Genomic DNA, 144,179 nt, shown 5'->3' on the forward strand with positions numbered 1-144,179 from the left:
TCTAGAGGGGGTCCTGGGCCCCTTTTACACTTCTTTGTATCCACTAACATGAATTAGGGAAGAGGAGGTTTTTGGTAAAAGCTGATAGAGCTGTAGGACATTGGACAATAACCTGTCCTGTTCTGTTTTCTCTAACGTAAAAATGCAAGAGAACATTGTGCAGGACTGGCCCTTTTAGGGGTCTCTGTCACACAGTGCAGGCATGGTGACCCACAGAGCAGGACAGACAGAGGCTATGCTGGGGAGAGAGGCCGAGCCACAGAAGAGAGCAACCATGATACAGCCTATGCATGGCTGCAAGACATTGTCAGTGCTTGAAGACATTTTTCATGGTGTCCCTTTCACATTTCCCCCCCTGGGGTGGGGGGCCGGGGAGAAGCATACTTACCAGGGGCTCAGCACAGGAAAATTTGTGTCAAATTTAGTGTTTTGTGTTGAGAAATCATGCAAATGTGCACAGGATGACATTATACTGCCACATTTCTTGTCATTCAAAATATTGATCCGATCACTTACTCTTTTCCAATGATCTTTGGTTTAAATCGAACTCCTAAGATGTGTTAGGTGCCTCTCATTATGCCACCATATCGCCCCAGGTTACATGTGTCCTGACCTAAAATGTACAATTCTACGGGGGTGCCTAACACTTTGGAGAGACTTTATGGGGATTTGAATGTCCTACAATTGCAAGTCATTGTAAAAGGCAGCAAAACAAAGATCACAGGAGGATGTGCATTGCTTGCAGGTGCTACTGGAGTGGTTGGAGATTTTTGGTGAAGATACTTCCACTGAACAAAGGGAGACGATGAGAGCCTATCAGAGCATGGGCCATTTGGTTGCTAGGTAGAGAAACTCATAGAAACTGATAGTAAAGATGATGATGGTGATGATGATGGTGGTGGTGGTGGTGGTGGTTACTAGTAGAAGTGGTGGTGGTAGTGATAGCAGAAGTAACATTTTGGTCAAGAAGCAGGAATTTCAAGAGTTACATGAAATTCAGTTGTACCCTGGCCTTCCCAGGAATAGGAAAAGTACGGACAGGCAGGCTTTCTGCTTTTCCTCCTTTGGGTTTGAAAGCTCTCTTATTTCTGCTACTTTCCACATGTCTATTTCATTCTCTTTTGGGGAAACAAGCATTTTCACTAAAATTCTTTAATTCCTGCCTCTCAATACTGTGACGCGATCCCACCGACTTAGCGTCCAATGCAACACAATTCAGACTCTTTGTCCCAAATTCTAATTTCTGGGAGGGAGAATCCAGTTGGACTAGGCTGGAGAAACTGTCCAGTGCTGGTCCAGTCCTCTGTGACCAGTGGGTCAGGGTTACAGGAGTGGGCAGGTGTTCTCTGGGCATTGCAGAGGGGACCATGGTGGGGGTATGATGGGAAGCTCTAGTGTAAGAGTTGGGCTTAAGCCCGGCCGGTGTGGCTAACTGGTTGAGTGTCAACCCATGCAACAAGGGGTCACAGGCTCCATGCCCAGGTTGTGGGCCTGGTCCCAGTGGGGAGCATATAGGAGGTGGCCAATGTTTCTATCTCTTTCTCCCTCTCCCTTCCTATCTAAAATAAATAAAGAAAAAGTAAAAACATACACACACAAAACATTTTTTAAAACAAGAGTTGGGCTTAAAGAGTAGTAACCATCTGTGAGCTGAGGATGGTAGAATTTGATAACTGATAGGATCAGAAGGTTTCCACTTTGGGAGACATAGTGGAGGTATGTCTTTGAATTTCTTTTTTTTTTTTTTTTTTTTTTTTATCCTCACCCGAGGACATTTTTCGATATTTTGTTCAGAAAGAGTGAGAGGGAGAGAGAGAGAGAGAGAAACATCGATGTGAAAGCGACACATCGAGTGGTTGCCACCCACACGACCCAACCAGGGCTGGGGACAAACTGCAACCAAGGTACGTGCCCTTAGCGGGAACCGAACCCGGGTCTCTCCAGACCACAGGCCGATGCTCTAACCGCTGAGCCAAACCGGCCAGGGCAGTCTTTGAATTTCTTAATGAATAAGTAAATATTTCATCCGAAAAAGAAATTTTCTGGACTTACTGACTTCAGACTGCATGTGCATTGGGTTACTAGATTGAAATTAAATCAGTATAGGTTTGACTCTGTCGTTACCTTTAGCAAATCATTTTTCTCAGTCTCTGTTTCCTTGTTTATACACGGGGATTAAAAAAAACCTGCTCTGTCACATAGGGTTGTGATTAAAGAGCTGACGTAGATTAAGAAGCTCTGAAAACTGCAAGGTGTTCTATACATGCTGAGTTTTATTACTACCATGTGAATGCCAGGCAGTGCATTATCTCTAACAACTCTTTGGATTCCACCTGTGTGTCCACGTGTCTCTGTCCGTGGTGGGAAGAGGCAGGGAAAGATGGAAGGCAGTGTACAACTGCTGAGCCATAAATATTTCACAAGAGAAGGAAATGTTGTCATGATCAGTATAAGTAGTTTGGACTCCATCCTTCCTCTGGACAGTTCTGGGCAGAGAAATTGCTTCTGCCCCAAAAAACTCCCTTTCTCCCTTTCCAGGTAGCCTCTGATGTGAAGGGCGTACATTTGGAACCAAAGAAGGAGAACCAACTTGGCTGCAATAAAAAGAAAGAGGTACAATGTGAAGTTTGTAGACTCTGGAGACTATTAGAGGTGATTTTGACAGGAAGGAGTATAGCTGGTGTGTGTGTGTGTGTGTGTGTGTGTGTGTGTGCATGTGTGTGTGGTGTGTTTGTGTGTGTGTGTGTGTGAGAGAGAGAGAGAGAGAGAGAGAGAGAGAGAGAGAGAGAGAAGAGAGAGATGAGAGAGATGGAGAGAGGGAGAAAGCTAAAGAGCCATGTAGAACTAAGTGATGGGCTAGGCCTGGCTTTCCTCCAATGGCCGGTGGAATAGGTTCAAGGGTAAGGAGAACTGATACTCTCTGCTTATCTATCAGTTGTCCATGGATGAAAGAGACTACCTTCTCCAGCCCAAGCTAGTGAGGCTGTTTTTGGGAGTTGATGAACTGGAGAAAGACTTGTTAACAGAAGTTAAGCTAATGACGTTGCATACTGGATTTCGTTTGACGTTGGCAAAAGGCAGGTTGGGAAAGGACTGGGAAACTGACTGTGATGAGCAGATGATCATTTCTAATACGCAGAGGAAGCAGCTAGCTCCAGGAAATGTTTGTGACTGCCCAGGGCCTGTAGCACGTGCCCAGAGGCCTTGATGGCGATGTTCAGGCGAGTGTGATTTCAAACCCCAGGCGCTGTTTCACAACACCACATGGGGCACTACTAACTCACCTTCTGGAAATCTGGCAGCAAAACACTCTGCAAGAAATGCTTTATCTTGATTTCAATGTTCAAGTCAGCTGTTTCAGGTTAATAGACTTCTAGGGATACTTTCAGAGTCGTCACACCCACTCACAGACAGATGGGTGTCTTATTTTTTTCTAAGGATTTTATTCAGTGCCAGGAGAAATAACACAGACTGTCCCTTCTTGGCCCACTTAGGCAGAATAGGCTCCTCAACTGGTCCGACTTTGGGAGAGTTGGGGAACCTCCCTCCAGCCAGCAGGCACTTAAATATCTGGCACTCTTCTGAGCACTGGGGTAATCCACCTATGAAACAGAACAGTATCTTCTGGAATGCACTATCCTTCCAGTAGTTCAGAAAAGGAGAAACATCAACACGAACTGAGTGGAGACATGTCATGACAGAGCGAGTCTTCAACTTGGCTTTGTACTAGGAAAGGGGTTTGCCTAGGAAGACGGGGGACAAGGGGTCAAGGGTGCCCTTCAGCCAATCTGTAGGAGCAGCCATGAACCGGGTTGACTGATGACTAGTGAAAAAAATATTGGAATAGTAGAGTCAAGAATGATACAGAGGGCCTTAAAGAGAGAAAGAAGAGCGTGAGCTTGACCCTGAAGAATAGACCAGGGCTATTTTGGGTCTTCGAGCAGGAGGCCAAATAAAGTGTTGCTTAGAGAAGGTTGGCACAGGGAGGGATGGGTGTCCTCACTCGGTGTTGGCAATGGATTTGCTGGTCTTTGGGCTTCAGGGAAGACCTGTGGCGGATCTCAGGGAATGGAGTTCCATTCGTTTGTGTCACTCCTGATACACACATGTTCTGTTTGGACGGTAGGGAGGGAGAAGTCAGATTCTGATGGAAGACTCAAAGAGAGAGTTACTCTAGCATGTGAAGTCCTCCCCAGAGCACTCAGAAGTCTCTTCCATGCTCACAGCAGGGTGGGCAGTTTCTATCTCCCGTGGATCCCGTTGTTAGGAAGTCTTCCTGTAACAGGTCAGAATCGCCACAATGTAACTCTGCTTTTCCAGTGGAGTCACTGACTTGCCCACACCCGTTTTACCGGGCGGCATCTTTCTGCTGCAGTTTCTAAAACAGGTTCTGATCTTCCTCGCCTCCGTGCTTTGCTTATGCTGATCCCTTGGCCCACAATGTCTTTCCTGCCCTCCTTCCTTTCTCATTCCCATTGATCTTTGCCTTGCTTTCCTGTCCCTCCCCATCGTGAATGGTCTTTTTCCAGTGGCATTTGTCAGCTCTGTCTTTCTGTGGGATCACGGCCATCTGAGGTCTTACGTTCTGTTGGCTGTGGGGAGCGAGGTATTACTCACACTGGTCTTTGTGTTCAAGTTCAAGCTTGACCAGACCGCCCGGGGTTCGCATGCTGGTTTCACCTCTTATTAATCATGTCACCTTGGGAGACGTTCTCTTTGTGCTTCGAGTTTCTCACCTGCAAAAGTGGGATGGAAACAGTCACTACCCGCTAGTGTGGCAATGCGGAAATGAAATCGTGTGTGTGAATCCCTTAACAGAATGCGCAGGCCACGGTAAGCATTTCAGAAATGTAGCTCTTATTGCTATTCCTCTTTATGCAGGACACATGTTGTAACTAGATGTTGACCTGGCTTATGTTTGGAAGTGGTTATTGTTGTTTTTCAGGGGCTAGAAGCAGAGGGGCAGCCCAGGAGTTGATGCATGATCCAGACCTGGGGTCAGGAAGGTCTGAGTGAGGAAGGGGGAGGGCAGATTCCGTCATCACACGGCTGATTCTCACATTTGCCCAGCCTGCAAGGCTCCCAGACACATGTGTTTTCCTGGCATCCTCCTGCCCAGGTCTGGCCGTGTCTCCAGGACAGCAAACTGCTCTGGGCACTGCACACCTTGCTCTTTGGTCGGGCTGGAATCACCTCTCCCTTTAAACCCAGGGGCCAAATGTTTAACTGCTGGAGCCAGGCCAGGTCACAGGTGTCAGCAGGCAGCCCAGGGCCTTGCACAGGGGAGGTGCTTGAGGGCTTTTCTTTTTGAGGCATTAATAGGTACCCACTGGCAGAAGAGTTCTGATTTAGGAGAGAACAAGAGACTGGCATAGCTGAAGTTTCCTCGGGCTGGGGGTCCAGGGACTGGGCTCCAGTCACAGCCGTGGCAGATGTATAATGATAATTATTATTATAACTGACACGGAGTAGTTGCTATGGGATGCTAAGTCTTTCACTGGCATTATTCTGTTTAATCTTTGCAGTGTAACTGGATAGGTGACTACTTTTATCTTCATGTACGTAAGGAAACTGCGGCTTACTTGGCTATGCTTCCCCAGCAGGTTAGCAGAGCTGGCCTTTGAATTCAGGTCCACTTGACTTGAGGCTGAGACCTCTCAGTTGTGACACCCATGAGAACCTCACAGAACACCCGGGGACAGGCTTCCCCCTCTGTAAAAGGAGGGGCTATACTTGATGAGTTTGGGGTAATACGAAATGGTACCCCCCGCATGTGCTTAGCTGCTGAGTGGGCCTCTCTGTCACCCTGCACCAGGCTGCCAAAGGGTTTCCAGGTGCAGCGAATCTGATAGGCACCTCAGCCGAGGCAAGGAAAAAAGACAGCTATTTTGAAACGTTTTCAAAACGATTTCCTTCAAACACAAATCAGGTGATTGTATGACTAAGTGTCAGTGGGTTCCTGGGAGGTTAGGGGGTCCCTGAGAGAGAGGGGGGCTCTTCTGGGATGCCAGGATCATTTATGTTTTCTCTTCCTCATCTGTTTGCACACTGAGTCAGCCTGTGTTCCTTTACCAGGCCCGTGGAGTGTCCTCCTGCTGAATTACATTCAGTGCCCAGAGCACTTGAGGTAGTCAGGTGGCAACAACTCACTCCAAGCCCTCAAGGATGGTTTCCCAGGGGCGGGCCATAATTACTAATTAACAAGTAAATCTGATCCCAAGAAGGAAAGCTGGGCAGTCATTTGCCGCTGAAATCCACTAACTGAACACAGTACCCAGTTACCAGGGCGGAGGCTACCGTTTGCGGACTGTGCGCCTCTGCTGTTATTGCCTGGTCGTCCTTCAGAGAGAGCGGGAGTGGTGGGCAGTGATGAGGTATGTTTGCAAACCGTGCTCACTGTGTGTGCAAATGTGTGTGCAAGTGTGTGCAAGTGTGTGCGCACTCGCGCTGATCTTTAGTCCACATGTCCTTGTTAATTTGCTAAACACAGACAAAAATAAACACCAAGTCATAAAATTACACACACACACACACACACACACACACACACGTAAAACAAAATTCAACTCACTCATCTCTTTTCTTGCAGGGTGTATGTGTGCACGTGTGTGTGCTCACTTGTATGTGTGTGTTGCTCTGGACCAAGGCTGGAGCTACAGGCCCTGTTTTAGCTAACTGTGTGGTGTGTGTGTGTATTTGTGTGTGGTGTGGGAAAAGGTTTAATATTCGGGGCTGGCAGCTGGTAGAAACTCCTCCTGATCGGGAAGATGAGGTGGGGGAAGTGAGGGAAAACAGTAAAACTGTGAGCGTTCTATAGATTAGAGCATTTGGGGACGTTCCTTAGAAAAGGATGCCGAGTTGTGATTGAGGAGTGGGAATGAGAGAAGTCATCATAGCCAGGAAGGTGAGAAATCGATACGATTCCTGTGACTTTTGTGCCTTTATTGATCAAATAAAGGGTTCCTCTAGGAAGAGCCGGAGGGCGTGCGTGTGAAGCTGGGATGTGCGCCCTCGCGGTGTGCGGTGCGCCGTGGGGAACGTGACGATTTCACGTGGAAGGAGGTGTGACGGGGAAGGGCAGTGTCTGGACTGGTAGGTGCATAAAGTAGAACAGCAGCTGAGGGGAAGGGGGGAGGCAACCGGTTATTGCTGGTCCCTCTCTGATAAAACTGAACGTTAGTTGTCAGAGTCTAGCTAGACATGTGGGCACTTTGAAATGGCCACTGAGGTGGGAAGGAAGAGTTACGCTTGGGGAAAGGGAGAGAGGCCAAGGTCAAAGGCATGGGATTCACTAGAATAGGCTCCCAGGGGGGTTGCTGATATAGGATCTGAACCAAAGGGACCTCCTGGTCTCCAAACTTTCTGGTGTCTGGGTCAGTAAGTGTGTGTGTGTGTGTGTGTGTGTGTGTGTGTGGTGGTCAGGGAGGGAGGGAGAGGGCGGGGCCTTCGGTTGGTTGTGCTGGGTCAGGCCAAGGTGCTATCAGATACCCAGTGAGACGGAAGGGCATTCTGTCCTGTACTTTGAAGACAGCTCATCATTACTTCACTCACACTCAAACACAAGATGCCAGTGGTTTTTCTTGTTTTCTTGTTTTTTTTTTTACTGGCATTCTCTCACAAATGACATTTGATGATCTCATAAAGGAACTTGACAAATTGCTCCATGAGCATGGACTACTAATGTGTAGGTAGACTTAGAAAAATAAACTTTTCATTTAAAATGGGCTCAGCGGGTCACCACTGAATGGGATGATGAAGCTAAACCTTTGCTCACCCTGGTGCTGGGGTCACACTAGGTCACAGCTGTCTTCAAGAGAGGATTCCCTTTGTGGCACAGGTGGAGAAACTGAGGCCCAGAGGGCAAACGCTGTTTTTCCAAGGTCACACAGCTGCGTATGATCAGATCTGGCTTTCAGATCTCTGCACTTTGGATGTGACCAGACTTGGAAAAAGAAGGTTTTTAGGTACTTGTTCCTTTCCTGTCCTCTAAGTAGCTGGAGACAACAGACCAACCTGGTGAATTCTGTCCCGGATTTTTGAGGACTAGCTACGACTTGCTGGGGGTCCTCTTTCCAAGTTATTCTCAGTCTCTGTAAAACGAACCTTCTCTTTTCAGATCTCTTGCCTTGTGTTATCAAAGGCTTTTTAAAAGAAAGGGTTAACTCATTGTTTGTGAATCAGATCATGTATAATTCAGAATAGACGAAAGTAGATTATCCAGTTTCTCCAAATGAATTTTGATGGTCATTTCAAGAATCTGGGCCCCCACCCGGGTTATCTATCTACTTTGCCTAAATAGTTCTAAGAAATAGTACCAGGAAAATGAGCCTTGACAATTATCCATGTAACCGTTCTAATACAAGAGGAAAAAATTACTGTGAGAGTCTGCGCAGTTCATGTACAATAATAATTTGCACTTTTCCAGTTAGATTTTCCCTCACAGCCTCGTTAAAGTTGCAACCCTCGTCCACATCTCTCCTCACCCCCACTTCATATTTCTTCATTGCATTTATCATGATCTAACCTATTATATAGTTATTAGGTTTTTTGTCTCTTTTGTGTACCCACAAGAGCACAATAATTTTTCTCTGTTTTTTTTTTGTTGTTGTTGTATAACCAGTTTCTGGAAGAATGCTTGACACATTGTAGAAGCTTAATAAATAATAGATGAGTGAATAAATAAACTGCAGTGAGCTCTCCCACTCCTCCGAAGACATAGCATTGATTACCTGTTGGGTATGTGGTGATAAGCAGCTCATTCTCCTTGGTCTTGCAGAGAATTTAAAACAGGGCTGTGGCCAGACCCTGCAAATCCACTTCTAAACCTCCCAGGTACAACAGAAACTAAAATGTTGCAGAATTTTTATTTCCTTCTCTTTCCATAAGCCTTCTCTCTCCATCGTTCTCTTTGGGAGGATATAAGCATCTCCCTATTCTGCCTCCTCTTAATGGAAACCTTCATTACTTATGAATATATAGATTTCCTGCGTGCATCACATGGTGGGAGTTGGCTTTGGATTCAGATTGCTTGGTTTGAAGCCTGGTTCTGGGGCCTGGACACAGTCAGTCTTAGCCTCGATCAGGCTCAGTTAACTTATTTGTAACGCAGGGAGAACAGCATTCCTGACTTGTAAGGTGGTTGTGAGGATGAAATGAAATAATGTGTGCAAGTGCTTAGCCTAGTACCACACACATTTATGTACTTGGCAAACGACCCAGACATTATTTGATAAAAGTCCCACCTCCTGAAAACCTTGGCTGGTATACAATGTGGGTCGTTATAGCATAGAGTAACGGTTAGAAGTCCTGGCTGTGGAGTCACAGGGCCCATGTTCAGGTTGTGACTTTGTTTCTTATCAGCTATGTGACATCAGACAGGTGATTTGACCTTGCTGAAGCTTAATTCCCTCCTTTGAAGTCACCGCTAGTGGCAGTAACTAGCTTGGGTTATTTTGAGGATTGTATGCGACAAATTCCAAAACCCCTTAGCGTAGTCACTCAATCATCATGAGCTATTATTGTCATTGTCATTAAATTTGCACAATTTGTGTTTGTCATAGGAAATAGATATTCACAGATTGATGACAATTAAAGCCAGCTATTTAAATTACTTCCTATCTATTTAAATTACTTCCTATCTACTTCCTATCAAATTACTTTTTAACATTTTGCCATTTTTCTTGATCTTGATTTTTCCTAAATTGCATTCCTGTAATTTGGGGAGGAAGGTCAATCAGAAGAGGTGATGAGGGCTTTCCCTGCCCCCAAGGCTAAGGAAATGTTTCTCTTCTATAGCTAGAAAGTAATTACTATTGCACCACAGAGCAGGTGACTACATTTGAAAATATGATACAAAAGGACTTCAGATACTTTTTAAATGATATATTATTCAAAAGTCATGGTTACCTTTGTGTGCTTATTATCTATTGCTGAGTAACAAATTACCCCACAATGTAACAGCTTAAAACAATAAACATTTATTATCTCCCAGTTTCTATGGCTTAAGAATACAGCTTAGGCAGGTGGTTCTGACCCAGGTCTCTTATGAGGTTGCAGCCTCTTGAAGGGAGAAGTAGCAAAGAATTTGTGGACTTTTACATTTTTAAACCACCATATCATGATTTTGAATAATATCAACATTTAGGTTATTGCACGTTTTATTCAGTCCTCTCCCTGTGGATATTAACACTCTTTAATTTTTTGCTGTTACATGTCATGCTACAATATACACCTTTATCTGTACATACATTGCTCCCCACATGTGCAGACATGTTAATGGGCTGAATTTCTGTAAATGGAATTTCAGATTGTGGGTGGAAGAAATTTTAATAGTTTTTGCCAAATCTTCATTGAGCAGATGGTGTTTATAGTTTGACTAGCAATGTGTGTATGTCTTTTCTTCATAGTGTCTAACAGTGTGTTAAACACAAGGATATGTTTTAAGTAATCTGTCTCACAGCTGTTAGCAACCACCAAAGACAAAAAGACATGGTCACTTTTATGGGTATTATGATAACTCTTTTCTTTTGCAGTGAATATCAAATCACTCTTTACCTCATGACTTAATTTACTTATACTAGGCATGGACAATTATTATTCTTTATGGAATTTTCCATGCAAGATTAATATTATGGGACATCTTATATGAAGGTGAGGTATCGCCCAACCAGTGTGGCTCACTGGTTGAGTGTTGACCCATGCACCAAGAGGTCATCAGTTGAATTCCCAGTGAGGGCACATGTCCAGGTTGTGTGTCCAATCCCGGGGTGAGGGGGGGCATGCAGGAGGCGGCCAATCAATGTTCTCTCTCATCGATGTCTCTCTCTCTCTCTCTCCCTCTCCTTTCCTCTTTAAAATCAATAAAGAAAAAAAAAAGGTGAGGTATTGAGGACAGGGCAGGTAAGAAAGACTACAGTTGGGTAATATATTTTAGAAAAAACAAGGCAATTCTTACTGTTGAGAAAGGCACAGTCTCATTTCCTCTACAGTAAGAGGGCATTACATTGACAAACAGCAACTTCTCATCCAGAGTATGAGAAACAAATGCCCTTGTCATTACTCCTTGGACAAAGGACTGAGGCAGGTTGAGGAAACGGTGGGAGCTGTGTGAGGACACACGGCTTGGGTGGAGAACGAGGCTGCAAGGAAACATCCAACAGTAAGGTTGAGCTGAGGACTTGGGATCCCCGAGCTGGGGAGCTTCGAATTAAGGCCTGAGGGAGGAAGGCAGAAGATGTGTGTTTTGAGTGAAGACCGTGTAGTTCACAGGGAGCCTGGGAGAGGGCTCAGAGGATAGGTTGGTGGAGAAAGTGGACTTTGAATGGGCAAGACTTCCAAGCTTTCCGAGTCTCAGATAACATGTCAGTTACCTGGCACGTGGAGTCGTGAAGCACTTAGCAGATAGGAGTGCTCGTATCGGGACAGGTTCATAAGGACAGCAGCCAGGAGCACACACCTGCCCTTCGGAAAGCGCTCAATGGGGTGCAACACCACAGTCCCCGAACCTGGGGCTGCCTGCTTCTTAGGGACATGCTGCTGCTTCCCCAGCACCCCCTGTCTTCTCCCTGGCAAATAACAACACAATGGCATGCGATGCTTTCTCATGTAAAGTGATTTTATTTGATTCTCACAATCAAGTGCCAATAGGTAATAACAGGAGATATCATCAGCTCCATTTTCATGGGTAAGAAAACGGAAACTCTAGTGTATTCAGGAAATTCTCTTGGCTACACCGCAGCAGGAAATGGGAGGGCTCGAGTCTTCTCAGGCTGTACTTAGCATGTTCGCTGTTTTGGGAAGGAGAACATGGGACCATGATGAAGAAGGACAACAGTAATGAAAGGGTTAGCACAGGAATCCTGTGGCATGGGGGAGTAAAGAAACAAGTGATGTGTGTGATCCACTCAGAAATGACGGGAAAAGCTGGTATGGATTCTATGGATCTTCTAGTTCAATGTCTTTATTAAAAAATTTTTTTCTTTCATTGATTTTAGAGAGAGAGGAAGGGAGAGGGAGAGAGAGATAGAAACATCGATGAGAGAGAACACTGATTGGCCGCCTCCTGCATGCCCCCCACTGGGGATCGGGCCCACAACCTGGGCATGTGCCCTGACCGAGAATCGAACCGGTGACCTCTTGGTGCATGGGTCAATGCTCACCACTGAGCAACACCCATCTCTTTCTTTTGTAAAGGAGGAAACAAAGAACCAGAAGCCTTAAGTACCTTTCTCAACGTCATCTGGCTAGTTACTATCAGAATGAGGAATTAGATTCAGGTCTTCTGAATCTCAAGGAAGAGTCCTCTCTACCATACATTGTTTTCACTGTGGGGAACCACAGGACCAGACTCGAAGCTCGCTTGAGGCAGGTACATCGGTTTATCCTCTCAAATACCGTCATGGTGTGCTATAATTAGGAAGTATGCAGGTATTTTGTAAACGTTTAATCGGGGAATAAAATAGTATTGGTCAGTAAATATTGAGATACTGCTTGTGAGTACTTAGGAAGAAAATAAAGAGGAGTAAGCAGGCATAATTCTTATATCCCAGCAACTCCCAACTTTGAGAGAGAAGAAGGGTGTTGTAAACCTAAGGAAGTAGACACACCAATGGGGGAAAAGCCTTAGGAAACGTATTCTGGGTCACAAAGGAGTTGGGAGTAGAGAAGGCGCATTGAAATACTGGAGGTGCTGGGAGGGGTGCTTTGATGGGGTGGGAAACTGTCACAAATTTTCCCACTACTCCCTCCAAATATGTCATTTTATTTTTCCTTATCACTGTCTCCTACTTCATATTCGTCTCTTATTTCATTGCCCTCAACTTACACCGGCCACTCGCCACCCCACCAGTAGGCTAATGTCCTATAACATTATTAACTGAACCAATGAACTCAAGATTTCCAAAGTGATTCTCAGACAGGAGTGGAGGGGAATTGAGGATGAAAGTCACCTGCAGAACTTTTCAAACCTCTACAGAAGGGTTCAAGATGGTAGAGTGATCCCAGGATTTTACTTTCCTCCTTTCCAGATGTCCACATTGACATTCTTATAAAGATGTAGCAACAGAAATGCGTCTGCAACCAAAGGGGAAAAGGAGGGCAGACAGGGCCACTGTGCTGGCTGTGTGACAGCAGAGATGTGTGAGCTCACAGTCAGTCTGGGGAAGAGGGTGTCTGGTGGAACGGGGGGGAGGGGCAGTTCTGCCCAGAGAGACCCCCCCTGAGCTCGAGCAGGAGAGTGTGGAGAGCAGAGGGATGGGGCAGTGTTCAGCGCTGGCTGGGTTTATGAAGAGGCTGTGAAGAGTTGTTTTCCAGAAAGTACCTTTATCAGTGTATAGTCGAGTTATAAAGACTATGGTTTCCAACTGCTTCTTGTATGTTACCACTCACATGAAACTCTTACCCGTATGAGCAATAGTTGCAAAGACCTTATGGCAGCGGTTCTCAACCTGTGGGTCGCGACACCTTTTGGGGTCAAATGACCCTTTCACAGGGGTCACCTAAGACATAACAGTAGCAAAATTACAGTTATGAAGTGGCAACAACAATAATTTTATGGTTGGGGGTCACCACAACACGAGGAACTGTATTACAGGGTCGCGGCGTCAGGGAGGTTGAGAACCGCTGCCGGATGGAGAGGCGGTGGCTGTGTGTTCTGAAGAAAACCTCCCTGCGGAGACCACGGACCTCTCCTTGGTACTTCAAAATGATTGAGCGAAAGAAACCTTGACTTGGACCCTTTTGTAAAATAAACAGTGACCCTCTAATGCACATTATTTTACAAATCCAAATGTTCCTTTTCCTTCTCTTTTGCTTGCACTCCCACGGCTACTGGTGGGGGTCCAGGGATGAAACCCCGCCACCCCTCTGGGGAAAGAAGGATGAAAGCCCCCCAGTGTCTACAGGACACGCAAGACTCCGTGGAGGTGTTTCCACTCAGCTTTGCTCCAAAATGCTCACCTAGAGCGCGAGCCGGGAGGCATTCAGTGACGTTGTCCCCAGCACTCGTCACATCGTGGCACGGAGGAGATGACAGTGGCATCGTTAGGTTATTGGAAGGGTCTGGCCTTCCAGACGAGATGACTCTCAGCAGAAGGAGGCGCTGGACGTTGTGCCTCTCTCCAGCCCCCAGCTGCCCACGGAGCCAGGAAAGCAGTGTCCAGGCCCTCGGGCTGAGAGGGGTCATTGTGGGAAGTGGGACCCTCTGTCTCACTGCCCTTTAGTAGCTTAAAAGTCAGTTACAAATGCAGACAGAGATGGAGAGCGTGGGGGACGGAGAGGGAGGGAGGCCTGAACTGAAGGAACATGATCCTGAGAAGTGGAGATGTGGGTGGGAAGGGTGTGCTTGGTGCCGTGGCGGGAAGAAGGGTGTGCCCGGCGCCATGGCGGGGTGGGAGGGGGGTTGGGGGGAGGGTGTGCCCGGTGCTGTGGCGGGCGGGAGGGTGTGCTTGGTGCCGTGGTGGGGAGGGTGCCTTTGGAGCAGAGACCGGGCGTGGATTTCAGCGCCACTCTCTCTGGGACGGCTGACAGGTTTGATCCTCCTCTCTGTTCCCTGTTGTGAAGTGAAGAGGAATAATACCTGATTTTCAGCTTTATAAAGATGACTAGGAATGCCGGGAAAATACCTGAGCTATAGAAACCAGAATCATTTAGCTGCAACGATTATGAAGAGCTAGACTGTAGAGGACGCCATTCGGCATCACAAGGAATGAAGCCATGCCGAGCATGCGAGGCCTCCAGACCGACAGCCCCGTCCGTCTAGACAACCCTTCCACGCCACTCTTCTCTCCCTTTCCTTTCCTTCGTGCATTTCTTCATGCCTGATTCTACAGACAGCTTAAGGGGATACAGCTGGTGAGGCCCATGAACCTCATTTTAGAGACCATTCCATCACACCACCCAACTTGACAATGGATTTTTTTATTCTGGACAAGATCTTCTCTGGCCCTAGGAGAACTTTCTCCCTCCATTCGATCCATGTATTGATTGTGGCCTGTCCCTGTCGAGGGACACCTTTCTGCACCGTGATGTGCTCTGCATAGTCTCATGCTTTTGGATGCGCGGTGGAAAGATGAGCCTGGCTGTTCTTCCGTCTCAGTGGGGTATTGCCGTCCTGGATAAGTGGGTTGCCCTGAGGTTCTCGAGTCCTAGCCGAGCCCATGGCACGAGATGCCACGCTTTCCCTTTCAGAGATAGCAAACGTTATCTCTAAACAGATGCTGTTGGAATTTGGCACAAGGGACCAAAGGATATGTTTTAGTTAATGTTTGAGAGAGAGAATACAGGATGTTGACCTGCAAAGGACAAGGTCTTTCAGGACTGATAGCAGTTGGCGCCGGCTGGTTCGCTCAGTGGTTAGAGCATTGGCTTGAAGACCAAGAGTCATGGATTTGATTCCAGTCAAGGGCACAAACCTCAGGTGCAGTTTGGTCTCTGGCCCTGGTTGGGTTCATGTGGGAGGCAACCAATTGATGTGTCCCTCTCACATTGATGTTTCTCTCTCTCTCTCCCTCACACTCTATCTGAAAATAAATGGATAAATATCCTCGGATGAGAGTTACAACAAAAAAGAATGACAGCAGTAGGGTCAGAGGAAGAAGGGCTAAAGGCAGTGACGTCAGTGCCACAGGTCAGTCTAGAATCAGAACTGTCCCTAATGAAGGACAACGGCCTGAAATGCAGGCACTGAGGGAGATTTCTGGAAAGGACTGCATGCGAGACATAATTCTCATTTGAACGTGGTCTGTGCCTTCCTGGTCAGAGACTAAGGGAGCCAGCACAGTGGCGCGGGTGACACCGCCAATCCCGGTGGCCCTGCTGCGATGGTCGTCATTTCTTCCTCTCCCCAGGTCCTGTGGCTGCATAGGTCATAACACTCAGGAACACTTAGGAATGTGGGACTTGATTCCATGATTTGAACATTTGCTGTGTTTCTGTGCCCTGTATCTAGACCGGTGATGTCAATACCCATCCCTCGGAGCAGTCCGGTGGACCTTGGGGCACAGGCTTCTCTGTAGCTTCCCATATCCCAGAGACACTGAATGAGTGTGTGTGACTGCCTAACCTTCCCATTAGTGAGAAGATACTTTGAAGTCCAATTCTTGGTGGATCTTGGAAGCATTGTAGAGGTGCTGTGGTTTGTTTGGCAGGAAGCTCTGAACCGGGCACCACGCATGCTGTTTCCAGGTCCATGGAGGGAGAATACCATCCATGGAGCCATGCCTCTGGGTCTATTTTGTTCGTCAGTGTATTTTGTTCATTAGATTTGTGGACACCATGCCTTAATATTTTTGCCTAATAAAGCATGTTTACTATAGCTTGCAAGCCTATAACAGGCTCACTGTTTCTGAAACATGGTTGCATATCAGAACCCTCTGTGGAGCTTAACAAATAGTCAGAGGTGCAGGCTTTGGAGATGCTGATTAAGTAGGTTGGGACAGTGGGAAGGTGACCCCGTTGTGATGGCTGCTGTCAGTACTTTCTCTGACAGATGTTCCACAGCTGAACATCTGATTTAAACTTCTTGACGACGTTTCTGACCCCTTGCTAAGATTCACAGTGAGTCTATAGGTAAATGTGTAATTTTTGTATGTTTTTTTACATTGAAAATCATCAAGGTCTCCTTGGGGACTCTACAGGTAGTCACAGGTCAAGGGGATGCATAAGGTCCCTTCTGGTCTAGGAGTCTAGGTTAAATTTCACTAGTGTTCATCTAAATTATGGTTTCTAAATCCTCTTCCCACTAAAAAGAACAAGGGCCCCTTGCCGTTGTTGGTTTGGGACTAGGAGCAGGAAACCACACTATGAGCCGAGGTTATGCCAGAAAGCAAGGGACCTATCCAAGGCTCCGGGAATCACCCTGAAGACACTCCCACTGGGTAAGGACAGGACAGTGTGAGCATAAGTAATGATAATAACATCAAAGGATTAGTATGGATAAAATATGTTTAATCTATGAATTCATAAAGACCCTGGACAAGTAATCTCACTGTTCCCCTTTAGAGAATGCGTGGAAATCAGCTCCTAATTTTGAAAACCAGTCAATAAAGGGTCAAACATTTATCTTACCTTTCCTATATGAATTGTACCTTTAGGAACCAAATAAGAGATGAGGGGGAATTTCTCCCTAGAGCAGCGGTTCTCAACCTGTGGGTCATAACCCTTTAGGGGTCGAATGACCCTTTCACAGGGGTCGCCTAAGACCATCGGAAAACACATATTGCCAATGGTCTTAGGAACCGAGACACCGCTCCTCTATCCGTCTCCAGGCGGGTCCGCCCACATGCAGATGCGCCCACAAACAACATGAGGAACTGTGTTAAAGGGTCACGGCCTTAGGAAGGTTGACAACCATTGCTCTAGAGGAATAGTCTCTCCAGTAAAGAATGGCAGAATGACAGCATCATCATTTCACAGCTCCTACTGAGATAACCTAACTGCTACCAGGAAAACACAAGTATTGGCAATGTAACATTGTTTCCTCCTTGTATAGATGGCCAGAAGGAAGCTGAAAGATTTTACTACGCTGGAGCTGATGCTCAGTGCTCTGTTGCTCATTATGTTCATCGTCATGATCCCCCTGTTCGTGCTTTCTGCCAGGGAGTCTTCGGGTCAAGGAGTCAAAGGTAACAAGGGCCCCTGGTGTTCTCCCTCTACATGTGGCTCCTGCCAGAGCAAAATCCTCATCAAAGGCAGGGAAGAGGGCTTCCTGTTGCTGCTGTGAGTGTTTGTGTGAGTGAGTGAGTGTGTTGGGGAACACCGAACCAAACTGTGGCAGCTCAGTGGGGGTTCATCACAGGCCTATGTTCTGACACATTCCTTTCTCAATCAGCACCATGCAAGATTCTACAACTGATGGAATATATTTGCCCAATTTCACTGGCGAATTCTAGTTTTGTTAACAATAATAATGAACAATACCCTTCTAGGGAAAGGCAGTCAAATAGCACAGAAGCATTGAAAGTAATTTAGGCCAAAGTTTGGTTTCTTAAAAAAAAAAATAACATGCCTGGCTGGTGTGGTTCAGTGGTTGAACATCAATCCATGCACCAAGAGGTTGCTGGTTCGATTCCCAGTCAGGGCACATGCCCAGGTTGTGGGCCTGATCCCCAATGGGGGGCATGCAGGAGGCGGCCAGTCGATGTTCTCTCATCATTGTTTCTCTTTCCCTTCCTCTCTCTCTAAAATCAATAAAGAAAAAAAAAAATAGTAACAACTACCAGTGTTATTTTATTAAAAGTTTATGGTAAAATACATGACTTTCTAACCACTTTGCTTTACACCTGAAACTAATACAGAATAATATTGAATATAGACTATAATTGGAAAAAACTTTTAAAATATTTTTTAAATATCTATTTTTTAAAGATTTTTTTTGTTAATCCTTACCCAAAGATATTTTGCCATTTATTTTTAGATAGAGTGGAAGGGAGGAAGCTGGGGGCGTGGAGGGGGAGAGAGAGAGAAAGAAACACATCGATGGAGAAAGACACATCGACTTGCTGCCTCCCACATGACCCCGATGGGGGCTAGGGATTGAACCTGCAACCCAGGTACATGCCCCCAACTGGGAATCAAACCTGTGAACCTTCAGTCGGTGGGCTGACATTCTGACTACTGAACGAAACCAGCCAGGGCTAAGGATTTTTTAAATTTATTTTTAGAGAGAGAGGAAATGAGAAGGGGGGGGGGGGGAAACATCAATGTGAGAGCAAAACATGGATCAGCTGCCTCCTGCACACCCCCTACTGGGGATCGAGCCCTAAACCTGGGCATGTGCCCTGACTGGGAATCGAACCAGCAACCTTTTAGTGCATGGGACAATGCCCAGTCAACTGAGCCACACTGATGAACTGTTTTATTCTAAAACAGAGGCTAGATTGTGCTGAGTCATCCATGATTTCTTACCCTTCAGTCAGTGAAGAATCAACCTGTGGCCAGAGGAAACCTTCTTGGCCCTTTGTCTCGTTCCCAGTCCTGGCAATGTCTACTTTCATGGGAAGTTAGGTTAACTAACTCAAAGTTTGTTCATTCCTTAAAATTCAGTGATTTGGAAGCTGGAACTCAAGGCCTTATGCAGAAACTGGCACAAACACAGAGTTCTTTCAATCCAGCACTTTGAATTGGAAACGCTAATGAAAAAATGAACTAAAAGCCTCATTGTTTTAACTCAATGTCGTTATTAATTTACTTGGGTGTCTTAAAGAAATTTCACTTCCTCATATTTGAATGCATTAAATATTCCTTTTTATTTTATTTTTTTCATTGTGGTTTTATTTTTTATTTTTATCTTTATTGTTGAAAGTATTACAGATGTCCCCCCTTTCCTCCCCATTTACCCCCTCCTCTCTGCTCCCACCCCCCTCCTGCTTTCCCCCAAATTGTCTGTGTCCATTGGTTATGTATATATGCATAGAAGTTCTTTGGTTTATCTCTTCCCAAACCCCCCAACCCCCTTCCCTCTTAAATTCTACTAATTTTATTTTATTAAAAAAATTTTTTTTATTAATTTATTTTTGTTACAGATGTTTCTCCTTTTCCCCCCATTGACACCCTCCTCCTGATCCTGTCCCCCCTCCCCCATCCCATTCCCAGATTGTTGTCTATGTCTATTGGTTATGCATACATGCGTCTAAGTTCTGTGGTTTATCTCTTCCCTCCCCCCTAATCCCCTCTTCTGAGGTTTGTCAGTCTATACCCTACTTTTTCCTAATTTTAAAGTCTGAATCAAAGCCCTTGGGTTGATTCTAGCCCCCAGTTTCTAGATCTGTGGGCTCCCTTTACATTTTATGCCAAATGAGACTTGCTGTTGATGTCAGATGGCCGCCACTCAGAAGTGTGCCTGGTTCTGCGGTCTGGCACTCAGAGGGGTTGCCTGTGGACTGATCAAGCAAAACCGAGGTTGCTGTGATCAGAGGGGTGCCATTCAAGACTGCAGTGCATACTGCATGTGCTCTGTGTGCAAGCCTATGCTGATCCCGCCGCTGGGGCAGAAGGAAGGACCGGAGCAGAGTCGGCAGACTTTTCTGTGAAGGGCCAGGGGCTGAGCCCTCTCCACTCTGTGAGCCCTGTGGTCTTTGTCCTAATGACTGCCTTCTGCCATTGTGGTACAAGCGCAGAGATAGGCAATACATAAAAAACTGGCGCAGCTGAGTTCCAGTCAGCTTTATGTAATAATCAGGCTGTCCTGATTTGGCCGACAGGCCATAGTTGACCGACCCCTGGATTAGAAAAGGAAGACTTGTTCCTGCCTTGGTGAGCTTCCGACCGAACGGCGAGTCAGACTCCTTGTTCTTACAGCTCTGCCTGGTAGGGGAGGGCTCGGTGGCAGGAGGAGGTGACCGGTGCAGGTGTGCACGGTGGTCAGTGCATTTCAAGGACATCAGGGTGAAGCCCAAGCAGCAGTGGGGTTCATATACTCGGAGGCACTGGGAACTACGGGGATATCGAATGCCTGTGATATTAAGTATGCTTCATGTTGATTTTATATTTTGCTTTTGGGGTAATCCCAGGTCCTGGGACTCCGGATCCTGCTGAGTGCCCAGTGGTCAATGAATCGGAGCGGATAAACTGCATCCCGGACCAGTCGCCCACAAAGGTTTGACTTCTGGGTTCCATTTTCCTTGAGGAGTTTATGCTGTTGAAGAGTTTGTTGTTTGCTTTCGTGTTTCCTGTTTATCACTCCCAGAGGGTGGTTTGCCTGAGCTCTTGGTGGCTTTGAATGAATCCGGTATCTGTGCTTGCACGTTAGCCCAGCTCTGGGAGAGGCAAGTGCTGGCAGATGCTTTTGGGTTGACAGATTCAGCAAATAAAAATGCAGGCTGGCCCAGCTGGTGTGGCTCAGTGGTTTAGCACCAACCCATGCACCAAGAGGTTGCCGGTTCGAATCCTGGTCAGGCTACATGCCTGGGTGTGGGCTTGATCCCCAGTAGGGGGCATGCAGGAGGCAGCCAATTGGTATTCTCTCTCATCAATGTTTCTGTCTCTCTCTACCTCTCCCTTCCTCTCTTTCTAAACATCAATAAAGAAAAAAGAAAGAGTGCATGCTGCCCAGTCAAATTCAAATTTTGGAGAAACAGTAAATAATATCTTAGTGTAAGTATGCCCTACATCAGACCCGCGACTTACTGATGCCATCATTTTGGACTTTTATCCCACAAAACTCCCTGGTTACTAGTCCTCTCTGACTCTGTCACTGCCTCCGTTTCTTGTCCTCTCTCTGCCGGTCTCTCTCCTCCCACAATTCCAAAAGGTTATCTGGGATCTATAACAAGTCATACACACGCAGAAAACATTTAAAATGAGGACAACGTTTCAAGAACTGTGCTTTGAGAGAAGCAGGTAACAGCAGGTTAAGACAGTGCGGGCATCTGGGTGCTTGAGTCAGCGTTTCTCCATCAGTTCAAGTCCAGCTGAATATTATGGTTGTGAAACCATCGCACCTGCCCTATCAGCTGCCTCTCACGTAGTCGTAGAGAATGAATGAAAACAAAACACGGCCTCTGGAGTCCACTGATGTGAAACCACAGAGCCGTGCCAGACACAGGAAGGACCCTTGCCACAGGTGATGCTTGGGCACGGGGCACTCCCATACGTATCTCTGTGGCCGTCATGTTGTCAGTGGGTTGGGACAGTCTGTGCTGTGCTTGCGAGGAGATGTTTGGTTTCTCTAGAGATCCTAACACCAAAAGCCATTTTCTTATTTTCTATTTTTTTCCTCCTCCCACCCGTCTGGAGCCTAGATGTTCCAAATCAAGGTGTGGGCAGGGCTGGTTTCTTTTGAGGGCTTCGAGAAAGAATCTGTTCCGTGACTCTCCTGGCTTCTGCTGGTGGCCATCAGTTCTGGACATTCATTGGCTCATAGCCGCATCACTCCAACCTCTGTCTCCCTCTTCACACGGCTCTCTCTCTCTCACCATTCAAATTCCCAGTTATAAGTCACTGGTCCTATTGGATTAAGAGCCCACCCTACTCCAGCGTGAGCTCATATTAACTAATTACATCTGCAACAATCCTATTTCCAAATCAGGTTGCATTCAAGGTACTGAGGATTAAGACTTCAACATATCTTTCCTGGGGACACAATTCAGCCCATACCATGGACAAAGTCACAGAGGCGGGATCTGGGGAAAGTGGAAATTGTTGTAAGTTGAGCCTTCGGTATTGACTGACTTGGCGTATATGCTGAGTCATATTTGGTATTGACTGAACTGGCATATATGCTGAGTCAGAGAGAATTAAGGCAGCAAAGAGAGAACAGATGAGAGAGAAGCCATAGGGTTAGATGGGCTGGGCCTGTGGGGAAGCTGGAAATTAAGGCTGAGAAGGCAACCAGAGCCAGAGAAACAGCCAGCAGTAGAGAAAATGCCTACAAACAGCCGGCAGGAGCAGCGATGGGACAAATGGTTAGGAAGCCCGGAGGCTGTGTTGAAGGCAAGAGAGAGATCCGATCGGATTGATAGTTAATGCTCAGGAAATCCCCAGGACAGGAAGGATTCAGCAGTGCCCAGACCAGTTGTCAGGGCACAGAAAGGCAGCAGCTGGACAGCAAGCCGGCGAAGGTAGGTGTCATCCCAGTCAGACCAATGTCCCTCACCAAGACGGTTGTAGTGTTCACTCCACTTCCTTCATCTGGCATCTTACCCCGGCCTCTCGGATCAGTGTTGACACTTGCCTGCTTGGAGTAGAGAGAAACGAGGCTGAATAGCAAAGGTGGATTTAGCCCTGGCCAGTTTTGCTCAGTGGTTAGAGCGTCGGCCTGAGGTCCAGAGAGACCCGGGTTCGGTTCCCGCTACAGGCACGCACCTCAGTTGCAGTTTGTCCCCGGCCCTGGTTGGTCATGTGGGTGGCAGCCACTCAATGTGTCCCTTTCACGACGATGTTTCTCTCTCTCTTCGTCTGTCTCCCTCCCACTCTATCTGAACAAAAAATGGAAAAATGTCCTCGGGTGAGGATTAAAAAAAAAAGAAAAGGTGAATTTAGAACGTGGAAGACCTCGGGCGTCAGGTATCAGAGGCTGGTTTGTGATACATAGCAGCTCAGAGGAGCCCTTTGAGGCTGAATGGAATCCTGTAATGGAAAACAAAGCGAAAATAAAAGGCCTAGACATCAAGGAAAAAGAAGATACAAGGGAGAAAGAAAAACAAAAGCACTTCAGCACAGGGCCAAATGCCACAAAGTTGAACATTTTGAATTAATAGGTTCAGTTCCACTATATCTATCTTTCTTGACATAGGTTCTAGTAGAGGAGATAAACTGAGTAAGTGAATGACTGGACTATAAAACAAAAATTTGTAAGATCTGAAAGAAATAATGGGATCAGAATATGGAGGAGATTATTTTCAAGGAGAAGGGGAGAACCTGGAATTAAAGATAAGGAGGATTTTGACAGAGATGGGAGGGATGGGAAGTGATTTCAAGATACAAGGGATGATGTAGATGAAGAGACAGGGAATGGTCCCACATGGCCACGACCTAGGGTGGGTGCCTGAGAGAAGATGATGTTTAAGACGGTGAGGTGGATGGGAGCTTGATGATAGAGGATCTTTCGGGGGCTGCTTCATTGTCAGAATGGGAAGCTGTGGTCTGGGCTTGCTGCACCCAAAAAGGATGTTTGCACATCGGTTTGCAGCGACTTGAGCCATCCCCACTGACTTGCCACTGTCACCATGTGTTAGAAAACTGGGTGCTCAGGAGCCCATCTAGAGGACCCATGCATCCCAAGTCTACTCCCCCCACAACACCCCTCTTGTTCCCGGTAAACGTCGATACCATCTCTCCCTCAGTCATGCTGCTGCGGTGTTTTGTGATGAGAGCTGTTAGTCAAGGCTGGGAGGCCCTGAACTCAGCACCCCCTTGCCCGCTCTGCCTTCCCATCTCAACCGTGAAGTTTCGGTTAGCAGACCGATTGTACTTCAAATGTCCGGGGCAGAAGCAGCAGAACTTTCGCCTGGCTCTCTCCTTGATCCCTTTGACCAGTAGTTTGTGTATTTGAAAACATTTCCTTAACAATCTTTTCCAGAGCAAAGCCCTTCATCCCCATCCTCACGGCGATCACACGAGGCCCTCGTGACTGCTTGGATTATTCTGGAAGCCCCCCCAGCACCCCTTCTGAACCCATTTATCCCCCATTTATTCCACTGTATGCCTGATTGAAACTGCTGTCTCGAATATCCTACTTTTAGTATGTTTCTATCTAACTTGAGTACCTACGGCATCCATTACTGTATGTTAGATCAAGTTCAAACCCTTCATTGTGTTGTCTAAGAGAGGTGCCGGGAGAGTGGGCCTGAAGGAGGGACCAGCATTAGCCATCACTCCACGGAAACGTAATTTATGGACACCATAGCTTGAGGCAAGATGAATGATCCAAAAAGGGCTCAGGTGTGGGTCTCTTAAACCTGCACAGGAAAGAAATTCTCAGCTCAATTGTAGCCGCTGATAGCGCCCAAGTCTTTGCATGAGGGCCATTTCTAGGGAAACACCCTTTCTTTATAGGACACCAGCCACTTTTTCCCCTTAGTCTCCTTTTCTGATTCCTCTCCTCTCTCTCCCCTTAAAAATACTGAGGTATAATTGACATAGAACATTATATTAGGTTCAGGTGTACAAAGTAATGATTTAATATTTGTATAGATTGCAAAAATGACCACCACAATCAGTCTAGTGAACACCTGTCATGACACATAGTCACAACATTTGATTTTTTCCGTGATGAGTACTTCTAAGATCTACTTTCAAATATGCCATGCATGCGTGTTAACTGTAGTCACCATGCTGTCTATTTCATTCCTATGACTCGTTTATTTTATAACTGGAAATTTGTACCCTCATGATTCCTCCTCTTCTATATGACCCTAAATGTTGCAAAATCTCTACTCTACCTACACTCAATCCTTTGAGGATTTTACCCAGTATTATGTCTATAGATGGTAATACCCCATGTGCCTACGAATCAGAGGTAACGCCTTCAGGCTAAATCGTGCCCCTGGATTGCACATGTATCTATGCAACTGCTAATTCATCATCTCCACTTGGATGTCTAATTGCTACCGCAAATCCAGCACGTCAAGATTGAACTTTCAATCTCCTACACTTAGGCGCAAACCGAAACCTGCTCTTCCTGTAGCCCCACCCACCTTGGCAATGGCAACTGTTAACCTTTTTACCCCTTGCTGTCAATAAAAATTACAACTTTAAGAAAAAAATCAAGGATCTAATATAATAGCAATGAACTGATTGTCTACTATTTCTGGAACTTTTCTTGGATGTCTACCTAGGTATGATGTCTGAAAATAATGATGATTTGGTTTCATCTTTTCAGATTTACACATTTCCTTTCTTTTCTTGGCCTAGTGTATTCTTAAGACTCCAGTATCGTTTTAATTACAGGAAGTCATAAACATGAGTCACCCATGTTTCCTTTCTGATTTTAAAGGGAGTGTTTCTGACATTTCACCATTTGGTAGATACCCATTATCCAACGAAGGAAGTTGGTGGTTTATTCCTAGTTTGCTAAGAATTTTATCATGAACAGCTCATGCATTTAAATGATTCTGTGGCGTACTTCCTTTAATAAGTTACTGTGAGGAATCACACATGTGGATTTTTTAATAATAAAGGATCCTTGTCTCTCTGGGAAGAATACTACTCAATCACTATTGAGTGCGTTGCTGATTTCTGAAAAAGCTGCCTGTCCTTTGTATTTAGGCTTTTGCATTTTTGTTCATGGGCAAGCCTGGGCTCTAGTGTCCCTTCTCCTTTCGTGTCTGATTTTGGGATAACATACTTGCTTGTGTATCCTGTTCTCGTTGAAATGTTAAGTAGCACTGGGGTTGGAGGAGGACAGGATTTGGCGGGAGCAGAGCTCGGTTGGGTCTTAAACAATGTCTTCAGCACCTGGCTTCAGCTCTGAGTGCAATTCAGTTCCTCTCTGTGTGTCGAGGCAGAAACCTATCTGTCCATGTGTCAAAAGTAAAATAGCTTGATGTTTTGTCTACTGTATCACTTGCTAAGAGAGCTCTTTAAAAGCATTTCATGTATGCCATCTCTTTCCATTTTACCTTGTCATTCTTTAAAAAATTTTCTGTAAATATTTGAACCTTTTTTGAAATATATGCTTTTATTGATTTTTGAGAGGAAGGCAGAGGGAGAGACAGAAACATCAATGAGAGAGAAACATCGATTGGCTGCCTCCACACGCCCCCTACTGGGGATGGAGCTTGCAAACTGAGCATGTGCCCTGACTGGGAACTGAACCAGTGCGACCTCTTGGTACATAGGACAATGCTCAATCCACTGAGCCACACCAGCTGGGCGCTATTTTGAGTATTATCAGTTGCATATCAAGTTTCCCGGTGAGCTGAAACTTTCATCATCATGTAATAACTCAATGTCTCCTTAATAATGCATTTTTACTTCAAGTCTATGTGTCTGATGTTACTCTAATTACACCAGCCTTTGGTTACATTCTTCTCCCATGTCTTACCTGCTTTTTACTCTCCATGCTCTGGTGAGCTCAAATTTTGGGTGTGCCTCCTCTCAGCGACTTCAGCTGAATTTATTTCTCTAAAAGCAATCAGTCTATCTTTCTCTTTTAAGTTACGTATTTCAAACATGGTCACTGACATGACAAATTTTTTTCCTGAGGTCTCAAGTTGTGTTTCCCACGTTTTCCTGTTGTTTTTTTTTAATCTACTGCTCTCTACGCCCCGCCCCACTTCCATCTACACGTTTTCTTGCCTTACATTTCAAATTTTCTCTTCAATTTTAATCCTCATGTCCAACTCACTGGGGCATTTTGTGCCTTGGGCCACCTTCCTGTGTGCCTCCAGTCCCCTGGGGGTCATATTTTAGAGCTGCTCCTTCCAGCACTGCCCTGGGTTTCACGTCGGGTTGACTCCCTGCTGTACGTGTGCTGCGCTCTGCCTCCATGCCGCTTCTCACAGCTGCTCAGCTCCGCTATGAACTGTGTCTTCAAGCTGGCCACTCTGTGACCTCTGCCCTTTCCAGTTCAATGAAGAAATTGCAAGCTCTGGGGAGCATGCAGAAACCACTGGGTCTAACACCCTTTTCAGCACCTTCTCTTTGCCCATTATACTGAAGTTCATCTGCCTGGGTGTTTAATGGAAAAGGCAAACACTGCTGGTTGAAGTTGAGTTCACCATGACCTGGCCCCACAGCAATGTAAACCACAGGGGGGACGTAGTTTTCCCATCTTTAATACTGGCCATTGGCATTGAAAATTAGCATTTGAGTAAGCCTAATTTTTCATATATCTCAGCCAAGTCCTCCTGAAAATGTGTTCAGCAGACACTCACTCCACACTATAGGAAAAAGTAACTGGACAGAAGAGAACGAAGGTCCGTTCTAGCCTTTTCAACGGCTAATGGAGTAACTTCTAGCAGGCGACATCACCTCTGGGAACCTTTACCTTGGTGGTCTCAGGTTCTTCATCTGTACAACGAAGTAGCAGGATTATCTAGAGATGTGAGACAGATTATCCCAAAACAATGGCTTACCACAACTAACGTTATTTCTTCACAGTGTCTGTGGTCAGTCATGTGGCCTTTGTCTAGCAGGGTGCTTTTGAGGGGAGGTCTTTCAAGAGATTGCCATTGTGGTGTCTGCTGCGACTGTGGGGTTCTCCCTTTCCAGCTCCTTCGTGTGACTGTGGGATTCAGCTTGTCTTGGATTGCTGGTTGGGGACCTCAGTTCCTTGCTTACTATTGGCCAGAGACCTCCCTCAGTTCCTTCCAATGGGGGTCTGTCCACAACACATCACACTCCTCCCAGAGTGAGACCCCAACCGAGCAAGGGAAAAGAGCCAGCCAGGCAGGAGACACTGTCTTTCTCTGCTCAGATCTCATCCATTATTTTTGCCACATTCTATTTACAAGTCACTCTGTCTAGCCACATGCAAGAGGAGAGGTTTCTTTGTACTGGTTTGCATATAACCTGGTTGCTTCTTGCAAATTAGTGGAGGTGAGACAGCGATGGTGTTCGTCATGGTCATTAACTGCGGTTTAAGGCAGGAACCTTTCTTAAATAAGAATTGGCATCTATTTGGGTTTCAAGGAACAAGTACGTTCTGCCTTGGGAGGAGTTGAGGGAGTAAATATATAAATGTTATAGATAACACATATGTAATATACACGTTTAAAAGTCAAAGCAAAATTGACCTTAAAGCTTCTGAGTAAAGTTGATTGGAGGACCTCTCCCCGCACCTTTTCTTAAGCCAAAGCTATGTATATGAAGGTCCGATTGCAATTTTGGGTTAGTGGGCTATACCTACATTATAGTTTAGAATATTTAAATAAATTTATCAGTTTTATTGTGATGACAGATATGGGCTGCACTGTGGTTCCTATATTGATATATAATAACAATAACTCGGAAGGACATTTGCAGAAAGATTGTTCTTTTTATTTATTATTATTTAAAAAACATATTTTTATCCATTTTTAGAGAGAGAGGTAGGGAGAGGGGGAGGGAGATAGAAACATCGATGAGCGAGATCATCAATTGACCGCCTCCTACATGCCCCCCACTGGGGATTGAGCCTGCAACCCGGGCATGTGTCCTGACCGGGAATCGAACCAGGACCACTTGGTCCATGGGTCAATGCTCAACCACTGAGCCACATTGGCTAGGCGAAAGATTGGTTTTGAGTACAAGCTCTGCATTGACTGGGACAGAGCACGATTTCTCTGAATATCAGTTCCCTTACTTGTACAATGAAGTTAATGGTATCACAAGCTCACATTATATTTGTAAAGAACAGAGTTCTAGTGACAAAGGAGTTACTTCAACTAAATCTCCTATTGCAGGCCACATGTGAGCAGCGCGGCTGCTGCTGGAAACCCCAGGGACCCATCAGCGTGCCCTGGTGCTACTATTCGAAGAGCCATGGCTACCAACAGGAGGGCGACCGTAGAAACACAAACGCAGGTAAGCCAGACCAGGCAGGAGCTCAGGACCCTGTGGGGAGCGGCTCTGTCTGCTCCAGAGTTTGCCCTGTACGCCACACCAATGCATGTGGCCACAGGTGGCCCGGAATGCATCCTGGCAATAGGAAAAGCCACTCTGTCTTGGGACTTGAGAGACTTACTCTGTTCCTGCTCTCCTTTCATGTACCTTTGTAACCGTGTGCAGACATCATCACTTCTTTGGTCCCCAGGTTTCTAACTTTTAAAGAGAGGGATTTGAACCCAGTAATCTGAGACTACTTACAGCTCTAATATAATATGATGTTAATGATGTGAAAAGAATTCCAGTTTTTTCAACGTTTTAGGAAAGTTAGCCGATGTCAGTGTGCATGGATTAAACAGCCCCTCTTTCCCCTCCCACCCCAAGATGCAGTGCACACTGATGACTATCCAGGACATAGCAGAAGGTGACTGCTTTGGTGGTGGTGGTGGGGGGGCGGGCTCTTTGCATAAAGGGACACACACGCGCCTCATCTGGAGGCCCTTGGCCTGTCGAGCTTTTCTAAGGTCTCCGCTCTCACCTGATTTACGTAACTAGGGAGATGGCATTGATGTAACATGAAAATAACCGAGAAGGAATATTGTATATATGCAAATTGAGGGCTCAGCATGTAAAGGGTATGCGATTAACACAGAGTGACTGATGGGCTGGTGGAATGAGAGTTAGGCCTTTGGAGGTTCCTGATCACATGATGTAGAAGAGAGACATGGTTTTTGGATAAGGCAACAACAGTACCTAGCTTCACATTCTGGCCCCAGGTTGCATGAGCACATGATGGGGTTTATGTCTGTAACTTCTATTCTTTGGGGAGTTAAAGGCTTTTACCAGCCCCTTTGATGTAAAGGTTAATTTTTATGTGTCTGTGTTTTGTGGAAGCACACAGCTGTTTAAACCGCTTTTCCTCTCTGTCTTAGGGTTCACAGCCCAGCTGAAAAGGCTGCCTTCTCCATCCCCGTTTGGAAATGATGTCAACCATGTCCTTCTCACAGCGGAATATCAGACACCTAATCGTTTCCACTTTAAGGTTGCAGTTTGTCGATTTAAAAAAATATCTGTTTTGAGAAGTTCTTATTTCCCAGCTGATGACTGAAGTTACCACAAAATAGAGAATTTCGTTAAGGGAGGTGGTTTTCTCTACCGTCATTATTCTTACTTAGCACCTGTATGTCAGAGGCATCAATAGCCTTTCTTCCTAAATATACATGACAGAGGTCACTGGTGAGCTTTGGTTCTCATTGATTTGCCCTTAATACCATGTGAAATGTAGCACAGAGGGAAGCATTCTATCACTTCTTTGAAAATTCTAAAGATAGTCCATCTCTGCAAACTTGAAGTGTGTGTGTGTATTTAATTTATTTTTATTGTTGAAAGTATTACAGATGTCTCTCCTTTTTCCCCTCATTGGCCCCCTCCTCCCTCCTCCCTCCCCCCTCCTGCCTTCACTGCACTGTTGTCTGTGTCCATTGGTTATGCATACATGCATATAATTTCTTTGGTTTATCTCTTCCCTCTCCCCAACCCCTCTTCCCTCCCCCCATCCCTCTTCCCTCTGAGGTATATTTCTACCTAAGGACTAACCTATGCCCAAGTGTTCAACATCAGAATTTGATATATAATGTAGACATAATGCCTTTTGGATCAGTGCCCGAGCTCCAATACCCTGAGTGTAGATATTGGGAAGTACTGTTGGTGAGGATGCTTCTATTTGAGGAATACAGAGAAATTTTCATTCTGGCTTTCTTTTCCTTCATCTCTCTGGACAGCTAACTGACCCAAACAATGACAGGTACCAAGTGCCCCATGAACACATCCAAGCCTTCAAAGGAGATGCTGCTTCTTCCCGGACCTATGACGTTGAGGTCTCCAAACAGCCATTTAGCATCAAAGTGATCAGAAGAAGCAACAACCGTGTCCTGTAAGTTTGGAAAACCTATCTGGGGAACAGAGTAGGAGGGGACGGGAGCTTTGCAAGCCCGAGAAAGGGTGCATTTCAACAATATTTTTGGAGGCTGTGAGTACCCCGTGGAGATCAGACTCTCCACTTCCAAATGAATACACTTTTTCTCTGCCTGCCTTCCTCTTCCCCTGACCTCTTTTTTGTTATGACAAAGCATTTTTTATAGATCAGTCACTGTGCTATGTCCTTTTCCCCTCCCCCATCCTATTTTTTCTTCCATTTATCCAATCACATTCATTCACCAGTAACTGTTTATGGAACATCTACTACAATGTAAGACTAGCATTCAGGTCATGTGACAGGGTGTCTATGAGAGAAATCTAAGAAATGTGCCACACGGTGCCTGCCCCCAAGAAGTCCTGATCTCTTGGCATCCATGGAAAAATGTCACAGCAGGACAAATGGGGCCAATTAAGTCGGGGGTACTGAATCATTGGCATAGGCCGCTTTTCTATGAAGCTGTGTTCTCTCCACCCATCCTTGTGTTTTCTCTCTATGTCTAGGTTTGACTCAAGCATCGGGCCCCTCCTGTTTGCTGACCAGTTCCTGCAGTTCTCCATCCGCCTGCCCAGTGCTAACGTGTACGGCCTGGGAGAGCAGGTGCATCGGCAGTACCGCCATGATATGAATTGGAAGACCTGGCCCATCTTCACCAGGGATACAACACCCAATGGGGTAAGCTTACAGGATGGCCCCTCTTCACTGAGTATGGCAGCCTCATTCTTGAAGGTCACTCCCAGCAGCACAGTGTGATGGTGAAGAATACGATGTTAGAGTGAGGCTGTCTGGGTCTAGTTCTGGCACTGCCAGTCACCACCCGGTTCTGGGCAAGTTGCCTCTTTGTGTCTTCAGTTTTTCATCTATAAAATGGGGGCAATATACTTACCTCATAGGATTGTGATGCAAATTAAATCCATTGCTACATAGGGTCTCTAGAAGAGTGTCTGCCACACAGAAAGTCCTCAGTGAATGTCAACTGCTTTTCATTCTATCTTCCTTTTGAACTAACTAGTTCTGGAAGAAAACGTTACTAAGTTTGACTCTGCACAATCTGTTTGTTATGCTCGCCATGTTTTACGTTGACCTTTATAAATCACCAACGTACCGTGTTTGTCAGCAAAACAGGATTAAATGTCAACTAAAATGCTGTGTTAATCATTCTTTGTGTGAAGAATGCTTTGCCAATGAAAGAATAGAGTTTTACTTATTTACTTATTTTTTAAAATATTTTTCTTTACTGATTTGAGAGAGAGAGAAAGAGGGAGAGAGAGATAGAAACACTGATGAGAGAGAACATAGGTTGGCTGCCTCCTGCATGCCCCCCACTGGGGATCAGACCCACAACCTGGGCATGTGCCCTGACCAGGAATTGAAACCGGCGACCTCTTGGCGCATGGGTGGATGCTCAACCACTGAGCCACGCCAGCCGGGCAGGAGTAGAATTTTGTTGTTATAGTTGTTGATTTCTTTTTCCTTTTGCTCTTTTGTTTCGACAAAACAGAGGTATTTTCTAGGCTCAGCAATACAGGTCTTGTTCAGCAACTTTCCTGACTAAGTGGAACTACTGGCTGGATGAGAAGAGACAGTCAAATAATTTATTGACTATTTTATCCATTATTACTTTTTACCAAAAGAACTTTAAAAAAACAAGTGTAATTGCCCAGCCGGTATGGCTCAGTGTTTGAGCATCCACCCATGCACCAAGAGGTCATCGGTTCGATTTCTGGTCAGGGCACAGGCCCAGGTTGTAGGCCAGATCCCCAGTGTGGGGCATGCGGGAGGTGGCCAATCAATATTCTCTCTCATCGATGTTTCTATCTCTTTCTGTCTCTCTTCTTCTCTCTCAAAAATCAATAAAGAAAAAACAAATAAAAATGAAATATAATTTACTCCATTTAACAGATGAGAAAACGGAGGCTCAGAAAAGCCAAATAAACCCCTAGTGTAAAAATAAAAGGTTTGTAAGTAAAAGAGATAAGATCTAATCCCTGGCCGTTGGACCGTGAAGCCATACTCCTTACTATACATATGCCTATCAGAAAAACGGAAAAGACACTGAGTCAGAGAAGCTTACCTAGGAATAGCTGGTGATGGTTGTGTAATAAGGAACCCCAGATACCTGCTACTTGAAGTGTCCAGCATGGGCGCCATTGTGTGACACATGTGGGTGCTCAGCTCCCTCTGCCATCCATTGAATTAGAATCCACATTTAACTAAGATCCTTGTATGATTTCTATGCACACCAAATTTTGGAGAATGCTGTTCTAGAGCAGTGATTTTCAAACATGACTACACGTTGGAATCACCTGGGGAAATTGAACAAACCATCAACGCTTGCTTCCATCCTCAGGGATTCTGTGTTACTTGGGCTGGGATGCATCCCAGGTGGAAAACTACTGTACTATTCTGAAGTCTAGAAGACCAGCTCGGTTTCTAAACTCTACTGTTGTAAAGTCTAGAAGAGCAGATATCCCAAGGAGAGCTCCATCTAGTTGCACATTAGAAAGGTGCCTAATTCATGTTAAAGCTTTGTGGAGCTTCTGTAGATGGGGTGAAGTCAGGAAAGACAAGCCTCCTTGAGAGGAGAGCTCTTTAGAACTTTGGTTTTGAAATGCTTGTTCTCCCACATCCTAACAGATATCACAGGCTCTCACGGTCTTTCTAGAGAAATAGTCACAGCTAGCTCATTCATAAGGGAACACCTTTTCACTTGGTTAACATTAACCAAATATCAACCTTATATTTGCAAAGTTTAGTTGTGTCTTCTTTGACCACGAGTTCCCTGTTAATTACTGACATGGTTAGCACTGGTTTTCTAAGCCATTTCTGGCCAAGTGGAGTTTAGACTACTGGATTGTAAATGTGTGGTTTCTAATTATCTTTTTGCAGGAGGGAAATAACTTGTATGGTGCACAGACATTCTTCCTGTGCCTTGAAGATGCTAGTGGATTGTCCTTTGGAGTGTTTCTGATGAACAGCAATGCCATGGGTAAAGGACTAACGGCATATTCATTTTTAAAAAATGCATAAGAGTGATCTTCAGTCCCTTTCTTACAGCACAATGATCCTTTAGGGATGGCGAAGCCATAGCTTAAGGCCTTGTGTGTTGACCTATGGTAGCCATGAATAAGGGTTTTTTCTCCTGGCTTATGATTTTCCTGAATGTGTTTGCCTCTGCTGGAATATTTTCTGCCATAGTTAAGACAGCAGACCCTTTCCATAACCTACTTAGAGGCAGTTTCTACCAATCTGCCCTTCTCCTTCCTTAGACTTCCATCCAGAATAGTGGTTGCTATAAGCTCTGGTAGGAAACATCCAGTTGCTCTGAGTCTGATGATGACAGTAGCTGGTTTGAACCAGGGAACTACACTGAGCAATGAATGCCACATTGAGATACACCAAGGGTAGCAAGGTAAAGGAGTGTCAAGGGTCATGCAAAGCAAGATCAGATTGTTTAAGACCAGACAGTGTAGCCTCATAGAAGTCTAGGAAGTAGCTAGCTGCCCCATCTTTGAAGGTTTTAGACTAGATCAATGATTCTCAACTCCTTTTCTGCTTGCACCAGTAACAGTGGATTTTAGTATCAATGAATCAATCACCACAGGGGTACAAGAGATGTATCAGAATCTCCCAGGGTTAATGTGGGCATAGGACATAGATCCCCATCCTCTTCTCAACTGAGAATCAATGGACTAGATCTGTGATACTCAGAGCGTGGCCCACCGATGGTTCACATACTGTTCCAGGTCTACAGGAAGATGAGGATAGAAATAGAGAGTAAAGATTTTTATAGCATCCAAGTGCATGCATAAACCCTTTCCTAGTAATTCATTTTCATGTTATTTTACAAAAGTATCAGCTTGCAAAGAATTGGAAATTTAAAAACTAAGATATGACCCTTCACTACAGATTGTTTGAGAATCACTCTATGTAATCTAAGATACCTAATAGAATTTTAGGTGATTCCAAGATACCTAGTAGTCTAAGAACAGATTGAGATAATACAAAGATTATACAGAAAGGAACTGGAAAACAAGGGAAAGACCACAGGATCCTAGATTCTCTGTGTAAATTGTTCCCATGGCCGCAGAATACATTTCCGTAGATTTTGAGGCCTTTTATCCCAATATGCAAACTAAGGGTATGAGGAGACCTCACTTTGGGGGGAAGTGATTGGGGCTTAGAGGGATTGTGAATTTATAGTATCATCTCTGACTTTATTTCTTGGTTGTCTCTTGCTTGATGTGAGATTCATTGAGGCTACTACCTCAGTGTGTCTAGTTGGGTTATATTCCTGCAGTAACAGTGGGTTGCAGGGTAGGAACAGCAGGTTATATAGTTGTGAATGTCAAAGAAAAAACTTTCTCCACCCCCTTATGTTCAGTACTTGGGTTCCTGTGAATGAAACTGACAAAGGGCAGGTTATCAAGAGGAAGAACAGAGTTTATTTACACATGTCACCTACCTACACGCAAGTGCTCAGTGAAGAGCAGCGCAAAGGGGAGGTTAGAGTTAGGAGCTAGCATGTCATCCTAACAGGTCAATGGGAAGGGGAGAAAGGCACTTAGAATAAAACAAAGGACTTCTTAGAGGAAGTGGGATGGATCAAAGGCACGATGGGAGAGCAAATGACTTTTTGGAAAGAGAAATGAGCCTAAGGAGGGGGATTTATGACAGCTGAGTACTTTTGGAGGCTGTTTTTAGGTTGATAAAGGGTTTCAAAAACTTGAATGTCTTTAGCCTAAAACAATTTTTATGCTTTTTCATGAGCACCGAGGTCCTGACACGGGTGTTAAGACACTCCAGTCACCAATGATCAAAACCTGTCACAGAAGCAGTGCTTGGACCCCCGTGTGCTGCGAGGGTGGACTTTGATTATCAGAGTTCATCCCTTTGTATACAAAATCTTAGGACCAAGTTATCAGTGTTCAGATGACTGTGATCCTCTGGTCTAAAGCTTTGTAATGCTTACTCTAGAATACATTCTAACACTTATTTTCTTTATTTTTAATCTACCAAGAGGTTGTCCTCCAGCCCACACCAGCCATCACTTACCGCACCATCGGGGGCATTCTGGACTTCTATGTGTTCTTGGGAAACACTCCGGAACAAGTGGTCCAAGAGTATCTGGAGGTAAATCTGAAATAGCACAAAGAAAAGCAAATTTAATATGCAAGCGTGACTCATGAAAGTCTGCTGTTATAAATAACTGTCGTAAATCTGCCGTTACAATGATTTATAAAGGGGCCGGGAAAGTAGATCAACAGTCTAACATTAATGAGAAAGTGTGTTTGAAAGCGGAGTACAATCTGTGCCCCTAAGCCGATGCTTAGTAATGGTTTTGTTAAAAATAGGGCCCTGGCTAATTTTTATTTCAAATATTTCTTTCAGCTCATTGGAAGGCCAGTCCTACCCGCATACTGGGCACTTGGATTTCATCTCAGTCGCTATGATTATGGATCCCTGGACAACATGAAAGAAGTCGTGGAGAGAAACCGGGCAGCACAGCTTCCTTACGTAAGTCAAGTTTTTAAAAAATCCTCTAAAAATAAGAGAGTTCCTTTGGGGAATAAGAATAATTGTTTATCCCTGGCCACTTTGGCTCAGCAGTTAGAGTGTCAGCCTGTGGACCCAAGAGTCTCAGGTTCAATTCTGGTCAAGGGCATGTACCTCAGTTGCGGTTTGGTCCCAGCCCTGGTCGAGGTCATGAGGGAGGCAACCAATCAATGTGTTTCAAACATTGATGTTTCTCTCTCTCGTTCCCTCCCTGCCACTCTATCTGAAGATAAATGAAAAAATATCTTCAAATGAGGATTTAAAAAAAGAATAGTTGTTTATAATTTCTCCCCTTAAGTTTAATATATATATGTATATTTATATATATTTATTTATATGAGAAATATTTTTATATATTTAGAGTGGTAGACCTTTTTTTTTATTGTTGGACCAGCCATTTCTTCGAGGAACTGGTTCTTTAGAGTTGGAAATATTACTCAGAGACCACAGTTATGGGGTTAGGAGGCAATCCGTTGTCTCTATTTCTTCTTATGTTTTACTACTAACATTTTCTTATGCTGACTGTATTAACTACATTTCATACAATGCATCTTGTTTACATAATGTATTTAGTTCTCAAGGCTTTTCTTTTTCTGGTTTAAGTGAGCAAAAGGATTCAGGGCATACATGTAATGAAATGTTTTTCTGTTTTGAACACTTAAATTTCAATGTGTCTATTGTATAACGTGGAGTGAGTTTTTACAAGCCATACAAAGGAAAAACCCAATAGTCTCCGGAATAATCCTTTTTCTTTCCCTTCCCAGCCCCTTGGAGGCAGACACGCAGGTCCCAGAGAGTCCATTTCATTCTGGGCCCCACCATTTTCACACAGGTTAAACTGGCAAAGGATAATGGCCAAAGAGGACTTGAAGTAGAGACACAATAAAATGTGGGGAGGTAAAGTGAAGGGGAAGGCAGCCCCTTCCCCCACTATCTTGTGGATGGGGCAGAATTTAGGGCGTGGCTGCATTTATGATAGCCTCAGTGGTTTGTTCTCATTGTTGTGGTTTGTTTGTTTGATCTGTGCTTTTAAAGGAGCCACCATTAATGATGGATGGCCAATTTCCTAGGATGGTTTCTTATGGAAAGAAATGCAGTCCATAAGCTGTTGAAGCAGTGAGCTTCTGAGTAGGGTTGCTCAACCTTGACACCGTTGTTTTGAACTCTCCTGTATACTGAAGGATGTTTAGCAGCATCCTGGCCTCTACCCCCTGGGTGCCAGTCACAGCCTTTCCCTGCCCACCTCCTGGTCCTGACAATCAAAAATGTTTCCAGACATTGTCCCAGGTACCCTGGGGAACAGAACTGCCCCAGTTGAGAACCATTAGACTGGTTTTGAATGTTAATGGCCAGGCCACAAGGTGGGGTGATTCAGTCAACCTGATTCAGGGGTGCGGTCAGGCCTCAGGGAAACAATGGGTCATTGGTTTTGAAATTACCATTGGGAAAAGAAGTACTTGTATGCCAGGGACTGATGAAGAACCCTGGGGAGAGCCCAGCACAGAGTCAGTGCATCCTGAATGATAGCAGTGACAATTGGACTGGCCCATTTAACAGGGAAATTCCTAGGCACTGAAATGTGAACCTCGTGTGTTCTTTCAGGATGTTCAGCATGCTGATATTGACTATATGGATGAGAGGAAGGACTTCACTTATAATCCAGTAGCTTTTAAAGGCTTTCCTGAGTTTGCTAAGGAGTTGCACAATAATGGACAGAAACTGATCATCATTGTGGTATGTGCCACCCTCATGTACCCCCAAACCAGATGTTGTTCTTTCTTGTCATTATTCCTGGCTCCCTTTCCTTCACCCCCCATTCCCAACCCCCTTTTGGTGCCTCTAGTGTAATGCTTGGTCCTTCAGTGTATCCCCCCCCCCCTTTAGGATCCAGCTATCTCCATCAACTCTTCCTCAAGTCATCCCTACGGCCCATATGACAGAGGTTCAGACATGAAGATATGGGTCAATGCTTCCGATGGAGTGACTCCACTCATTGGGGAGGTACTTTAAAGGGGAAGCTGGTGGAGGGGCTGTGTGTGTGTGTGTGTATGTGAATGTGTGTGTAATTGTCTTGTTTTACATTTTCTGATGCCTTATGTATGCTGGGGCTAAACTTTTTCTGTTCTTTTGTCCCCAAATGCCAGCCATCCTAGCTCTTACATTCGCTTCACAGTCAAGTCCCTTCACACAGGAGCCCCCCTGCTGAGTATGCTCTTCCTCATCCTGGCCACTCATCAGCTGACTGCTGTCTACCTCCTTCCCTGTCACTTTCCTGCTACCACTTTAGCAAAGGGCACAAGTTACCCCTGGTCAGCAAATCCAATGCAATGGTTGCGTCCCTTTCCTTACACAATTGCTCTGTAGTATTTGACAAGTTCGACTCCTTTTTATTTGTCTTTGTTTTCCATGAAGGTGTTACCTGCTGGTTCACTTCTAATACCTTGGACAGACCCGAGTACTTAGCATCTGGGGGGAAGCAGATGGGAAAGGAATAAAGAAGAAGAGTTGATGATTAGAACCCACAATTTGTAATGGACCTGTTGAAATGTACACTGGACTGTCCCTCATTTATTATTCCTAGAAGTGGGAGAATGTGAGAGGGAAGGGTGAACCAGAGTTGAAGATTAACAAGGACTTAACCAATTTATTTTAAATGAGTTTTTTCCCCAGTGACAGTTTGAGTCCCTCCTGGTGCTTACCCTAGATATTCTAAGTGCCACACATTCCTGAGAAGAAGCTGTGCCCGGGCACCTTCATTACCTTGATCATATTAGAATTTGTTTTCAAAGTACTCTCTTTTACTCTATATTCATTTGATTTACTTTAATCAATGTTTTTTCTTTTTTCTTTTCCCCCCCTCCTCCTTCAGGTCTGGCCTGGAAAAACTGTGTTTCCTGATTATACCAACCCCCAGTGTGCTGTTTGGTGGGCAAATGAATTTAAGCTTTTCCACAATCAAGTGGAGTTTGATGGGATTTGGATTGTGAGTTCTTAATGTTTTGATTATTAGGCAACTAATGTTCAGACTGTGTATAGCTACATCATTGAGTCATGGAGCATAGGGGGAGAGAAGGAAAGGAAACCAATACTGCAATAATCCTAAATGTTTCCTAATTTGTGTGTGTTAAATGCTATTGAGTTGGCTCTGACTCCTGGTGACCTCGTGAATGAGTGATGTCCACAGTGTCCCGTCCTCAACAGCTTCTGCAGAACCATGCCTATGGCTTCTTTTATGGAGTCAATCCATCTCATGTTCGGTCTTCCTCTTTTCCTGTTGCCTTCTGTTTTTCCCAGCATTGATGTCTTTTCCAAAGAGCCCTGCCTTCTTGAGATGTGTCAGAAACAGGAGAGCCTCAGTTTGATCATTTCTGCCTCCAGAGATGTTTCAGGCTTCATTTGCTCTAGGACCCACTTGTTCATGTTTCTGGTGGTCCACGGTATCCACGGAGCTCTCCCCCAGCATCCTATGTCAAATGAATTTGTTTTTTTCTCATCAGCCTTCTGTACTCTCTGACTTTGTCATCCACACCTAGTGATGGAGAACACAGGGGTGTGGATGATCTCAGCTTTGGTCTCTAATGACACCATCCTTACTTGTGATGATCTTTCCTAATTCTTACACTGCTGCCCTTTGAGTCTCAGCTTCCTTGGCTGCAACCTCCATTGGAATTGATGGCCGAGCCAAAGTAGGCCAAACCTTCAACAATTTCAATGCTTCGTCGTCTAGGTTAAAGTTGTGTATTTCTTCTGTGGTCATGATGTTTAACTTCTTGATGTCCACATTCCCTGTCTTTCTATTCAGATAATCTTATCAAAACGGGTAGCTTCAAATCAAAAGCAGATGGTCAGAATTAGGAGTAATCTGTCTTTTCCCAGGACTCTTTTTACAAATGAATGTGCTGAACTAAAAATAGTATATACGCCTTACATTGTCCCAGGGACATCAGTTGTTGAGTTGCCAGTTCAGGGCCCTTTCTTTTGGAGATATTGGACAAATCAATCAGAGTCAGAGTGCCCAGGGGTGTGACAAAACTGTGCAAACACAAAGCAACAGGCGTTTGGCAAAATGTAGGCAGCGCTAGAGTTGAACTTTTTTTCTTGTTTGTAAGAGAAATGTAGAGAATTCAAACAATGCAGAGAACTAAAAGATAAAGGCAAAATCCTCAAAAATGATATGCACCAAAGACATGTTTTGGTATGTATCTTCTGAACCCCTCACTTAGACAACCGTTGGCTCATGCTTGCTTGCTCATTCACTCTGTTTATGCAGAATATGTACAAGAAAATGTACGTTGGATATACAGAACATGTATACGTTGATAGATATGGAATCATATACATTGAAACCTTTTTTCACCTAGTGTGTCTGGAAATGTTTTATTTTTCGTGATTATAGACATCTATACTTTTGAAGGTATTTTTAAGAACTGTCTCCATGAAACCTTCAGTATATGGAGAAGATAAGAATATTTTTCTCCATGGACATAAGAACCTTTTAAAAAAGAAATATCTGGGATCATTTTTATAATTTTGCAAAAAATAAAAATAAAAAAGAAAGACTACCCTTAGTGCAACATAAGTTGACATGTTATTTTTTTATTAATAAATTTTGCTCTTTGTCTTGTAGGATATGAATGAGGTCTCCAACTTTGTGGATGGTTCAGTTTCAGGATGTTCAACAAGCCATCTAAATTATCCCCCGTTTATTCCCAGTACGTCTTGGTGGTTAGTCTGGTGAAAGTGGCAATGCGTATTTGGGATTTTAATTTCATAAGGATAGATATGAAAAATTCTGTAAGGATGTTTATATATAAGAGTGCATATAGAAAGGAAAATGTGAGTAATATAGAAAGAAAACTAAGAAAGAAAATCAAAACATTCCAGGCTTTCCTAAGACATCGATTCAAAGGGTGCAATCTATTCCTTCTACCTACAGGGGAAGATCTAGAGAAGATGTGGTACAGAAGCCAGAGGCTAGTGGTCAGCCTGTGTTGCTCTTGAATACTCCCTCACAGATCAGGACTTACCAGAGAGAGACCAGCTTATGAGGCTTGGTCTTCAGATGAAGATCAAGTCTTGTGATATCAAGAGTGTGAAGAACAGGCCAGAACCCCTGGCTTGGGAGGTCAAAGTCAAAGTCAATGAATATGATATGATGCCTATGAGCTCTGATTGAACTTTGAACAGCACTCTCTCTCAGGGTGTGGTCTTGAAATCCTCACGTTTATTGTAGAGGCTCCCAGACATATTGTGTCTTGATTAAGAAAGAAAGGAGTTGCTAGAATTATAGCATCTTACGAAGACTCCAGTCTGGTGGGGAAATAGGAAACTGGAGCAGATGGGCCAGAATCAAATGTTGAAGGAAGCGCATGGGAGGCTTAACAGGTCACACATCCTTCTTTTTGCGAGAGAATCTATTTATGTTTTAATAAAAAGGAAATATACTAGTCAAATGGTTTTGGAAGTATCCATCTGGCATTAATATGCAATATGGGTTAGAAAATCAGATCAGAAGTCAATAAGCTATTAAAGAACTTTTGCAGTAGTTAAGATCCAAAGACTATTTGGATCTGAACCAGAGTGGTGCACTCGGAATGGAAAAGAATAGATGAATGAAAGAGAGGTTGGGCAATCATCTTTTATAATATGTGGTCAATGGAGAGAGGGGTTGAGAAGTTAATATATGCTTTCATCCAGTATTTGTATTTCTGAACCATTTAGCTTAGCTGAGTTTGAGGAATTCAGACTAACTCTCAAGTCTAACTGGATCCTCTTGCTTCCAAGTGCCTGCCTCTAGTCACATGGGCACCCAGGTGGGAGGATGTGTATGGGTCAGCACAGTTTCTTCACACAGCAGAGTAACTGCCCCAAGTGTATAGCCCTCTGATAGTAAGGAGGCTGTGTGATCACTGTCAGGATGGCCATAATGAATGCTTGCCCAGGGAGGACCATGGCAGGTCCTATGGCAGTCAAGCAGCAGGGGACTTGCAGCTTAGGGGCTCACTCTCTGATCCCTCCTTTGTCCCAGGAGTCCTGGATGGGTACCTGTTCTGCAAGAGCCTCTGCATGGATGCAGTTCAGCACTGGGGCAAGCAGTACGACACCCACAATCTGTATGGCTACTCCATGGCGATTGCCACAGCAGAGTAAGGCCACTGTTGCTCTGGACTCCATACAGAGCACATTATTGCTCTTGCTAGATGCCAGGTGCCAGTGTTTTACCTCTAAGACCTTCACAAGATGAGTATGGTCATTACTACCGAATGAAAGAAGAAACCACCTAGCACATAGGGAAGAAGGAATCCAATAAACATTTATGGAATGTATGAAATGGAAGTATGAATGAATAAATGAATAAAGGGGAGGTTGGAAGAAGGAAAGAGAAGTAACTTGACCAAGGTCAAACAGCTAATAGGGTGGAAAGGAAGATGTATGCTCATGTCTGCATGAGTCCTAGGCCTGTGTATTTTCCTCTCTGCCTCACTGTATTGATGGGAGGATGGAGGGTTAGGTGATTCAGACTTCATATGATTTGGGGTTTTAGATGCTGGCTCACCTTCCTTCATACTGTTCTGTGTCTGCCTTCATGTGTGGACTCAAACCCTATAGCGAGGAAAAGGTATTGAGAATGTACTCAAATGACCATCACAGTGATGGAAGGAAGCCAGACCAAAACCACTTTCATTCATTAGCACAGTCATGGTGTCATTTTAGCTTTCTGGCAAGTTGTTGAAAAAATTATAAAGCAAATGTTTTAAAGAATATAGCAGACTTCTTACTTTAAAAATATAGATGATCTATATTTATATTTACTTATAAAAATACTCACATAGATACATTGTCCTAAAATTTCTTTTCTTATTACAAAATTGTGACCAAAGTGTTTTTGCTTAAAAAGAATTTAAGTTCATAAGTTCATTTTTGTGTATGTCTAAAATCACACCCTGTGAAAGGTCAGTGTACAGGATGGGGCAAAAGTAGGTCTGCAGTTGTACGTGTGGAAAATAATACAGAAATTAATAAATAATAATACAAGAATAAAGTCTGTGTTTCCATGTACTCACAACTGTAAACCCACCTTTGCCCCACCTGTATATGTACAACTATGTGAAGTGAAATTTCACCATTGTTTCTTCAAAATCGTATACCTCTAGTTACTAACCTTTTCAAGTCTGCTTTGGAAATCCTTAGAAATTATGGAGTTATTGATGTACATAAAAACCTTAAAACAAACAAGCAAACAAACAAACAAACAAATATATATCCTTAATGGTGCAGTCTGCTCCCTCAGCAGCTCTGGCCCCGCTGGCCGAGAACTAGAAGAGGCAAGTGGGATACTGACTTCTGAGATCCTCGGGACATGTTGCTGGGCTGAGACACACCAAGGCCACACGTTGACTCCTAGGTCTCTCCCTTTCCAGAGCTGCCAAGACGGTGTTCCCTGAAAAGAGAAGCTTCATCATAACCCGTTCCACCTTCGCGGGATCTGGCAAGTTTGCAGCCCATTGGTTAGGAGACAACGCGGCCACCTGGGATGACCTTCGGTGGTCCATCCCTGGCATGCTCGAGTTCAACCTGTTTGGTATCCCAATGGTGAGCCCACATCTCAAGCTCTCTTACAAACCTCGATTCCCAGAAAGCCTCCTTCTAGAAAGTTTTCAAATCGTAAGGCTGCCTTCTCTTACCCTCCGTGGCCCAGGGATTTCATGTCTTTAGACATGTTTCATCTGTAGCAGTGTGGCTCTGATACCATGACATGCTTCCCTGTATTGCCTTATAAAGACAGAAAGTTCAAAAAAGCAATATCACTAGAACATTTCTTTCCATTAAAGTATAACATACACGCAGAAAAGTGTACATATTCTTAAGAATTCAGTTGATCAGTTTCACAAACTGAATACATTCAGTATCCAACACCCAGATGAGAAAACATAACATTTCCAGCACCCTAGGAGTTAAATTCTTTTAGTTAAATCCAACAGAGAGGTTTATTGAGCTCCTACTATGTGCAAGGTACTGAGTTAGGTATGTGTGGTGAGTGTGGGAAAAACCACAAATACAGTAACAGAAACACCTTCTTTTTCCCCAAAGACTTTCTAATTTAGTAAGAGGAGACATAGAAACAAACAATTATGACAAGCTAGGGTAAACGTGCCAATGAGGACATGTATGTCAACTGTGAAGGGAGATCTTGAGACAGGATCTCATTAACTGTGACAAGATTACAAGGAACAAGTGGGTCTGGGATGGGAGTCAAGAGAAACCTAATGGAAAAGCTAGCTCTTGAGTTTAACCTTGAAAAGTGAGAATATTTTATCAGACTCATGGGGGGAGGTTGTTTTAATATTGAGAAGTAAATATGAGCAAAAGCAGTAAGGGGGAGACCTTGGTGGGTCTGTGAGGGTTGGGGTGTAGAACTGAAATGAGAAATGAGGCTGGAAATGTGGCTTGGGGTCAGGTTTGAGGAGCTAACAGGATAAGCTGCCAGGGGACCTTGGACATTTTTGAGTAGGTGAATGACGGCGTCTGATTTAGGCCTTGGGAAATGAATTCCAATAGCAATGTGGTCAACATAATAATGTCAGCAGTATTTCTAGTACCTATTCATCAAAAAGCTCTTGTGTGTCAAGTGTTCTACTTATATTGTTTCATTTAGTAAAACCCCCTGTAGCTAATTAGTGCCTACTTTAACAAAGTGAGGAAACCGAGGCACAGGAGGGTTAAATAAGTGACTCAAAGTTGCCTGGCAGTAGAGGGGACACAGGATATAACCCAGTCGGATCACACCGGATTAACCTTCTCAGTAAGAGGTCGGCCAAGTTCAATTGGGAGGCCCCCTGGTAGAGCGCAGAGGGAGGTGTACTCCTGGGCCATCTGTGTGTGCTTCCAGGTTGGTGCTGATATATGTGGCTTCGCGCTGGACTCCCCCGAGGAGCTCTGCATGCGGTGGGGGCAGCTGGGAGCGTTCTACCCATTTTCCAGGAATCACAATGGCCAAGGCTTCAAGGTAAGTCTCCTGGGATAAAAAGTGTGGCATCCCTTTAGGATTGCATCTGTGGGCATGTAAGGAATGTGCTGAGCCATTCACCTACCTGGTGCTCACTCATGCTAAGTTGCACCACTGTTTGTTCATTTGCACCAGGACTTAGATGCACCAGGAAAATGCCCTGTGCCTCAGCTATTTGTACTGCTGCAGTCAGGGAAATGGCCAGTCCATGAAGGTTCTTACCAAACCTCTGCACACTCTACCAACATCACTCATTTTGTAATGAGAATTAAATGAGGAAATGCTTCAAAATTACTGAACTGTCTGGCCAGTGGGGCTCAGTTGGTTGAGCGTCATCCCATATACTAAAGGGTCGCAGGTTCAATTCCTGGTTAGGGCACATACCCAGGTTATGGGTTCAACCCCCAGTCAGGGTGCATAAGGGAGGCAATCAATCGATGTTTCTTGAGTTGATGTTTGTCTCTCTCTCTCTCTCATTCCCTCTTCTCTCTCTAAAATCAATAAAAACATAAAAAAAAAACCCCATAAAATAAAAAAAAAATTACTGGGCTGGCAGTCTCCTGAGAGCCCCCCTAGAGAGTGAGAGGAGGGTGTGGGGCTGCAAGGTGCAGAGTGGCCACTTACCTGGTGAAACGGTCTCCCTTTGCCCATCTGTACTGATCAGAGGCCAAGTTTGCAACCCAGGCTCCAGGTCTTTGAGAAGGGAACTCGTGGCAGTGACGAGTGGGCTCTGAGATTCTCCAGACTCGACTGCTGTGCGTAGCCAGGTCACAACCGAAACTTCTTCTCCTTCCAGGCCCAGGATCCTGCCTCCTTTGGAGCCGACTCTCTGCTGGTGAATTCCACCAGGCACTACCTTACCATTCGCTACACTCTACTGCCCTATCTCTACACGCTCCTGTATCGGGCTCACAGCTGGGGCAACACCGTGGCCAGGCCCCTTCTGCATGAGTAAGTCCACCTAACCCAAAGGACTCTGTTAATGCAACTGGGTGACATTGACTATATCATCAAATGTGAGAGTGCAAAGTAAAACTATTCAAACAGTATACATACACACACACACACACGTATGTATATATATACACGCACACACACACATATATATATGTGACTATATATTATGCACACACACACACACACACACACACTGGAAAACCCAGTGTGGTATTTGCAAGGCTATTGTTGCCTAGGTACTATTCTTGGGGTATAGTTAAGTATTACACCCTGTTCTATTTTGGGAAGGAGACTAGACTAAATGTCATGAGGCTGGGGGTTTTTGTTCTGTCACCAACTCTTTATCTTAGGCAAATCACTTTAGTTCTTTTATTATTCGTTTCTTTAATCTCAATGTAAAGAATTTGGTAGCTTGAACCTGATGGTCTCTTTTGTAATGTACTGTGTTCAGGCTTTCCTTGTCAAAATACAGTTGATGTCTTCAAGTGTCTGACATTTTAGGCCCTCAGACACATAGCTGCTCTATTATATGTTCATGATTTTGGGTAAGTTTTTGCCATCTCCTGGAATTCTCAGTTAAAAGGCAGATAACCTAAAAGAGAAAAGATTAAAATAGTAAATTATATGCTATTTTTCATGATCAGATCCAGTTCCTTCTTGATAGTCAGCTGAACTTTTAAAATGCATGACTGACTGACTTTATTTACAAGGGAAATACGGCAACTAGAATTCAGCCATGAAGCTGTCAAACAACCACTACTGTCCAAGCTGGGGAAGAACAGGAGGGTACATGGGCTGGAGAGAGCAGATCTCTGTGCAGGAGTGGGGAGGTGGGGTTGAAGAGGTGTCGTAGAATAATTTGTGTGTGGTGGGGTGCCCCAGGTAGAGAGCCTGTGTCTAGGAACATGTTGAGGGGAGAGCTTCCAGGAAGCATTGGTCCAAATCTCAGTGACTTTCTCCAATCTCCAGGTTCTATGGGGACAGCAACACTTGGGATGTGCACCAACAGTTTCTTTGGGGGCCTGGCCTCCTCATCACTCCAGTTCTACATGAGGCAAGTGTTCCCATAGAGACACACTGGTGGCCCTGTGTCTGGTCCTGCTGTCTTCTCCTTGGAATCATTTCTCTTCCCTTCCTTCCAAACCCATTTCCAACATGTGTGGCTGAGTCAGCCTTAAAGACAATGTGTGGGGTTTGGGGAAGTTGGATGTCTGATACTTACACGTTTTGTTTCTCTGGAAGACTTTTTTCTTGATCAAGTTTTCAACCAATGTAGAAGCATCTACTGACGACTCTGGGCTTAAGAATGGTCCTGTTTGTTGCCAGATCCTCAGAGCAGACCATCACTTGCTCCGTGAGGTAGAGGCAGAATAGAGCAGTGACCCAGAGTCACTCTAAAGTCAGGGTGTGACTGTTGCCTGTGCCACTTCGTACCAGTGTGATCTGGGTCTGGGTTATCATGTTACTTCCTTTGCTGTAAAGGTGAGAAAATAATAATGCCCACCGCTGGGGACTGTTGTGAAGCATGAATGAGATCGTCAATGGAAAGCTGAAATTTTCACCACATTTCAATATTGTCATTATTCCTAATGTGGTTCCATTTAGGATTATTTTTCGGTTGCCAAGTTATGTTACTTATGAAGAATTTCCCTAGGGAATGCTGGGAAATGAATTGTATCCCTTTCAGAGGCTGGGCCATGATGAACAATATTTTGTTTTAATTTCAGGGAGCAGAGAAAGTGATGGCATATGTGCCCGATGCTGTCTGGTATGATTATGAGACTGTAAGTAGCACTGGCATTTCTTAAACTCTTCAAGACCACAGCTACAGCTGTGTAGACAAGAGGACCTGAGTGTTTCTTAATGTCTTCTGTAATTCCAGCTGAGTCAATGACGTGAGCCCAAGTCACTTAACACCAGTCATGATGAAATCTGAAAAAAACATATGTTCATATACTTGATTCATCAATAAGATACAGACTCAAGTAGAATGTCTCATGGGTGAATATTGGAGGGGCCAATGGACAATTTGAGCTTGATCATGAGTTAGAACTATCAGTTCATATAATATATGTCCAATAGCCTCAGTGTGACGTACATGTTCCCCCCCAACCCCAACTGATTACAAAACCTGCTGTTCTGGATTTTTCCTCTTCTCTTGTTTGGTTGCTCAGTAATTCAGTAATTCATCGAGGTGGTCAAAGAGAGAGCCACAGATGACTCAGCATGTGGAGAAGAGCTGGGGGTGCATGTCCCATCATGTCAATGTCACTGGTTTGTCTTCATGCTTCAGGGGGGCCGATTGAGATGGAGGAGGCAGAAAGTGGAGATGCAACTTCCCAGAGACAAAATTGGACTTCACCTTAGAGGAGGCTACATCTTCCCCACCCAACAGCCAGCCACAACCACGGTGGCCAGGTACAGCATGACCGGAGTTTCCTTATGGGGCAGGCTGACAAAGCCGGTCCTTTTTGTGCCCATCTGTTCCCCATGCAGAAGATGCTGACATATCACGTGGGTGTGGGTGGGAAGGAAGATGTTCTGGTGTGTGTGGTGTATGTGTGTGTGATAGGGCATTAAACTCTGCCCTTAGGCCTCTTCTGAAGAACCTGTGATTTAAGTCTGTATCCAGATAGATTTTGAAAGACCTAAACCCTGTTCTCTCTGAACCCTCCTGAATTTCTCCTCAAAACATACTAACTCTAGGGTGGTCAGCATCCCTTGTTTCCCCAGGACCAATTTAACTTTAGCACCGAGAGTCTCATGACTTAGGGAACCTCTCAATTCCAAGCAAACAGGATCTATTGATCACCTTACCTGCCCTGGCCAGACCATCCATGCATCACACTATGCTTTGGACTCACCCTCATTTCTAGGGAGTTGAGGACGGAAGGTCCACTTTCCATTTCCCTATAATCTCAATTTCCCTTTTGTTTCTTCCTACTGAGCCACTTCTTTCTTGTGATACAAAAGAGGTCTCAAAAATTACTTCTTGTGCACTTCAGATCACCCTCCTATCACTGATCTCTCTTATGACTCTTTGATTTTAAAATTATGGACTCCATCTGTACTAAGAAGGCACACATTTATATCTGTGTCTCTACAAGTATTAGCTTATTTATTCTCAATACACTGGAAGTTCTTTGGAGGTTAGAAACCTATCTTTTCTTTGGAACTTCCCTTATTTACCTTAATTTTTCAAATTTTGACTTTTTATAATACTGATGGACAATACTTCTACATCTAATAGCAGTTGGTTTCTTTTTCTCTAATTGTTCAACTTCATGCTGTTTTGCATACTGATACCAAACTTATCTTTCCCAAATGAGGATCTCAACGTGTTGCTCCTCTTGAATGTCCTACTAATGCAAATTCTTACATTAGTAGGACATTCAAGATCAACCACAATTGATTCCAAGTTAGTAATTGTGTCTCTGGAGACACATTAACACACACTTATAGACCACCATGCCAGAAATTTTGCTATTCCCCCAACACACCCTTCTATTTTACTGCATTTGGGCTCTAGCACTTATTACCCTTTCCAGCAGTCTTTGCCTGATATATTCTTTTTTTAAACATTAAATTTATTGGGTGGCGTTGGCTCATAAAATTATATAGGTTTCAAGTGTACATTTCTGTAATACATCATCTGTACATTGTATTGTGTACCCACCACCCAGTCAAATCTCCTTCCATCACTATATATTTGGCCCCCTTTACCCTTCACAACCTCTTCCACCTTACTTCTCCTCTGGTAACCACCATACGATTGTCTGTGTCTATGAGTGTTTGTTTGTTTGTTTGTCTTGTGTATTTATTTGTTGCTTTCAGTTTTATAGCCCACATATGAGTGGAATCGTATGGTTCTTGTCTCTTCCTGTCTGACTTATTTTGCTTAGCATGATATTCTCAAGATCCCAACAATTTTTGCCTGGTGCATTCTTAATACTCCTTCAAATTAAACTCAAACTTCATCTGGAGGAAATGTCTCCCAACTCTTCCAGCAGAGGGGTACTGCCACTTCCAACTTTTTGCTCATATTTTATACCTTTTTGCTGTTTAGCTGATTTTTCTTTCATTCTTAATATTGTTAAGTATGTCAATCATCATTATTTTATACTTCATACTTGAAAATCCTACTATTTAAAGTCCTTAGTAGAATCTAAATCAATAGTTGTTTTTTGCCAACTTTCTTTTGTACTGGCATATTACCTTGCATGATTAGTAGTTTTTTTTGTTTGTTTGTTTTTTTGGTACGTGCCCCTAGTGGGAACTGAACCTGGGACTCTCTGGTCCACAGGCCGACACTCCAACTGCTGAGCCAAACTGGCCAGGGCAGTTTTTGTTTTTCAGATGTGGTGATCTTGAAGATCTCAATGTGGGTCTTATTCTTCTAGAGACGATTTGCCTTCTCTTTGGTTGCAAGCCAAGACTGCTGTCAACTAGGGATCACGATAGCTCCCTGGAGGGGCCATGTGTTGTATTTTATCTAGGACCAAATAGCATTTTAGTGGGTGGGTCCTTCAGAATGTCTGGCGTCCTCCATAATGTCCACCCTACTGCTGAAAGTGTCATTCTGGACACCAGACTCCGATAAGTATTTTAACTTTTTGGTCATGCTTTACTTTCTCCTTTAATTATTTGGTGAATATATTTAATCTTTCTTACAATATTTAAGGTCACCAGTGGGGTGTGATTTGTTCATCTTTGTATCTCTTAGACTTCTTAGCAAATGAAAACAACTCAACACATACATATGAGATGAAAGCAGGTGTTTTTTTTTTTTTTTTTTTTTTTGCATTTACCTTCAGATAGAGTGGGAGGGAGAGAGGGAGGAAGAAAAAGAGAAAGAAACATCGATGTGAAAGAGACACATCGACTGGTTGCCACCCACATGACCCAACCAGGACAAGGGATGAACTACAACTGAGGTACGTGCCCTTAGTGGGAACCAAACCGGGACTCTCTGGTCCACAGGCTGACGCTCTAACCGCGGAGCCAAACCACCAGGGCTGAAAGCAGGTGATTTTGTTAATAATAGAACCCAGCTTGCATAGGGCATGGTGGAAGGCTGAACTGGGACAGAATGCAACAGAGACTGAGACGTCACTGAGGGATAAACTGTGAGCAGAAAATTGGGAGGTAGCCTAGAGGCGTGCAGACATAAGGAAAGAGTCCAACGGACATTGTTCTTTCTTTCCCCCTTGTTCTCTATGTCCATCTATTTCTTTTTTTTTTTTTTTTTGTTATCCTCACCTGAGGATATTTTTTCCACTTTTTGTACAGATAGAGTGGGAGGGAGAGAGAGGAAGGGAGAGAGAGAGAGAAACATCGACGTGAAGGGACACATCGAGTGGCTGCCACCCGCACGACCAACCGGGGCCGGGGCTATGTCCATCTATTTCACCAGCTTAATTGAGTAGTGTTTTTTTTTTTTCTCATTCTTAATTATAAAGCAGGTCATTAAATGTTTCATTTTTCTCTCCAAACTAGTAATGGATAATAAAATTAGAAAAGGTGCCATTCTATAGATAGACTTTATTGTATCCTATTTCTTTCTGAGTCAAAATGGTTCTCTGGCAGGGAAATGATATATCCCCCAACCACAGTTAATCCATATTCTGCATGTATCATCTCTATAATGATTAGGCAGCCTGCCTTAAACACCAATCAGAAAGAATATATGTACCCCCATGTTTGTAGCAGCTCTATTTACAATAGCTAAGATCTGGAAACAGCCCAAATGTCCATCAGTAGACGAATGGATAAAAAAGCTGTGTTACATATCCATAGTGGAGTACTATGCAGCTGTAAGAAAGAAAGAGCTCTTATCCTTTGAGACAACATGGAGGGACCTGGAATGTATTATCCTAAGTGAAACAAGCCAAACAGAGAAAGACAAGTATCATATGATCTCACTTATTTGTGGAATATAATGAACATAACAGTCTAAGGAGTGGGGTAGTCCCAGAGACGTGGAAGTGGGGTACAGACTAACAATCCCCAGATGAAGGGGTGGTGGGGGAGAGATAAACCACCGAACTTATATACATGTATGCATGAACAATGGACGTGGACAACAAAGCTGGGGACAGGGTGGGGAGGGATGGGGAGAGGGAAATCAGTAGGGGAAAAAGGAGAAACATCTATAACAAAAATAAATAAATTAATTTAAAAAATAAAATGATTAGGCAGAACAAGTAACTGTCTAGGATTTCTCTGTCTTCTGATAGTCTATATTCTAAATAATAGTTACATCAGCAGCTTTTGTTGTAACTACTGCGTGATTATGGTGCCTCCTACATAGATGTTTATTACTAATGTTTGGGGGCAGTTCTGTTACTGATTCTTGAGAAATATGCACCTGTTGATTTTGCCTGAAGAAAAACAGGGAGTCATCTGCTGTTAGGGTCCTTTTCCATTTGAAATCTGATAGAATCATCCCTAGCTCCTTTGACAACATTCTGAGTGTTAAGTCTGTATCTCTTACATAAATCTCTTCTCTCACAGTCGACGGAACCCTCTGGGTCTCATCATCGCCCTAGATGAGAACAAAGAAGCCAAAGGCGAACTTTTCTGGGATGACGGGGAAACGAAAGGTGAGCCCTGTCATGATGATGTCGCCCTTCCGGAACCCGCGTCTTTGAGTTGGGAGAAATCTCTCCAGGCACAGGAGCACTCTCACTCAAGAGAAGAGTTTTGCTTTTAGTGGTACTGTTAATGGGTAGTGGTAGACGGACCACTGCTGGAGGAACACACATTTCTACCTCTTAGAATTCTCCCACTGGCCCGCAATATTTACAGGTTCTCATTTTATTGCCAGTGGGCACCTGAAAGAGATGTTTTCAAGACTGTTTCTGCCATTCAATGTAGTCATCCTCCCCCCAAATACTAATGAACAAATGTCGATGATCTGAGAAACATACCTAGTGAAACCTAACTGTGAGTCTGTATCTAGTCTCTTAGCACATTTTTCTGTCTCCAACATGCAAAACAACTCTTGCGGCTGAAGCGTAGGAAACAGACTCACTTGAGGCATATGCCTTGGAAGCACTTGGAAGGGAACCTTTTCTAGGTTAAAGAAGAAAGGAAAAGGGGGACAGTGGCTTGGCCTGGGGGACTCTGTCTATAATCTGGTCATTCTCAAGATGTCGTTTCAAAGACAGCCAGGTGAAACTATATTCTTCTGTGGTGGGCACACCAGTCTGACTTGTCTTTCCCTCACTTTCAGATACTGTGGCCAATAAAAATTATCTCTTCTGTGAATTTTCTGTTACCCAAGTAAGTAGCATATTTTTGTGAATATTACGTGTGGGCTATTGTCTGACCACCAGGTCATGTGTGTTTGTGTATGTGTATAATTATATTTGTAGCTTCATATGCATTTATGGTACAGGTGAGCACATTCTCGCAATCACTGAATCAACCCTGTTTGTAAAAAGGAGGCAATGAAATGGATAAATCAAAGCAGTCAGTTCTTTAAATGTAGTTTTTAAAAATCTCCCTCTCTCTTTTTTGGCTTAGAGAACATTAAAATAAGTTTGTACGGATTAAGTCCACATTGGGAGAGAAGCCAAACCAGTTTGGGGTATCTGACCTAGGATGGAGTATCTGAGTGACTTGAGAATCTGTTTTTTACACTTCGACCTTTGTGCCTAATTGTTTTGCAGAACCGCTTGGATGTGAAGATTTTGCAGTCATCCTACAAAGACCCCAATAATTTAGTCTTTAAAGAGATTAAAATCCTTGGGACCAAGGAACCTAACAATATTACAGTGAAGAAAAACGGTGTCCAAATTCAGGTTTCTCCTAAAGTCACTTACGATTCTAACCTACAGGTAAACATCTATTTGGTTGAGATGGTTTATCAAGAATTCTTCACAGCTCATGGTGTTCCTTTTTACCAAGGTTGCATGGGTCCTGAAGGCCCAGAGTGTACTCTGAGGCCTGGGGTGGGCAGTCAGAGGGTTAGGAGAGAGAAAAATGAGAAGTGGGCCAGAAGTAGAATGAATGAATGAGGAGCTGCCGGCAAACTGAAGGAAGGTCCAATGGTCTTTTCATCCCTATTCCCCTCTTGGTTCCTCTGTTCTGCCTGACTGGGACAGAAGAGCAGAGTCAGGAGTGTGAGGAATAGGGTTAGAAGAAAAGTAGATCTGAAAGCTTTTGGCTGATGCTCTAGAGGTAAAGATGGGAGGGGAATTCCCCACTAATGAAAATTTTGAGGTGTTTTTTGTTGTTGTTTTCACTGTACTGAGATAAATAGATTCTCACTCCAACACATACATTTTTAGGGAATATGTTAAGTCAGAAAATTTGACAAGCCTAGCTAATTAATGGCTATTTATTTGGTTAGATGATAATAATATGCTAACTTCATCAGGTGTGAAAAGACCTGATGTTCCTGAACAGGTTCTGATCAGCTCATCTGATACTTTAGCATTCTGAGGGACCCGTTCCTCAAGTACTCCTTACTCCAGGTGTGACCAGGAATTAGGAGCTGCGGGGTCAGCATGGTTTCTGAGGGACCTTCTACATATAGTACATTTAGTGTTCTACTATAATGATATATCACTGATATTTGACATTTTGTCCTAACAACATCCATTGAGGATGCGTGCATCATAAAGTTAGAAATAAAGCATTATATTTTTGTTTATGAGTGCAGCAAAGTGCAAGTCATTTGGTGGCTATACATACGAAAACAAACTCAATATATTTTTGTTAAATAAATTAATTAATATAAGACCAAAGGAAGTCTTTAGCTGTTATAATCTGGGTGGTGGGGAGACATGATTTATATACATGAAACTATTGGAAAGGGGACAGGCAATGCAAATCACATACAGAAAGTGTTAACTTACATTATGCTAACTTAGTGTTCAGAGCTTTAATGGAGTAGTTTAGCAAAGCCCTTGCAGTCTGTATGGCTGGAACTGGAATTTGAAAGCCGATGCATCAGCTAGATACTCATATGGCTGCAAGTGACAGAGGACCCAGTGAAATGGTGGTTTAAATAACTTGAGATTTTTTTCTCCTCTTATGCAACAAGACCTTTAGAAAGTTGCTGGCATTGGTTCAGTGGTTTGAGGTCATCAGGGTTGAGGTTTTTTTCTTCTCTTGTGATTAGTAGTGCTTCCTGCTTAATTCTAGTCACTATGTCCTCATTTTAGTACCGAAATAAAAAAAAGGAAGCAGGAAGCAAGCAGGCTCTTAAGAAAGAAACACTTGGCTCAAAGTTTACCTATTAATGGCCACCACTCTGTTACATGAATTACAAATTTAATTCTTAAGTGGGAACTTTAGTATTCTAAACTGAAATAATGAGTAAGAAGAGAACTTTTGTGTAGGGAAGGCAACTAGCAACGTATTCTGCAGATGGGCATCATTTTCCTAGAAAGGGCATTTGCCTGGATAAAGCATTCAAAGTTGAGATTTCAGAATAAGCTAATCTAAGGATAGCCTTATATTAGTAAGAGATTAGCCTTTCATTAGTCTGTGAATATTGTATAACTAGAATAGGTAGGATTCAGTTTTAGATGGAGATCAGTTTGGACAGATCATTTACAGTCAGATTTTGGAAGGTCTTAGTACCAAAATGAGAAGGATCTGATCTAATTTCAAAGGGTCACATATTGATCCTCAAATCAAGACTGTGCAATTGTAAGAGTGTTGTTATGGGGTGGGGGTGGGGGGAGATTCCTAGTACAGGGAAGTACAAGATGAAAGTAGACTGGGAAGAGACTGGAAGAAGGATATAATTTTATAACTCTAGACAAATATGAACTTTCTCTAAGGAAATTGCTAAATAAAGAAGAGACAAATGTAAAAAGATACATAGAAAACTATTAAATATTTGAATGGGTGAGTGGGATGTAAAGAAGTTTTCACGTTTTGAGGCTTCGGGCTTGGAGAACTAAAGAGGCTGGAATGTTAGAAATGGAAGAGAATGGAGTGATTTTGCCCACTCACCAATTTGGTAGCTGTTGAAACTGGGACCCAACACATAGAAATAATTTGTCTAAGTTCCCACAGTGGAACGGAGATGAGAACCCAGGCCGTATTATCTGTATTCCTTTATTCTTGCCATCCGTCCAGATCAATGGGGGACACTGATTTGGGAATGGCAGTCAAGAAGATAAACTCAATTTGGGATGACACTTGAGCTTGTGTGTGTTATGCTGTAAGGGGACATGCAGAAGAGAACCTTCCAGACAAAAGAAGGAAGAGCATGCAGAGTCAGGGAAGGAAAGAGAGGAATGATTACAGATTTGATTAGACCAAATTCTTTTCAAAGTATTATATACAAGATTCACATAGACTTGAGACCTCTGCCCTGTTGCCAGTAGGCAGTTTCCTCCCCCACCCCCATATAATTCTCCGCGTAGAAGCTCCAGTGGTACGACTTGGATTGTTGAGTCTGGTCTGATTTCTATTCCACTCCTAAAAGAAATTTCAGATCTTGCAAGGCCCATGTCCTGAGAGTAATTTCCTTGTCACTTCCCCATTCCTGTAGGTCGCCCTTATCACAGGACTTGACCTGGTCCTGGGAGAAGCATACACTGTGGAATGGCACCTGAAGACAACGGAGGCAGAAAAAATAGACTGTTATCCTGATGAGGATGGTGCTTCCGAAGAAAAGTGTACTGCCCGTGGCTGTGCCTGGGAGGTAACCATGCAGATGGCGTGGTCATACATGAAACTTCTTTCCACTTAACCTACAATTTCATGAGCATAGCACCAACCAGCACCTATGTTCTTATTTAAAATCCACAGAAAGAAAGGACTTCCAAAGAAACCTGAGTTTTTATTTGGATATGAAGGGTAGGAAGGGACAGAATAGAGACCAGGAATTTAAACTTGTATCACAATCCAAGACTATATAGGGACATGAGTGATGGTCTGGATTTAGCTCCCTGTTAATTGCCTTTTCCAGCCCCTTTGTATTTGATCATCCCAGGACCACATGCTGAACTGACTTTGGCTTTCCTTCTCAGGCCTCCACTTCCCCAGGGGTCCCTTTTTGCTATTTCACCAGTGATCTATACTCTGTCAGTGATGTTCGATATGACCAACACGGGGCCTCAGCTGTCATCTCTTTAAAGTCTTCTCTCTATGCCAACGCTTTCCCCTCAACCCCGGTGAAGTCCCTCCGTCTGAACGTGACCTACCACAAGAATGACATGCTGCAGTTTAAGGTACGTGCTTACAGCCGTGTGTCAAGTACTGACTGGGTACTTCTCAGTCCCATTACTTTTTGCTAGTCAAGGTTACGGAACCCTAAAATAAACCTGCTCTTCTAAATGAACTATGCTGTATTATTCTAGGTCATTATCCTAAGAGTTATGAGAAATCAGTGATGGTGCAAGGAGACCTATTCTTATTTGCGTTCTGAAAAGATTGCTGTGTCTACTGGAAGGAACATGGTCAGGAGGACAAGCGTGGAAAGGAGAGGCAAATAAGGAGGTTACCAGTTAGGTGATCTAGATGAGGGCTCAAGCTCAGACAAGGTGCAGGAAGGAGATGCGGAGCAGTGGACGTCTTTGAGAGAGGAGGAGGTAGTGTTATAGGATCTGGTGATGATTGCAAGTAGGTGATAATGAGAGGGAAGCATCAGGGAGTATTACCATGTTTCTAGCCTGCTTCTCTCTATGGATGATGGTGACACTAACTGGAGTGGGAACCCTGAAAAGGTTTGATCTTGGGCAAAATAGGATGATGAGTTCAGTTTTGGACATTGAATGTGGGATACCTGTGAAATAGCCATGGGAATGTAGTGATCTCTTTTTTTTCTATGATTTATTACATCTAAGGACCAGTGATGGACTCTTTTGTGTCTGTTTCTCTGTTAAAGTGTGAGTTTCTGAAAGACAGGGATTTGTCCTTTCATTTTTGTGTTTCTGAAATCGGTAGATAATTAGCACTCAGATGTTCATCGAGAGAATAAATGAAAGACATCAGGCATTACCTGAAAGGTTCTTCACCATCTAATGTCGACCTGGACTATGAGTCCCAGTACATCTTCTAATGTAAGGATGAGGCTCTTTTATATTTCTGTCCTCACCACAGCACTGGTAGCATATGATAGCTACCTAATGGGTTTAAAATAAATGAACTTGCTTAGGTTTCCAGCTTTAACTTTTTACCAGTCTGCCTCCTGATGACACAGTAGCTCTCTCCAAAATAGTTGCCTCTTTCTGACTCTGCTTTAATACTCAGCGCCTTTGTATTTACTTCTCTACCAGGAATGACTTGATGTCCTTCATGTGCTTAGTTGAATGGCTACACAGCTTTTAAGACTCAGCCTGTGTTTTGCCCCATCTCAGTCTCCCTGAAACAGTGTTAGGCATTTCTTTCCCTCCATTGTCACCACAGTGCTACATAGCTCTGTATTTGCATGTACCACCCAGGTGTTGTGGGTACCTCTCTCTCATCTCCCATTAATGTGAATGTCTTAAAAACAAATGTGTCTCATGCAGTTCAGTTATTCCTAGTGTCTAGGACAGTATAAGCAGGAATATACCAGATATTCAGTGAATCAATTTAGATCCTATTTTTAGCAAGGGCATTGATATTTTTTAATCCAGTAGAGTTTATGCTTTTTGGGGGGATTTTTTTTTTAATTCGGAAAATTGTTCAGGTATTAACATAGACTTATACACCTACACACCAAGTAATACAAGTAATAAATAACATATTCACAAATACCGCATTGTTTCTAGACTGATTTTCCAGGATAGCACCAATGACGAAGTGAATGTGTTACTGTAATAGAGGCCTTAAAAAATGAGATAGGGCAGACTCAAATCAAATGTTACGTCTGACACTTTGATATGTTAATTAAATCCAGAGTATCATGAGCTTAAGGAATACAAAGAAATATAGCATTCAGACTCTTTGTCAAGGTCATAAAAGTTTTCCTAAAGGTATACGCCTGAGTGCTACACTTACCTAAAATCAATTTCCTCTGTCCTTAGATTTATGATCCCAACAACAATCGGTATGAAGTCCCAGTTCCTCTCAATATACCCATGGTTCCATCCAGCACCCCTGAGAGTCAACTCTATGAAGTCTTCATTAAGGAGAAACCATTTGGGATTGAAATTCGCCGGAAGAGTACAGGCACCGTGATGTAAATGGCTCCAAGTCTGATTTGGAATTGATGATTACCTGCACATTCATTGCTCAGTCCATTGTCCTTGGAGATATCCTGGCTCAAAGCACCACAGTATCCACTTCCAGATTCATGAATAAGTTATTTCCTTTGAGCCTGTTCTTATGAGAAAGCGTTAGTCTCCTGGGAATAATTATGGAGGCAGTTGCATGTACTTAGGTATTTGTTCACTTAGGCATTCATTCAACAAATGTTTATGGAATGCCTTCTCTATATGGTGTGGTTATAGAAGATGAGGTTCCCCTTTTCATGACCAAAAATAATAAGTAAACAAAAGAGACAATTCAAGTTAAAATATAAATAAGGAGGTTTAGATAGTGACCTCTGCGATGTAGAAAAAGAGCAGGATGATTGAGCGTTGTGAGAGCTTACTGCTTTGGACACTATGGTCAGAGTGGATCTCTCTGAGGAGTTGATATTGAAAATAGGACCTGAGTAAAGAGATAAGGAACCCATGTGGAAATCCAAGGGGTGGGGAAGAAAATCTCAGACAGGTGAGCTAGAGAGTGCACAGGCCATGAAACAGGAGCAAACTTGACATATGATGGGGAGAAATGTCCAATATGGTTGGAGCAGTATAGCAAGTAGGGAGATAAATGATGGGAGATGAAGCTGGAGTTTAGGTGGGTTTCAGATCAGACATGGCCTTGAAGATTTCACAAGATGTTGTAATGGAAACAATGAAGAATTATAAACAGGGAAGTGACATGATATTAGATATTTTCAAAAAATTCACTCTGGATGCTTCCTAGCAAATGGACTGTAGGGGAGCAAGAGTAGCAAGGGGGGTTGGTAAGGAGCAGTAGCAACTGAGACGGAGAAAGTGATTGCAGCGGGCATTCTAGAGGGAGAATTGAAAGGAGGTAGTGACAGAGGAAAATAAGGGATGAAGCTGGCTCCTGGGCTTTCAGCAAAGGCATCTTTAATTATCTTAATCAAGTAGACTTTATGTTTAATTTGAGAGATTAACAAAGTTCTGGGTGGAAGAGGAGGAAATCAAGAGTTCAGTTGTCCTTGAAAAATCAGTTGCTTGAAGCCAATAGAACAGCCCATTTCTTTTCCAACGATACCCTTTTGTGTTGCAGTTGGGACTCTCAGCTCCTTGGCTTCACCTTCAATGACATGTTCATCCGCATCTCCACCCGCCTTCCCTCCAATTACATCTATGGCTTTGGAGAAAATGAACACAGAACCTTTCGGAGAGATTTGAACTGGCACACATGGGGGATGTTTTCCCGAGACCAACCCCCTGGGGTAAGGGCAAAGTGTTGGGATCTATGTCTTTGCCCTTCTTTGTCCACATAGTGTACACTTCATGTTTCATCTTCTCGGACTCATCTTGGGTGGTCACATTCTGCTTTGAGAAACAGGCCAATTCTCAGGCTCCTTTGTTTCTTATGCATTTAATTTATTTTACAGAGAAGACTAGATATACCTCATCAATCAATTTTTATTGAGTTTCTTAGCCACAATGTCTTTTAACCACTTATTCATTTTTTTTCATGACTTTCCCAGTACAAGAAAAATTCCTATGGCGTCCACCCCTACTACATGGGACTGGAGGAGGATAGCAATGCCCATGGAGTGCTTCTGTTAAACAGCAATGCCATGGGTAAGATGCCAGCATCTTCCCTTATCTTTGTGAGCCAATCATTCTTGAGGAACTTTAGAATGTATTTGACCTAGGTGAGCCCTAAAGTCAAAACCATTATCATGTAAAGAGTTTTGGTGTCTTCTTAGCCTTTCTATTTAGCCTTTCTGTTTATTTCAATTCAGTAACGTATTAACAAGAATTAACTAAACTTTTATTTGGCAAAAATCATGTAAGAAGATATAGCAAAACCTAGCAAGTCCCAAATATCCTGGAGGTTAGCTAGTGGGAACCATCTGTATCATTGAATTAGTGAGAAAGCTACAGGTCCAAGCATTCTCTCTGGGAGTATGAAGAGGTAAAGGAAATTTGTATGGTATATTGGAAAGAGGTTGGGAAAGGAGGAGGTAGAGTGGAAAGCATGCATGTAAAAAGTAGTAAAATCTGAATAAAGTCTAAACCTGAGTTAATGAAATTATATCGATATCAGTTTCCTGGTTTGGACAACTACAGTGATTATGTAAGATACTATCATTGGGAGAAGCTGAGGGAAGCCTACAAGGGGATACTCAGTACTATTTTTGCAACTTATAAGTAGTAAGTTATTCTAAAATAAAAGCTACAATAATTAAAAAGAGCAGAATGACAAAACATATACTAAGATAACAAAGAACATCAAAGGGAAAAAATTCACACATGGGACCCTGTAGACTTTCACTTAACTTCTTCAATTCTGTGTAGGTACAGTACAAAATACTTTCTCGCAATCCAGAGGCATAGGAAAAGAGAGAAGTTATGCATTTCAGGGGTAGTTTCTCACAATGAAGGTTTGCAGAGTTGCTGTTTTTCTACATTTTCAGATGTGACATTCCAACCCCTGCCTGCATTGACATACCGCACCACAGGAGGAATTCTGGACTTTTATGTGGTCTTGGGGCCAACTCCAGAGCTTGTCACTCAGCAGTACACTGAGGTAGGAGGGAATTCAATTGGTTACCAAGTTTTTACACAGTATATTTTGTGTTCCAAACCCACATTCATTAGTATAGTTCTCAGATAATAACTGGAATTATTAGTCATACTGGGAGACAGGTAGATTATTAAAATAAAGAAGAATATGTGCATCTTAATAATCAATGAATTTATAGCCTCTCAAAGCATTGCAGAGCAGCAGAATTAATAGAATCAGTGGTGGTTGTGGAGGTGGCAATGGTGGTGATGGTTGTGGTGTTGATTTGGTGGTGGTGGTGATGTGATGGTGGTGATGTGATGGTGATGATGGTGGTGGTAGTGGTGATATGATGTGATGGTGGTGTTATTGATGTGGTGGTGGTGATGTGATGGTGGTGATGATGTCATGGTAGTGGTGATGGTGGTGGTGATGTGATGGTGTTGATGTGATAGTGACAATGGTAGTGATGGTGGTGATGTGATGGTGGTGGTGGTGATGTGATGGTAGTGGTGGTGGTGATGTGATGGTGGTGGTGTTGATGTGGTTGTGGTGATGTGATGGTGACGATGGTAGTGATGGTGGTGATGTGATGGTGATGATGGTAGTGATGGTGGTGATGTGATGGTGGTGTTGTTGATGTAGTTGTGGTGATGTTATGGTAGTGGTGATGGTGGTGGTGATGTGATGGTGGTGGTGGTAGTGATGGTGGTGATGTGATGGTGGTGGTAGTGATATGGTGGTGGTGATGTGGTAGTGATGTGATGGTGGTGGTGTGATGTGATGATGATGGTGATGATGGTAGTGATGGTGGTGATGTGAGGGTGGTGGTATGATGTGATGATGATAGTAGTGTAGTGGTGGTGATTGTGGTCATGAATGGTCATGGCAGTTGTTTTAGCAGCAATAACAAATGTATATAAAACTTACAGCATGTCACTAATATATGTCAGAGAACTTTATATACATATATAAGTCATTCAGTACTCACAAAAAACATGTGAAGCAAATACCATTCTGATCCCCAATTTACAAGGGAAGAAACCGATGCATAAGAGGTCATTTAATGTTTGCCCAGGGTCACCTAGTCAGCAGAGATTGGAGCCTTTATGGTAACCTGAGCATTTTGCCTCTGGATTCCGTGCTCTTAACCAGTGAGCTAGACTGCCTGTAGGAATCAGAGTAAAATCAGATTTTCCAAAATTCCTGGGGAGGGTGGTCCAGTCTAGCAGGAAGCTTTCTCCAAGGTACCCCGTGGCTGTGCATCTTCTCCGTTTCTCTCTGGATTTGAATTTGCTGATTGTCTAACTTGGGGTGCTGGAAAAATATTGTTACTATTTTGTGCAAAACTTCAATCCGGATTCTACTTTTTAAGAACTGATATTTTCTGTCTGTTTTCTAGTTGATCGGTCGGCCAGTGATGGTTCCTTACTGGGCCTTGGGGTTTCAGCTGTGTCGCTATGGATACAAGAGTGACTCTGAGATTGCCAGCTTGTATGATGAGATGGTGGCGGCCCACATCCCCTACGTACGTCCTCAGTCTGCAGTGTACTTATGCTGGGACCTCACAGTCAACCCCGGTTGTCTCTGTATCTGGATCCATTTGCCTTCTTTCTGTGGGGTTCTGTAAAGTTACAACATGCTTTCTCATGCAATATCACACTGAGCCTCACCCCAACCCAGTAATGCAGGAGGGGGCCACGGTCCTCATTTTGGAGTCACAGCGATTTGCCAAAGGAGGAGGACGTGGGGCAGCTCCAGGGCTCTTTCTGCTAGATCATACTCCCTTTGCTGTGACATGACTTCAAAAAACTTAGTCAAAGACATCCTTGGTCCACATGAATAAGAAGATCCCCCAAACAAGAGTATTGTTTCATTTTAAAAACTCAACCCAAATTTAGTCAGACCATTGCATGTGCAGATAGAACCTCAGTTCCAACACTTTGCCGGCGCTGGAGTACAGTGCTCCCTCAGCTTTGAGCTGACCCGGGTTGAATGTAGGCATCTTGGAACTGGCTTCCAGAGGAAGGGGTCCAGTCATCAGAGAATTGATCCTGCGCACCAATTACGTACATATTTAATTTTATTCTCTTTATTTATTTTTTATTATTTACAGCTGTTTCTATTAATGAAAAGTGTAGCATGCAATATTTCTTAACAAGAAAGCTGTGTTTAACAACCCCCAGGATTAGATATTCCAAAGCAATTACAGGTTTTGTTTTGTTTTTGGTAGATTCACTGTCCATGTTGTGTTGGGACTGGGTAGTTGACATTATGCTGTTTTCTCTGAACTTGAGCCGGTGATACCAGGGTAGCCTCTTGGAGGAGGCAGCCACAGTCACTCCTTATATTGGTCACTTACAAGGCACTTCCTCTTCCACTGTTTTAATTTATCCTCAAAACAGCCCTGCCAGATAGGCATTATCATCCTATACTTGGCTAATTTGGTTCTTTCTATTTTATAAAAGAAAACTAGAAAGTTAGGTAGATTTCCCAGGCCCTAGTACCTGACAAATGACAGAACTGGGATTTGAAAGAATCCAAAAGAAGCCATGTGAAGTGCACTACCGGTTGGGTTAGTGGCGGGTCCTTCTCATCTGGAACCTGGATATTTGCAGCCAGCAGCCACTCAGTTCCCTTGTGTGTCCCCCAGGACGTGCAGTACTCGGACATTGACTACATGGAGCGGCAGCTGGACTTCACCCTCAGTGACAAGTTTGCTGGGTTCCCAGCTCTGATTGCTCGCATGAAGGCCGCCGGGATGCGCGTCATCATCATTCTGGTTTGTCCCTGTGTGAATGGGAGGGGTCTCTTGGGAGCATGAATGAGCTTTGGTGGAGAAACTTTCCACGTACTGTGTTTTCTTCCATGTTGTGAGTAGAGAAGTGAAGGGTCAAAGAGAAAAGTGTATTTTCCAGGATTCAAAGAAGCTCTGCAGTTCAGGTGGAAGGTAGTGCCTTCCCGTTGGAGGAGTTTTTCTCTTTTCTGTCCCCAGTCATTCTCTGGCTTTGGTCTTCTCCCCTGACCTGTGCGTTGATTTTAGGACCCAGCCATTTCTGGAAATGAGACACAGCCCTATCCCGCATTCACGCGGGGTGTGGAGGATGACGTCTTCATCAAAGCTCCAAACGGTGGCGACATTGTCTGGGGAAAGGTATGATCCTCCAGGTGACCCAGCCTGGGGAGGGGTAACTGTTAATGTGTCTGTGCCCATTGTTCTTTGGCCTTTTCCATATGGGCTCTGAGGTTGGAAGTTCTCACTTTCTCAATCAATGTCTGTCGACACGGTTAAGGACTTTCTAAGGAATGTATATGCATTGTGAGATGCACTTCTCTCTAGATCAATCCCATGTGAAAAATGAAAGTATTATCATCTGTAGGACCATGGTTTATAGTTTCTTAGGAAATGCTCTAAAGAAGTTATTGACTGCATTGCTTTTGAATATTCTTCTCTCCACAGGTCTGGCCTGATTTTCCCAATATCACTATCAACGGGTCTCTAGACTGGGAGAGCCAAGTGGAGGTAAAGGGCCCTTGGTGGATGTTGGGTGAAGTCAGGGTTGCCAAGAAGGTCTATGATGGCTGGTAGCAATCTTTGTTCGAATCCTCCATCGCCCTTCTCTACCCTGTGTTTTCCAACCTGCCTCTGTTCTTGGTGAAAGATTCTCTTCTTCCGATTCCGTGTTTCTACCTCTGTCTTCTAACAAAAAGGTTCCCGGCCTGCCTCCCTCTCAGACTCCCAGGGACGTGGCTCACTATTCTCTCACATCTCTGTGAGACAGATCTCCACATGCTGATCAGTGTCTGCTTCGTTCTGTTTCTGCCTTTTGTCTATTGTGTGTGAGAGCTGGAGTTTCCCGCGATTGATCGATTGATCGATCAAGTGATCAAGTCTTCTTTCTGCGGCTCCTCTTTCCCCGACTCTTCCGCCAGCAAGACTGAGCTTTTTAACTCTTAAAGTGCTGAACATAGAGGAAAGTCTCCATTGAGACATGCAAAGGACCATAAAATTCTATAAGAAGCAGCATGGCCTATATAGACATTCATGACTCTGTGCTGCTGCTAAGTGGTATGAATTCACAGGTAGGCACTGAGCATTTGTTTTATGTCAGGTTCTCAGCTAAACACCATGGAGGAATCAGAAGAAAATGAAACCTGGTCCTTATGTTAGAAAATCTTACAATATAGTTAAGGAGTTATACCTTGGGTTCGCTTTCCAGGTTAAAGTGAAGACATGACTTTTATTGTTTGAGGACATTAAAGAGAAAGGGGAGTCCTCCCAATAAACTTGACCCACAAGTCCTGTTTTCAAGTGATTCTGAAACTAGAGAAAACACAGATGCATACTAGTTAGATGGTCCAATATAGTAAAATACAACCTTGCCTCTCACCCACTTTCCCTAGTGGGAACGAGACACGAAAGAATCAACTGGATGTTTCTTTCCAACCTGTTGACAAGGCATCTGATGTCTGCCCCTGTGGGGCTGCAGGTGCTCTCTGGCTCACACTTGGACTTTGAGGAGTGCCTAGGAAATTGCAGGACAGAAGCTGAGGGTTGGGCATCTAATACATGAGATAGTGAGATCAGGGGTTGATTGCTACTGCTCATGTTGATACGGAGAGGAAATCAGTGTAAGGCTGCTTTCCAAAGGCTAAGGAGGGGCCTGCTTTGTGCTGACTTTTTCCCTGCACTATTGTATTTGAAATGAGCAAAGACCGTTGCTGAGGCGGGTTTCAGATGATCTGTCACCATGTAGTACAAGGCTGTGCATGAGTTAAGCTCTGAGCAGGTGCCTGTTTGCTGTCTGATATATTTGTTTGGGACAAATCAATTGTATTTAATTCTTACAGCAATATCGAGCTTACGTGGCCTTCCCAGACTTTTTCCGGAATTCAACTGCCACCTGGTGGAAGAGGGAGTTGAGAGAACTATACACCAATCCACGGGACCCAGGGAAGAGTTTGAAGTACGATGGAATGTGGATTGTGAGTGTCTGAGTCTGTGTGCACAGGGGTGGCTGCGTGTCTACCTTCATGTGTCTAAGTGTAGGTATCACTGGCCTTTAATCAAGGACAATGATAGCCCCAGAGACACTTTGGACATATCAGACTGCAGTTCCTCCCATCAGGAGTGGAATATCCTGAGAGTCCTTAGACCTTGTACCTTGCTGCGATTTCCTGCTGTAAAACTTCGAGATCATTACTGGGAATTTCTTGCAACTGTGACTTGCTTCACACCCTGAGGGAGAGTTAAAAAAAAAAAATCCTCTAGCAGTCATTCTTTAGGGCTTAATTGATCTTTCTAGTCCGTTCTCAGCTGGATTTGATGATTACTGGATGGTGAATGATTTATTCACTGCTTCCTCCTCTCTGAGTTGTCAGCATGCGGCTGTTTTAAAGAGTAAGATGTACCTGTGTTTGATGTTTCTAGGATATGAATGAACCATCCAGCTTTGTGAATGGAGCAGTTCCTCCGGGCTGCAAAGATGCCCTTCTGAACCACCCTCCTTATATGCCACGTAAGGGCCCTGGGTCTCTACTGGCAGAGCCATGGCTACAGGGAGTGACCCCTGCAAGAGCCCAGCAGCCAGGGGCTTATCCTGACTGCTCAGGGCACATCTGCAGTGGGGCTTTGGTTTGGGGAGGGGGATGGGCAATGACAAACACACCTCAAGCATTTTACCCAGTTGGATGTATGCAAGTTACTGGCCTCACTGGGTGAAGTTTTTGAGTTTGTTCAGAAAACACTTAACAGTGGAAATGTCTCCAAAGGATCCTACAGCTTCCCTCCTTCTTTCTTCCGGCTCATGTTAATCCCCCCATGAGAATCTGTTGTGGCACCAGTGGGGGAAGTAGTGGCTTCTCCTTATCATGGAGTTGATGGGCTTTGGCGTTACACTTGTGTTCATGTTTTGGCCCCAGAACGTATTCTCTCTGTGAGTTGTATGACCTTCAACAGATCACCTGATGTTTCTAAACCTTCGTTTTTGGAACTGTCAGAGGATAATGATACCTTCTTCATAGAGTTAAGAGAAGAATGACATGAAATCATTAACATGTTAAAAGCCCAGTTGGGAGCCTGTCCCATTGTGCTTGACGACACCGTGTTCTTCCCCATGCTCTGGGCTTTCTCCTGGAGAACCTTCCAGAGGACTTGATGTGGAAACATCTGTGGGTGCCACTGCAGCCCACAGAGCTTGTTTCCAAGCCTCTGGGAAGGAGGGGGACCCATGCAGAGGTCGAGTTCAATCCCTTGAAGAGAGGTCAGCGGTAAATCGGATTGGAGGTGGCTTGTCCATCACTGCCTCTTTCTCCTCAGATCTGGACTCCAGGGACAGGGGGCTGAGCAGCAAGACCCTGTGCATGGAGGGCGAGCAGATCCTGCCCGACGGCTCCCGGGTGCGACATTACGATGTGCACAGCCTGTACGGGTGGTCCCAGACCAGACCCACATACGAGTGAGTGTCATCTCCCTTCTCTACGTGGCACAACCCACAGGGATAGCCAGTGACTGATGACGCTACCCTGCGTCTCCTCTCATTCCCTCTTCCAGTGGGGTTAAAACGATTTTCATGACAACTATGTAGCCATTCTCACTTATTAGACAAATGACTCATGAACATGGAGCCAGGCCCTGTAATCATAGTTAACAGGACAGATTTAAATAAGGGCTAGTCCTGTCAAAGACCGATAGTCCTAAGACTGTGTAGCTCCTTTATTTCAAAAGTCACTTATCCTTTTTGGGATTTTGGTGTTTTTTTTTTTTGGTCATTCTTGTTGGGTTAGCCAACTGGTGTTCTACTGAATTAGACTTGCCTGGTTATGTGAGCTCAGTCAATGAATAACAAGATTTATCCTAAGGAAAGCCTTATAAAGCAATTCACCTTCTTCCTTCCCAAATGTATAAAACTAAATACTGAGTAAATAAATGGTAATATTTGGTGATTACTCATTGTTTTTAGGTGCTCCAGTGAGTTTATCACATGGTGAAGTTCTTTGTAAAACACTATACACACTCTGAAGGTCTGTTACTATTCTCTCCATCAGCCAGGGTTGGACCTCATTGTAGCTCAGATTTTCATATTCCCTCCAGTAACAGGAAGTATTCTGTCCCCATGCCCTGGGGTCAGAAGTTCTGGGAGAAGAAGCTTTGTGGCCTTTCTTCCCCTGTTCTGGTCTCAATCACCTCCTTGTTCCCCTCCAACCAGAGCGGTGCAGGAGGTGACAGGACAGCGAGGGGTCGTCGTCACCCGCTCCACGTTCCCCTCTTCTGGCCGCTGGGCAGGACACTGGCTGGGAGACAACACAGCAGCGTGGGACCAGCTGCGGAAATCTATCATTGGTGTGTGGCTCGTCCCAGGGGTCTCCGCTGGTGGGGAGGGAGATGGGATCCTCGCTGCAGGCTCCTCTGAGGAGCCCGGAGGAAGTGCCTCTGGAGTGGGTGTCTGACGCAGCGTGGTTCTCATTGCAGGCATGATGGAGTTCAGCCTCTTCGGCATATCCTATGTAAGTGCCTTTGCGTCACTCCCAACGCCCAAGAAGGTGGAGACATCTTTCAGAAATCATCAACAGGCTTATTTTCTTTCATCTTGTTTCAGACAGGAGCAGATATCTGTGGGTTCTTTAACGATGCTGAATATGAGATGTGTGCTCGCTGGATGCAGCTGGGGGCCTTTTACCCCTTTTCCAGGAACCACAACACCATCGGGACGCGGGTAGGATGGGGGTGTCGCTAGGAGCACAGCCTGCGATTCTGAGCTGGTCCTATTCCACAGAGACATCTTTAAAACTGTTAACCTCCTAGGATTCTTTCTTTCTTTCTCTCTCTCCTTCCTTCCTTCCTTCCTTCCTTCCTTCCTTCCTTCCTTCCTTCCTTCCTTCCTTCCTTCCTTCCTCCCTCCCTCCCTCCCTCCCTCCCTCCCTCCCTCCCTCCCCCCCTTTCCCTTCCTCCCCCCCCTTTCCCTTCTTTCCTTCCTCCCTCCCTCCCTCCCTCCCCCCTTTCCCTTCTTTCCTTCTTCCCTCCCTCCCTCCCTCCTCCCTCCCTCCCTTCTTTCTTTCTTTCTTTCTTTCTTTCTTTCTTTCTTTCTTTCTTTCTTTCTTTCTTTCTTGTACACTAATATATTGTGAAACAACTATCAGAATTGGGTTAGTTAACACCTTTATCACCTCAGATTATTACTATTTCTTTTTTTTGTAACCAAGACATTGAATTTACTTTTACTTTCTTAGCAACTTTCAAATATACAATACAGTGTTGTTAACTATATTCTCCATGCTGTACATTACATCCCATAACATACAGGCTGGGGCAAAAGTAGGTTTACCATTGTGAGTATGTCAAACACAGAGTTTATTCTTATATTATTATTTATTAATTGTTGTAATTGTTTTCCATATGAACAACTGCAAACCTACTTTTGCCCCACCTTGTATTTATTTTGTAACTGGAAGTTTTTATCCTTTGACTGATATTTCTCTATTTTCCCCAACACCCAACCTCTGATGACCACTGTTCTAGTCTCTGTTTCTGAGTTCCACTTATTAGCATTCCTTTTAGATCCCTGTATTTAAGATAAGTGTTATCATTACAGTAGTTGTCTTTCTGTGTCTGACTTATTTTACTTAGCATCATGCCGTAAAGATCCATCCATATGGCTGCAAATGGCAGGATTTCCTATTTTCTTGTGACTGAATAATATTCCACTATATACATACCACATCTTCTTTTTGAAAAAAATTTTTTTTGTCTATTGATTTTAGAGACAGAGGAAGTGAGAGGGAGAGAGAGAGAGAAACATCGATGAGACAGAACATTGATTGGCCGCCTCCTCCATGCCCCCCATTGGGGATCGGGCCCACAACCTGGGCACGTGTCCTGACTGGGAATCGAACCGGCAATCTCTGGGTGCATGGGTCAATGCTCAACCGCTGAGCCACACTGGCTGGACTACCACACCTTCTGTATGCACTCTTCTATCAGTGGACATTTAGGTTATTTCCATATCTTGGCTATCTTGAACAGGGCCACAATGAACACGGGAGTGCAGATATTTCTTCAAGAGACCAATTTCGGAAGAGTTGGGTCATATGGTGGTTCTATTTTTAATTTCTTGAGGAATCGTCATGCTATTTTCCATAGTAGCTGTACTGATATAAATTCCTACCAACAGTGTGCAAGAGTTCCCTTTTTTCCACATCCTCAGCAGCACTTGATTTCTTTTGTCTCTTTGAAATAGCCCTTCTGACAGGTGTGAGGTGATGTTTAATTGTGGGTTTGATTTGTGTTTTCCTGTTGGCCATTTGTACATCTTTTCTGGAAGTTAGAAATCAATAACAGGAAGAAAACTAGAAAATTGACAAATATATACAAATTAAACAACCAATGGGGTCAAAAGATAAATCAAAAAATACTTTGGAACAAATGAAAATAAAAAAACACATACTAAAACATGGGCTGTAGCAAAAGCGGTTCTAAAAGGAAAGTTTATAGTAATAAACTTCTACATTAAGAACAAAGAAAAATCTCAAGACAACAGCCTAACTTTACACTTCAAGTAAGTAGAAAAAGAACAACAAAGTTAGCAAAAGACAGGAAATAAAGAAGATCAGAGCAGAAATAAATGAAATAGACACCAGAAAAGCAATAAAAAAGAACAGCAAAGCTAAGAACTATTTTTTTTTAAAGAAATACAATTTATAAACCATTAGATACACTTCCTATGAAAAAAAGAAAGAAGTCTCAAATAAATAGAATTATAAATGAAAAAAGAGACATTACAACTGATACCACAGAAATATCAAGGATCATAAGAGACTACTATAAACAATTAATTATATGCCAACAGATTGAGCTACCAAGAAGAAACACATAAATTTCTGGAAATATACAGCCTATCAGGACTGAATCATGAAGAAATAGAGAATCTGAACAGATCAATAATGAGTAAGGACATTGATTCAGTAGTAATAATAATAAAAAATCTCCCAAAAAAGAAAAGCCAGATGGTTTCCCTGGAGAATTTCTATCAAATATTTAAAGAAGAATCAATGCCAATCTTTCTCAAACTCTTCCCCAAAATTGAAGATGATGAACACTCCCAAACACATTTTACAGGGCCAGGATTACTTGATACTAAAGCCAGATAAAGATACTACAAGAAAAGAAAACTACAGCCCAACATCCCTAATGAATATAGATTCAGAAATCCTCAATAAAATATTAACACACCAAACTTAACTACACACCAAACGACTCACACAACATAATCAAGTGGGGTTTACCCTTGGGATGTAATGGTTCAACATGTACAAATCAATATATGCAATATACAATGTTAATAGAGGGAAAGATAAAAATCATATGATTGTCTCAATAGGTATAGGGAATAAAAACCATATGACAGAATACAACATCCTTTTATGATAAAAATACTCTTCGACAAATTGGGTGTAGAAGGAATGTACTTCAGCATAATGAAGGCCATATAAGTAAGACAAGCCGACACCTCTGAAACAACTCTCTTTCTCCTTTAGAGGCAAGACCCTGTGTCCTGGGATGCTAAGTTTGCGAATATGTCTCAAAGTGTCCTGCAGACCAGATACACCATCTTGCCATATCTCTACACTCTGATGCACCTGGCCCACACGCAGGGTAGTACTGTGGTGAGGCCTCTTCTCCATGAGTGAGTGTCTAGCTGGAATCCCAATGACTAAGGGATACTTTTATTCCATGTGGTGTCAGTTGAAGAAAAGAGTCATAGAAAGTAACATGGTTCAGACTGACAAACCCCAGAGGAGGGGGGGAGGAGGTGAATGAGATGAACCAAAGAACTTACATGCATGTATGCATAACCAATGGACTTAGACAACAATGCTGGGGGGAGGGGCGGGATGTGGAGGAGGGTGTTTGGAGGGCGGGGAGAAACATCTGTAACAAAAGTAAATTAATAAAAATTGAAAACAAAAAAGATAGTCTTTCCAAATTAAATTAAAGACATGATTGCCTTTTGCCATGAGCACTCTAGGCATATAAATATGTAATTTAGCCCAGTATTATGGATACCCTGGGTCTTTAATAAGAGGCTATTGAATTAAAACATTTTTTCAAAGTGATACAACACAATACTTTCTTTCTAAATTAAGCATGTGAAGACCTGCCTATCTTTTATAGAAGCTCAAATCATGACACATTCCGGGGGGAGATTTACGACATAAAGGCCATTCTTGTACTTAGGATGTGCCATGGTTAAGAAACATGGAGATATTTGTAGGTAAGAACATGTCAAAATCTAATCACATCTGGGGTTTCAAGAACATGACAGGAAGAAAGGTAGAAAAGGTAATTTATGGTAGAGAAGCTGGATTTCTGACTTGGGTCTGAACTTGAGGAGTTTCTTCAAGGCCTTGGCCTGGGGCCTGATTGGCATCCTGATTATGGTACCTTGGTTTGCCTTTCCAGGTTTGTGTCAGACCGGGTGACCTGGGACATACATGATCAGTTCCTGCTGGGCCCAGCCTTCCTGGTCAGCCCCGTCCTGGAGCCTGTGAGTATGGGGGCCTCTGATGAGCTGAGGTCCCAGTTACAAAGCCTGGTGAATGGGGTGAGGCGAAAAGGCCTGACCTGGTGGGGACCTGAGAGGTGGCTTCTTTTTTTTAATCCTCGCCTGAGAATATTTTTCCATTTATCTTCAGACAGAATAGGAGGGAGGGAGAGAGAGAGAAACACTGATGCGAGAGAGACATATTGACTAGTTACCTCCTGCATGACCCCAACCAGGGCCGGGCACGAACCACAACTGAAGTACGTGCCCTTGATGAGAATCAAACCTGGGACTCATTGGTCTGTGGCCCCACGCTCTAACTGCTGAGCCAAACCAGTCAGGGTGAGAGGTGGCTTCTTATTCTACCTCTGTCTCTTCCTCTCTCTCTCTGAGCTGAAATCCCTCATTTCAGTGTTCTGGTCCTCAACTCCCTCATCTTTAAAATCACCATAACAGATTCTGATTCATAGGACAATCAAGAAGGAAGAAACCTTATGATATATTTGAAGATAGAGTTATTTCTTCATTCATGAAATACAGAGTGTGGGTCAGGTAGGGTCAGTACTGTGAAGATTCATCACAGTCCTGTCTCCATTAAAACAAAACTGTCATAAGTAGCATTTGAAACAACGTGTATGATCTTATTGTTGGGGGTTAGCCCTTCCCTTCCTGCTACAGGAGGTCCTCAGGCCGCAAAAGCCATTTCCTTACGTTTTCTGTGGATGATTAGGTTTCTGATGAAAACACAAGTTAATTGCATCTTCTCCAAAACCTATTCACTAGTCATAATCTCCGAAGTACTGGCACCGGAAAACCTACAATGTTTTCTTCTGCTCCAGACCCAACTTCTTTTCTTTCGAGGGGGTATATGGGTTAAGTCTATAAGCAGATGATAATTTCCCCTGAAAGTCCTGGATCCCAAAGGACTTGACAGAAGCCACCAGTTTGGGGCAGGCAAGTCTCCCGTTTGAAGCAGGGAGAGAAAGAAGGCTCCCCCATAGTCCTGACCTCTGCTGTTGTTTTGAGCACGTGGGTTACTCTGCCTTTGGTAACTGGACCCCTGCCCATGACTTGTTTGTGTTTGATTTCAGATGGCCAGAAATGTCACCGCGTATTTCCCGAGAGCCCGCTGGTATGATTACTACACGGTACGTTTTTTTGGTCATGTATACAACCCAGGAAAATGGGAACCCGCTCAGGCTTGAGAATCTGGCAGCCTTCCACTCACACTGTATCTAGCAGTATGTGAGATACCCACCTGCTGTTGATCTGGCATAAGGCACATTGAACCTTGCTCACCCTCAAGTCGGGGAAAACTACTTCCCTGGTAGGGTCGGGAATTACACCTAAAGCATCTCAGTTACTGCCTGGCCTTCGTGGGTGTTCTCTGTGTTCGATTTTACCAGCTCTATTCCCTATGGTACGTCAAGGCAACACACTGGACACTACTGTAAACTATACTTTTTGTTCAATCCTCCCCTTCTAGACTGTCAGTTCATAAGCACAGGGGTCTTGTCTCTCGCTTTATTCCAGTCTCCTTCTACAGCACAGATGCTCCAAGAGGAGCTGTTCAGGTAATTCCCCAGGGGAAGCAGTGTCTCAGGCGTGTATAACATGCACAGAGGTGAGGCCCCCCCCCCGGAACAATGTGTGTGTTTGGAAATGCAGGCTGAGCACATTCTCTGTCATAGCACATTTCTAGGCTCTTCTGTGCCCCAAAACTCACCTGGGAAGATAGGGTCTTCCAGAGCCGTTTCAGGGCAATATTCTTTTATAATTAAATGTATCGGGGTGACATTAGTTCATAACATTGTGTCGGTTTCAAGTGTACAATTCTATAATTGCACATTGCACCGTGTGCCCACCCCCTGAAGTCAAATCTTCTTTCATCACCGTGTATGTACCTGACCCGCTTTACCCAGACTGCCCCCCTCTTCCGTCCGATAGTCACCAAGCTGCTGTCCGTGGCTCTGAGTGTTTGCTGTCTTGTTTGCTCCTTTGCTACATTCAGTTCCATATCCCACACATGGTGGAATCATAGGGTTCTTGCCTTTCTCTGTCTCACTTATTTGACTTCGCGTGATCTCCTCAAGATCAGGGCAGGGTTCTTGAGGAGGAGTCCCAGGGAGTGTTCCCCTCTCTGTCACCAGGCCTCTTCTTGTGACTTTTCTGAGGGGAGCAAAACAGAGGACTGCGAGTACAGAGAAAGACGACGGCGGGAGGGCTGGAGGCAGCGCGAACTCTGGCCCCTCTCAGCCGAGGGATTCGCGGCGGGATGAGGGGAAAATGTTCATTTTCCTTTATATTTTGTACCCAATTCCACTGGTAATGTACAGAAGTACCACTACAAGATACGCTATCTTATTTAATATTTTAAAAGAGGAAGAGGACAGATGTTTTACAGATGTTGGCCAAAGCATAGGCAATGCTTGGGCTTGGTGAGGAAGACTGGAGGCTGAGGCTGTCCACGGGGAGCGAAGTTGGGGAGCAGATCTTGTCTCTAAATGGGTCTCTTTGTTGTCACACAGGGTACGGTGTGCTTAAGTGAGGCAGGAGGTTACACGTCATTCATGTAATTACTATTTCTAGATAGCATAAATGTCTCTCTCTTCCATTCCACCAAGCATCAAGTTAACCTAAATGTCCATCTTGTCTATTCAAGGGAGCATATCCGAGCATGTACACCACCCCACCCAGCACCAGAAAATACCTGAATTTCTAGCCAGAGAAGATACTTCATACAAGAATTCTTTGTTTATTTTTTAATCCTCACCTGAGGATATTTTTCTATTTATCATCAGATAGAGTGGGAGGGAGGGAGAGAGAGAGAGAGAGAGAGTAACATCGATGTGAGAGAGACACATCGACTGGTTGCCTCCCCCAAAACCCGACCAGGGCCAGGGTTGAACCGCAACCAAGGTACATGCCCTTGACTGGAATCAAACCCAAGACTCATTGGTCTGTGGGCTGATGCTCTAACTGCTGAGCAAAACTGGCCAGGGCGATACAAGAATTCTTAATATAAGTTGGCAAAATTTCAGAAACAGTTTACATTCCCAGCAACATTTGATGAGCATGTTGATCTCCCTACATCTTTGTCAATTTTGACTGTTAGGTTTTCTTTTAAAAAATGTTTATGTTCATCTCGGTGACTCTTAAAGGCAACATAGTTCTTCATGTTCATCATTGACTTGAGTTGTGATTATCTTTTTGTTGTTGTTTTATCCTCACCTGAGGATACTTTCCATTGATTTTAGAGAGAGGAAGGGAAGGAGAGAAAGAGCAACATTGATGTGACAGAGAAACATCTATTGGTTGACCCTCAGATGTGCCCCAATTGGGAATCAAACCCGTGACTTTTTGGTGCATGAGATGATGCTCCAACCAGCTGAGCCACCCAGCCAGGAAGTTTGTGATCACCTTTGACAGGCCATTGATATTTCTGTGACCTTTCTATCCTTTTGCTATTTTCTTATAACATTTGCTCTTCAACTGTTTATGATCTTAGAGATTTTAACTTTTATATAGTTGAATTAATGTTTTAAGTTACTACATTTATGCAGTGAGTAGAATTCATTTAGTGAACAGGATATACCTTTTTTTCCCTCCCAAATTGTCAAATTCCCCAGTATTTTTGTTTACTAAACTTTTGTTGTAATATACTGTTCTAATATATGCTAGAATTTGTCTGAAAGAATTTTCTTTTCTATTTTTTATTTGTTAATTTGTTAATTGTTATTCTGTCAGTATGGAAGATTTTTAATGATTGCATATTTGTAGTACAATTTAATGTGTGATAGGCCGATGTTCCCTTATTTTGTTCAGAAATGTTTTTGATTATTATTTTTATACATTCTCCCAGAAGACATAAAATAATTTTGTTAATCCAGAAAGTAAAGCAAATTTGCACTAAAATTTTTATTAATTGTGTATAATATATATAATATATCACATTATTATATATTATATTAATATATTATGTTTTATTACATAAATTAATATATACATATATCTGGGAAGAAATGATAAATGTTATATATTTGTTCCTAGAATGTATATATTTTCACCATAAGATATGAACCAAAGTGTTTCACGGAAGCAATATTTATAAAGTGGCATAAAACTGAAATAAACCAAATGTCTATGTGAAATGGACTTAATGCTATAGGGCAATGAAAATAATGAACTTTTGCTACATAAATGAAAATGAAAATGATAAACATCATAAACATAATATTGAGCACAAATAGTCATATATAAGAGAGTAAGAATATATGATTCCACTTATAAAATATAAGTTCAAAACCAGGAAAAAGTGATAGAAATGAGAACAGTAGCTACCTTTGGTATGAGAGGGAATGAGAGAACTTTCTGGAGTAGAGGTAATACTCTGATCTTGAGCTAGGTGGTGATTTCATGGGTGTGTTCACTTGGTAAAATTTTATCGCTCCCATTGTTTATGTCCTATTCGGTACCTGCGCTACTGAAAATTTAACTAGAAAAGTCACATCCTCAGAACGACAAGACAATATTATGTTTAAAATAAGAAAGCATGCCATGAACAGGCATGCTCACAAAAACAATCCTTGGAAATTAAAGGCATGGTGCAGATATTTAAAATGCTGTTTAAAAAGAAATCATAAAATGCGCCTAGGAAAGCACCCAGAAGGTAGAAGATAGATGGATGCAGGAGAGAAAAGGAAGAAAAAGCCGAATTAACTTTATAGTCACCACTGAGGTTTATGACCGCAGGTCAGTGAGCACTTCTCGCTGTCACACATAAGCCAAGAGAAAGAATTAAACACAAAAGAAGATAGAGCGAGTCTAAGATAAGGATTTGTAAACACAGTCAGCTCACTTTAATCTTTTCTGTGAAATGTGCCAAAGGTGTTAGTTAAGTTGGTGGGTGTGGGGAGTGGGGACAGTATCAAGAGCCAACAGGAAATGAATGAAAAGATCATTCAACCTCCTCTGGCTGCCCTCTGGGCCACAGACATAGGATGTGGAGTGAGATCCATGCTATGATGTCGTAGGGTAGGTACTGTGGAAACCCCCAAAGGCAAGGGACCCTGATAAGACATTGTGGCGGCCATGCAAGATTCCACACAGGAGCTGGGTGGATGTGGGAAGCTGTAATAACAGGTGTGTGTGGAAGATCATGAACAGGTAGCACGTTCGGAAGAGTGGGCAAGATGACTGGTCTCCCTCATCATCTCTTACCTTCTCCTGACCTGCAGGGTGTGGACATTAACACAAGGGGACAGTGGAAGTCCCTGCCAGCCCCTCTGGAACACATTAATCTTCATGTCCGTGGGGGCTACATCCTGCCCTGGCAGGAGCCTGCACAGAACACCCACTTAAGGTGAGTGCTGGGACCAGTTAGCTCAGATCCTGGTGGAGCCCTCCGATCCGTGAGCCGTACTCTCGGGCCCAAAGACAATTTTACTAAACATTTTTGTTGGTAAATGCGTGTTTGTTTTTCTAAGCTTTTTTCAGACTCTGTGCTCTCTGAACAATTATCAACCACTATTTTAGTTAGATCTAAGTGGGTGAGAGGCTAGGTCTGTTTAGTGTTGACTGACATGGAAGTCCGATTGGAGCGCCGTGACCCATGCTAGTTTTAGAAGACTGGTTCTCACCGGACTCGTTGCTAAGAAGACTATTTGCTGAAAAATTGAGTAAGCCGCAATGCAGCTGATGCCCGAGGCTGAGATTCTTCATGTACAGAGTTTAAAACTCTAGACCTAAACCTACATAATAAATAATAGCTCACATCCAGTGAATGCTGTCTGTGTGCCTAGAACTGAAATAGTGGGGACATTTCTATTTTTTCTTTGAACAACAAAACAAAAAACCCTGGGGGTGTAAGTAGTGCTGCTATCCCCATTTTATAGAAGAGCAAAGGGGCTTCGCTGAGATCTGGGGAGCGGGCAGCGATGCCCTCAGAGTCGCACATTTAGTAAGACGTTGAACAGGGACTAAAATCTATGTCTCTCTGATGTCAAACTAAAATTCTTAGAGCCTTGCTCATTTGAGTCCAAAAATTCAGTTACAAACTGAAGAACTTCGGACATTAGTAAACAGAATTCACTGTACACGTATTTGGGAAGTTAGATCGTGAATGAAGAAAGACCACAACATCAGGACTTTCCTCACAATGGGAAAGGGAGGAAATCCATTGAGTTTGCTTGGAGTTTCTGGTAGAGCTTACAGAACCTTAGAGGAAAGTTCCCCTTGCTTCATTCATTAGTTCATTCATCCCTGGTATGAAGTCAGAGCTAATGGAGACAGAACTAAGCTAGGTCACACGTCTCTTGAAATCTAGCTCTGGGTCTTGATAGCATAAAGGACTTCCTTTCTATTTTTTAAAAACCCTTCGTTTGAGGCTGTGGCTTGGTTTTTAGCTAATGCCTCTCTTCCATTTCACTGCAGCCGCCAGAAATTCATAGGCTTCAAGGTTGCCTTGGACGATAAGGGAACTGCTGAAGGTTGGTTCTTCTGGGACGATGGGCAAAGCATTGGTAAGTAAGGGTTGCCTCAGATTCATGTCAACACCCTTGACTAGGTTCCTGGATATCTTATAGGTCTGCTTTTCCTTTTTCATGTTAAAGCAATTTTTAAATATAGCTGTTACTTTGCAGTGAGTAATACATAGAGTACTTGATCTTTTTTTTTTTTTTTTTTATCCTCACCCGAGGACATTTTTCCATTTTTTGTACAGATAGAGTGGGAGGGAGAGAGAGTAAGAGAGAGAGAGAGAAACATCGACGTGAAAGGGACACATCGAGTGGCTGCCACCCGCACGACCAACCAGGGCTGGGGACAAACTGCAACCGAAGTACGTGCCCTTAGCGGGAACCGAACCCGGGTCTCTCTGGACCGCAGGCCGATGCTCTAACCGCTGAGCCAAACCGGCCAGGGCTAGAGTACTTGATCTTTATGTTGCATGGAAATGAAGCATAGCTCAGGGTCTCTCACTGTTATCCACTGGCCTAATCTACTGCAGAAGACAGCAGTATGGGGGCCATAGTGGAAATTCCTTTGTAACCAACTGAAACAGCCTTCTGTTCAAAGACACATTCCCTAATTGCATGGTTTATTGTCCCAGTGAGAGACACAATGCTTCCTTCAGCTGTGCTATTTATTTGGGGGAATTTTCCATTAGAGGTTTACAGGAACTGGTGAACTCTTGAGAGGATGACTCAGGCATCGTTGGCTATTTCTAGGCCAATGCTGTCTAGTCCAAGTTTCTGTAGTGATGGAAATGTTCCCCATCTCTGTCGTCCAAGGTGGTAACTGTCAGTCACCAGTGGCCAACAGAGTGCTCGAAAGGTGACAGGTGCATCTGAGGGTCTGAACTTTCATTTTCATTTGACTCAATTGTAATTTAAATAGCTACACTTTGCCAGTGGCTGCCTTACACAGCACAATTCTGAGGCTAGCTCATGCCCTCTGATCCAGTGAGTGGTAACCAAATTAGAAAGAGGTGAGCACAAGAAGATGAGTGAGAAAGCCAGAGGGTAGGGAGCAGGGTGGGGACACCTGTAATGAGGCTCTGGTAAGTCCACCTTCACTGGATACACTGAGCTTCACATTCTCCCTGGACCTGTGGCATAAACTGAGGATAAGAGGACAGAGAGTTTTTCTTTGGTTTTCTTTATTCTTTATTTAAGATATTGTCTAATATCTCTCTCTCTTTTTAATTTTTTTTCCTCTATTGACTTTTAGAGAGAAAGGAAGGGAGAGACATAGACACATTGATGACAGAGAACATCGATTGGCTGCCTCCTACATGCCCCCTACTGGGGATTTGGCCCACAACCTGGGCATGTGCCCTGACCAGGAATCAAAGGGGCAACCTCTTGGTGCATGGGTCAGTGCTCAACCACTGAGCCACACCATCCGGGCATTGCCTAATATCTCTTAAGACAGACTGACCAAGACACCAGTCTTGGTTGTGGCTGTGATATGTGTCTACATCATGTATGTTTGCATATGTGTGCTTCTCGCAGAAGCAGGATGTTCCGGGGTGACTAGGAAGATGTTGGGAGAGGTAGACCACAGGGGGAGAAGTGGGTTAAAGGATGGTATTGGGAAACCACATTATGTGGGGTGTCTCTGTCAGACAGATGTATCTTCACACACTCGTTCCACACATCCTGTGCAGACTAAGGTAGGGGCAGAGTCTGACCCATCTCCATACATGGGTCGTAAATCACAAAGTGGGAATCTGTAAAGAAAAAAGCAGAACACAAAAATAATTTCTATTCTCTCAACCAAGATGAGTAGGCAAAGATAATTCTAAGCAAAACTCCAGATCACGTTCACCTTGTTGTCTGTTTGCAGATACCTATGAAAAAGGACTTTATTACCTGGCCCACTTTTCTGCCAGCCAGGTGAGTGTGACTAATACCATGAAGGGGACTAGAGTTCTACTGGCTTAGTTGGATGCTGAGATCATAAGGCCATAAAAGACCACCTAGAATAATTCCTTCCCTGCCCACCTTGCTCATTTGAATCCTTCTCTTTCTCTAGATACCAGATAGATTTAGTGTGCTCCCAGGAAGTTTTCTGTGATTAGACCCATTCATGAGTTTCATCAGTAACTTATTCCAGTTTACCAGGCAGAAGTAGACAGGCTATTTAAAAAATATATATATATATATTTATATATATATGTTGTTTTGATTTTTTAGAGAGAGAGATAGAAACGTTGATGTGAGAGAGAAACATCCATCAGCTACCTCCTGCATACCCCCTACTGGGGATTGAGCCTGAAACCCTGGGCATGTGCCCTGACTGGGAACTGAACCAAGATCTCTTAGTCCATGGGAGGATGCTCAATCCACTGAGCCATACAGGCTGGGTTGGACAGGCAATTTTGATGTTATCTAGCCCTTGTCCCTATGTTGCTTTGGAATGATCTGCACATTTTCTGACTTCTCCACATGGAGAATAAGGTTCCTGATAGCTGAGACCCTTTGTTTCCTCCGAGTTCAGGTCAATTCTAGAGACCTTGCAGGTGCTTTTTAGCCAATGAAAATTTGTTTGGGAGTTGGCGACAGGAGATAGAGTTGTGAAATCGTGGTCTCCACTACAAGGACACAAGATAGTGACTCTGAAGAAGTCTTACTTCATGATCTAGTTTTGTGCCTAAAAAGAGGTGGGAGAAAATTTTAACATGTTTTGCTTTTCTTCTGGCTTCTTGTATTTCCGATTTGACAGAATACAATGGAGAGGCATGTCCTTTCAAACAAATACATCACCGATACAAACCCTTTGAGTCTGGGCTACATCGAGATCTGGGGAGTGGGCAGTGACTCCATTTCCAGTGTTAGCATGTCTTTGAGCAACAGGGTTATAACACCCAGCTTCACCTACTACGCTACAAGACAGGTTTGTGACCGGTGCAAAGTCTGAATGGTATTTCCCAACCCTGAGGTGCATTATGCAATGCTTGCTTACTTCCTTCTAGTGACCCCCTCTCCTGCAAAGCCCTGCACCCACCCCTCTGTTTTCAGTGTCAACAATGGGCAGCATGTTGATGGAGGGGAAATCAGGCTTTATTATCATTTTGGATTGAGGGTCTGGGTCCTTCCTTTCCATGTATGTCTTCTTGTCTGCAATGCTTTGTAAAACCATGTGTTTTGGTCCCTCGTCTGTGCCTCAGAGATCTATGTGATAGTTTGAATTACCATATTTCATCTGTGAGACGTCATTAGTTAGAAGTTACCCCATTATTTCATGTGCCGTGAGAAAAGAAAAAAGAATGACAGAAGTATGATATAGTGCTTTCCTGTCACTGAAAATTCTATCTTGAATGTATAGAGAGTTTTTTAAAACTCCTTGAGACAGATTTTTATCATTTTAATATGTTAAGTCGTAAACCCCGGGAAAGTGTTGGATGGCGTTATAAGGCATTGATGATTCTCCGTCAAAGTGGTTTCGAAGAGGTCAACCCTGGACATGAAGAAATGTTAAAAACACCTTAACCACTGTGTATCACGTAATTTTCCCTTTATGATTTAAATTATTTAACTATTTAAATTATTTTATTATGTAAATATCTTATTATTTTATTTATTATTATTTAAAAGGAAACTCCATGACACTGATGGGTTAAGGTATTTCCTATGTACTATCCCAGGTGCTGTTGATAGAAAATTTTATAAAACTCATCCACAATTGTTAATGGAATTTCCTCCTAAGCCACCAACATGTTTATATAAGTTTTCATCAGAGCCTTTCTTGATCTTATCATCAGCCAGGATTTATATTGCTTCCTAAAATAATCCTTAAGAGATTTGCAGTTCATTCCTTCATAATACCAGTAATAGTACAGATGTTCATGTTTGCGCAGATAATAACCATTGTCATGAGCTGCTTGGCTAACAGTAATTCTAAGGCTGTTGATTGCAAGACAAATTCTGATCTCGTGATGTTACATCTGCGCTAACCCTGCACCTCGGGATTAATGGAGCAGGTCTAGCATCTCTCCTCATGGCAAATGGGGTTTTTCCTTGCAGGCTTAGCCCTTGCTTTTTCCTGAACTATTTTTCTTTCCTAATCCTCCCTGATTACAAAACCTACAACAAAAATTTTCCTTCCATTTTTTTTTGTTTGTTTGTTTTTTATTTGTTTCCTCGTACTTGTTGTTTTCTTGTCAACCAACTTTCCAAACTTTTTTACCAAGAGCTCATAAAGGACTTGACCCTTTTTTGTTGCTGACCAACTCATGGGCTGCACATGTGGCAAAACTCTGTAGAAAGTATTTGCCTAGAAAAAACCTGGAATATTGGATTCTCCCTGGCAATCATCAGGGCACAATGAGGGACTCGCGGAATGAGGGAATCAAAGGGGTGCTCTGAGGAAGTCAACACTCTAAATGCATGGGAATGAGGGTATTGCCTCCGGGGTGCCCGTGGAGTTGTGTCTCTCCATGGCTGCCTATTGCATTATTTTGAGGCTTGCTGTCTTGTCAATATCACCAAATGATCTTTGTCCTGTAAGGAATTAAGAAAGACCCTCCTCACCTGTAATGTGAGAGCAGCCTGGGAGCCAGGCAATAAATTGTGACAATATCAGAGTGCTGTGTAGACCCCTGGCTCATATGGATTTGTTTGCAGTCATCTAATGCCCTGTACTTTTTTTTCTTTGGTTCCCAACAGCTGTTAATGATTGAGGTGGCCAGCAAAAATATCAGCCTACATAATTTCATTTCATTGACATGGAAAAGCACTCTGTGAATTTTAAGAGCAAGAGCCTGTGAATGACTTTGGAACTACTTACACCACTTGCTTGCAAAATGATTGTGTGTTGCTAATTGGTTCATGCCCAGCAAGGGTAAAATCTTTCATTAATTTTGTTGTATGTTTCGTCTGTGTCTTAGCCCTATGGGATAGGCAGTAGGGAGGTGTGGAAAATCGATGGGTTACCTTAATGTGTCTATGTGATTAGTATGGTATCTATTGTTCATTGTACATTTACTGAAGATGAACTGGGTCTGAGGGGAAGTGTGTGTGTGTGTGTGTGTGCATGTGTATGTGTGTAACCAGGAAATAGGTCCCACTCTCCTGCTGAATACACAAAAAAAAGCTTTCCAGGAGAGTTTTCAGGCCCTCGAGCTAACACTCCAAGAAAGTATCTAGAAAGGGCATCTAATGGGTGGCTATACAGAGAGGGGCATGCTATGTTGGGAGCAGGATCTAAGGGGAAGACAAGGCAAACACAAGGAAAGGTAAGCAGGAAAGATGGGTAGAAACAGATCGTGATACAAAAGGAGAAGACAATGTTAAATGATCAGGAAGATTAGCCTCAAGGGGAGGAGAAAGGAAGAACCAAGTCACTTGAAAACAAGAAGAAGGGCTGCAATGGTTCTCAACCTTCCTAGTGCCGTGACCTTTTAATGCAGTTTCTCGTGTTGTTTGTGGGCGTATCTGCATGTTTGTGGATGGCCAGGAGACGGATAGAGGAGCGGTGTCTTTGTTCCTAAGACCATCGGAAAGATGTGTTTTCCAATTATCTTAGATGACCCCTGTGAAAGGGTCGTTCGAACCCCAAAGGGGTTGCAACCCACAGGTTGAGACCCACTGGCTTAGGGGAAACAAAACATGGGAGTAGGGGTGAGGAGGCCATGTAAGAGGCAAAACCAAAGGAGTTTGAATGTAAAAAAATTAACTTATTTTTGCAGTGGTGAGCTTTGAAATGTGTAAATCATACTTCTCGACTCTGTGCCTGTGTATCATTACCGTTTACATACATGCATGCAACTTCTGTGCCAGAGCAAAATAAAACAAGCATGTTTACAAGAGAGTTTGAATTTTGTGATGCTTTGATCATGGGTAACATTAGTTCGGGTTAAGGCTTCATCATGTTCGGCAAAGTCTTGCAAATGGGTCTTGTTTTCTCTTGGCACCAGGGTACCTGCAGGGTCATCCACCCAGGGAATGGTTCATTTTGGGAGGACCAGCCCTCTTCCTTATGCCTGTGGAGTGGCTTTCCATACAGTTTAGGGTTGTGGAAGAGGATTCTCGGGTTGTTTTAATCATCAGAGCAGTCGCTATATGCGGTGAAATAGCAACTCTGGGAAAACAAAGATGGTTTACCCCTTGGTTAAAACACCAGATGGTTAAAATTGGGCATCAAGAAATTATATATGAATGTTTGAAAGGGATACTTACTTTTAGGGTGACTGGAAAATGAGTGTGTTAGCCCTGGCCGGTTTGGCTCAGCGGTTACAGCATTGGCCCAGGGACCAAAAAGTCGTGGGTTCGATTCCAGTCAAGGACATGCACCTTGGCTGTGGTTCATCCCTGGCCCTAGTTGGGGTCCTGTGGGAGGCACCCAGTTGATGTGTCTCTCTCACACTGATGTTTCTCTCTCTCTCTCTCCCCCTCCCTCCCACTCTATCTGAAGATAAATGGAAAAATATCCTCAGGTGAGGATCAATAATAAGAAAATGAGTGTGTTAGAAATGAATGTGTTTATTTCCCTATGTTTTGTTTTTATTTTAACACCAGGAAGCCACATTGTGCTTGTGTATTCATATATCCGTGCTGCATAAACCTACAGAACAGAATATTGTTAAACTGGCTTAGAGCCCCTAATTGCAAAATAAGGGGCTTGTGGATGAGGGCTTGAGCTAACTCTGCAACTAGTGTGAAATGTGGGAAAGTAACCATGGGAATCCTTTGACCCAGAAAGGTAGGAAATGTATTAACTCTCTTCTAATCCAACCACGGAGGCTACCGGGAGACAAGCAATGTTTATTGATATTTGAGAAATATTTTAGGTTATCACCAAGGGCATATTGGTGGAAATTGGCTGTGGCTGCCACAGAATACTCAGGGAGAGCATTTCTGACTGGAGAATTTGATTGCCAAGTCCCTAGGTGAGTCATAAGAGGGTTGGCAATATTTATAGGGTCACGGAACCCCTGACAGTCAGGTGAAGTGCACGAACCGCTGCTAGGAATGATGTTTTTAAATGCATAATGTAAAATGCAAAAAATTTTAAAGGAATCCTATTGCATTAAAATACACAAATGCAAGTATTTAAAAATTTAGTATAGTACTACATGAGGTGTTTGTTTTTGCTCATCTTAAATTTTGTTTCCAGCAACTCCTTCACATCTCCTTACCACATCCCGGGACAGGCCTGCATGATTCCAGTTTTTGCTCCTGGGTTTAAGCAATACCATCTCCTCTGTTCCTATAACTCAAGGGCAGGAGCAGCTTCCTAGTACTGTGTAACCACTTTGTGGTCTCACTGTCCCTGGTTGACTTCTCATCCACTCCTCATCTACTTGTTAAGTCTATACATTAATTCCCCTTTAAAACAACAACAACAACAATAGCAACAACAACAACAACAACAACACACCCACAGAGCATAGAGGATTGTGTTTTTTGCTTATACCTGACCTGCACAGTAAAATTAGGAGCTTACTTCAAGGTAAGAGTTCTTCTTATTTTAATTCATATTGAAATAGAATTCAATGGCTATTAGGAGGTTTTTTTCTCTATCATTCATTTATATGTGTGTGTGTGTGTGTGTTATTGTGAATAATGCGGCAATGAACATGGGGGTGCATGTATCTTTTGAATTAGTGTTTTTGTTTCCTTCAAATACATACCTTGAAGTGGAACTGCTGAATTACATGATAGTTCAATTTTTAATGTTTTGAGGAGTCTCCATACTATTTTTCCACAGTGGCTGCATCAATTTACATTTCTACCAACAGTGCACAAGGCTTCCCTTTTCTTCACATCCTCGCCAGCACACGTTATTTCTAGTCTTTTTGATGATAGCAATTCGAATAGGTGTGAGGTGATACCTCATTGTGGTTTTTATTTTTATTTATTTTTTTTGGGGGGGGGTGGAGAGAGAGAGAGAGAAAAACATCTGTGTGAGAGAGACACATCGATTGGTTGCTTCCACATGACCCCGACCAGAGATGGAACCGAAAATGAGGCATATGCCCTTGACTGGAATCAAACCCGAGACTCTTTGGTCCATAGACTGACACTCTGACCACTGAGCCAAACCAGCCAGGGCTCATTGTGGTTTTGATATTTAATGTCGATAATTAATGATGTGGAACATTGTTTCATGTACCTATTGGTCATTTGTATGTCTGCTTTGGAAAAATGTCTGATCTGCTAGTCTTCCCTTTTTTTTTTAATTGGATTTTTTTTCCTACTGAGTTGTGTGTTTTGGCTGTTAGCTCCTTATATGATTTGCAAATATTTTTTCCCATTTAGTAGGTTGCTGTTTCATTTAATTGATAGATTCCTTTGCTGTGCAGAGCTTTTTAGTTTGATGTAGTTTCATTTGTTTATTTTTGCTTTTGTTTTGGTTTTAAAAGTTTTAAAATTATTGCCAAGATCTATGTGAAGGAGCTTACTGCCTATGATTTCTTTTTTTAAATTATTTTTATTTATTTTTGCTACAGATGTTTCTCCTTTTTCCTCCATTGACACCCTCTTCCCCATCCCCCCACCCCATCCCCAGCTTTGTTGTCCATGTCCATTGGTTATGCATACATGCATATAAGTTCTGTGGTTCATTTCTTTGCCCCCCTCCTCTGAGGTTTGTCATTCTGTACCCCACTTCTATGTCTCTGGGTCTATTTTATTCATCAGTTTGTTTAGTTCATTATATTCCACAAATAAGTGAGATCATGTGATATTTGTCTTTCCCTGCCTGTCTTGTTTTGTTTAGCATAATACTCTCCAGGTCCCTCCATGTGCCTATGGTTTCTTCTAGGAGCTTTATGGTTTCAGGTCTTACTTTCAAGTATTTAATCCATTTTGAGTTAATTTTTTTGTCTATGGTATAAGATAGTGGTCCAGCATTATTCTTTTATATGTGGCTGTCCAGTTATCCTAACAATATTTATTGAAGAGGCTGTTCATTCCCCAGTGTATATTCTTGGATCTGTTGTTCTATATTAGTTGACCATATATTTTCAGGTTTAATTCCAGGCTCTCTACTCTGTTCCATTGACCCATGTGTCTGTTTTTATGCCAATACAATGCTGTTTAAATAACTATAGCTTTGTAATATAGTTTGGAATCAGGAAGTGTGATGCTTTGGCTATTTGGCTATTTGGGACCTTTTATGGTTCCATACAAATTTTAGGATATTTTCTGTAAAAAATATCATTGAAATTTTAATAGGAATTGTACTGAATGTGTATACTGCTATGGGTAGTATGGACATTTTGACAATATTAATTCTTCCTATTCATGAATACAAAATATCTTTTAGTTTATTTGTGTCTTCTTCAATTTCTGACATTAATGTCCTGTAGTTTTCAATATAAGTCTTTCACCTCCTTAGTTAAATTTAATTGTAGGTATTTTTTAAATGTAACTATAAATGAGATTGTTTTCGTAAGCTGTCTTTCTGAGAATTCATTATTAGTGTATAGAAATGCAACATATTTTTGGCATTGTTTTTGTATCCTGCAAACTTTACTGAATGTATTTATTAGTTCTAATAGTTTTTTGATAGAGTGTTTAGGATTTTTCATAAATATAATATCATGTCAACTGAAAATAGTGACAGTTTTACTTCTTCCTTTCCAATTTGATTGCCTTTTATTTATTTTCTTAACTAATTATTCTGGGGAGGATTTCCAGCAGTATATTGAATAAAAGCGGCTAGAATAGGCATCTCTGTCTTAGTTCTGATCTTAAAGAAAACGCTTTCAGCTTTTCACAATTGAGTTTGTTGTTAGATGTGGGCTTGTTATATATGGCCTTTATTATGTTGAAGTACATTCCTGCTATACCTGCTTTGTTTGAAGCTTTTTTTTTTTTTTTAAATCATAAATGGATGTTGAATTTTGTCAAATGCTTTTTCTGCATCTATTGAGATGATCATATGGTTTTTATACTTCATTTTGTTTTGTGCTGTATTAAATTGATTGATTTTCAAATATTAAACCATCCTTGCATCCCTGGAATAAATCCAAATTCATCATGGTGTATAATCCTTTTAAAGTATTGTTAAATTTATTCTGCTAATAGTTTTTGAGGATTTTTGCATTTATGTTCATCAGGAGTATTGGCCTATGATTTGTGTGTGTGTGTGTGTGTGTGTGTGTGTGTGTGTGTGTGTGATCCTTGTTTGGTTTCAGGGTAATGCTAGCCTTGTAAAATGAGTTTGGAAGCATTAATTTTTAGAAGAATTTGAGAAGCATTGGTATTAATTCCTCTTTGAATGTTTGACTTTTTTTTTTTTTTAAACCAGTGAAGCCATTTGTTCCTCATTGTTGGGAGGTTTCTGATTACTGATTCAATCTCCTTACTGGTAATCAGTCTGTTCAGATTATTTTATTTTATTTTTATTCAGTCTTGTTAGATTTTAGGAATTTATCTATTTCTTCTAAGTTGTCCAATATGTTAGTGTATAATTGTTCATAGTAATCACTTACAATCCTTTGTATTTCTGTGGTATCAGTTGTAACACCTCTTCTTTCATTTCTCATTTTATTTATTTACATCCTATCTCTTTTTTCCTTGGTGAGTCTAACTAAAAGTTTGTCAATTTTGTTTATCTTTTCAAAGAACCAGATCTTAGTTTTATTGATCTCTTCTATTGTCTTTTTAGTCTTTATTGTATTTATTTCAGCTTGAATCTTTGTTACTTCCTTCTATTAACTTTGATTTTTGTTCTTCTTTTTCTAGTTCCTTGAGTTAGGCTGTTTATTTGAGACTTTTCTTGTTTGTTGAAACAGGCATTTATTGCTATGAACTTCCCTCTTAGAACTGCCTTTGCTGCAGCCCATAAATTTTGGTATAGTGCATTTCCATTTTCATTAGTATATTTTTATTTCCCTTTTGAATTCTTTTTTGACCCATTGGTTGTTCAGTAGCATGTTGTTTGATCTTTTCATGTTTGTGAATTTTATAGTTTTCTTCATGTAATTAATTTCTAGTTTCAAACCATGGTTGGAAAAGATGCTTGATGTGATATCAGTTCTCTTAGATTTATTAAGACTTGTTTTGTGGTCTACAATATGATCTATCTTGGAAACTATTCCATATGCACTTAAGAAGAATGTATATTCTATTGCTTTTGGATGAAATGTTCTGTAAGTATCTGTGAAGTTCTTGTGGTCTAATGTGTCATTTAAGGCCAATATTTCCTCATTGATTTTTTCTTTTTGGGTAATCTGTTTATTGATGTAAGTGAGGTATTACAGTCCCCTAATATTATTGCATTTCTATTTCTTCCTTTAGGTATCTTAATATTTGCTTTATATATTTAGGTGCTCCTGTAGTTGGTGCATACATATTTACAAATGTTATGTCTTCTTGGTGGATTGACCTCTTTATCATTACATAAACCTGTCTTATTATATAGTTTTTGTTTTAAAGTCTACTATGTCTGGTATAAGTATAGCTACTTCAGTTTTCTTTAGACCATCTTTTTCCTTCGCTTTTATTCTGTGTGTCCTTGAATGTAAAATGATTCTCTTAGGCAGTATATAGATGGGTCTTTTTTTATTTTTAATTCATTCAGCCATTTTATGTCTTTTGGCTAAAGAATTTAGCCTATTAACATTTAAAGTGTGTTTTTGAGGTTTTTTTTTTTTTTTTTTAATCCTCACCCGAGGACATTTTTCTATATTTTGTTCAGATAGAGTGGGAGGGAGAGAGAGAGAAAGAAACATCGACCCGAAAGGGACACATCGAGTGGTTGCCACCTACATGACCCAATCAGGGCCAGGGACAAACTGCAATTGAGGTACATGCCTTAGCGGGAACCCAACCTGGGTCTCTCCAGACCACAGGCCAACACTCCAACAGCTGAGCCAAACCGACCAGAGTGAGGTGTTTTTTAGTTATCATATTAAATTACAATATCTAGCACTGGGGACAATAATATCAATGTGATCATCAGCATTAACAATATTTTGAAATATCTACAACAGTAGTTCTCAACCTGTGGGTCGCAGCCACTTTGGGGGTGGAATGACCCTTTCACAGGGGTCACCTAAGACATAACAGTAGCAAAATTACACTTATGAAGTAATAACAGAAATAATTTTATGGTTGGGGGTCACCACAACATGAAGGACTGTATTAAACGGTCATGGCATTAGGAAGGTTGAGAACGCTGACCTACAACAATTTCATAGTATGATATGGTAATACCTGTGATTCTATTTTCCAAAAACTCATGTGCAATGCCAAGCTGTGCTCTGTTGTCTACATTCATAATCTAAGTATATTTCAGTTAGAAATTAGTGAAACAAATAAAGGTGTATTTTTCCCATTTATGTTCACAGATTTTATAACCAATGGAGGTCTGGGGACCCTAGTTCAAGGACCCCTAGATTAAGACATTCAGGTTCTCGGACTTCAGTGTAGCAACAGTCCCTATGTAGCTGTAACAGTTGCAAGAGTTCCTCAGTTCGTCATCTGTCTCTTTCATCCATTCATTCCTTTGGCTGCTAAGCAGCCAGTTCCATAAGAACATGGCAACCTTGAGACTAGAATTAGAGATTCTTTTAGTAGCTGTAGGAAAAAGGATCAGTGGAGGAACTGGGTTTGTGGTTCCCTCAGTAAGAAAAACTCAGAAGCAATCTGTAAGGTCAGGAGATTTGATTACATCTCTTTTTCTATCTGAGATTATGTTTATTCATCTGCAAAATGCTGGTGTCTGACTAAAGCTGTGATTTCCAAAGTATAGAGCTATGCAGAGCCTCGGGGGCTCCTCATTGCTCTCTGGGAGTGGGGAGAAGGTAGATTGCGGGGTTCTGAGCACCCTGCCCTGGCTTCAGTCATTCACTGTTTATATCCTGGAATTCTATTCGAATAAAGAAACATATATACATACACACACACACACACACACACACACACACTATATATTATATATGTAAAATATATGGGAATATATATACATATATATATACACATACACACATTCCCATATATTTTACATATATTTTTACATATTATAAATATATATATATAAAGTTTGAAAATTAATACACCACATAAACAGTCCTCAAACATTTTGGTCCCAGGACCACTTTACACTCTTAAAAATTATTGAGGATTCCAAGAGCCATTACATATATTAATATTTATCTTACTAAAAATTAAAATAACTATGTTTCCAAAACCAAAATAGCATCATTGTAGTACTTTACAGTTTTGAAAATCTCTTGGAAATCTGACTTAATGAAAAAAAATATAATCCTCATATCTACTTCCACATTCAATCCTTTGTAAGAGCACATGTGTAGCCTCTAGAAAACTCCACTGGGCAATCATGAGAGAAAGAGAGTAAGAAAGGCGAATATTCTTGGTGCTTTGATGGAAATAGTTTCACTTCATAAGCCCCTGAAAAGGTCTCAGAGACCTCCCAGAGTGTACTTGGAGAACCATCACACAGGGAGCCATTCTGTCTGCGGCCACTGCAGCGTGGACCTGTACTTGAAACTGCTGCCAAGCTCTTAGGGGAAAGGCGGGGGTCTCTCTGACATATTTTCTCTTCTCCTAATCACATAGTTTCACTCTAGCTCTTCATAGGTATGCCAAAAAAAACAAAAAACAAAATCCTGTACCCTTTTACTTAAGGAAGAAGACTTTATTCCTGTTATTATTAAAAGCATCATTAGTCTGGTTGGTGTGGCTCAGTGGTTGAGTGTTGACCTGTGCACCAAGAGGTCACTGGTTTGATTTCAGGTCAGGGCACATGCCCAGATTGTGGGCCTGATCCCCAGTGGGGGGCATGCAGGAGGCGGCCAATCAATTTTCTCTCTCTTTGATGTTTCTCTCTCTCTCCCTCTTCCTTCCTCTCTCTCTAAAATCAATAAAGAAAAAATAAAATAAAATAAAAGCATCATTATAGCATTAATTATTATAGGTGCCTACAAAACCCAAATTGTATTTGCCTTGGCAGATAGGTTTGGAGTGTCCCTAACATGCTCTTTTTGTCATTGCAGCAATGTCACTGAGAGTTTTTCATCTGGCCTTGGAGGATGGGGCTCTGAGAATTAAGGGTTGCACATATTGTTGGTTTCTGATTTGATGGTTCCAGCCATCTGCTTCCTTTGATCACGTTATGAGTTCTGCAAATAGCTGACTTCATCATGCCTCCCTACTAACAGAAAGGTATTGGGTCACATGCTTGTCTCTTACCTCCAAAATATGTTGCTTTTTTATTGGTCAACACAATCATGTGACCTGATATCTACCAGTTGTCAGTTATCAAGAAGGGATGGCAGAGTTAGCTATTCTCTGTACTTAAAACAACACAACAACAACAAAACAAAAGAGATCACAGCTAGGATTGTCAGTTAACATGGTAATGTGAACAATGTCACCAATGAGCACAGGATATGGGGAGAAAAGAGTGAAGTATCACACAGAGAATAGAAAGATCTTATGTAAAAATAAATCTCCTTTCTTGAGCTTTTGCCAAGGTATCATCCAATTTGAAATGAGATCCAGGTGCATTTTCCCTCTAACAAAGGCTCTCTTGTACTGGTGCCAAGATAAGGTGAGGAGTTCCTAAAGGCAGAAACGAAGTGTGTGTGTGTGTGTGTGTACTTGCCACACGCTGAACATTTGAAGCAAACATGAAATAATATGGGTACTATATTACTTATGGATCTTAAATGCCACTCAAAAGAGGGCATGCCACATATATAGAATATGCAATATCCTGTGTGTACTATATACCCTCGTATATGGTTGGTGGGAATATAAAATGTTGCCACCACTTTGGAAAACAGTTCTCTAAGTCTTCAAAAAGTCAAAGACAGGGTTACCATATGACCCAGAAATTCTACTTCTAGGTGTATCCCCAAGAGAACTGAAAATATGTGTCTACACAAAAAACCTGTACATGCATCTTCATAGCATCATTGCTCATAAGAGTCAAAAAGTAGAAACAACCCACAGGTACATCAACTGATGAGTGGACAAACATAATGTGATATAGTAATATAACAAATACCATCCAGTCATGAAAGGAATACAATGCTGATGCCTGCTACCTCAACCACATGGATAAACTTGAACAACATTGCGCCCAGTGACCGAAGCCAGACACAAGTGACCACATAGTCTCTAATTCCACTTATATGAAATGTTCAGAACAGGCGAATCCACAAAGAAAGAAAGTGGATTAGTGGTTGCAGGGGTGGGGGAGGGGAATGGGAAGTGACCACTAGGGAATATATGTCTTCTTTTGGAGATGATAAAGATGTTCTGGAATTACATGGTGGTGATGGTGGTACAACTTTTTGAATATACTAGAAACCACTGAATTGTACACTTTTGAATTGAATGTCATAGTATGTGAATTATATTTCAATAATAAAAGGAAGAAAACACGATTTTTTTCTCGGTTAGCTTAAGAAGAAAAGAAAAATTTAAAAGCTGTTAGTGACTCATCGCAACTCCAGGAGGGGTAGAGTGTCAAGTGTGTAGACTATGTGGCTGCGGCCAACAGCCCAATTACCCTGAGGGCGGTGCACTCCTACTGCCCTTAGCACGAGTGGCAGCTTGCACCCCCCGCCCCAACACTGAGCATAGCATGCGATAGGTCACCTGTCCATGCTGACTGGGAAATGACATCTCTTCACCATCCCATATTCCACATGGCACCTCCTTCATTTCTCTGCTTTCTTCTGGGTCACAGGAACATCTCATCGATGGAGCACAGGCCTTGGCTGAAAGGGGGGAGCCTGGGAAAGAACTTCTAGCCTCTTCCCAGGGGAGGCAGACTTCTCAAAGTGGGAAGTTCTTTAAGTATTAGAAGGCTTTTCAAAGGTGCTGATCGGTCAAAGAACATGACAAATTTCCAGTAGAGGTGTTTTCCCACTTTAAGGTTATATAATTTTCTATTTAATGGTTCACTTGTTTAGAATAAGTGGTAAGAAGATTTGTTTAAATTAATGAAGAGCCCGGCCGGTGTGGCTCAGTGGTTGAACGTCGACCCATGCACCAAGAGGTTGCCGGTTCAATTCCAATCAGGGTACATGCCCAGGTGGTGGGCCAAATCCTCAGTTGCGGGGCTTGCTGGAGGTGACCAACTGATGTTTCTATCTTTCTTTCCCTCTCTGTTCCTCTCTCTCTCTAAAAATCAATAAAGGAAAAAAAATTAATTAGTGAAAAGCTGAGTTATACCAAGATAACAGGAGACAAAAATGGAGAAAGGGACAATGTGCTAAACCAAGAGCTATTCATTCTTTCTCTTACTTATTCAACAAATAGCTATATCTTTTTTTTTTTTTTAATCCTCACCCAAGGACACTTCTCCATTTTTTGTTCAGATAGAGTTGGAGGGAGAGAGAGAGAGAAACATCGATGTGAAAGGGACACATGGAGTGGTTGCCACCCACACGATCCAACCAGGGCCAGGGACAAACTGCAACGGAGGTACGTGCCCTTAGCAGGAACCAAACCCGGGTCTCTCTGGACCGCAGGCCGATGCTCTAACCGCTGAGCCAAACTGGCCAGGGCACAAATAGATATATCTTTAAAAATATCTGTGGATGTTGGGCCACGTGCTATGCATGAGAGATACAACAGTGAAGAAGGTGGGTGAGACCTTAGTTCTTTGGGCTGCATGGTCAAGCAAGGAAGAATAATATTGTGTAACAAGCAAGTTATTGGTGTGAACAGAAACACAGAAGAGACTTAACTATTAGATGAAAACTCCACCTTCCCCTTTCATTAACAAATGAAGGTTCCTCTGTATCACAGGGAAAGCATGGGCCTTTTATGGTCTGTAGGAAAATTTATTCTTCTCCTCCAATTGCCATCAGCTTTACAGGGCAATAAATCAATCCTGGTAGAAGGTGGCTGTCAGTCTAGTCACCTTTGTCCAGAGTCCTTAAGAACCACCTAGGAATCGACACAGCAAATACGAAGATACGGCTATGAGGTGAGTGCCTTTTCCCACGCAGGTGGTGCTTTGAACAAGTCATGTCCCTTTCTTCTTGTCAATGTTCCTGTTTCCTTCTCTGCTAAATGATCTGAACAACCCAGACTTTCCTCTGGATTTGATATCTTCTTTCCTTCACATAGACTATGAGGAGAGGGGATGAGATGGTGCGTGGAATCACGGGCTGCCTAGAGACGGGGTGTGTGTGTGTTTGGGGGACAGATGGGGAGGGGCTAATGTGTAGTTTCTCTCTCACTGGGAGCAGCCAAGAAGAAGTAAGTGGACGGGGTCCTTCTGGTAACTGTCTGAAAGCAGCATGCATTGAGTGTTAGGTGAAGGCACCTTTTCAGACTGAGAAGAAAGTGACTATACAATTAGTAGTGTTTTTTTTTTAAGTAATAACCTGGTTTTTAATTATTCTAAAATTTTGTTTGATTCCGAAAAGTGGCTTTTGGCAAGGAGGGTTTCTAAGTAGGGAAGAATTTCTACCTTTAGGAATCTCTACTCTGAGTTACTTTTTAGCTCTATGTGGCTGGTTACTGATTCTAAAGGATGTCTATAACAATCAACCCTGTGGTTAGGAGGGCTGCTTCCCTGTTAGCTTACAAACAGTTGATTATAAAACAAGGTGCCTAGGACCCAGCCCAAAGGTTATTTTGCCCAGTTCAAACATTCAAAGGCAAGATGTAGAAGGCAGTTTATCTACAATGGCTTTTTTGGCTCCATTTTAAAATGGTCCCACTATATCAGCACTATCAACTTTGATGTAGGAATTTTATAGGAATATAATAATATGATATATGTCTTATGGGGATTAGTGTAAACCTTTGAATAATTTAGACTAGAGGAGAGACACCTAGTAGGTAGATTTAGGCTAATAGGAAGAAATAGTGACTATACTCCAATTTCAATCCTACCTCCCCACCCCCACCCTTTGCAAATTGTTTGTAGATCCTTGCTTCTCACCCTCATTTTAAAATAAAGGAGCTTCTTTTCTTGACTTACATATTAACCTAAAGGTTGCCTTCATTAAAAAGTGAAGCTATCCATACATGAAAATATTTTAAAATGGTCATGGCATTAGGCTGCGTTTCAGATGAACAAGGGTGCAGGGAAATAGAAATCGAAAGAGGAGGTGACATTTTTAAAGAGAGAGAGAGAAAACCATTTTCATCCCCATGGGTTTGTAGATCATCACTACATAAATGTGGGTGTGGTATGGCCGGAACATAGGAGAGAGCCGAGGGTGGGCTGCTGGGCAGCGGGAGGTGTCATGATGACCTTGGATTACAAAGCTGCAGAGTTAATATTTTACCTGGAGAACCACTGAAGACTTGAATAGAGGAGAACCAACTGACCTAGTTTGTGCTGTAGAAAGATCAGTTCAGCTGCAGTGTGTTTAATGTATTCTAGGAGCAGAAGGGGTGGAAATGGGGTTACCTGGTCTCTGGCTGTGGGAAATGAACAGAAAGAGAGGAGTCAAAAAAACTACCTAGGTTTTAAAGAAATCAATATCTTCTTTTCCTCAAGGTATGAATTATTTGAGGAGTAGCCAATCTGGCAGAATTAGCGCAAGTTGGGACTGGGTGTTGGGAGAGAAGATTTCATGTTTAAACATGTTGAATTGGGGTCAGTCTGTGGGACATCCAAGGGAAACATCCACTAAGCAGCTGAGCATAGCAATCTAAATCTCTGAGCTAGAAATCCAGGTCGGATTGACCTCAGTTGTTACACGAGGTCTTGTGACTGGTGAAGATTGCTCAAGGAGAGTGAGGAAGTGACCTATGAGAAGAGCACAGGGAATATCAACGTTTAATGAAATAGGGGACCACAAGGAAAACGGAAGGGGAACCAGAAAAGTAGGTGAAAACCACCAAGATGGAGTATTATCAAGGAATACACAGGTGGAAAATTTGAAAGAGGAAGGCGTGGTTGGTATGCTAGCCGATTAAGACAGTGCCCATTGTATTCAGCAGCTAAATCCCTGGTGACCTTGGCCAGGGCAGTTTCAGGGGAATACAAGAAACAGAAGGCAAGCCAGTGCCATATGGGGAAGCTGGTGCAGACAGGGTGGAGTCATCTCTTTGGAAAGGGAGCAATGAAAGGGGAAAGGGAGTCATGGCACATAGACAAGAACACCGAGTCATCAAGAGATTTTAGGGGGACCTTGGATATAGTTATGAGAAGAAAAAAGCACATTTAGAAGGGGAGTTTGGAAATGTAGGAAAGAAGAAGGGTAATTGGTGAACAAGATTTAAAAAACAAATGCTAATAATAAAATTTATTTTCTTTTTTAAGATATTTTTTTATTTAGCTGGCATACAGTCTTACATTGGTTATATTAGTTTAGGTGTACTAATATGGTGATGTGGCATTTTGATATCTTACAACGTGATCACCCCACTCATTCTAGTAATCCTCTGTCACCCTGTAAAGTTATCACAATATTATTGAACAAGATTTCTGAGAAATGCCAAGGCTGTCAGGACTAGAGAATAGATAACAGGATTATGCTTAGATAAGAAGAGGGAAACCTCTTCCATTGGGAGGGAAAAGATAAGAATTTGCCTAGATGGGGAAAAATTTTATACAAAAGCACGGGTTGAGAAGCAAAGAGATAAATTGTTTCTGCAAAATAGTTCTTTTGTTTGTGACGTTGGAAATGATATTGGCTGAGGATAAGAGTGTAGGAGACAGTGGTTGGGGCTTGAAAAGAAAGATCATGCTTGAAATTTCTGCTGTGAAAAATGAGAGGCCCTGGCAAGACTGTGAGTCAGCTTGTGGGCCCAGAGTATTTTGGGGGATTATGAACCCAGTGGCAACTACACTGGGCCAAGCGCATGACCCAGAAAGCAGATGTTTGCCTGGATGGTTTCATTGGATAGATGTAGGTAGCAGACGAGGTAGCAAGGAAGATGAGAGCAATAGACATTAAAGCTATGTCACTTATGGAAGGAAACCAGGAGGGACTAAGACTCTAAAAGGAAATGAAAGAGAACAGAAGCCTCGGTACGATCAAAGAATAAAGTAACAATGCAAGGAGAGTAAAAGGACATGAGCTTCTGACAGTAAATGAGAAGCAGAGGTTAAGAGTTCAGAATGGAGCCCGGCTGGTGTGGCTCAGTAGTTGAGCATCGACTCATGCACCGAGAGGTCACTGGTTTGATTCCTGGTCAGGACACATGCCCAGGTTGTGGGACTGATCCCCAGTTGGGGGCATGCAAGAGGCGGCCAGTCAATGTTCTCTCTCATTGATGTTTCTATCTCTTTCTCCTTCTCACTTTCTCTCTCTCTAAAAAAAAAAAAAAGTTCAGAGTGGAAAGGAAGGGTGATACATTCCAGGGTATAGCCAACACATAGGCTGATGGGAATGGAGGGGTGACAGGAGTCACTGAAATTAAAGATGGCACGGAATTGTGAGGCATATATATATAATGTTCTATGTACTATAATTAGCATGGAAGAATTAGAATACCTCCTGAATCTTGCCTCATTTTATAGATAAAGAAACACATCCAAATAGCTAAAAGATCCATCTGTGAATATGAAGACCAGGACAAGAACTGAAGTTGATTTCCCTCCAATATACCAAATACTTAAGAACTTGGGTCTGTGCATGGTCTTCAGGCCTCCTGTGAACGACAAAATCTATATGGGTTTATATGCTGTGAACATACAAGCAAGCATTATGTTGGCGATCAAGAATACATTCATTTATGTTACCAGCTTTTTAAAAGGATAAGTGGCCTCTAAATGGTTTAGCCCCTCAGTATCATGGCATGGGAATTGGGAGAAGAAGGGTTGAATGTAGGTTTTCTACCTTTTATTTCCCTGACTACCCTCCTGTGTACTGCCCAGGGTGGGAGTGAAGATCAAAGTCCATCTGAAAGGGCTTTCTGAGCCACCTCAACCCCTCATCTCTCTCCTGTACTCCATGTTTCTTCTTCCTCTCTCCCTCTAATTCTTCATATCTGATTTTTCCCCCCTTGGACAATATTCAATCCCTCTGCAGACAAAAAGGGCAAGAGCCCTAGAGACATTGGATACATAGACTGGAATTAGAGGGAGACCCTGTGATGTGTGGAAACAAATATTTTCTGCATTATGTAAAGAAGAATGCCAATAATCTAGTCATCTTGTGAAGGAGTTACTGTTCTAATCATGATGCCTGTCTATTCTTTTGGATTGAGGAGACTTTGTGGTTCGCTTTCATCCTGTAATCTCTGTCCACCTAGATGGCGCGGACACTCAGTGTGTTGGAAATCCTTCTCATCGTCTTCTTCCTAATTATATTGGCCGTAGATGTCTTCTTGCTGTTTCTGGTGTCGGAGAAACCTTTAGGTAAGAGAGATGTTCGTGGATGCTGGGTTAGAAGGATTGGTAAAGGAAGTCCCTTCTGGATGCCAAAGAAATCATTTTATTCCTTCACTCCTTGGCTTGACCACTGATGGGTATGTGATTTTTTTTGTGGTGATGGAAATGTCTGAAATTGGATCGTAGTGATTGGTTGCACAATTTCATAAACTAGCAAAAACCAACAATGAATCGTACATTTCAATAGGGCGAATTTTATGGTGTGTGAATTACATCTCAATAAAAACCAACCAAACAAAAAGCAAATGTGTTTAATGCTTAGAGAATGTATACACATGTAGATACCAGCTACTAGTGTTCATTGACGGAAGAAGTGGCTGGAAGTCTGTCACTGACTGCTTCCTTCCTGGAACTGTGATTATGCTACAGATTTTTAACTTTGTTCTTTAATTTCTATGCAGATACTTTATTTACTCCACAATGCCCAACGATCCCTGAATCAGAAAGGATAGACTGTGTACCAGGCCAGATGATGTCAGAGGTCAGAGAAATGGGTTCCCTGCCATTGACCTGCTGGGTTTTATTGGAAAGAAATGAGTGTGTGAAGTGGGGAGAGGGTGGTGATGGAGTGGGTTTTGGGCCTCTAATTTGGAGTTATTTCTTTCTTGTCTTATTGAAATAAACAACAACACTAAGGAGTGAGGGAAGTGGGGAAGGGGAGAGGGAAGAGGAGGAGGAATTAACAAGAGTGTTGGCCTATTGGGTCTAAAGCCCAGAGGGGAGGGTTATTCCAAGGGTAGCTAAGGAAAGGTTGTTTTAGGGCTAGACCATCTCTTGAGAATAGAGCCCATCAAGCATATATGGATAACTGAGTTACTTGGTGAACTTGTTACAGCAAGAGCCTTCTGGAATTGTAGTGTTGGCAAGAGATCCCATGTGCTAAACATCATAGGTTTTCTCTCTGAGTAGCTCCTACAAGAATATCAACTATTTGAACCCTGCTAGTTTGGTTAAAAACCTTATAATAAAGGTTGTTTACACTTAGATTTTATTCCGTTACTTCATATTTTATATTCTTTATCTTGTAATATCCTATTGGCATATTAATAAGTACTGCATTAAATTTTAGGTTAAAATTAGGCAATATTGACATCTCAAGAATTTTGAACCATCCCATTTTAAAGACATAAAAAGTATCTCCATTTTAACTCGTTTTTCTTAATACCCATTTTATTACATATGCATTATGAAGTTTTTTTCTAGATATTTCCATATGCATCATTTCTATTGTAAATACAATCCAGTGTATTTTCTAAGTGGTGCTAGTCTGTGTTATTGTGATGACATTGAACATGAAAAAAAGAAGAATATACAGAGTGGGGGCAAAAGTAGGTTTATAGTTATTCTTATGGGTAATCACACAATAATTAATAAATAAGAATATAAGAACAAACTGTTACTCGTGCTCACAATTGTAAACCTACTTTTGCCCCACCTTGTATATCTCTCGAAGGTTTGACTTTGGTTTCTGGGGTACTCGTAATGTCTGAAAACTGACATTGGAATGTTAGGGCAGATTGTATGCATAAATAATTGTGTTTTCCTGAGTGCACTGGATTTCTTGTCTTAATTTTTATAGAGGTCTGCAGACTTTGGAACAATTTATGGTAATGAAACTAAACTTTTGGACTGTACAGACCTCAGTTTCAGAGGGACTTAATGTGAGAACTTAATGTGTGCCTCAGACTTAGGAAAATCAGTTATCCAGCACCCCCAAACTCTTTCTCCATGGATCCCCTCCAGCCTTTTGTGGTCTGAAGAGGATGGGCCAGGAATATAATTTGCATATATGGAGAATAAATGAATACATCTGAGAAGATTTTATAGTTACAATTTGAGTGCTCTGTTTATAATAGGCATGGAACATTGACTTACATTATAGTCCTGTCATGGTTTCTCAGAGCAGTTACATCAGATTCTAGCATCTAAAATGCTTGTCAGTACCATACCTTTTCCAAATGAATGGTGTTGTGACATACTGTTTGGGTATTTTTATTTTTATTTTATTTTATTTTATTTTTTAACATTCAGAAATTGTTTGCATTTTTATTTTATTTTATTTATTTATTTATTATTTATTTATTTATTTATTTTTATTAATTTATTTTTGTTACAGATGTTTCTTCTTTTTCTCCATATTGACTTCCTCCTCCCTATCCCCTCCCACCCCATCCTCAGTTTTGTTGTCTATGTCCATCAGGCATATAAGTTCTGTGGTTTATCCCTTCCCTCCCACCCCCGCTTCTGAGGAATGTCAGTCTGTACCCTACTTCTCTGTCTCTGGGTCTATTTTGTTCATCAGTTTGTTTAGTTTATTATATTCCAGAAATAAGTGAGATTATGTGATATTTGTCTTTCTCTGCTTGGCTTGTTTCGCTTAGGATAATACTTTCCAGGTCCCTCCATGTCGTCTCAAAGGATAAGAGATCTTTCTTTCTTACAGCTGCATAGTACTCTATTGTGTATATGTGCCACTGCTTTTTTATCCATTTGTCTACTGATGGACACTTGGGCTGTTTCCAGATCTTAGCTATTGTAAATAGTGCTGCTATAAACATAGGGGTACATATATCCTTTCTGATTGGTGTTGCAGGCTTCTTAGGGTATATTCCTAGAAGTGGGATCAATGGGTCAAATGGTAGTTCAATTTTTAATTTTTTGAGGTAACACCATAGTGTTTTTCATAGTGGCTGTACCAGTCTGCATTCCCACCAGCAGTGTACTAGAGTCCCCTTTTCTCCACACCCTCGCCAGCACGTGTTTGATGATTTGTTGATGGCATCCATTCTGACAGGTGTGAAGTGATACCTAATTGTTGTTTTAATTTGCATCTCTCTGATGATTAGTGACATTGAGCATTTTTTCATATGTCTCTTGGCCATTTATATGTCCTGTTTGGAGAGGTGTCTCTTTAGGTCCTCTGCCCATTTTTTAATTGAGTTCTTTGTCGTCCTTTTGTTGAGTTGTGTGAGTACTCTATATATTTTGAAAATTAACCCCTTATCTGATGTATCATTGGCAATGATGTTCTCCCATACAGTGGTTGCCTTTCCATTTTGATGGTTGTTTCTTTTGCTGTGCAGAAGCTTTTTAGTTTGATGTAGTCCCATGTGTTCATTTTCTCCTTTGTTTCAGTTGCCTTAGGTGATGTATCAGTGAAAATTCTACAATGTATGATGTCTGAAATTTTGTTGCCTGCATTTTCTTCTAGGATTTTTATGGATTCACAAGTCACATTTATATCTTGTATCCATTTTGAGTTTGTTCTTTGTGTATGGTGTAAGTTGGTGGTCTAGCTTCATTTTTTGCATGTAGCTGTCCAATTTCCCAACACCATATATTGAAGAGGCTGTCTTGATTCCACTGTATGCTCTTGCCACCTTTGTCAAATATTAATTGAGCATATTGTCTTGGGTCAATTTCTGGGTTCTTGATTCTGTTCCACTGATCTATGTGCCTGTTCTTGTGCAAGTACCAGGCTGTTTTGATTACAGTGGCTTTGTAGTATAACCTGAAATCTAGTAATGTGATCCCTCCTACTTTGTTCTTCCTTTTCAAGTTTGCTGTGGCTATTTGGGGCTTTTTTTGGTTTCATATAAACTTTTGGAGTATTTGTTCTAGTTCTGTGAAGTACATTGTTGGTATTTTGATGGTGATTGCATTGACTCTGTACATAGCTTTGGGTAGTATGGACATTTTAATGATGTTAATTCTTCCAATCCATGAACAAGGTTTATGCTTCCACTTTTTTATATCTTCCTCTATTTCTTTTTTCAATGACCTGTAGTTTTCTGTGAAGAGATCCTTTACTTCTTTGGTTAAGTTTATTCCTAGGTATCTTAATTTTTTTTGCCACGATGGTAAATGGGATTGCTTTTTTAGTTTCTCTTTCTGTGAGTTCATTGTTGGTGTATAAGAATGCCATCGATTTCCTGACATTAATTTTGTACCCTGCTACTTTGCCAAATTCATTTACTAAGTCTAGTAGATTTTTTATAAAGTCTTTAGGGTTTTCTATGTACAATATCACGTCATCTGCAAATAATGACAGTTTCACTTCCTCCTTTCCAATTTGGATCCCTTTATTTTTTCTTCTTGTCTAATTGCTGTAGCTAAGACTTCCAATACTATGTTAAATAAGAGTGGTGAAAGTGGACATACTTGTCTTGAACTCATTCTTAAGGGAAATGTTTTTAGTTTTTGCCCATTCTGTATGATATTGGCTATAGGTTTTTCATATATGGCCTTTATAATGTTGAGATATGATCCCTCTATTCCCACATTGCTGAGCATTTTTGTCAGAAATGGATGCTGGATTTTGTCGAATGCTTTTTCAGCATCTATTGATTTGATCATATGGTTTTTATTTTTCATTTTGTTTATGTGATGTATCACATTTATTGATTTGCAAATATTGTACCATCCTTGCATCTCTGGAATGAATCCCACTTGGTCATGGTGGGAAATTTTTTTGATATATTGCTGGATCCGATTTGCTAATATTTTGTTAAGGATTTTAGCATCTGTATTCATCAGGGATATTGGCCTGTAGTTTTCTTTCTTTGTAGTGTCTTTATCTGGTTTTGGAATTAGGATTATGCTGGCCTCATAAAATGAGATTGGAAGTTTTCTGTCTTCTTGGATTTTCTGAAATAGTTTGAGAAGAATGGGTCTTCTCAAACTAATGGATCTTCTTTGAATGTTCGGTAAAACTCTTGTTTGGGTATTTTTAAATTACAAAATCTGTATGGATGCATGCTTTTATTAAGAAAGATTCAGACACTCTCGTGATTTACAGAATGAAATGGAAATGCCCTCTTCATTCATTAAGCTTCCTCTGTACTTCCAAATGCCCTCCCAAGAGTCAATCAGTAGCTTGGGGTGTATTCTGCTCTTGGTCTTCCTGTGCTTTTGCATATAATTATATATTTTACATGTATTTATATATATTTTTTGTTTAGTTTTAACACAGATTTGATTACACTATATATATTATTTTATAACTTGTTTTTTTTTTTTTTTTTAAATTTGGGGTATTTAACTTTACCCCATAATTATATTTTTAATTAAAATAGTTTCCTTCTGCAGAGATGGTCATATGGTTTTTTATTTACTTTTGTCAATGTTGTAAATTACATTAAAAGAGTTTTAATTGATTTTGAACCATTCCAGCTTTTTCTTGATAACCCTTACTTGGCTAGTATGCATTATTTTTTAATGAATTCAAATCTAACATTTAATTACAATGGTATACATCATGTTTTTAATGAAATTGGCTGACTGTATATTTTTGCTTCATTGTTTATTTGGACTTTCCTTGTCTAGTTTGTTGTCAGAATTATTCTAGTTTAATAAAATGAATTGGGAGAGTTTCCACATTTCCTATATCCTAAAAAGATATTGATATATAATAAGAGAATATTTTATTCCTCAAATTATCTGAGAAAGATATCATTCTTTTAAGGAAATATCTTTGACTACTTCTTACAATTTCTCCTGGTCCTTTCAGGGTTTTCTATCTCTTCCCATCCACTTTTCATTATTTCATATAATACTATTGAAAGATATAAAATTGTTTCATTCATCGGCAAATATATATACAAGTAGTTATCTCACAATTCCTATTTGTGTGAAAAGGCACATGTATTGGCCGTCATTCCCTGTGTTTGTCTCCCTCTCTTTTACATAAGATAAGATTTGATTAAAAAAATCCACACTTCTTTGATCTTTTCAAAAACTCTCCTTGACATTTATGGATCTGCCGAACTACAAGCAAAACATATCCTCCCACTGTAGTTATTAGTGTAGAATCACAACAGGAGTGAACACATTTGCCCCTGGACTCTATTGGAGCATCGCTAAATGCATATTCATATTCTCATGTGTGCGCATGTAGGCTTAGTTTATAATAAAAGGGGCATTTCAATCCAATGGCGGACACAAGGTGTATGTAATGGGTGGTGGCGGCTGTCTCATTTGCTCAGCATGCTGCCGGCACCGTCACGTGCTACCTGGAACAGAGCAGATGCTCCCTTTCTTTTTAACCTCCACACGAACTTGGCTCAGGGCGTGTCTTTTTGTCCTCTTGTGTTTCAGGCTATTTTTCCCCTAGAGTTCACAACATCTATTTTCTTTATTTTAGGAATTTCAGAACATTCAGGTCTGCCATATTGTCTATTTTGCTGTTTTAGAATGAATTTTCATTTCCCCTCCCCCCTTAATGGCATGCCCTTCATTTCATGTAAATTTAACTGGGTGAAGAGGTGGGTGCCTGTGTTTATTTCAGCACCTTGATTCGGTTTGCCATCTACTTAATTTATTATAACAATACATTTCTATGTAACTTTATCTGAAAGCTCACCAAATAATGATAATTTTAAAAGCCCATAATCAAACCACTCTGAGGCCCCGTGTGATTTATTTGGATACTGTGACTTTTGTAATGCCACCCTCTGTCTGGGTTCTATAAGTTTCTCTGTTTTCTTTTGCTTTCCTTTTCTTACCCGATAGAAATGCACTTCTTCATGCTGTCTTGACAGCCACGTCTCTGACTTCCTTGTGAGAAAGTCCATCTGCTTAGTCCATGTCCAGATCACCCCTGTGTGGACACTGTGTGCCTCCCGTCTCATTGTTCTTCATTGCTGTTCTTGGCACAATGAACTCGTGGTTTCTCTGGGTCTGTCATGCATGGCTGCTTTGAATACTGCTCTGTTTACCTGTCTAACCCCTTCTCATGCATCAGGATTGAACTTACTTTCACCTACTGGCAAGCCCTCCCCACCCCACTGGCAGCTTGCTAGGCTGGGCACAAGGCCTGATGTGCTTCTCTGACCCCTGGGAGCACTCTCTAGGAGCACTGATGTCATTGAACTGTAATTGTCTGGATTTACTACTAAATCTGCTCAAGGCAAAGACTGAGTCTTATTTATCTATACTCTTAGTTCCTTGTCCGATAGGTAATACATGCATATTGGATAGCAGGATAAATGAATAAATGAAAGAAGAATGAATAAATGTATGAAAGTTGCCCGGCCGGTGTGGCTCAGTGGTTGAGTGTCGACTCAGCACCAAGAAGTCACTGGTTCGATTCCTGGTCAGGGCACATGCCCAGGTTATGGGCCTGATCCCCAGTGGGGGGCGTGCAGGAGGCAGCCAAACGATGGTCTCTCTCATGGATGTTTACTTATCTCCCTCCCTCTCCCTTTCCCTCTCTCTCTCAAATCAATAAAGAAAACAAATTGAAAAAAAATAAATGTGTGAAAGTAATTATGACTCATCTTCAATTCTTCTTGGACAATGGTTATAAACAAAGAGACATGTAATACTTTCCTTCCTTCATTTCATACAATGTAACTCTGTGCCGCTGTTGCAGGAAAAATGCAAGAAGAATAACTGCTGCTGGAAGCCTGTGCCAGACACGAATGTCCCCCATTGCTTCTTCCCCAGGAACTGGGGCTATGAAGTCGACAGCGACACCTTTAAAAATAAAAGCACAGGTGAGCACCGTATTCCCCAACTACTCTTTGTAAGAAGTGTATAATTCAATACTATTGTTATTTACATACGAACACTTTCTGTTTTAATTTTATTTTTTGATTGAATTTATTGGGGTGACATTGGTTAATAAAATTATATAGGTTTCAGCTAAACAAATCTATAGTACGTTCACCACCCCAAGTCAAGTCTCCCTCCATCACCATTTATACCCCCTTTACCCTCCTCTACCTCCCCTCAACCTCCTTTCCCTCTTGTAGTCACCATACTGTTTTCTGTGTCTATAGATTTTTTTTTGTCTTTGCTTCTTCACCTCTTTCACTCAGCCCCCAACCCCCTCCCCCTCATTCTCTTGTTCTGTCCCCACCACCTGCAGGGTGTACTGTCAAGCTGAAAAAGTTGCCAACCCCAACTCTGTTTGAATTTGATGTCACTGACGCCCTCTTCACAGCTGAGTATCAGACACCCAGGCGTCTTCATTTTAAGGTCAGTTTGGTCATTATCATTGAATACACCCCTGGAGAAAGCAGGGCCATGCACTGGGTTCGGATCACAGAAGTGTGGAGGCAGAATTTACCTCCGGCCCTCTCTGTAGGGATCTCCGGATTTTCTGGGAATGCTCAATTTTATTTGATGGGGGCTACGCAATTGGGGAATTTCTTCTCACACATCAGGAAACACAGGGTCACGAATGAGAAGCTCTTTTCATTGGGGGTTATGTGGGAGTGAGAAGATTTTGTAGCTCTGCAAGGAAGTGGTCTTATCTGGCTGTCCCTTTGGTTTCCTTCTGACAGATCACTGATTTCAACAACCAACGCTATGAAGTCCCTCATGAACATGTTAAGCTGTTTGGCGGGACTGATGGTGCCGCCAACTTGAGCTATCACATGGAGATCATTGAGAAACCCTTTGGCATCAAAATAATGAGGACGAGCAACAAAAAAGTCTTGTGAGCTTTTCAACACTCTTTGCATATCTTTGAATACACAGCCCCAGCGACATTCATTCTGACTTCCTGTGGGTGGGTGATCAGCCAAGTATAATTGGGAAAATGTATGAACCTCAGAAAAATATCAAAGCTTTTGGTAACAATTATTAATACTGCTATTCTGTTATGATTACAGACCCCCCCCCCCCAAATACTAAAATGGGATGCGTTGGTTTGCCGAGTTATGTAAATACTCTTCATGTATATTATAAAATAGGGCATGTTATTATTTTGGATTAGCATTCACACTGGAACTCAACTTCACTGTTTCACATTCCAATTATGATTCCAAGACACTTTCCATCAAGCCCTGAATGACGGCCTGAGCGTAAACCATAAATTGTACTGGAGAACATACAAGAATTAATGTCAGTGAAACCTACACTCAAATCCCTGTACCAGCATGTCACCAGCAGGCTGTGTGACATGAGGCCTAGTACCTCACCTCCTCAGTCTCAGATTCTTGTCCATAGAAAGGGGATCAAAACGTTCTCTGTTGCTCTGTGACCTGAGATCGTGTTTACAAAGCATGCCGTGTAGCGCATGCGTGAAGTAGATGCATGGAAAATGCAAGGTCCCGCCTGCTCAGCTCACAATCATCCCACTAAGTGTCTGTTACCACATCTCCAGTGCTATGCGCCTCTAGAATTAGAGAATCTGAGACACCCTAGAAAGACTGTCTTCAAAAGCACGAAAGTCGATGGTAAGATGTGAAACAAAGTGTCGAAGTGTCCAGGACAAAAGCAGACCGTTCCCTGGCACAGAGAGCCACTGGGTGGTTGGGTGACTCTCGTTCTTGCTCCGTGGCCCAGGTTGAACACCAGCATCGGGCCCCTCTTGTTCGCTAATCAGTACCTGCAGCTGTCTTTCCGGCTGCCCAGCGCCAGCGTGTATGGGCTGGGAGAGCACGTCCACCAGCAGTACCGCCACAGCATGGACTGGAAGACCTGGCCCATCTTCACCAGGGACGCCACCCCCTCCAAGGTGAGGGGCCCTTTCTCCTGCCTGCTCACAGGAAGGAATACCTTGTCTCTTTTTCAGAAAGCAACCCGCAGAGTCAAGTAACCTAAAGAGTTACATCTATTTACTAGTTTGCCCAGTTTAGAGCTGTTTGTGCTGGGAAGTACTTATTCTTGAGGTTCATAAACTCACAATACTAATATATCGATTTTTAAAAACATTTCACTTTTAAAAATATATAGTTTAATGGCTATATTATACTCAGTTTGCCTGCCTTCCTCCTCCCCTTCCCTCCCCTCCCCTCCCCTCCCCTCCCCTCCCCTCCCCTCCCCTCCCCTCCCCTTCCCGTCCCTCCCCTTCCTTCCCCTTCCCTCCCCTTCCCTCCCCTTCCCTCCCTCCATGCCTTCCCTCCTTCCTCTCTCCTTCTCTCCTTTCCACCCTCCTTTCTTCCCTCCTTCCCCCTTCCTTCCTCCCCTCCTTCCCTCCTTCCCCCCTTCCTTCCTTCCTTCCTTTCCGCCCACCTCTCCTTCTTTCTTCTTAACATTTTAAATTTAGTCTGTATTCTAGCCAGGTGCTGATGCCATAACTTCTCCCGGCTATAACGTTAAATCTGGCCTAGTTTTGCATAAGTCTGCTGGTTTTCTGTTTCTCTCACCATGCTGATGATTTTCTCCTCCTCTCCTGGAATTTTCCATAATCAGTACTATTGCCCTGTATACTAAGGACTTATTTTGCAACAACAAACAGGATGTGTGTTATAGTCTCGTATCTTCTCTTCTTACACCCCTTAAAAGTACACACATTATCTCTTTTCATATCAGTGCTCTCAGCAGAGCCCTGAGACAGGTTCGATATATTGCTTGCATTTAAGAAAAATTAAATCTTTATTACAACCTAAGTATTATAGTTTAATTATAGGAAGATTAGAAAATACAGTTAGGCATAAAGAAGAAATTCAAAATTTCTCACAATACCATCATCTTCTGCTAACATTTTATTATATGACATTGCAAATATTTTCCAATTTTTAAAAACTAATGTGATTGAGATATAACTTATATACCATAAAATTCACTTGTTTTAAGTAAATAATGCAATGATTTTAGTATATTTACTGAGTTGTGCAATCATCAACATAATCCAGTTTTAAAACATTTTCATCACCCCAATATCCTTTACACTTAATGTCTATTTTCACCTCAGTGCTGACTCCTGCCTCAGACAATCACTAATCTACTTTCTTTCTCTATAGATTTGACTTCTCTGGACATTTCTATAAGGGAATCATGACACATTATCTTTTGTGTCTGTTTCTTTCACTTTGCATAACATTTATGAGATTTATTCATGTTGTAGCATGTATTAGCATTTCATATCTTATCATTATTTAGAGCATTCCATTGTATGGATGTATCATATACACGTGTTGATGTTTCCATTTTAACACCTTTTTGGTACAATACTAACTACAATAAGTGTTGGCCAAGTCCATGTGGTGCATGGCTTTTGATTTTATTTTGGGGTGAATAGAAACACTTTGAACATAAACTATTATTTCTTTTCACTTTTGTTGACAGGACATGGCTAATCTGTATGGAGCTCACACATTCTTCCTGTGCCTTGAAGACACCAGTGGCTCCTCTTTTGGGGTATTTCTGATGAACAGTAATGCTATGGGTAGGAGACATCTTTTGATCTTGGAAAGAATATGTTTTGGGATGCCACTTTTATAAAAATGACTTGTATGGTGAGATCACTGTTGAACAGAAGGCATAATGGACCTACTGTGCTTCTATAGAAACTGGAAACAGAAAGTAGGTTAACCTATCTACAAATCCAGTTCATGCTAAAAGTTTGTTTTTTTTTTAAAAGATTTTTATTGATTTTTAGAGAGAGAGAAAGGTAGAGGGAGAGAGAGGGAGAGGGAGGGAGGGAGGGAGGGAGGGAGAGAGAGAGAGAGAGAGAGAGACATTGATGTGAGACCAACACATTAATTAGCTGCTTCCTACACGCCACCTACTGGGGATCGAGCCTGCAACCCCAGCATATACCCTGACCCGGAATTGAACCAGCAAACTCTTGGTGCACAGGGCGATGTCCAACCAGCTGAGCCACACTGGCCAGGGCAAAAGCTATTTTTTATTGAAAATTGCTTCAGGAGTCTCTTTTCATGCCTTGTTTCCCATAATATTTTGTAGATTATAGGATTCACTGGTAGACCCGTTCCAAAGACACCTGTAGATTTCAACATGTAAAGCATGCTGTCATCTGTAGGACTAGTGGTGCTCTAATAAGGGTTTATTTTTATTTATTAAAAAAAAATTTTTTTTCTTTATTGATTTTAGAGAGAGAGGAAGGGAGAGGGAGAAAGAGATAGAAATATCGATGAGAGAGAACATGGAATGACCGCCTCCAGCATGCCCCCCACTGGGGATTTGTCCCACAACCTGGGCATGTGTCCTGACCAGGAATCAAACTGGTGACCTCTTGGTGCATGGGTTGACACTCAACCACTGAGCCACATCAGCCAGGCTATTTTTATTTTTAATTGTAGGTAAAATCATTTAATAAAGGTTTATTTCTGATTAAATAACTAACAAATCCCAGATATTTGTATTTTTATATGGCCAGATTAAAATAGAATGTGTTCCTCTTTCTCTTAAAAAAAATCAATTAATTTTTCATGGGTGTTGTACTCATTTAATGTTTTTATAAGCTTCGTCAATCATAGAAAGAAACAGGTGTGGTTTTCATCTCTTTTAAAATGAGACTGAGACTGTTTTGGGTAGTTCACGTATTTAAATTCTGCAGAAGAATATATTTCAACCGTGGAATTCTAATGACTCCTACTTTAACCTTTTTAGAGGTCACCCTTCAGCCTGCTCCTGCCATCACTTACCGCACCATCGGGGGCATTCTTGACTTTTATGTGTTTCTGGGAAACACTCCGGAACAAGTTGTTCAGGAATACCTGGAGGTATGGCTTTGTAGTTAGATAGCCATCCCTTATTGCTGTTATCTCATATACTCGTTATAAATTAGCTGGAGAGAAATAAAACTTATGAAGAAACTATGGATTATAAATACTGGGTTGTAAGACTTTCATCATTGTACGTTTACGGAATGCCTTCTGCATGTACAAGGCTTGAGAAAGGTGAAAATAAGTCAGGTGCTATGGTATTTTCAAGGAACTCATGGTCCATCCATACATGATCAGTCATCCCAAAGACCTGAGGCCACAACACAGCAAAGTTCATTCATTCATTCAATAAATAAAAATTTAGTGAAAAGAAACTATACACAAGGAATTGTGCTATTATTTATTTATTTATTTATTATTTTTAAAATTTATGTTTTTAGCCCTGGCCGGTTTGGCTCAGCGGTTAGAGCATCGGCCTACGGACTAGAGAGACCCTAGTTCGGTTCCCGCTAAGGGCATGTACCTCGGTTGCAGTTTGTCCCCTGCCCCAGTTGGGGTTGTATGGGTGGCAGCCAGTTGATGTGTCTCTCTCACATTGATGTTTCTCTCTCTCTTCCTCCCTCTCTCCCACCTGCTCTATCTGAAGATAAATGCAAAAATGTCCTTGGGTGAGGATAAAAAAACAAACAAACAAACAAAAATGTTTTTATTTATTTTTTTAGAGAGAGAAAGGGAGAGGAAGAGAGAGAGAGAAAGATTGATTGGCTGCCTCCTGCATGCCCCCTACAGAGGATCGGCCAAAAACCGGGTATGTGCCCTGACTGGGAATCAAACTGGTGACTTCTTAGTGCATAGGACTATGCTCAACCAACTGAGCCACACCGGCCAGTGCTTTGCTATTTATTTTTGATTCAGACTGTAGGACAGGAAGGAACTTTAAACATCATTTGACCAAACTTCCTACTTTGCAGATGAAAAAAAACTCAAGTACAGAAAAACAAAGTGATTTGTTCAAGATGGCACATAAACATGTATGAATTATAGTCCCAGGTACCAGTGAATTTATGATCAAACAGGAGGAATATGACAGCCTAAAATCATTATAATTGGAAACATCTTACATAAATGCCATCCATGAGGTACAAATAAACTTTCTGGCAATTCAGAAGTATGAAAAAATCACCATGCCGAGAAGACTGTCCTATGGGAGGGCAGGGGCTCTTTAAGGGACAGTGTAGGACAGGATTCTATTGGGATCTTCTCAGAATGTTGGCTCGAGTAACCTGCAGACTTGGATTTTAAACTTACTCCAGTATTGCTTCACCCATCCCACTCATATTCCTTTCCTTATTCTTTTATCCTTAACATACACAATGATCTGAAACTCTATTAGACATTTATGGATTTCCTTTAAGCTCTGTGTCAGAAACACTCAGAAAATATTTACTGTGTGAATAAAACATTACTTCTTTCCCCCAAGATGACACTGCTATTCAAGCATTTTATGCACATGCGATTGTCTGATGTTGTAGTTGTCTCTGGGAGTGCATTGAGTACTTGGGAAAGAAAGATGTACGACGTGGAATTTTGCAAATGACCCCAGGCGATGACTCTTGGCTCTGATATTTTAGATCTGGGAACCTAACAGATAATGAAATGGAGACAAAGTTGTCTGTGTCGGACAAGGGGCTGCAAATTGTTTGTTCGTAATGCTTAGACATTCTTTATCTTTCTAGCTCATTGGACGACCATTCTTGCCTTCCTACTGGAATCTTGGGTTCCAGCTCAGTCGCAGGAATTACAGTAGCATCGAGAGATTGAAAGAGGTCGTAAACCGAAATCGTAAAGCCAGGATCCCATATGTAAGTTGGAACTTCTCTTATCATGCATAAGACACCATTTACTATCTTTTCTTGTTTGTACCTAATTCAGTTAATTAGGAAAAATACAGGTGGATAGATTGGTAGATAGATGGATGGATGGATGGATGGATGGATGGATGGACAGATAGATAAACAGATAGATATATAGACAGACAGACATACTTACTATCATAACTTTGCAAACTAAATTACCTATGTCATCATGGGAAGAATACAATTATGGAATCAGAAGGATATTATTTTGAATTTTAGCTTTTCCTCTTTCTAGCTCTATGCAGTGTTGGGCTAGTTAATTACCACCTCTGTGTTTTAGTTTCCTTCTTTATAAAATAAAAATCTAACACTTACTCTGCTGGGCTGCTTATGAAGAATGCCTTATACTATGCATGTAAAATAAAGCACATGACACGGAGGATGAACTCCATCCAAGTTAGTTGCATTTCATAAGAGAAAGCAATACCTGGGTGACATGGTTAATAAGTGCTAATTATTAGAATGATGACTTACAGTGAGTTTCTCATAGTGACCTTGTATATGCTTTCTGGATCCAACAGACTCATTTGGAAAGCTCTGTGGTTGCCAAGTATTTATCATGTCCAATGTCCACTAACAAATATAAAGATAATTATTAGATGTTGATGTTTGAAAAGTTCCTCCCTGGAGTTGTATAACATGTGGTTAATGAAGTTATCAAAGCAATTTATTTTGGGCTTAATCTTTGGAACTGTGATACAAACACATATTTGGTTAATATCTGAAGGAAGATATCATGGGTGGAAATGACCTTGGCCTGATCTCAGGAGTGTTCAGTCCCCTCTCAGAGTAGCAATGAGATAAATTTTTCCTGTGACAAAACCTGCTCACTCTGTGGTTTTGTTGTTAACGGGAAAAGATTATGTACCTCATTTTACCTCTCCCATATCTGCTATCTGCAAACACCCAATTCCAGGAGGCACCAGGCCAAATTTTGCCACATCTTCATCATTTTACAAAGTGCTTTCCCATTCATGGTTGACCCTCACTAATTGGTATTTTGCAAATGAGGACATGCAGACACTGCAATGCTAATACATTTCCTGAGCTCGCTCCAGCTGGCTAAATGGCAGACCCAGGATTCAAAAGCAGTTCTTTTGGCTACACGTGGTGTTGGCTTCAATCTTCCCTCATGCTTCTGAAGGGAAGGGCATTTTCTGAGGCCTTGCTGATTCAGAAACAAATGAACTTTTCTTCCATGGACTGGAACACCTGCCTCCTAAATGCCTGCCTAGTATGAGGACAGATGCTGCAGACATCAGGCCACAAGCCACACTTCCCTTCAGGCCTGTAAGTTAGAGCCTCTCCCACAGACCACATGATGAACAAGTACTTAGAAGATCCCATATGTCTTTGAAGTATGTGGCAGATTGGAACAAAAAAGCACATGGAGTCAAAGGGTCCATCACCAAAGCCCAAATTGACCCCCTGCCCACTTCTGCTTTTGACCTTGGGGAAAGTCACTTGACCCTACACATTGCAATCTTCTCGCTAAGAATACTGTCTGTTCCTCACAAGTTGGTAGGCAAACACAAAGATAATGTGTGTATGTGAGTTTGGTTTATTCAAGCGCTGTCCTTTTGTCGTTTATCTTTGTTAATTATTACCCAGGAAGTTTTGTAAGACAAGAAGACTGTTTTCTTCTAGCTTGGTGTCCAGGGTCCAAGTTAGCACATGGTTATAACATTACTCCTGGGCTCATTCAGGCAAATATTTTAAAGACACCTGTTTTATTTCAAGCATCTAAGCTCTCAAATGACAGAGATGACCAGTACGTGGTCCTCATCTTCGAGTTCCTCCCAATACCTTACGGCAGGCATCTGTCAAGGCAGAGATAAAACTGCAACGTTAAGAGTGCCTGAATGTTTCAGAATCTACTCCTATAGGAAGTAGTCCAGTTCTGGAAGCTCCAGGGTCATTTGGAAATACGGCTTCTGTTTTAATGGTGAAGAACCAGAGTGGTCAGCATGGTGGCATTGCCTAGGTGCTAACTGGCCAGTGCCATCTTTCAGGACGTTCAGTACTCGGACAGAGACTACATGAACATGGAGAGGGATTTCACTATCGACGAAAAGGCTTTCCCTGGGCTCTCGGATTTTGCCAAGAATTTACATGACCACGGACAGAAATATATAATTCTTATGGTATGTTCACACACATATTCTGTGGCTTAGTTTTTCCCTTTAAAACATGCGAAAGAAATTTATAAAAGCAATATTTATTATCTTACTTATTTACTAGCATCCTGGCATCTACAGTGATTCTGGGTACCAGCCCTATAAGAATGGAAATAAAAAGAAAATATGGATCTTGGGGGACAATGGCTATGTCGTTGTGCAGGTAAATTCTCAAAATAAATAAATAAATAAATAAATAAAAAGTCAGAGTAAACTGCAGTCATTTGGAGATGTTGGTACTTTTGGTATGAAGGCAAATTATAGTGTCATGACTGTTTCCATGGCTTCAGCAGTTTATGTTACTGTTCTTTTAAAACCAGTCGATGTAAAGTAGAATTCTTAAGGATTTAAATTTAAATTTAAAATTTCTTTATTGATTTTATAAAGAGAAGAAGGAAGAGGGAGAGAGAGATAGAAACATCGATGAGAGAGAACATCGATTGGCCACCTCCTGCATGCCCCCAACTGGAGATCAAGCCCACAACCTGGGCATGTGCCCTGACTGGGAATCGAACCGGCGACCTCTTGGTGCATGGGTTGACGCTAATATATTGTTAAGTTACGTAAGACTTATAGATAGAAACCAGGCTTTTTTCTAAGGTAGCAGTTTCAGGCATTTGAATAGGCTGCTGAGGATCCTAGTTTCAGGGCAGCTGAGCTTTTGGGAGAATTTTAAATCAAATCATGTCGTCCACCTTCTCTTCCAATTAGGTGTGGGGTCAGCCCTAGATGATGACATGGTGGAAGAGTTACTAAAACTGACACTTCACCTAAAAGTTCACGTGGCTGCACTTCTGGTTGTTCCTGAGAAGTGAACTTTGCAAAACTTGTATTTTCAGGGTTAATAGTGACTCCTTACCTAACTGCTCACTTAATTCCCATCACTGACTTTGTCTGCAATACTTCTTTCTATTTGCTTTCTTTTTCATCGACTATAACTTTTCATGAAAGTGTAGAAGCATTTCCTTCCTATTGCAAACCCATTCTCTGTTTTTACTGTTTTGTTGGCTGTGAATTTCTAAAATATCATATAGATCGGTATTCACACGCAAGGACAAAATCAGAGGCCGTGGTCCCATAAAAATTGTTTTGCTTATTTGGAAAGGAGATTATTCAGACCTGTGAGTCATTTCAGTAGTACTCATATTTGAGTGCCATGTAATTAGGAATTTGCACATAATCACAGAGATTTAAGTAGATTATTACCTCCATTGACCAATAAATAACAGGAATCACCTGATCTAAGATGCTGGCAGAGGTGGCAGTACTGGAGGTGGTGTGGGTTCATTAGAAAGGAGTTTGGTTAGTTAGTGTTGCTGGGGGCGACTCCTTCAATACACCACATTCTTCCTGAGGTTCAAAGTTACCTTCGATTATTGTATGGTGCCCCATCACCTAAGACAAAGAACCAGGATGGAGGGAGGGATATAGATAGATAGATGATAGATAGATAGATAGATAGATAGATAGATAGATAGATAGATAGACAGACAGACAGATAGATAGACAGATAGATAGAGATATTCATTATACTGCCCGAGCATAAAGTTGTCCCTAAATGACAACCTATAAATTTGTTGGGAATTAAACAAGAATGAATGTATAAAACCTTCTATATTGTCAATTCAGAATTTTCAGTAATGTGGCTATGACTATATCTTTGTGCTATTTATGGAAAATGTTAAAAGCTAATCTTTAATAGGAGTAGATAGGAAGAGAAGATAGAATAAGAAATATTTGACCTGAGTAAGAAGCACGAAATTCATTTCACCATTTGAAAAGATGGTTTATATGCCCCAAGCCAATGTGTTATTTATAAACAGCATTATTCAAAGCAGATTTTAGATATTCTTCAATTAACAAATATGAAACAAATTCAGTCATTCTCTTCTAAAATATTATCTAGTTGAACTTTCCAGTATTTTAAACAGTTATCTCAATTGGCTTGACATAATGGAATTTACCTTTATTTTAATCATATTGAAAAGACATTTGATGGCTTCTCATCTCTGTAATAAGTTGTTTTTATCTTCCTTTGATTCCTTGAATCTATTTGAACGTTTAGTTTAGGGAGGAGAGTCACACATTTTGATTCTAAAATGATAAGCCACAGGGAGCTTCTAGAAGAAAAGATAGTAGTAGCCAGCAATAGATGCGTGAGTGAATTATTAGACAACCAGTCATTGTCCTCTTTGTTCTTTAGGGAGCTCTTGGAAAGAGAGTGTTTCCGGCTTACAATAATCCGGACTGTACTCAGTGGTGGACAGAAGAGTTCCAAGAATTTTATAAAACTCTGCAGTTTGATGGAGTGTGGACTGTGAGTTGTTATTCTAGGATCAAACTTATTTTGGAGACCAATATTTCAAATTTTGGGATGAATTTTGACTCTAATCTGTAATAAAACAGTTTTATTAAAGACATAGTGATGTTTGACATCCTTTTACTTAATGTTGAATTTCTACTATCTAATATGTTAGATCCCTCAAAACCCTGGATTTTAATTCTCATCTGCTACCAACTGGTTATTTCTTTTTAAGAAAGTCTTTTGCTTTCTCATGGCTGTAGCTTTTTCCACCATTAACTGTTTTTTAGCTTAAAAATATGATTTGATTAGAAACTAAAAGTGCTTTTTTTTTTAAACAATGGTTTATTAAAATTTAAAGTAAGTCATTAGAGAATAATTTAATGAGCCTCTTTTATATTTTTAGAGGAGAGCAGGTGGGGAAATTTCTACGACGTTTGAAAAATTATATGTTTGTTAGCAGGATTACGCATCACTTATATTTAATCTCTTTTAAAGAAATGAATTTGATCTCAATTATATCTTCTTATATCCTGCACTGCATGGAATAAAAGACAGGGAAGATTATCAAATAGAATATTACTTTTTCTTAGGTTCTTGAAAACAATACTGAAACAAGATCAGCAACAATAAAATCACAACCCGTAAGAGCCTTTGAAATAGTATTTCTTAATTAACTGATTGCAATCAATGCATAAAAGGTTAAATGTACCTGATAGCATTTAGAGTTGGAAGTCACCTTAGATACAATCTAATCCAAAACATGAAACAGAGGTCAAGAAAATTCAGGAAGCTTACTTAAGATCCCAAAATCCATTAGTAAGAGACCCCAGCTATGCAGCTTCTAGTTAAGTAAACACCCTTTAACAACTAACGGGATCAGTAACATTTCTCACTATGTATATTTTGTGTCTCTGAAGGAAATGGAAGAAGTATCTGTGTTTTCATCTGATGTTCATGATTGTGCAGATAACAGCTTGAACTTTCCTCCGTTTACTCCTCGTAAGTTCTTGTCTGTTTGCAACCACGTAGACAGGAGACGTTGGAAACAACCACAGTGAAACTCAGTATGGCCAGGAGCAATGTCACTTCCCAGTTTTTTGTTTGTTTGGCTGTTTTTGTTATTTTTATTTTTTTCTATTAAACATTTTTAGTGTTGACATAATTGCAGGTGTTCCCCATTTTTCTGCCCTTTGCCTACATCCCTCCCCCTTGGCCTTCACCAAGCCCCTGACCACATCTCTCCTGGAGACCTTACTGTATTATTTGGTCTCCGATGACCATTTTGCTGCCATAGTGCAAGGGCCAATGTGTGGTAAAAGTCATATTTCCTGTGCTGTACCTCCTCTCTCAAATTCTATGTTCTCCCTTCCTGTTCACTTTCTCTAAACCCCTTATGTGGCTCAATTTTATACTTTATCAGAATACCAGAATACTAGAAGTACAAGCTACCTCCTATAGGAGTAAATCTGGAATCGTGTGTGTGTCAGTGTGTGTTTAGCTCATTACCAACATCAATGGTTCCTGTTAGTCCTTCCTATTTATGAGTCCCCTTGCCAGTCAAAGTCAATTTTCCAGTCTCTGATTTTGAAAGAGTGTGTGTGTGTGTGTAACAGTATAGTGTTTGTGGACACAAATGAACCCCACGTCTCAGCAGAGTACACAATAAATGTGCACTTTTTGTTCATATAGTATCCTGGAGTGGGATGGGTGGCTCTCATCCATGCAGTGACTCAGGAATCCAGTTACTTCCGTTGCCTGGTTCCAGCTTCCTAGGTGAAGGAGAGATAAAAGGGTAATAGGAGCTTTATGGACAGGCCTGGAAGTGGCATGTATTCAATTTGTTCACATTTCTTTGGCCAGAATCCAATCACATAGTCTCTGCTAAATTTTCAAGAGAAAATATGAAATATAATCTCATACTCCCAGGAAGAAGACACAGGCTTGGCGAGCATTTGTCTAGTCTCTGCCAGTTTCTTCTGGTTTCTCCACTTCACGCATACCCTTGAACCCAGGTGTAGCTGTTTCTTTACCCCTTTAAGTCACTGAAGGAATGGAGAAATTTTTTTAGGGAAAATCTTGACTTCCAACCAGTTAACTTCTTACAAAATCTACTGTTCCTTTCCCCCACTTATTCTTCATTCTTCTCTGCTCATTCCATGTTTCCCCATTTTCTTCCCACTGTGGATCAGTTTATCATGTTTCCCTTTTAATCTCTTAATCTTCTACTTCACCAAACTGAATTTGTTTTTTTCTACAGAACACTGAAATCTTATTACTTTCTGTCTGCCTCTAGCAAGTACCCCACTCCCTACCTCCCAGCATTTTATCTGCCTCCATATGACCAGCTGCTCTGCCTCAGTCTACTTTCAATCTTCTCAGGATTAAAAAGTACACATTAGCATGAAAAAGATGTAGATATATTACCTTTGCCTATGGGAAGATCTCAGTGTCCTTTCTTATTATTGAACTGGTTGTGAATCTCAGGCCACAAACCGAGTCGTGCCAGAAATAAAATTGTCTTTATATTTTATAATTAAACATAATTCCTCACTGCAAACCCTGATTCTGTTGGGCTGGTGGGAAAAACTCAACCTCAGTTTTTCCTGGCTCCACTGCTTTCTGGAATTGTGCCTCAGACTGAGGTCCTAGGAATAGGGAAGGCTTCATGAAGGAGGAGAGCAGGTATGACCCCTTGGGCCAGAATGAGATTGCAGGCCACAGGATGGAAAGTGTTGAGCATTTTAGGCATAAGAAAGGGAAAATACAGTCACAATGCCGATTTCTAAAGACAGGATCGAAGTCGTCTTCATGAAACCACCCAAATGTCATATCTCATTTTTTTTTTAAAAAGTGTAACAGGTGTGAATACTTATATTAGAGTGAATGTGTTCCCTTTTCATTGCCCTCTTGTCTGTTCTTTATACACTCAGTTCTCCTTGGTTCCATATATGTAGTTATGTGTGTTCCTAATTTATATTTCATCTCAGATCAACTTCCCAATGCTCTGAGCTGCTGTCTCAGTTTCCTCCACTCAGCACTATTCTCTGTGAGCTCAAGAGAATGCAAATACATTTTAATGACTGATCTCAGTGAGGGGCTTAGAGTCTGCCCCAGGTAGGGAGTGGCATTTAGGGTAGGATTTTAAATCTGAAAAGGGTTTTGTCAGGTGGAGATTGGTGGGGAAGGAACCAGGAAGCCAATTGCTTCTGTTATTTTGTTAGTTTGTTGATAGGGAAGTGGCTTACTGATGGGTCTTTCCCCACAGGATTTCTGAACCCCAGGCTTTTTGCAGAAACTCTCTGCATGGACACCGAGGTTTACCAGGACTTTCACTATGATGTCCACAGCTTGTATGGCTACTTCATGGCAAGATCCACAGACTCGTAAGCACTAGGTTTTCCTCCTAATTCGAGATGTGGGGAACTGGGAGATGGACGGTTTCTCTTGTCATCTATAGTAATATTTTTCAAATGTGTTTTGTGGTTATAGGGATATAGAAACTCCTATCTTACAGTCTACTTAAGAGGTCTTCTTACATAATCCCTTGTTTTCTGTGCAGGATTATTTTTTATTGGTTTGTGACTAGGACTTGATAATAGTAGGCAGTAATGCACGAGGAATTTAGAATCCCCAGTTGGAAGTCAGCCCTTGCCGTGGGCTCCATTACTGAATGTGCTATGGTCACCACACTGGGGTTGCCTGATTTAGCAAATAAAAATATAGGACACCAAGTTAAGTTTGCAATGGACACACATATACTAAAAAATATTCATTGTTTATGTGAAATTCAAGTTTACCTGAGTGTCTTGTATTTATATGGCAATGTTGTACCATGCCCTCTTGTTTTCCTCCCTACTGCCTGCCCCACTCACCCTCTCAATTTGTTCCTCTGCCCCAAGACACACACCACTACCACCAACACCACCACCATCATCACATCTACCATCACTATCACCCCCACCACACCACCATCACCATCATCACTACAACTATCAACACCACCACTATCAGCACCACCACCACCATGACCACATCCACCATCATTATCACCACCATCACCACTACAACTATCAACACCACTACTATCACCACCACCACACCAACATCACCATCACTACTACAGCTATCAATACCATCACTATCAGTACCACCACCACCATGACCATATCCACCATCATTATCACCACCATCACCACCACCACACCACCATCATCACTACCACCATCACCACTACCACTACCACCAACACCACCACCATCATCACATCTACCATCACTATCACCACCACCACACCACCATCACCATCACCACTACAACTATCAACACCACCACTATCAGCACCACCACCACCATGACCACATCCACCATCACCACTACAACTATCAACACCACTACTATCACCACCACCACACCAACATCACCATCACTACTACAACTATCAATACCATCAATATCAGTACCACCACCACCATGACCACATCCACCATCATTATCACCACCATCACCACCACCACACCACCATCATCACTACCACCATCACCACTACCACTATCATCACCACCATCACCATCATCACATCCACCACTACCACTACCACCACCATCACCATTGCAACTATCACCACCACCACCACCACCACCACTCAATATGAAGGTCTAACAAAGAGACAGATGCTTCCTGCAAAGGATTTAGTCCATTACATACCTTGTCACATTAATTCTTTTGCTGTTTATTTTGTAAATTGAGGAATAACTCCCTGCAAACCCACTCCCACCCCCAAGTTTCTTCCTTGGAAGATGATAAATTATAATCTACTTAATAGAGCAAGAAATTAGGGGCTCAGCATAAGAAGATTTTTATTTAAATTCACAAAACAGACAAGGAAATGAAAGTATTTGAAGATTTGTTGGGGACTTTCCAGTGGCCTAGGAAAGAATGTCTTAGTTTCTCTCTGCTTATTTCCTTTGGTTTTGGTATTTCTGGAACTCTATGGTGGGGAACAGGGGCAGGGAGCCTTTAATTTCCTTATGGAACTTTTCTCATTCCTTTTCTTGACTTCTCCAAGGTACATGGCATCACTGACAAGTCCTTTGAAGCTCAGTTCCTTTGGTTCTGAGACACCTATCAGTCTTGGTACACCTGCTCCTTTTTCAGCTATCACTTCTCGACTTTTGCTTCTTCCTGACCTCTGGCTCTTTTTCATCTATTCTCTCACTACCGATAAGTTTTAGGGGTCAATCCCTAGGCTTCTTTTTTTTTTATTCTCTGCCAACACAAAGGTAATTTATTCCTTCTCGGTTTTTACTGTGATTTATTCTGATAATTAAAAAAAAATCTATAATTCTCTAAGTCTATAGCTCAAATCTCTCTCTGATTTTCAGACCCAGATAGCCAAACTACCTTCTGGTGTTCTCAACTTGGGTGTCTTACCGTATCTCCAATGCTACTCACCTTATTCTGTTACCTGTTTCTGCCCAGCCTCCACAGCTTGGCTAATCATTTTTGAAACTGTTAAATTCCGTCTTGGTTGGTAGCAACACCATCCCTATCTCTCAGACTCCCAAATGAGAAACTTGTACCATTCTTGAGTTATTTCTTTCTATCACACCCTCTCTTACAATCAGTCTTTAATCCTTTTGATTCTAAAACATGTATATAACCATCTCCTTTTTCCCCTCACTGACACTTCTCAATAGAGATCATCATCATCACTCACATAAAGCTTACATGAGTCCCATGACTCCTATCCCTCCCCTGACTGTAGCTTTATCTCTCACTCATCTGTCCTCTATTCTTGCGATGCACAGTGTGGTCCAAGGACCAGCAACATGAGTACTGCCTAGAAACATATTAGAAATGTATCACCTTGGCCCTCACCCTAGACCTTGGAAATAAAAAATGAGTTTTAACAAGATTCCCAGGGGTATTGAATGTGTGCTAAATTTTCAAAAGCACTACTCTCTACTGCTGTTAAAGTTATCTTTCTGAATCATGTGTCTGCTCCTTTCTCCCCCCAACCCCCAGTGAAAATCTGTTTACGTCCCTCCCCAGTGAAACATGATCTTTGGCTTGGTATCTTCTATACAATAAAATCTAGTCACCCCAGTCAAACTTGTAAGGTACTTCATAGTGTAATGCTTTCTTAGTATTTTTCTTTCATCTTTGCGACTCCTCATATTGTATGCTCTGGTAAAACATAACTGTTTATTGCTCTCAAATCAAAATGCGATGTCCTGCTTCCACATCTTTGCACATACTGCTCTCTCTGCACAGGATGCCCTTCCCTGCCCTGTCCATGTTGCAAACATGAACTGATCTTTAAAACCTCACTTCAGATGTTAATTCTGGAAATGTTTCTGACAGTCTTAGAAAGAGACTCCCCCCACCTCTTTACTTTATGCTACCTTTGTTCATATGGCACTATGCCTCATATCCAAACACCTTGTTTTATAATTTTAGGTATTCACTTTTTTTTTCTTGCTGGGCTGTAAGTTCCTTGAGGGCACAGTCACCCCATGTATCCTTAGCCTGAGGAATCGTGCGTGTACTAAAGACATGGCTGTTGAATAAATGCCTAGCTTGAGAAAGAGAAGAAGGTCAGGAGAGGCCCAAATGGGACCCGATGAAGTAGAGGCACAGACTGGGACTATTTATTTTTCCACACCAGTTTGTCCTCATGACTTTATGTTGTGCTAGACTGTCCAGGGAGAGAGAGTACTCATCCAGTACATGGAAAAAAATTTATGTCAATAAACAAAAAGCTTCAGGAAGAGGAACACACATTTCTGATTCTGTTATCTTTTCTTTTCTGACTTCTCTTTCACCCAACCTTCCCTGGGAAGTAAACTAGATGAGTAAGACCAGTTCCCTCATCTTGGAAATGAGAATCTTGGGTTGATGCTTCCCACATCCCTTCTTGCTCTGATCTAATTTGACTCACAGATGATTCTAAGCAGAAGTAGGGGGAAAGTGGAAAAATGGCCAGGGTGAGAAAGAAAGATGGAGAAAAGGCAGGAGGAAGGAAAGAGAGTTTCAAATTGCTTCATTGCTTGAGTCTCCGTATAATAAAAGTGCTGTAACATTATGAGGGTATTGGTTAATGTGTTCTAATAGCTATGTCAATAATGGTTAACAGTTTAAAGGTCTAAGTTCCCAGACAACAGTGGAGACAAGTGGAACTTGGCCTTTGGGCATTAGGCAGAGTTGGTTAAAAATCAATAAGATTTTCATTCAGTTGGATCTAGGCATGAGGAGAATTTAAGTCATAGATCTGATGAATATCTGGCTCCAACTTCACTAGAAGTATAGTCTGGGGACAGTGGTTACTGGTCTAGAGAGAGAATGAAATTCACTTTCCTCTAGTCTGAAAGTAGGAAGAACGCAGATCCTCTCTGATATCGAAACTTGACCGTAAGTAGGCCCAACCTGAGGGATGTAAAATAGAGACTTACAGATCTCTTGGTAAATATTTCCTCTAAGCTAGAAAAAAAAAAAATGTTATCTAATCAGTGTTACCATAATGGGCTGACTCTAAATAAACCTGAAACTCAAATAACTTCATTCCTGTTTCTGTTTCGCATTCTATAACCTGAATGTGTTTCATTCATGACCGACGATTGCAGGGTGCAGTAAACCCCCCAGCCAGTGGTAATAAAGGCAAAGTGTTGCTAGTTCATATCAAAGGAGAAATGAAGCCACGAGTTGGAGAGTGAGTGTTCTCCCCTCTTCCCTGGTTTTTCATTAGCTTGTCAGAAGGGGGCACTTTATTTTCTTAAACCAGTCTTCTCTTTCAGAACTTTCTCCCCTTTTCCCATTATAAGTCGTTCTGCATGTACACACTCCGCATAACACCCCTAGGAATATGAAGAGGAAAAGCATTGGTGGCTGTGATAACATCTGGGAGGAACTGCCTAGTACGTGATGGTATGCTTGCCTCCGACCATGTGTTGGAAGGAAAGATAGAAGAACTTGCCTGCAAAGAGCTACAAGCAAGTGTGGCTAGATATCACCACCCTGTAGTTGTATTACTGTTCACGTTTAAAACACTAAAGGAAGGTGTAAACTGTTTAGGAGAGGAGAGGGCAGGGAGAGGTCTAAGCAAAACAGTGTTCCAGATAACAGCCAGGAAACAGCTTACATCTTACGGTGTGTCATCCCATCCCATGTCCTCACATCCTTTCCGAATGCCTTGTCTTTAATTCCTTTGCTTTCCTTTCTATATCGTTTTATTTGATATCTAATACAATGGAAATAGTTTATATTTCAGTTGCTTTTAACTTCATTGAGAGGATCAAATATTATCTTTTGAGACATACTCATTTCAATTAATATTAGTTGGCATAGATTAAGGTTCCCTAACATTGGAAATTGCTAATAATAAGTTCTGAAGCTTCAGAGACAGCCCAGGTGCCCGGAGCCCAGATAGTGTACAGAGTCTCCTCTTAGGCAAAGAGCAGGTACAGGGTTCCAACTTGAGCTGGTGTTGTGCTAAACAGAATTATGAATGGGCAAGATGGCATGGAACCCTGGAATACTAAAAAAATTTTTTCTAGAGGGAGAAGATGGGGCCAATATTCCTTGGTTCCAATGAGTCATCGACCAAAAGGGCCAGAGCACAACCACATCCAAGATGGAGAAAACATAGGGGGACAGGAGCCTAGAAAAATTCCTTGGGGGTACTGACTGTAGAGATTTGTACTGTCTTATTTGAGGCTGGAACCTTATGTAGAAGTGAGAAAGAAGCTCTTAAAAATGCTAATCCAGCTTTCTCACCTTCAGGAGACCCTGATGTTTCTTCTCAATTTGGAAAGTCCATTGCTGCCTTTGGTATAGGTTACGTCCTTGACGTTCACAACTCACTTCACATTCAATTGATTCAATTCCTTTTCAGGGCCTTGAAGAGTATCTTCCTCAATAAGAGGAACTTCATTTTATCCCGTTCCACTTTTGCTGGATCTGGCAAGTTTGCTGCTCATTGGTTGGGGGACAATACAGCCGAATGGGATGATCTTCGGTGGTCCATCCCTAGTATCCTCGAGTTCAACCTATTTGGCATCCCCATGGTGAGTCTCACTCTCAAGCAAGGAGCATCCACCTTTTGTCCTTTGCCATTCTTTCCATTACCAGTCTTTGAGGGGTCTGAAAACCAAAGAGCATCTATGTCTCACTGTGATATGTATGGGAAAAATCAATTTTTGTGTGTGGTGTGAGCTGCTTTCTGAAGAGAGGATGGTAGCACTTTATCGCTGGGTTGTCATCCATGGAATCTCTGCAGTTAGGAAGAAGACTTTGTGAGTGAAATGTGTTAGTAACAGAAAAATTCCATCAATGGAGTATCAATGAATAGCAAATCATGAAATTGGGAATGAATGTTGAGGATGAGCCCTTGATATGACATACAACAGTCAGTCTTCCTCTTGTGAGTCAATTCACAATTGTGCACTTGCTGCATTCTCCCATTTGGCTGGGGGATTCCCCTGAAAACCTTGGACCTCTTTAAGCATGGAGTGATGGGAATAAGAGATTCCCTTTTCCCTTATCACATAGGTACACAGTCAATGCTTTCTTCATTCTCACTGATCACTGTGCTTGTATGTGTGCTTATTCTTCAGGTAGGTGCCAATATCTGTGGTTATTCAAATGATGTCACAGAGGAGCTCTGCAGAAGATGGATGCAGCTGGGAGCCTTTTATCCACTATCGAGAAATCACAATGGGCCTGGGTTCAGGGTAAGGTCCCAAAGAGAAGTGATAGAAACTTATTGGGCTATCTAATCTACTTGTTCTCAGAGAGGAGTTGAAGAAAATCCTCTGGGTTGGCCCTAAGTGCAGGAGCAGAACATAAATTTTGGGTGATAGACCTAAAAATCAGGGTGTTGGTGTGATGGTGTTTGGAAAAGTGTGTGTGTGTGTGTGTGTGTGTGTGTGTGTGTATATATATATATATATGGTTTTATTCCATGATGATTTTATTTTTGGAAACTCATCAACAAGGTGAGAGGGTTGCCAAAGTTTCCATGGTGCTGTTATCACATCTGTTACCACCTTATAAAAGATGGGCAATTGGAGTCCACTGATATTTTACTTCACTTAGTATGAGGGAAACCACTCTTAGATATGGGGGAGCAAGGAGAAAGGATTTAGGGAGGGGCAGGCCAGTGATCTGAAATTTTTGTTCACCTTGTTACAAACTTCTATCTTTCTATGAATGGTTTGGGAGACCACTCCCCACTTTCTCATGACATACCCCGCCTTTCTCCTCTTCCAACCATGTTTTCCATGAGCAAGTCTATAGAAATGGGTTCAAAGTTCCTCACAAGGAGACGTTTATGGTGATGTCAGGAGCAAGTAAGGTGGGCTGCCCTTTCTTTTAATGAAGAAATAAGCAACTAAAATGTTTTAAATTGAGTGGTTTAGCTCTTCCTAGGCTCCTTAGAGTAACACACTGAACCTCATTTTAGTTCTAGTTCTTGACTTTGTCTAGTGACATGTCTCTAGCCTGGGAAAGATTTGTGGTCAGAGCTTCACAGTATGTTATCCCTGGGCTGTCCTAGCTCTTTGTGTCCTAGAGAGATGAACTTCTTCTGAATTCTAAGCAGGTGTCTGGGAGCAGGAAGCGAGGGTGCTCTTCCTGAAGAGATGGCCTGGAAGGAACTCTGTCGATAAGAGGATTCACTCCTGCCAGCTTAGAGTGCCGGTTTTCTCTCCTGCCAACTGGTGCTGACCATAGAATGATAATGAGAGCCACACATGGAAGTTTAAGTGCAAACTAACTATTTTTAATATATTTTTAATATATTTTGTATAACTCAATCTATCCTTAGCATTATCACCCCAACCTGTATTTGATACAGAATACTAATAGTGAGCTATTTTATATTCTTTTCTTTCTACTAAGTCAGTGTGCATGTTGCACTTGCCATACATGTCAGTTTGGATGCCAAACTTTTCAGTAGTTGGAATGAAATGTAGCCCTACCAAAACCATCAAGGCTTAATAGAGAAATATTTCACATTGATTCAGTTTTTAGGTGTCTATTTAACTACAATCAAATATAATTAAAAGTGTAGTTGCTCAGTTTTACTAACCACATCTCAAGTGCCTAATAACCCCATGTGGCTTGTGGCCACCGTGATGGACGGGCAGCTCTGGATGCTCTCATATGGAGACCAGAGTGATGGATTTGGTGTTTGGTCTCAGGGTTTTCACTGAAGCCTACATTGGAGGCACAGAGTGGTCTCATTGAGTAGTTCTATTTGGAGGGGGAAATGGGCAACTTAGGGAACAGAAGGAAGGAATACATTTAGATAATTTTTTTCCTAATGTCCAGTCCCAGTAATACAGTACAGGATGAGCAGTTTAAATATGATAGGCACAACTTTCAACATGCAAGAAAAATGAACAAAATAAGGGCCCATCATTGTTGGACAATTTATGTTTCTGGGTCCCAAGAGAATTTGATTTCCCTCGTTAAGGGTTCTTTCTTTGCTCTTAGATAAAATCTGCTAAACTCTGTCTTCCTGATGTCTTTGCCCCTTGTGTATCGGAGAACAAAATAGAGGTCCCTTTCTTTGGGGCAGAAAAAATAAAACAAATCGTGATGGTGAAAACAAAACTAAACATACAATTAAAAAAAATTTTTTTTTCTTTATTTTAGAGAGAGAGGAAGGGAAAAGGAGAGAGAGATAGAGACATCAATGAGAGAGAGCATCGATTGGCTGCATCCTGCATGCCCCCCACTGGGGATTGGACCCACAACCTGGGCATGTGCCCTGACCAGGAACCAAACTGGTGACCTTTTGGTGCATGGGTCGATGCTCAACCACTGAGTCACACCAGCCGGGCACTAGACATAAACTTTAAAATTTCAAATTCATAAAAAGTGCATGGAAAGAAAAGGTGGATTCTGAATCATGGTGGCTTAAGGCAATGAGTTTCAAATTATTTTTTATAGCAGTCTGACTTTAATATTATTAATTTGCTGAATGAAGTATCATGAGAAACCGCAATATATGAAATAAATTGGAGCTGCTCTGAGGGCCCTTTATCTGCTTGGTCATCTCTGTAGGTGTCCTTGAGTCTACCATAGACCAATGTCAGAAGACGTGTCAAATTTAGACTCTGTCACTTGCTTGCAGTTTCACACTGGGGAAGTCATGTCATTTTTTTTTTACATGGTTTTCTCATCTATCAAATGAAGGAGCAGGTAGATCCCAGATCCTTTCAGTTCTGGAAATGCTTTCACGTCTTCAAGTTGGAGAACAGAGCTACTTTCATTTGAGAAAGCTTCTCATCAAAGGGAACTTCTAAAATATGATGAAAATAGTTAGTCATCGCTTACATCTCCTTCTAGGACCAGGACCCCGCCGCCTTTGGTGAAGACTCTCAGCTGTTGAATTCCTCCAGACATTATCTCAGCATCCGCTACACCCTGCTGCCCTACCTCTACACCCTGTTCTACCGCGCTCACACCCTCGGGGAGACTGTGGCGAGGCCCCTGGTCCACGAGTGAGTCTCCTAACCCACAAAGACATCTTTGCCAATCGTAGTTTCACTTCCCTTGTTAGTGGTAACGAGGTTCATTAGGACCTTGCTGCCATGTAACGAGCTGCTCTCCTATGCCGGAGCCTTCACCCGCCTTCTCTGTTTTCCAGGTTCTACCAGGACAATGCTACGTGGGGGGTGCACGAGCAGTTCTTGTGGGGGCCTGGACTCCTCATCACGCCTGTTTTGTACAAAGTGTGTTTATCATCCAAACAGTGGGGTGGGATGTCACACTGGTCCTCAAGGCTCGATAGCTGGATACGCCAGAGCCCAAGTCCCTTTGGCTGCATTGAAATATAAAGATGAATATAAATGAGAGAGAGATCATGAAAGTTTGGGAATTACAAAAGTAGTAATTCTGGGTCCCACTGCCTCACCAAGCACAAGAATTTCCCTTTTGCAGAATCACATTATAGCCCGTGTCCTGAAGCATATGGACATTGACAGGGCTGCAAATGCCTGGGCTGGCCACTTGTCTGTGCTTCCCTTTGAGCAGAGGGGGTGGGCTCTCAGGGTAGGAAGAAAGAAAAGGTGGGAGAGGAGCATGGAGGGACAGAGGAGTGCTGGGCAAGGAGAGATGGTCCGTGTGGAGTCCATGAATGAAGTGTGATTTAGGGCAACAGTGGGTTGGGAAGGGTGGGGAGGGATCTGGGTTATGCTGATTCGTTTGTAAACATGGAAGGTCATCAGTGCATTCATGTAAAAAGCCCTTGAATGTGGCATTTCAGCCACACCATCTCATGGCGGGTCCCGCTACCCAGCGAGTGGTCCTGCTGGAAGGCTCCTCCCACCTGTCAGATTACACAAGTAACTCATTGCATAAACTGTCTCTGCTTCTCTTAGAAAGTTCAGGAGCCTCAGAGCAAAACAAACTTAATTTCTGGTATAGCTTGTTTTGGGTCAAGTGCCCAACCTCTGAGGATCTGTATTTTTATTGGCAGAATGGCAGGATCCCAACTAGCTCTTGGGCTAGATCGGAGGAGTACATGCAACCACAGGTGGAGGTGGTGTGCAAACTATAAAGGGGTGTGCTAATGGTGCTCATTACTGTTGTTTCCCTAGGGTGTGGACCGCGTGAAAGCATACATACCCGATGCCATCTGGTATGACTATGAGACAGTAAGTGAGGTAGCCCCTTGGCCCAGATACCTGCACACTAAGGCAGTAGCCGTGTTGGGAGCTTGGGGTAGGATGATGGTAGGAGGTTTTGCATTCAGTTGATTGTGGGTACCTTTCCATGTGGAAGGCCTTTCCCAATGTACCATAAAATAATCTGAATCACTGGGCTAGGCTGATGGGAATGTTTATTATGGCAACCTGGCCGCTAGGCAGCTGTCAGAACTAGTCATTGGACTTAGGCTGTGATAACCTTGAGACTGAAAGTCCAGTTCTGGAATCAGAGCCTGGTGTAATACAAAGAAATAGGTGGGTTGGAGTCTCAGCTTTGCTATCTACTTACTACCTGTATGCCGTGGACAAGTCACTTCTCTTTTGTGTGTGTGTGTGTGTGTGTGTGTGTGTGTGTGTGTGTTGGGGTAGGGGTGTCCTTTGTTTTTCTCTTCTTTACAATGAAGCAGCTAAATTAAAAGATATCCAAGATCTCTTCTAGCCTGAACAGCCTATTATCTGATCTGTTTTCTCTTTTTGGTTAGGGAGTAGCCATCCAATGGAGGAAACAGTTGGTGGAGATGCCACTGCCCCCTGATAGGATAGGACTTCATCTTCGAGGAGGCTACATATTTCCCACCCAGCAGCCAAATACAACCACAGAGGCCAGGTGAGCTCCTTGCCCGTCGAAGGTGTGACTGCTCTCCTACTCCATGGGGCAGGGCATTATGGGAAGGGCTAATGTCAGGACTAAAAGTGTATCAACCCAGGGAAGACATTTCTAGTCAGTGATCGTCCTCCCCTCCTTTCAAGGTTGGCACCAAATCGGCACCTTAGTCTTCATTTAGAGGGTAATGTAGCCTCTTTTTTGCAGACTTTCACTTTAGGATTGAGTCAGATTATAAGAATAGTCAAATGATAACTCATGAGGATTTCCCTATGGTCAAAAACTGTCCTCAAGGAGATTTCCTTAGGCATGAGAGAATGCAAGTTAAATAGGAGATAAAAGTCAACATAGCTTCAAGGTCAAGAGCTACAACAGTTTGGGTTCAAGCCCCAGTTCTACGACATACCATTTGTGTTACGATGGCTCTGCTTGTCATTTGTAAACCAGGGATGATCACTGTTTGACTCTTTAGAGTTATGATAAGGATTGAATGAGATAACATAAGTGATTTAATGTCTATCAGACACTTCGAAGGGTTCCTGAAACATGGTAAGCACCTAACCGTGCTGACTGTTACCCAAACCCAGTTTTCAGCAGGAGCCGTTTCCTTTGACTTCTTTCCATGCTCATTCACTGCTAACCTCTGCTGTTGACCCTCGTCAGCTTTCTGTTTCCATCCAAGGTCAGGATCTACTCAGTTGCTAGGATAGACTCTGAGATGATCAGTCTGGGGGGCACGAAGGGGGCTGGTGTAACATAGTCCCATCTCTTCTTCATTCTCTGAAATGGAGAATTAATTGCTCTTTTGCAGCCGGAAGAATTCCCTGGGACTCATTATTGCCCTGGACTACAAGAGAGAAGCAAAGGGAGAGCTGTACTGGGATGACGGTGTGTCTGCAGGTAGATTTCCTCGTGGCACCACCACTGGTACTTGATGGGATTAGTCACTGAAGGCTGCCCATGTGGCACTCACCCTGTTACCACTGATGCTTATTTCTGTAGCTTAGACTCAATTTATTCTGCGGTTTGGTTGGCCAAGCACAATGCAATTAAAATAGATTTCAGATGAGCAACCCGTATGTTATTAACTCTACCAAAGAAACAAACATTATTGGATTGTGTTTAATTATTCTCTCCTCTGGGTATCATTGTTAATACCAAGTGATACATTTTGCTTGTAGGTTTGCAAAACACTTCTCTGGTTACTGTGGAGGGGAAGTATCTAATTGGTGTAGTGTGTTTTTCCACGGTAGGATTCCCATCTAAGTACCTCACATAAGCTTACAGATTATGATTATATAAAAATCCCGCCCTGCACAGAATGAGCATTGATTAATATTTCTTGGCTATTATTGCATGGAATACAGGAGATATAATGATGAGTATGACATTGACATTGCATTTGAGGGGCTCCTGGCCAGCAGGATAGATTCATTGTGCATGTGGGTAACTGTAATGCAAGTAAAAATGTTGTCAGTGACAGAAAAGGGCACTTCTAGCACCGCGGGAGTTCGGAAGCTGGAGCTGTTACTGTGGGTTAAAGTGGCCAGGGAAACGTGGCTAAGCAGAAGCAGATGGCAAAGGTACTCCCATGGGGGAAGTGCCCCTGCGTCCTAGGTGATGGGGACTTCCCTTTCTCTTTCAGATGCTGTAACTAAGAAGAATTATGTTCTGTATGAGTTTTCTGTCACCTCTGTAAGTACTGTTTCTGAGGAGCAGTCCATGCACATTCTTTTCTGTGACTGCTTCGAGTTTTAGGTTTGCTCTAGAAGTGTAGAACAGGGACAATGTCTGACTCCAGTGGTCCAGGGAAGGGTCCAGGTCCAATGAAAGTTTTTGGTCTGTGTTAGTACATAAGCCTATAAAAATTCAGCATGAGTCTATTGAAGAACTTGTGTGGTTTTTTTTATTTTGTTGTTATGTTTTTTTTTTTCTGGAAGCAGTTCATTGACTCTGAGTTTCATATGATGAGTCCTGGCTTCCAAGATGCGCCCTTATCGGGGGAGTGTGTATGGTTTGTGGGGTGTGGATAGGTTGGTGAGTAGTGCAGTGCATTCTTTGAGGTTCTTCTATCATGACCTTGCTTTCCGGCCCCTAAACTTGGCCTACCTTGGACACAGGTATGAAGTGGCAGTTTTGAGAGGTTGGAAGACACAGAACATCATTTGCATCATCTCTATTTCCTAAGGGTCCTAAGAGGATAAAAGGAGGTAGAGGAGGTAGTCTTGCAGGGGATGGGAGAATTCTAATCTGTTTTTATAGAAGTCTGACTGTGCTTGGGCAGAGATTTCTTTTATGGGGATCTCTCTCCCTTATATCCTTTCTTTTGCATTTATATATATATTTTTCAATTATACTTTATTTCTGAGATTATTATAGAGCCCCATGGAGTTGTAAGAAATAACACAGAGAGTTCTTTTACTCTTGATGCAGTTTCCCTGAATTGTTATAAAACAATAGTACAATTTCACAACAAGATATTGACATTGATGCTATCAAGACAGAGAACATTCCCCTCCTCCACCACAAGGATCCCTCCTGTTGCCCTTTTATAGTCACACCTCTAGCCCCTCCCCCTCCCCCTTTCTTACCCCTGGCAACCACTGTTCTGTCCTCCTTTTCTAAAATTTTGTCCTTTCAGGAATGTTATGTAAGTGGAATCATGCAGCATGTAGCTTTGGAGATTAGCTTTTTTTCACTCAACATAATTCCCTCAAAAGTCGTTCAAGTTGTGTATTCATAGCAGCATTGCAAGGTACGGATGTCCAGCTTTTGTTTAATCATTCACTTAATGTAGGGCACAGGGCTCCCTCCATCAGGGGCTATTGCAAATAAAGCTGTTATGGACAGCTTTTTTTGTGGACATAGGTTCTCACTTCTCTGCAATAAATGCCCATGAGTGCATTTGCTGAGTTCCACAGTAAGTGCATGTTTAGTTTTATAAGAAAGTGCCAAACTGGTTCTCAGAGGGGCTGTACCATTTTTTTTTTCTGTTAACCCTCACCCGAAGATATTTTTTCCATTGATTTATTGTTATTATTATTATTATTTTATTGATTTTTAAGGAGAGAGGAAGAGAGAGAGAGAGAAACATTGATGAGAGAGAACATCGATTGGCCACCTCCTGCATGCCCTGCACTGGGGATTGGGCCCACAACCTGGGCATATGCCCTGACTGGGAATCAAACAGGAGACCTCTTGGTGCATGGGTCGATGCTCAACACTGAGCTATATTGGCTGGACATTTCCATTGATTTTTAGAGAAAGTGGAAGAGAGGGAGAGTGTGGGGGAGAGAGAGAGAAACATCGATGTCAGAGAGATACCATCAACTGGTTGCATCCAACATGGGCCTAACTAAGGCTGGGGATTGAACCTGCAAACCAGGTATGTGCCATTGACCGGGAATAGAACTTGTGACCCTTCGGTCCACAGGCCAATGCTCTAACCGCTGAGCTGAACAAGCCTGGGCGGCTGTACCATTCTAGATTTTCAGCAGCAATGTATGCATCACCCAGTCTCTGTGCATCATAACTAGCATTTGATGTCATGATTTTTAAACTTTATTTTAGCCAGTCTGATAAGGGTCTGGTGAAATTTCATTGCAGTTTCAATGTGTATTTCTCTGGTGCCTAAAGATGGTGACTGCATTTTCATGTGCTTATTTGCCATTGTCTTAGGTGAAATGTCTGCCCAGATGCTTTGCTCATTTCTAATTGGATTATTTGCCTTATTTTTCAAGTCAGTTTTGAGAGGGTATTTATTTATTTATTTATTTATTTATTTGCTTTTGTTTTTTGTATTCTAGAAACCAGTCCTTTGTTGGATTTACAGCTTGTAAATACTTTCTTTCAGTCTGTAGACATCTCTTCTCATCCTCTTAATGATGTCTTTCACAGAACAAACACATTGAATTTTGATGGGTCTCATTTATCCTTTTTGTCCTTATGTGGATCGTGCCTTTTGGTGTCTAGTATAAGAACTCTTCCTAGCCCTAGATCTTGAGTATTTTCTCCTAAAATGTTTATAGTTTGGCTCGGCTGGTGTGACTCACTGGTAGAGCATTGACCCATGCACCAAGAGGTCACTGGTTCAATTCCCAGTCAGGTTGTGGGCCCGATCCCCAGTGGAGGGCATGCAGAAGGCGGCCAATCGATGTTCTCTTTCATTGATGTTTCTGTCTCTCTCTCCCTCTTCCTTCCTCTCTAAAATCAATAAAGAAAAAATAGTTTAAAAAAATTTATAGTTTAACCTTTTTACACTGAGTCGGTGATCTATTTTGATCTCTCTCTAATTATACATATAATTTTTATATTAGATGTGAAATTTAGGTGGAGGTTCCACCTTTTGCCTGTGTACATCCATTCGCCCCAGCATCCTCTGTTGAAAGGCTGTTCTTTGTCCACAGCATTGCAGACGTCAGCCGGGCATATCTGGGGGATGCCTCGTCTTTCTAAACATCAAAGTGTCCCCCTTCTTCCTTCAGTCTTCAGCTCCACCTTCTTTGTCATAGCTCAGCTTCATCACTTTTGAACTGTGGTTCCCGGAATAGGTTATCTGATTTCTCTGGGCTAGACTCTCCTCCTCTGAAAAATGGACATCATCGGAGCTTCAGCCTCCTGGCTTGCTTGAGAATTGAGCGAGATAATACATGTAAAATGCTGAGGGTGGCGCCCGGCACGGAGTAAGCATTTATACAGTTCAGCCCCAGCATTTTCATTGACATACGAAGAAAAGTTGTGTGGGCACTGTTTTGTGTGTATGTGTATTCTAACCCTGTGTGTGCCCATGGGGGTCTCCTGTGTGCTTCTGTTTTTTTGCTTATTTCGTTGGTATCTGTCTTACCTACTTGAAAATTCCATGATGTCAGTAACATATTTTCTGAGTAGTAGGATCAACAAATAACCAGTGGACCAAAGCAAGCATAAAATATTACTAAGAGATTTGGGACTGTTAAAGCATCTGGGTTAACAGATTTCTGGGAATGATCACCGGGCACCATTTAGACCCTCGGAAATAAAGGATATAAGGTAGATCTCAGAAAGAAAGAGAGTGTATGGGCACAGGTAGAATGTCATGTACTTGGTCTCTAAACTAACTTTTTTTTTTCCCCCAGAACCGTCTACAAGCAAAGATTATAAATAATAATTATAAGGACCCTGACAACCTCATGTTTACAGATATCATAATCTTGGGAATGGACAAGCAACCTACTGATTTTGTGCTTAATAATAATAATGCCATTTTAAACGTTACCTACAGCGCATCAACGAAGGTGGGCAATTGTTCCATCCTGTGATCCTGCAGGGCCCTTGCCAGAGAGGCCCTGGCCTGAGACTGGCAGCCAGCTCCCCCTTACCCTGTTGAGTTTGGATGGGCACAGAGATCACTGGCATGCTGGGAAATCTACCACACCTTAGGGAGGACACAGGGAGAAACATATGCCTGCTAAACACAGACCCCTACACTTTGTCTGGTGGGATTCTGAGAAGGCAGGTCTTCTCTGGGCAAACTTAAAACTAGACATGCAGATCCCACGTGGGATGCAGTTCGATACGTTGTTATTCAAACTATATTATTTGATGTGTTGGCCTAGTCTCGGAGGGCATTTACACACTTGCCCTCGCATTGAAGTGCAAGACTCTCTTTGAGATACAGCTGGTATTTTTCCTTAGTGTTTGAAGCAACTTTTAGGTCATTATAGAAAGTGAGAGTTTAATAAAACACCAGAGGTCATCGGTTTTGTCCTTATTGAACGATTCCCTTACACGATAATCTTAGACAAAAGATTCCAATTGTTGCTTGAGTATTTCAAGTTCTGGGCAATTCATTATTCTTGAGGGAGGCCCCCTTCCATGTAGACAGCGCATATAGCAAAGGATAGGAGCTTGGTTTCTAGAGTTAGGCCCCAGGAGACTCCAGTCCTAGCTCTGCCATCGCTTAGCTGTCAAATCTTGGGCAAAGAAAGCATTAAACCTCTTGAACCTGTCTTCTGTTTTGTACAATAGAGATAGCCACCCTTTTTTTCAGCATAGGATTGCTTTATAGCATCAAAAGAGAGAATATAAAATAATTACCACGGTGCCTGGCCCCTATCCATGCTCAATAAAACTTAGTGATGGTCACAACCGCCATCGTTATTAAAATGGACGGGCATCGCTTCCAGAAGGCAGTCACCTAACGATGCAGCCCTGCCTATGATCAGCACTCCTCGACATGATCGAAGCCCTCCCCATTCAGTATCTCATGGGGACCCCACGAGGTGAGAAAGGTCAGGAATGAGCCAGGTGCATCTTCCCAAAGGAGAAACCATGATGTTCCAGCTATCTATTGCAAAGTGGGATGGGTTGTAGGGCTCGGTCCCCTAGTCCTGGCTTCCTGGCCATCAGGGAGGGACAGTATCCAGGTGTTTACCTCTCCTCATTTGTTACCAGGGCCTCCTTTCTTTCCTTAGGTGGTAAAAATCACTGATCTCAACGGACTGGTGCTGGGACAAGAATTCTCCATTGGGTGGAGGCTTTCCGTCAGTGACCTAGAGAAGTTCAACTGCTACCCTGAGGAACCCACTGCCTCCGAGGAGATGTGCCGGAATCGGGGGTGCCTTTGGGAGGTAGGGAGGAGGAGCAGGTTACCACAGTGAGCCGGGAGTTCTAGAAACTGCCCATGAGTGTTAGGCACCCAGGAAACACTTCCTGAAGCTTGCTCCGTGGAGCAGGAATCAATGTTCAGCTCTGAGTGGTAGGTAACGTGTCTTCCTCGGGTGTCCGGAAGGAGAGGAAACCCATCGCTGCCCTGGCTCATGCTCCCCTAACCACCTCAGTTTAAACCCCACTTTTATTTTTCACATAGCAACAATGTATTCTGCATGGAGTATGTCCAGTGATTTTTTTTTTTCTTTTTCATCTATCAGACAAGGTGTGAGTCAGAGAGAGAATGAAAACCAGGGGAAATAAGTGATTTCCTCAATGTCACAATGGGGGCAACTGTCTCATGGCAAAGTGGCGGAGCTTTGGGACACCCACCAGTCTCCAGATCAAGCTTCCTGCCGACCCGTCACTACTCCCCTGTGACAGGAGGCCTGTGTGTGTTGTCAGTGATGTGTTTGCTCGCGAGGGCAGACATCACAAAGTGCCCTGAACTAGGTGACTGAAAACGACAGAGATGCGTCATCTCAGTGTTCTGAGAGCCGACGCTCGAAGTCCTGACGTCGGCGGGTTGGTTCCTCTCCAGGGCTGCGAGGGAGCATAGGTTCCATGTCGCTCTCCTAGCTTCTGGTGGTTTCCTGGCACTCTTTGGTGTCCCTGGCTTTATAAAAACATCACCCCAATTTATGCCTTCATCTTTACATGGTGTTCTTTCCCCAGACGCACCTCTGTCTCTGTGTCTAGGTTTCCCTATGTAATAAGGACACCCGTAAATATTGGATTAGGCCCACCCTAAAGGCCTCCTTTAACTAGGTCATCTGCAAAGACCCTGTCACCAAATAAGGTATCAGGTGTTAGGACTCAACATCTTTTCGGGGGAACATAACCGAGCCCATACTAACAGGCACGGTCAAAGACGTAGTCTGTGTTAACCAACTCCTATAGCAGTCAGAGCCTCCGAGTGTGGTGTTGGAGGCTGGCTGAGAATTCCCTCTCATTGCAGCACACAACTGCTCCTGGCGTGCCCGCCTGCTTCTATGACACTATCCCTAGCTATGCTGTCAGTAACATTCGGAATTCGCCCACTGGCATCACCTTAGACCTTACCCACCTGAAGGCCCCCGAGTCGGCACGAGCAGCTGCACCCCCACCACCACGGGGCGCGCCACCTCCACCTGCCGCCGCTGCCTCGGACCCTCTGTCTGCAAAGATCAGCTCCCTGACGCTCAGAGTAATCTACCACACAGAAAGCATGCTGCAGTTCAAGGTAAGCCCCAGGTGCAGAGTGTGGTCCTCACCTTGGAGTTCTTGTGGGTGGAAGTCACCGAAACGTCTTTAGTCTAAATCCCTCGTTTTAGGGATGAGGGTTCTGAGGCCCAGAGAGGTAAAGCTCAGACAGCCAGGAGCTAGTAGAGCCAGAGTGGGGCCTTAGATCCACCAGGACTGTCCGTGTCCTATAATGATCTCTCTAAGTCAGAAAGATCCTCAAAGAATCACTCCTTAGCTCTGAGAAAAATGTGTCTGCTTTTCGGTAAATTCGTACGAGTGGCATTCACTGGCCACTTCCAACATGAGTTATTTCTCCAGCAGTTGATACTTCAATTTAATATGCATCAGAATCCCCTGAGGATCTAGTAAAAAGTCAGATTGCTGGGCCTCAGGCCCAGGGTTTCCACCCCAAGAATTTGCATTTCTAATACGTTTTGAGTAAGTGATGCTGATGCTGTCAATGAAGGGGCCTGCCACTTTGCTCAAATAAAATACGATGTGAGCCACAGAGGTGTATTTGCTAATAACCATGTTTAAAAAGGTGTATTTGAAAAAAAAACAGGTGAAATCTATTTTAATAGCATTTTTCTTCGCCAAGGTGCTCAAATGTTATCATTTCATCGTGTAATCCAAATACAATTATCGACATGCTTTAGAATCTTATAATCATATGAAGTCTTTAAAATCTGGTGTGTATTTTGCATGCAGAGTGAGCCTCAGTTCAGACTAGCATACTTAAAGGGCTCAATGGCCACACATGGCTGGTGGATACCACCTCGGACAGCTCACTTTAGATGTTTCTTTTTACATTTTATTTTAATAAAAAAATTTTTTTTCTTTATTGATTTTAGAGAGAGAGGAAGGGAGAGGGAGAGAACTATAGAAATATTGATGAGAGAGAACATCTATTGGCTGCCTCCTGCATGCCCCCCAGTAGGGATTTGGCCCATAAGCTGGACATGTGTCCTGATCAGGAATTGAACCAGCGACCTCTTGGTGCATGGGTCGACGCTCAACCACTGAGCCACACCAGATGGGCTCTTTTCACATTTTAATGTTGAGTGAATCACCCCAGGGATCTTGTGCACATGAAGATTCTGATTCAGAAAGTCTGGGGTGGGGACAGAGATACTGCATTCCTAACAGGCTCCCAGATAATATTGCTGCTTTTGGTCTGAGAAACAGAATTTTGAGAAGCAAGGTTTTCACCAGGCCCTAAACATAATATGTGGACTCATACTATTATGAGAAAAAGGGCGGTGACTCATAATGGCCATGCTACCCCACCTGGCATAGCACTGTGCCCTTCTCTCCTTTGCCCACACAACAGCCCTGTTAGGTAGGTACCAAGGAGCACTCAGCAAAAGCTGAGCAACATCTGGCAGCTCACCTGTTGAGAAGATCTCAGAGTTCGTTCAAAAACTCAGTTCTCTAACTTCCAACCTACGTACACGTGCTGACGCATAGTCTTACAGTTACATGCACACACCTGTTCACATGCCACCCTCCTAAAGACACACGCACACCTTCTGTCTGTGAGATCCTGTACCCTCAAATTACAAATTCCCTGGAGGAAATGCCCTCCCTGGCTTTGAGTGGGTATTGCTGAGGCATTCTTGCAGTTCAGGATCTGTACTGGGCGGAGCGGGTGGACAGGCCTCGCATCTGTCTGCTTTGGGACAT

General features: G+C 42.3%; 2 protein-coding genes across 2 annotated transcripts in view; both read left to right on the plus strand.

The window, feature by feature from the left end:
* Positions 1–2,481: 2,481 nt before the first annotated feature.
* On the plus strand, positions 2,482–86,012 carry MGAM (maltase-glucoamylase). Its single transcript, XM_036246382.1, has 48 exons — positions 2,482–2,613; positions 17,489–17,621; positions 20,508–20,593; positions 28,824–28,944; positions 29,898–30,007; positions 30,747–30,898; positions 31,444–31,615; positions 33,830–33,929; positions 35,961–36,073; positions 36,332–36,457; positions 38,099–38,230; positions 38,381–38,497; positions 39,366–39,479; positions 41,124–41,208; positions 42,525–42,642; positions 43,918–44,089; positions 45,387–45,503; positions 46,300–46,454; positions 47,430–47,514; positions 48,188–48,244; positions 48,754–48,878; positions 52,974–53,062; positions 53,695–53,744; positions 54,134–54,301; positions 56,977–57,129; positions 57,458–57,658; positions 59,438–59,592; positions 60,720–60,888; positions 61,150–61,246; positions 62,086–62,198; positions 63,577–63,702; positions 64,828–64,956; positions 65,218–65,328; positions 65,635–65,697; positions 67,026–67,160; positions 67,606–67,693; positions 68,494–68,632; positions 69,383–69,516; positions 69,646–69,680; positions 69,773–69,889; positions 72,708–72,856; positions 73,633–73,717; positions 74,806–74,862; positions 78,952–79,076; positions 80,147–80,235; positions 82,061–82,110; positions 82,940–83,110; positions 84,883–86,012. Exons 2-48 carry the CDS (start codon positions 17,489–17,491, stop codon positions 84,958–84,960), a joined length of 5,466 nt encoding a protein of 1,821 aa, XP_036102275.1. The 5' UTR covers positions 2,482–2,613; the 3' UTR covers positions 84,961–86,012.
* Positions 86,013–101,370: 15,358 nt separating this feature from the next.
* MGAM2 (maltase-glucoamylase 2 (putative)) overlaps positions 101,371–144,179 on the plus strand; it is a 76,822-nt gene continuing 34,013 nt past the window's right edge. The window contains exons 1-25 of the mRNA XM_036246345.1: positions 101,371–101,476; positions 101,911–101,990; positions 108,882–109,005; positions 109,380–109,489; positions 109,798–109,952; positions 110,804–110,975; positions 112,529–112,628; positions 113,816–113,928; positions 115,608–115,733; positions 117,800–117,931; positions 118,029–118,127; positions 120,168–120,281; positions 121,187–121,268; positions 123,535–123,652; positions 129,160–129,331; positions 129,881–129,997; positions 132,621–132,775; positions 132,922–133,006; positions 133,874–133,930; positions 134,464–134,588; positions 135,397–135,485; positions 136,231–136,280; positions 139,700–139,858; positions 141,038–141,193; positions 142,231–142,494. Of these exons, the coding sequence (XP_036102238.1) occupies positions 101,371–101,476; positions 101,911–101,990; positions 108,882–109,005; positions 109,380–109,489; positions 109,798–109,952; positions 110,804–110,975; positions 112,529–112,628; positions 113,816–113,928; positions 115,608–115,733; positions 117,800–117,931; positions 118,029–118,127; positions 120,168–120,281; positions 121,187–121,268; positions 123,535–123,652; positions 129,160–129,331; positions 129,881–129,997; positions 132,621–132,775; positions 132,922–133,006; positions 133,874–133,930; positions 134,464–134,588; positions 135,397–135,485; positions 136,231–136,280; positions 139,700–139,858; positions 141,038–141,193; positions 142,231–142,494 (3,060 nt within the window). The remainder of the gene's footprint in view (positions 101,477–101,910; positions 101,991–108,881; positions 109,006–109,379; positions 109,490–109,797; positions 109,953–110,803; positions 110,976–112,528; positions 112,629–113,815; positions 113,929–115,607; positions 115,734–117,799; positions 117,932–118,028; positions 118,128–120,167; positions 120,282–121,186; positions 121,269–123,534; positions 123,653–129,159; positions 129,332–129,880; positions 129,998–132,620; positions 132,776–132,921; positions 133,007–133,873; positions 133,931–134,463; positions 134,589–135,396; positions 135,486–136,230; positions 136,281–139,699; positions 139,859–141,037; positions 141,194–142,230; positions 142,495–144,179) is intronic.

The sequence above is a fragment of the Molossus molossus genome, unplaced genomic scaffold, assembly GCF_014108415.1.
Source record: "Molossus molossus isolate mMolMol1 unplaced genomic scaffold, mMolMol1.p scaffold_m16_p_7, whole genome shotgun sequence".
Classification (NCBI taxonomy): domain Eukaryota; kingdom Metazoa; phylum Chordata; class Mammalia; order Chiroptera; family Molossidae; genus Molossus; species Molossus molossus.

Bases quoted from the DNA above. Each gene is read 5' to 3' on its own strand.
- MGAM (XM_036246382.1), top strand. From the start codon at position 17,489: ATGGCCAGAAGGAAGCTGAAAGATTTTACTACGCTGGAGCTGATGCTC. The intron at 69,681-69,772 runs GTAAGTGCCTTT...ATCTTGTTTCAG, and splicing joins GCCTCTTCGGCATATCCTAT to ACAGGAGCAGATATCTGTGG. The intron at 80,236-82,060 runs GTAAGTAAGGGT...GTCTGTTTGCAG, and splicing joins GGACGATGGGCAAAGCATTG to ATACCTATGAAAAAGGACTT.